The 144,179-nt window shown below is 32.5% G+C and overlaps 3 protein-coding genes and 1 pseudogene across 4 annotated transcripts; 1 reads left to right on the forward strand and 3 right to left on the reverse strand.

Moving 5' to 3' along the window:
• Positions 1–51,862: 51,862 nt before the first annotated feature.
• On the reverse strand, positions 51,863–51,961 carry LOC137918576 (U6 spliceosomal RNA; annotated as a pseudogene).
• A 16,175-nt stretch (positions 51,962–68,136) lies between these two features.
• Positions 68,137–78,219, forward strand: LOC137933704 (serine proteinase stubble-like). The gene is made up of 6 exons (XM_068777728.1): positions 68,137–68,482; positions 69,175–69,435; positions 71,213–71,405; positions 74,390–74,687; positions 75,942–76,091; positions 77,339–78,219. The coding sequence occupies exons 1-6, from the start codon at positions 68,206–68,208 to the stop codon at positions 77,474–77,476; spliced, it is 1,317 nt and encodes a 438-aa protein (XP_068633829.1). The 5' UTR covers positions 68,137–68,205; the 3' UTR covers positions 77,477–78,219.
• A 4,231-nt stretch (positions 78,220–82,450) lies between these two features.
• On the reverse strand, positions 82,451–83,968 carry LOC137918403 (uncharacterized). The gene is made up of 2 exons (XM_068761204.1): positions 83,789–83,968; positions 82,451–83,719 (listed from the first exon to the last, which is right to left on the reverse strand). The coding sequence occupies exon 2, from the start codon at positions 83,605–83,607 to the stop codon at positions 82,531–82,533; it is 1,077 nt and encodes a 358-aa protein (XP_068617305.1). The 5' UTR covers positions 83,608–83,719; positions 83,789–83,968; the 3' UTR covers positions 82,451–82,530.
• Positions 83,969–111,381: 27,413 nt separating this feature from the next.
• LOC137918367 (uncharacterized) lies at positions 111,382–123,320 on the reverse strand. 2 transcript variants are annotated; one of them, XM_068761145.1, is made up of 2 exons: positions 123,214–123,320; positions 111,382–112,321 (listed from the first exon to the last, which is right to left on the reverse strand). In XM_068761145.1, exon 2 carries the CDS (start codon positions 112,304–112,306, stop codon positions 111,419–111,421), a length of 888 nt encoding a protein of 295 aa, XP_068617246.1. In that variant the 5' UTR covers positions 112,307–112,321; positions 123,214–123,320; the 3' UTR covers positions 111,382–111,418. The 2 variants fall into 2 exon arrangements, with proteins under 2 accessions (XP_068617246.1, XP_068617248.1); XM_068761147.1 differs by lacking the exon at positions 123,214–123,320 and adding an exon at positions 117,920–118,008.
• Between the last annotated feature and the right edge of the window lie 20,859 nt (positions 123,321–144,179).

Genomic DNA, 144,179 nt, shown 5'->3' on the forward strand with positions numbered 1-144,179 from the left:
TGTATTTATGTATAAAGGTAGGTACCTAAATAAAGTGTCTGGTGGCATAATAAAAAAAAATTATAATTTTGACTAAAAAATTTTCTACATTAAAATACTTATTTTGTTATAAATTCAAAAAAAGAGTAGTGCGTTTTTTTTTCTTATAAAATATTGTTGTCTAAATACTGACCATCTGATCAAAGGATGTTTATAAATTTGAATTTGGAATAAGAAATTTGCCATCGAACACCCTTTTTAATGTATGATATACAAACTTTTTTGTTAGCAAAAGATCAAACAATTTTTCTTCTTTGTTTCATTATATTCCTTAATATCGTAGTTAACCACCAAGTGTTTTTATTACGTGTTCTATTTGAAATCTAAGAAGGAGGCAGTAGGATTCCAGCTGTGGGCATATATCTAAAATGATGATAATGATTATAACTTAAAAAACCTTTACAATAAATATTACTTTTTAAATTATTAAAGTTGTTTGTAGATGTAATATTCTTTAATAATGTTGTGAATATATACAAAGTTAAATATAGATCTATGTAAGACAAAATCTAATTATACAATAGTTACTGTTCAACGAATGTTTAAAATACTTTAAAGTAGAACAGTAATTCAATTTGATTTCTTAAAACGTTTTATTCTAAATTAAATGGGTCTAGACGTTTGAACTAATTTAAAACATTCTATAAATCAAATTGAACGTTAACTCGAGAATGACCTCATAGTTGTAGCTGGAAGAATTTGTGCTGATAATAGAGTCCAGATCGGAATCTACGATGGCGTTCAGTGCTCTGATCCTGTACCTAAGCCATTATTAATAGCTTATTGTTTAAATGTTGAGTGATTTAGGTCTAGTATTTGGAACGTCTAAAATAATACCTAATAAGTTTTTCGCTTTTCATTCAAACGGTAATAAGAATTAGTAAAGGAATTTTTATCATTATCATCAACATCAGAGATTTCCAAAACGACCGAAGTACTTACAGTATGTTCGTCATATATTGTCTATTTTTCTCTTATCTCTTCAAATAGTTCTTTTAAAATTTCTCAAGCGAATTAAATCTATTCAAAATCTGTTAATATTTTTAAGTATTTAATTATTTTTTAATTCATAATTATAATCTCTTTGGAAGACTCCTTTTATTGATAAAACTAAACCAATAAAAGACATCTGTGTCCATTTATAATTTCGAGTTCCCGAAATTACTTTCTGAAATTTCTCTTCGAAATTCTGGAGCACTTATCGTTTGACGTTGTTTTACATACCTCACTTTTTATGGTTATCATTTCAGTAGTAAGAAGTCCACGGCTGGACATAGACCTCGTAAAGATATTTCCATTAGGACGAGTAGGAAGCGGTCTTCATCTAGCGTCTTTGGAGGACATAAACAATGTCCCATTTTTATTACACTAAATTTTTTTTTCTAATTGTTCAACTGTGATGATATAAGATTTAAGAAAAAAAACAGAAATCAAATTCAAAATTTAAAAATTCAAACACCTATTTACTTTCTATTGTTGTCACTTTCGTTATAACTGTACTTTCTTTCACTTACTAAATGCGTGAACATTTTGAGGTTAGAATGCCTTGGGTGAAATAAATTTGGTTAAAATCTGTTCCTACTGCTTTAATTGGCTATTCTATTATCGTTTATTTGGTTATCATGAATAATACAATGTAATTATAGACTATTCGAACAATTTAATGGAATTCCGATAATTTTGCAGACCATTTTCCTTCTCTCCATAGCAGTAACAACTTTAATGGGCTGCTTGAATGTTATAAATATAATTTGCTTTTTAAAACTAGGATACATTTCACAATTGAAAATTGGTAATATAAATTGGCCGATGACGAGTAATATAATTTTTGTAATTATTTCACATTTCTAATGCAACGCATAAAAAGCATTCCAGGTAAAAATGATGACGAAAAAGTATTAATTATGTATGAATGGTAATAGAATGAAAAGGAATGAAAGATAATGTTGTGCGAAAAAAGAGAAACGAATGAGAGAATTTGAGAATGACGAAAGAAGAGTCAGGAAATAAAATTACAAAGTAAATAAATTATTAAAAAATCGTATCTGCGTACCCAAGAGAAGGCTAGAACTATAAAATAAAACAGAAGCTGGACAGTCATCGCACAACTGGAATGCGTCCAGTTGTGCGATGACGTTCCCATGTAGTATACCGCTCTACCAGAGTAGCGATATGTAGTGTTGATGTTGTGTATACGACTTGGGACGGCAGACTGGACCATAGGCGAGCCAAGGATGAATTCGGATCCAACCTCGCTTTGCCCATGCTATTTGCGGTTAGGGAGCGAACAGCCGCCCCCTAAGACCGGGTGTAGTGGTGTGGCGAGTAGCCCTCAACTGACCAACCCACTGAATTTACTCACTCTGATTTGGTCTCAATAAGAAATCCTGAGCATAGTTCTCTCCGTGGCTTGTTAAGCATTTTGAGGTTGCCAATGATGCCTTAAATGTGAGACTACGTTCCAGAGCCGTAATTTATTACTAGTAACACATTAGTATCTTAATATTTCTAAGTTTGAACAAATTTTTTTTCTCTTATTTATTTTTATGCGGCTCAGGACAAAAGTTGGACATCCCTGTCTACTATAAACGATGCTGGGTGTATGCTAATTTTGTGACCCGTTCTAAAGACTTAAACACAACAAATTCTCTTGATAATTGTTTCATATAATTTTAACTTTCTTTAGAAAGTGATTACATAAAAATTTGCATTTATGCTCATGAAGTGTTCACGATTAATTATTATTGAAGAGAGAGAGAGAGAGAGTCACTTTGTATTTCGGTAATTAAAATGTACTGTTTTTCACCCGTATAATTCAATTTGATATGCACACATCAAACTAATTTAAACATATATATTTATGTAGATATCTATGCTATAAACGTATAAACTTGTTTATGGTATCCGGTATTAGATTTGGTTCGGTATAACTTTATAAATATAATAGCAGTAGTATACATATGTAAACTGTTGAAAATATTCGATGTGCCAAATCAAATGCTGTGTAATAATGTATTTAATTTTTTCTTCAAATACTTGTAATTGTTAGTACACAAAAATATAAATTAATTTTTAAGTTTCTTCAGAGAAAATTGCTTGATTCGTTATATTTTCTCTTTAATCGTTTGGTAAATTGGTTACATTCAGTAAATATTTACTAATTATGTAAAGCTTACTTATATCGCAAGTCTCAGTCTTTTACCGCTAGGCTACTAGCGCTCAAGTAGTAAAAATAAATAAATAAAATTAAAAACGCAGTTCTGTATCACATAAATTATAATAATTACAGTAAAGTTAATGTTAAAACTTACGCAGAGGCTAATTCATGTCACTTAACTGTTACGGTACTGGGAATAATTATAATCACTTCTATTCATCCGGACATCAATCCGCCGAGCAGTAATTTCATTCCACAAAGCGGCAATAAAAGAGCTTTGCGTCTATATAAGGTAGAAGCTCGATAAGTGCCGACTCGACAACCTCTACAAGGTTTTATTAGTTCCTAAGTTATCGAGTGCCACTGTGGACAATATATACTATGGAATACGTAAAAAGTATATTTATTTGATTCGTATTATAATTTATGATTTCAATAATTTAATTATCTTTGTACAATAATTTAATTATCAAATAAATGCACTGTGATATATTATTAAACCAGTTACTTTATTTTCATTTTTTTGTCGTCAACAGAAAAATAATCTAATAGAATCAGGCGTTACCTTGCGGAAGTTCATCCTAAGTAAGAAAAGGACCAATATTTAGCCCCTTCCGCACATGCAGTGGTAGTCGTGCAACAAAGTGCACCGCCCGCCAGCCCGCTGATAAATGCGTATGCGGCAAACAATGCGAATTACACAACTGCCACCGTTAAATCACTCAATACGTGTTTTACCCCTCCAAATAATGTGACATGACCTTATTTTTACAAATGGCAGGAAATGTCACTAGTGTTTAAAAAAATAATCGTTCACGTCGCAGTCTTTCGGATTCTATAATAGTTTAGTTTAAGTTTATGCACGCGTTTGATCATCAACTAGCCTAATGGCAAGCCACCATATGGTCAAAAATATAATACGCAGACTCAATATGTAGGAGTACATATTCACTTTAACCCTGAAGAAACCTGATTCTTGCAAAACTAGGAAGATTTTTATTTCATTAGATAGAGTATTCTTATCGGTAGCCTACTTAGGTCAGCTTGACTGGATTGAATAACTCAGAGAGGACCAAATAAAAATGTCATGAATTGCTCACTTGATGTGGTAGTGGGCATAGAACGTCGCTTGTGTACCCGATGGTCGTTGGGGCCGATAGGTTCTCGAATAGCGATCACGAGCTGGTAGACTCAGCGTGGGCAAACTCCCACTGGGTGGACCGACGACATAGTTGTGGGAAGTCGATGGATGCGGGCAGCGCAGGACCGGTCATCGTGGCGATCTTTTTGGTAACCCTACACCTTGCAGTGGGCGTCTATCGGCTGAAAAGAAGTAGAAGAAAAATTACACATGATCAAATTTGACAGGAATTACAATTAAATTCAAGTTCATCTCTTTTATAACGACATCTTAATCTTAAGTTAACGCTTTAAGGTTTCCGATATTGAAAAGGTCACGACAAAAGTAGCATTTTGTATTCACAATTATTATTAATACAAAAGTAAGAATATTTACAAGCTTTCGTTGTCATTTTAGCCCATAGAAGCTCACTGCAAGGCATTGGTCTTCCCCAAAGATATCTATGGGGGATATACTATAATCACCACGCCTGGTAGGCGAGTTGGTAATCGAAGTGTGGTATTATGGTACGCGGAAGATGCTGCAGCTCATTCTTTGGAAACTTGTTTTCGAGCAGTGTCAATCCTATATAATACCATTGCTCGGTTCATAAGCTTTACACTGAAGATGCGCAGTTTTGACAATTGGTTTGATTTCTACAATACAACCTTAACTAAAAAAAGATTTTTTTTATATGTAAACGCATCCTTATTAAGTTACTACTAACCTATGAGATATTTTGTTATTTTTCAAGTATTAAATATATTCGTGAAATAACATATGAATCATTTGTTCTAAGATATAGTGGTGAATCTATAGAAAAAACCCTCTGTAGAGAAAGCTAACATGAAACGGTTTAGTTTGAGATTTTTTGAAATGCGTGTAATATTTTTTAGAATCAATTCAACGATATCATAAATATTGTCGATAAATATCGATTACTGTACCATATGTATGTCTCTACGGTCCGCACTAGATGTATTTGTACTTAAACGGTGTGTTTGTATTTCAATTGGAAATGCATCACGTCGCATATGGGACTATTGACCTATTTTTTATCGAACTTCTTTTTCTAATTATTTATCCTCGGAATCTACGTAATTAGAACTTTGTTTTGCGAATACACGTGTAATATTATTAGAGGTGAACGCCTAAATGAATAACAAAAAACAATATGTCCATTTTTAATATAAATTCTTTTTTAATAATAATAATAAATTTGTTTATTTTTTAAAGATTTTTGTTTATTTACTAGTTTCAGTAGAGACCTTTTAAGCATAGTGCCTGTGTAAACTAGCTCTCCTAAAATGAATACATTTTTTTATATTCTATATACAAATAAATATACGTATAAAGACATTATTACTTAATACTAGTTGACGCTTACGTCTAAATATGTTTTCTGCGGTGGAAAGCATCGCATAAAACAAAACATTAAAAAACGGCAAAAAAACTTAACGAATAGCCAGAAACATATATGCATATATATATTTAAACAGAGGCAACTGTTACCAAATAAAAAAACACATAGTCTTACATATAAATTAACTCAAAACCGTATGAAACAGGAATTGTAAAAACGTACAAACATTTTCTTTCGTTGTCTGACAATACCCGAACTTGCTTATGATAAACTGGTTTAATATATTTTTTGTAACATGAAGCAGTATCTTCATACCACCTCGCACTCGTTTAGAGTCGGTGTTAAGTTTTGCGACGACTATTGTTTTATTAGACGCTTGTATATCTCTGTAGCCAGATATAACAGGTGGTGCAAACGAAATATCATAATTTCAACCGTCAGTCATTATGTTACAAACTGAAAATAGAGCTTTGTTGTTGAAAAAATTTATTTGAAAGTATAAAATTATCGACATTAATTAAAATAATTAATCTTGCTAAAGAATAGCGTCCGCTTTGAGGCATGATGTTGCACCCAAAACCTCTGGCTCCAACTTGGCGATATCTTAATGTTAGCTTTCAAGTCTTATAAGGTGCACGGTTGTCACGTTAAACGCGATTTAAAAAGCACTAAAGGAAGAGGTCTGGCGCAGAGAGATCTGGCGATCCGAAAGCACGACGACAAAATCCACATCGTGTTACAACAGAGTGAATACTTGTCAAATTAGCTGTAACAATAATTCCACGTTTTTGTATTGCTTCAGCGCTCATTGACATATAATTATCAATATATTTGTATCATAAATGTCAAAACACAGTGACATTTAGTGCCATTTGTAAAAATAAGATCATGTCGCATTATGACATTACTTTTGTGCTACCTGTTTCAAGATCCAACTTAATTTTATTGATAATTCGTCAATTATTTTCAATTTGATTGATATTTCATAAACCGCATAGAGCATCACACAACTACAAAACAAAAATAATAAAAACACTAAATATTACACCGTATTAATATTATTTTTGTTTTAATTATAATCCGTGTGCCATATATGTAACCATTCACATAAGTATGTCACAAATTTCCATTCAACAAATTAATAACATTGTATATTATTCAAGAGATATATTTCAAACAACATTCGTTAACAAAGTGATGGTAATACACGTGTAATATTTTGATCGCATATCATAATATACTACGACTGTATCATCGTGCATTGTGAGACAATACGTTAAATAGAAGTTTGTCAACAAGGGAAAGTAAACTACATTGAGAAGACGCTGTCAATCATCCGAGACGAGAAAGCGGAGGCGGCTTCCATGTGCTTGTCAAAATATTATGACGAATTTGAAGAAAGTTGAATGGTACAATGCTGCGCTGACAGCAGTATTAGATCTTTGAAAGACGTGTGGATTCTACTTTAGAATGTATCTTGTAATGGTTTCTATTCTCGTTACCGGAGATGATATTTATAGCTTTATTTACGTATTCTACTAGCTGACCTGGCGAATTTCTTTTCACCTCACAGTCAATGATTAAGCAGATTTCTTATTTTCAAATTTAAACAATATTATTATTTTTTAAAAATTAATCAATATAATATTAAAGGGCATTCAGTACGCCCGCTGCTGTGCATGGACCATCCTCATAGATATTCAATATTACTCGTTGAATCCGACAAGGACAGCGAACAAAGTCGTCTGTCCACTTTGTGGGTTAACATCCTGAGCTTCGCTTGTTTGTTCGTAGTCTCTAAAACCTTAAAACCCCTGCTGACCACTATGTAGCGTACCCACCGCCACTTCAATTAGTCCATGTGCCTATTTCGACTATTTTTATTGGTAGGATCTTCCCACGCTTGGTACATCCTCACCAAAACCTTTACGTACATATATAATCTCCGAGAGATAAACAAAATACATAGTTGTTTTCCTTACTTGTATCGTATGTATATAACTTTAACCGTGTTCCAGTTTACCAGTTTCTAGTCGAGAATACATTGCAAATATTGTTTACATTAGACTGCGTCAATAACAATATCTAATACATTTGTCCTCTAGCCTAACGCAGATAATTCAGTTGTACATTGCACAATCTGTCCCATGCGATTTACATGTGACCTATATTAATGCAACGCGGTGCATGTTTTATGCAAATGTTGCACAAAATAAATGAGGTTGATGTACCAACAGATAAAAAAATTCTAAACATATAGGTAGTAGAAAAAAAACTAATGGTAAACCCTTCTTGTTGCTTGTAATAACAACTGTAATTAGTTTCATATTTAAATGATTCATTACAATAATATTAATAATAAATTGGAACTCTGCGAATTATAAAGTTACAGTGGCAGAGGCAGGGTAGATAGCGTGCAGAACAGACCATGGACTGGCACCAAAAGGTCAACTTACCTTGTTAAGGTCGTTGGATAACGTCCGATGCCAGAAAGCGGCATCGGACGTTATCCAACGACCAACATATACATATAATAAAACAACATATACATATAAGATAAACAGTTGTAGCCCAGCGGTAGAGGACACAGACTGGCGATTGCCGCAATCTTATATAATTCACTCCTCAATTAGTACAATCCTCTGCGTAGCATAACACCACACTGTGATCATCAACCCGCCTACCAAGCGTGGTGATTATGGTACATCCCCCTATAGATATCTTTTAGGGAAACCTATGCCTTGCAGAGGGCGTCTATGGGCTAAGCAACTACCTGGTTAGTTTTAGAAACATGCTATATTTAAATATAGTAAATTAAATAACAATTTTGTTACTTATGTCTATGCATTTTGGTGGACGTCTATCGGCCAAAAAGAGGGAGACAGAGAGGCAGCTTTCAGCCGGCAAATATTATAATGTTCACGACAAGTTAGGGCGTGTATTCCTTGAATTATGAGATCTATACGTTGTCTCGATATTGTTACATGAAATTTTATTTTTACCGAATAAATTATCGGCGTAAAAAATCTATAGTATCTTTTAAGCTACTCTCAATTATCCAATTTGTAACTGAAATAATTAACTAAATTAGATTTAAGCTTGTTATTATTACATCTCATTGTATATATAAATGTTTATACTTGTATATTTATACTTCTTTTATGTAACACCTGAGTCAGTAATGTCAATCATTTCATGTCAATCAAAACCAAAGCCAAGTCGTGTTATATAGAAATTTAATTTAAAATGTTGTGTACCATAAAGCTTATTTATGCAAGCTTATCTTATTAAAACATTAAACAATAAGTATTAAAATAGCATTAACGTTATCATCATATTAATAATCGTAAAAAATTAGCAGTAATTGAATAAACAAAAAGATTGGACCAATTAAAAAAAAAATGTACATCCGATATGAAGCCTCTTTCGTATTAAAAAGCTTTCGCTAAACTGGTCCAAAGGCGGTCCGCTCAAGCGATACAAGATCGAAAGTAAAACTTAACCAGTGTTAATTCACTCGTAAAAACTGCTATTACAGTTTCGAAAGTTAATTATGGTAAGCAGTTGAGCAGTCTATCTTTATAAGGGCCGATAGGTGTACTTAATTCAATAAGGCGAGGTATCTGTGCAATGTTGTACTGGACGTCAACGTAAAGTTTTTACGTGCGATTCTCTTGAGAATATTTATTGAATTGATGAAATTTAAATAAGGAATAATTAATGTTTTATTACTTCTCACCTTGGACACTCGATGTACGTATAAAAACTTGCCATAAAGATAAGTTGCCAGTATTTCTTTTTAGATTACGTTTACAGTATTTTATAACAGTACATAATAATAACTTGAATAAAAAAATCGAACAGTTTATTGTGAACTATTTTAGATGAAGGTCCGTTTGGAACACTCTTAGTCATAAGTTCAAGAATACTATTATACGAAAGTTCAACATGATTCTAATTTCTGTAAAACTGGATTCTTCTAGTATTCTTTTTATGGTGAACAAGTGATCATTAAAAATGAAGCTATGTGGATAATAATGCCAATAAATAAATGAATAATATTTTTATTTTTCGTTATCTCTTTTGGAAGAAAATTATATCATAAATTCTACCACTACATCATTTTACAGCCAAAATGTAGTGATCGGGAATCATTGCGTTGAAAATTAAAATACGTCATATTCGAAATTATTTTATTATGCTGAAAAAGATATCAACAAAAAAATAAAGAGGCAACTAAAAACATGATCTTACACACATTTTCTTTTAAATTCGGAACTATTCTTATGTCCAGGTGTACCACCTTCAGTAATGTGAACATTTTTCTCTCATTGATTGATTAAAAAGAGTCGCCTCATTGTTTGCTACTGCAATATAAAATTCGAACTTAGAAAAGAAATGTAGGATACATATTAAACACAATAAATAATTCATTATTATCACCATGTCGGAAAACGAAGATCTTTGATCATTTTGTTGCCGGCGATGACTTACGGATGTGAGAAGCCGTCGTTTACGATGGACCTTGGAAAGCTTTTCAAGTGGCCACTACGAACCAGTAGACGCGACTCTCCACTTGGTGGACCAAAGATGTAGTCAAAGTTGCGAGAAGTCGCTGGCAATGCAATTTACTGGGGAGGCCTATGCCTTGCAGTGAAGGTTATTCGGCTGATATGATGATAGTAATGATCATCGCAGATATCTACGTATCATCTCATTCCTAGAAATGAATTAATAAAAGAATATCCCACACTTTTGTATTTAATATTGAAATTTCAATATAAACTCTAATAACAGCATCTAATAGCGCGGTAACATAATCCAGTCGTAACATCAGATGATTTCCAGTCATACGATTCTTAGAGCTTCCTGTATTATGTTTTCCAATAAACGAAAGTGCCTTTTCAATTTATGCTTTTCATTTTATTGTTGAATTTTATTGAGGTTTTATCCTTTCATTTATGTTATACGGGCCGCTGTATTACTGCATTTGTGCTTAATAGGAAATGTTTAACTCTTTATTGTGCTTATTTTCTACATAACTTATGATAAGATAGTTTTAAAAAATTGTATTTGAGTAAGGGTAGTGCGGTAAAGACAGAGACTTTCGATAGTAGGTCGCAAATTCGATTTCCGGGATACAATGTTATGATTCACACTTTGTGCAACAATTATATAGGATTTCCACTGCTCACAAAACAAGTTTTTCGATTGACATAACGTAACAAGACTATGACAAGAGTATTTCACTGAGAAGAAGATATTAAATAAATAACTAGTCATTCTTATAAATAAATTTAAGAATTTCTTTATAACAGTTTATATATATTTTCCTCATCAGGTAAGTACCTATTTCTAAGAAAATGGTTAAAAATTATTTACTAGATCTATGATTATTTATACCTTCATTCATCACTTTTTCTTCCTCTGTTTCTTTTTTTTATCCGAGGCAAGTGCGATCCAAATCAGTTGATGTTTTTATTTATTATTGTATTATATTTATAATATGTATTAAACCTTTTTTATTATAAGTATATATGTTATATACGTATGTATGTATGTTTAAGTATGTATGTCTATGTATGTTTATGTATATTTATGTTCATTTGTTTTTGAATATGTATTTTTCGTTTTCACGTGAACTACCCTTTATAAGTACTATTATCTTTTCCTTACTATGGTTGTCTGTAAGAGATTGCCTTGAGTGATAAGACCGCCCATTGTACTTTTCTGTATATTATTGTATCTTTATATTATGTATCTTATCGTGTACAATAAAGAATATTAAATAAATAAATAAATAAGTAACCAATATGAAGTATGTATAGGTTTTGTATAACCTTTATTGTCTACATACAAAAATGATGTCAAGCCTATTCTTTTTCTATTGATGTTTTTATAATAAATTTGTATTTAACTAAAATCCGTCAGTTAAACATTCATTTACAGGTAAACGTTAGAATATATTTTACAGGTGCCTCTTTCTCTCAACAAACACACTATTAAAGCTATTTCCTTTGCATTGTTTACCTTAAAAGTGCAACTCAGCAATAATACTAAGAGTTTTGTATCTTTCTATGCCTTTTCAACGTTTTCTTTAGAAATAAGTGAAACAAAGTATCTCAAGAATATTAATGGAAAATTTAACATCTGACATTACTTAAGGACTTATATTAACTAAGATTTATTTATACTTATTATACAGGATGATGAGTTTTAGCTATAAAAGGTTTAAAAGAGGTGAAAGAATTATTCAAAAATAATGATTAATATAGTATGAAAAAGCGTTTACAAAATTCGAATTACTATATATTTAAAATTTATTGTTATTTTCATTATAAAAAGAACTAATATGAAGCCTCCCAGCTAATAGTCGAATAATCTACTGATTCCATCAAAGCATATCTTTTAAATTAACTCTGTAAGATGAATGACTAGAACTGGTTTTATTCATAGCAGCGTTGCTAATCTATTGTGAACGTCTTGGATATTACGAGCACAGATAGGATCTAAATATGCAGAAGTAAATTTAACAAAATGTTTTTAATTTTTTCCAATACAGTTTTTTCTTGACTATTTTTAAAGTCGTCTTAAACTAATCCTGATCACATTCCCTAGATATTTTTGGGTTGAGGGAAAAAAGATGCTTAAAAACTTTAATAAAGCTTTAGAGAGGTGAATGTTTAGGTCTTCTCTATTTCTATTGAAATACGACCGGATAGAAACATATGACAGTACAAAGTCTGCAGCGAATTTATAAACGCTTTTTCTTTCTACATTATTATTACGTTTTTTAATATTTATAAAACCTATATTTTGAATATGGTATAATGTTTATTGCTTAATAGCAAATAAACGATATTTATCTTTTTAAAGATTTTACACCTGTAACCACAATTAATTACTCTATATAAAATGGTATACATTTTATTAAACATGTTAAAGAGGTAAAATAAGTGACAAATCGTTAAAAGTAACAATTCTTGAAAGTGTAATAAATCTTTGAAATTTTACGTTTATAACAGAAAACATTGAAGTCTTTTGAAATACGGGATCAAATTTGAAGAGTAAAGTTTAAAACTCCTCCGTTTTCCCACCGACGAAGCTATCCTAGAGACTCGAGGTAAGCTAGAGCTCTCCGGATTGACCCGGAAAACAATTTTCTGAGGCAATCTACCAGAAATGTCGTTTGTATTATGATAATAAGAAAACTGTTGCGGGAGATTGAAAACGTCCACATTTCTTTAGAGGCAAATGTTGAAATAATCTTTGCGGTCTATTGCTGACTGACAAGCGCTTACAGATGAAATATTGAAGAATAATACGACTTTAGATTTTATATAAAAATCGCTTGAATTTTAAAAGCCTTAATTAATTTTTTTCCTTGATTTACTTTGAGATGTTTGCGGTATTATTTAATAGTTTCATAACCACATTTTTATACAGAGTAAGCATTTTAAATTTACATAGTATTAAACTTTATTATTCTTATGCTAAATAATTTCAAGTTCGTAAAATGTAAAAATTTTTAATAACCGTGGCGTGTATGCTCTTAAAGGGTACAAAATATTACGTTTCGAAGCTTTTATTTTTTAAAATTACTTTTCCCTTAATTTTTTAATTTTCGATCGATAGACGCCTACTGCAAGGCCTCCCTAAAGATCGCGATGATGATGTCTTGAACTGCCTGCACCCAGTGAATTCCCACGATTCTATGCCTAAGATTCCCCCACTAGTGGGGGCCTACAGATATCACAGGTTCATAATGTCTAAATTCCTTACATGACGAAGGTTTATAATGTTTCAGAATAAACAGTATTAGTCTTCATACATTTTATCTTTTTAAATAAAATATTAAAGGTGTTTTTACTTTCGTTTGCTTCTATAGCGTAAACAATATTGATTTTCATAGCTTTCATTGACTTATGTTTAGAAAATATTAGTTTTTATCTTTGTTTGCATTTCAAGAGATACAAATGTATATTCATCGACCAGTTTGTAAATGTGTTATTTGTGTGGTAACAATATTAACAGATTCAACAACTAACTGTTAGGTGTTTATCACCATAACCGTGTCGTAAATATGAAGGTACAATACAGGTTGTTCCGGCGTTATCGCTTGCTATAACATTGGGTACACAATCTGATTGGAAAAATGGGTCAGAAAATGTTTTAGATTTCTACTGGAACAAAGCATGAATATACATTGTTTTGTTTAGATAAGACTTGTTATTTGACTTTCCCATTCATGTAACATTGATATTATAAATTATGCAAACTTCAAATTTTGAGAAGTTATTTTAGTTAATTCAAAAGCATGTGAAGCTAATAATACTCCGCTTTTTATGTTTTGTTTGACGACAAATTGACTAGTACCAATTATTTTTATTTTCTCTGGGGTTTGCATGGGAGAATAATTTTTTATTATTTATTTATATTACTATAAAAACCTTTTTCGAAACTATTGAAAATAATTCCCGTACTGGTCGAGTTTGTCTCGATTTTTCGTTTTTATTGATACAGGTTGATTGTTTACAGGTGTTAAAGCTTTAAGAGATAAATATATAGATCATTCGTCATCAGAAAGATTTAAAGCTTCACATGCCACACCTATTTCTAATCACCATGTATGAAGTCATCATTCTGAAACTTAATTGTAATACGACCAATAACTTCCTTAATGTTTAAGCGTGGATACTCGTCATTTCACTTCATAGACCTCCACTGCAAGGTATTGGACTCCCCCAAAAATATTTGTGGGGAGATAAACCATAACTTCCATGCTTGGCCGACTAGTTGATGATCGCAGGGTGGTATTAAGTACATATAAAACACTGCTGCCCATCCTTCGGAAACTTATGTATGAGTAGTGATATAATTAATGCACAAAACGTGAATAGTATAAGGAAATCAAACACGCGACCTTCGATCGATCTTCTATAGTTGGTCTCAGACCGAAGACTACAGTCTGGCAAGCGCAGCATAATATGTTATTACAATCACACAAAACGCAACTCCAAATTTGTGTTATTGGAAGTCTATAGGAGAGGCCAGTAATTAGATAATGATGATTTTCTAAGAAATATATGTATGAAATCAATTTAAGTTAGATTTAAGTCGAGAAAATCGGTTCGTGTTGTATTGTTAAGTTACAACTTATTTCTATCACAAAATGACCGAGTCATTTCTCGGATTGGAAAATATATCCATCGCCTATTTAAACCTCTAATGCACTTTGATCTACATTGATTGTATCAAGTGTACATTCGCCGCGGTGTCATGAATCATCCATAATAAGCGTTTAATGGACAGCTAAGTGATAAGGTGTAAATGCTCAAGCTATTTACGATTGCAGTCATCAACATAAACCTTAATAACTGGTTAGAACTAAACCATGCCAATACGATAAAGTCGACGCGCTAGCTCTTTGAGCGTTTTATTATTTGTGTTATAACTATGCGCCCGATATACGTAGTTTGATGGATTTTGCCCTTTCATTTATTCCACTTAATCTTTAATCACCATGTTACCAGACAATCTATCATAATTGATGGGATTAATTATTTTTTGGCCTTATTTTGCAAAACCGCGTTTGATTTATATAACTCTTTCGTATAGCGTTATTGTGTTATTTAATTTTATTGTTTATTTTTGAACAGATCTCATAAATGATAAAAATAAAAAATATGAAGTACCTAAAGATTTTTTTTTACACGTAAACTTACAATAATTTGTAAACCTAATGGTCTTGGGGAGAGAGAATGCTTCCTCAGCTACTGCAGGAAGGTGGTAATAAATGCAATAGGTAAAAATAAAACGAACACTAAAATATAGAAATAAAAGGAATATAGTAGTAGCAAAAATAGTGTAATAAATAGTATAATATAAGATGATAATTACAAAGAAAATACGTGTTAAATATTTGAACAATAAATAATGTTGCAAAATAAAATAGTAAGGAAACTTAGAATGTAGTGGTTGAGGATGGATGTATGGCTAATGGAATGAAAGAGAAAGACTGGGAAAATTGTAGAATGAAAGAAACAGTACGACAGATAAAATGATATATGAAAGAGAAAAATGATAATAATAAAAAATATGAATAAATTACTAGAATTAAAAAGTCCCTGTCCCACACGAGATAGAGGAACGAGAGGTCCCCAACAGCGGGGACCATTAAAAAAAAAGGCCCAGCAGTTTCGATTTTCAGGATACAGTCATATTTGTTATTTACACTGTTCCCAACCAAGTTTGAAAGGATAAGCAGAAGCGTTTTTAGTATACCATATTACAACAATACGATCGCCAACCCGCCTGCCAAGTGTGATGATTATGGTATATCCCCCATAGATATCTTTTGGGGAGGCCTATGCAAAGGTGTCTATAGACTGAAACGACCTTTAGGTCGAAAGTTATATAATTTATATATTAGAAAGCAGTTTTAAAAAAACAAATTTTATTTTAAACACAGAAAATAAATAGTGAAATCAATTCGTGTTCATTACATGATCCAGCTTGCTCAATGAAGTGTTTTTTATATTTTATTTTATTTTCTTACACTTATAAAGGTATACATAAGAGAATTATTACTCATACAGTAACTTATATGTATTGCTGGTTTGTAATGCGAATAAAGATTTTGTTATATATAAGTGTTGGATATAGTAAAATAACTTTTATAACGACATCTTTTATTAAAGAATTCTAACAAAAGCATGAAGCCTTGTGCATTTGTTTTAATTTTGTACATTTTGTTTTTCGAATAATTGTTCACCGCTGACGTAAATAAAAGAAGATTGAATCGGTAAATGAATAAACACCAACATCAAGGTTCGTTGCTTCCGAAAAGTAATTAAGATTCCCAGCAAATCACGGATGGATGTGGAAGGTAGCGAATTTCATTTCGGAAGGTAATTTGCCGAATAACAACGTTTTATGTATATTCGTTTTTTTTGCCTCCCCCGAGATACATTTCCTTTTGATTGTAATACAACTTGATTGAATTGGATTAATCTTTGTTATTGTGGCGAAATATTAAATGTTTTTGTAGCCTTGTGTAGTAGTAGTATGTGTTTATAGCCTTAACTTTTTATTTATAAAGCCGAAAAAGTATTCGAATATGATACGAAAAATATATTAATATAACTTATTTGATAAAGGTGATATATTTTTGGTATCAGTAACAATATACAGGATGATTGTTTATTAATTTCATACATAAGAGCTTTAGAGCGATAAATATATGGGTTATTTGTCAGCAAGAAGCTTTTACAATAATCGCTCTGAAATATACTAACATTATTTTTTTATAAATGCGAAACATCTTCAACTTCTGGCTACAGAATATCTGCAGAGACAGATTGTAAACAAAATTAATTAATCAATTTTAATATGTTTTATCATTACATTAATTATTATTACCGAATTCCTTAATTTTTGGATAGAGTGAACCATACACTAATTAACAACAAAAGAGTGTGTTGTGTGTGAATGATATATATATATATATATATATATATATCTTTGGAGAAGGCCCATGCCGTGCAGAGATGTCTATAGGTTGATATGAATTAATGAACGATATATATGTATATATTTTGGATGGCTAGAAATATTTTAAGAAACCATAATTGTTTTTGTTCTCAGGTGTGGTTGTGATGACATGGTGGTGGACGGTGGCGCTGCTAGCGCTGGCGGCGCCTGTTCGCCCCGCGCCCAGGGCGGGCATCGGTGAGCAATTTTACAGTAAGCATTCTTTTGCACTTTGTTTTCCAACTCGTGACGAGGTATCAAATCGCAGCCAAGTGTCGTCTTATCGTCTTAAAAATACACGTTATTTCGAACTACATTTTTGCTTTCTCTGATCTTATTTATATTTAGTAATCATACTAATATTATCTTGTGATTTTGCCTACTAATTTTATAAATAAAATATGTAAACTTTGAAATTCATCAAAATTTTTTATAATTTTAATTATTTCATTCCTCACAAAAACTTACTCTTTTATATACATAAATCAAGTACTTTTTAGTAACCTAAGTACTATTTTCTTGCCATTTTTTTATTTTATATTCGTTTTGCATCTTTGCTGATAGTATTAATTGAAATAGCTCTAGTGCCCATGATCATCATTTTGGCCCATAGACGCCCATTACAATGCAGCGCAGTCCGAATCTGCTGCCTATAATAAAAGTTAATTCTTATCACGGTTATATCAATACGATCAGCAATTTTATTTTATTTTTGGGAAATAATAAAAAAAAATTAAACAGTGAACAATTTATTACTTTCTGTATAGTAAAATCTACGTTAAATTTATGCTTGTAATGAACACGTATTGATAATTAAATTCATACGAATGTGTAATTGATTTGGGCTATTCGCTTACACTGTTTGAGCCGTATGTATATCAGGCGAAAGTAATAAAGGATAATTCGTAGGGAAGATTTGTCGCGTTGTTGTACGTGACGCGACGACGTAATGTCTTTATAAATAATTATATAATAAAAGTGTAGAACTGTCTTTTGATAATTTATTATTTTTATTAATATTTACTGATTAATATAATAAATTTCACATTTCTTGAAACTTTCTTTGTCTTACACTTCTCTCTTACGCTCTTGTCAGGGTGATCGTGAACTTACCCCGGTTGGTTCTGGTGCCCCTTCTGCTCTCGGTCTGCGTCGCCATGTAGCTCGGTGTTTGGCGGAATAGGAGTATTCATTTATTTAGCTTTTAATTGATTCAGTCCATCTTGTTAGAGACTGCCCGTAAGATGGCTTGCCTTCCACTTTGGCCCTCATTACGGGTGACGTGTCCAATGAACTTGCGGATCCTTATTTACATAGATGATGATCAACCCTCTTTTATGTTGAGTTCTTTGAGGAAAGAAACATTGGTTCGATGCACCGTACCATTTTTTGAATATATATGTTAATTTTAAATAATCTCCGCATTTCTGTAAAAATATTAATATATACTCATCACCATAATTTTAGCCTTATCCGTCCACTGTTGGACATATACATCCCCCATAGATTTCAAGTAAGACCGGTTAGAAGCTTCCTGCATCCAGTATTCTCCAAAGACCTCAAGAAGGTCTTCTGTTCACCATGAAGGTGGACGTGTTACTCGGCTTTTACCAGACCAATGGTCCCAGAATCCCATTCTCCAAAACTTTAAGGCCTCAGCGCACATCTGTTCTGTTCGCTGTCAACTTGTCAATTCGCTAGATTAAAAAGACAAGACTATGGTGTTTATTAATGATTAATATTAAATGCACGAGGCAAAGTCACATGTAAAAGCTAGTTGATATATATGTTAATCGATTTGGAATGGCAAATTTGTTACCCGGGCATTGGCTGCGAATTGTTTTCTTCCTACTTCGAGTCACTAATCACGTACTTTAACTTGACTTTGGTTTTGCATAAGCAGTTTTTTCTTATGCGCACTCAACCTTTTCTTATATTTTCTCACGTTCCTATTTAACACTTGTACAAGATTTCACTCGTGTCAAGTTAGGTTACTGATTTAGAATTTGCTATATTAGAATATGTTTTGATTTATACAGAATTAAAACTGTCATATTAAAAATAGATTAACCCGAAAAATATTTCATACTAAACGTTTTTATTTAAGACTACGTGTTATATCTATGAATCAAAAATATCTTTAAATGTGTAGCTTCTTACTTGATTATTGAAGCAGATGTTGTGATATGCTTAAGTAAAATAAAAACTGCCACTTAAAAAACCAATAACGGGAATTATTACTCAGCTATGTACTGCGGTATAGCCTTTTTTATCTCGTGGGGAAATCCGACGTGGGATACCTTTCTGTTGCGAAGATTACTGAGGGATTATGCCAGGGTCTTAAACTTAAACTTTTATAATAATATGCGAGCCATGGTTTATTTTCCTGTGCCTTCCAAGCGTTTTAAAAGTTGTACTTCACACGCAAGCAATACGTTTTTATCTAAAGTACTTATATTATTGTATTGTAACGTTTAATTTTGTTTAATGTATAGTTTATACTATCGTTTAGTATTGTAGAATCACTTCAGTATGCACTAGATGTTCGGCAAGATGTTTACAAAAAAGTAGGCACCCAAAAAACACATTTTATTCAAGATATATCTTTATTTAGTATTCCTAAACACATCTGTGTACCTGAGTCGTATATTTTTCATATAAAATGTGATCTTGATTAAAGGCAACGCGGGGTTTCCCCATTCGCAACAAAGATAGAGTTTTACAGTTCAATCTTTCACTCCGTCTTATCGCTCCGCATCATAAAAGCTGAATTAAGTTTAACACTGTTTACTGCTCGAAGCGCGGAGGATATTTCAAACAATTTAATGGTCTTTTAACACTTGCAACAATGGCATATCTGGATCAACATGAAAAGATTGTTACGTGAAGTTTATTATTGTAATTATTATCTACTAACTGATGTGAGAGACATAATATTGTCAAGAGTTATTGTCCAAAAATCAAATAAATAAAACGTACACTTGCATACTTATGATTTTATTTGCTACCTTAATATTTAATAATGATTACTTATAAAAGTTTAAATAGCAGTAGGCAGACTATATAATGCGAAGAATAGATGACCGCTGGAGCCTTATAGTTCTGGAGTGGAGACCACGAACCGGTAAGCGCAACAGGACGTACACACAAGCTTAACTAAAGTAAAATTAATTTATTTCTACATTGTACCAAATGGTACCTGTCAAAAGTTTAGACAGTGACTTAGCATGTTTTACATTCAGCGGTACGCATTCAAAAATCGAACGTTCTGTGTAGTAAAAGATTTGAACATGACGAAAAAAAAAATGATTTAACATTTTTAATTTTAGATCCTATGTTATAATTTCTAAAAAAACTAACGCTATTTCTCTGACATGGATATATATGCTATATCCAACGTGAACCAAGGCCTATAAAAACTAACACATTTTTGTTGAAATTAAAATATTTTTACAATATATCCAATCCATAGCTTGCATGTGTTATTTCACAGTAAGAATTTTATATATTCTTTTACCTAAAGCATTCAATTACGCAATAAAAATTCCAAGAAGCCTCATATGCTGTGTAACATTTCCATTGACTTCGGATAAATAACGTTAATGTGAAAAAAAGATAAATCGTTTTATCCCAAACAGCATATTTTTTATTCCTTGTGAGCGATGTGTATTTATTAATCAAATAAAATATATTATGTAGCAAGAAAAATTTATTATTCCCTTCAATGATCGTATGTATAAATAAAAGATCACTTTGAAATACTTATTATTAAATAAAAATATTGATATTATCTTGATTGCTAAAACGATTTTTTGCTAACATCTTTTAAATACGTTAAAGGTATGCAAAAATGTATTAATTTTTTTCTAATTACATATTTATTGAAAGTTTATAAATATAAGTGTTAAATATGTATGTTAGTTACAAAACATAGTCTTTCACATTTGATACTTATTAAAAAAAAAACATTTTGGAACATACGTAACGATAACCATTATCAAAATTAACAATCATCGTTATCAACATGTCAGCCGATAGATGATCGCAGTAAGGCATAGGCTTTTCCCATTACGCTGCCTGCGTCTAGTGACTTCCTGCAAACTTGACTGTGCCGGTGGTCGACTTAGTTTAACAATGACAATTACATAAAATATTTTTAACATTAAAAGAAAAAGGGGACTCGGTTACATCTATCGATAGCCACAAAGCCGCAAATAATACATCAAAGAGTCCCATGCGAGCCGCAGTTTGACCCTTTCTGTTTTATAATTTGTTGACACCCTTTCGTTACATTGTTTGAAACGTATTAAAATATTTATAAATCTTCTAACATAAAAATCTCTTCTATTAATATCATCGGATAGTCATAACAATAGATACGAAAACGAATTGCAATGACCGCTTGTTTCACCATTCAATTAAAATAGTCGATGTTATTAATGCTAGTGATAAAACGAATGGCGGTGAAAAGTGAAAAGATTTCACTTTCTTGCTTCTCTTTACGCTTTTATATGATTCGTAAATAGCCCTTTGACAGGTAGGGTGACCATGTTTTTCGTGTTATAAATAAAGACATCTTTTTAATATTTAATTCAGTTGTTTTAATGATATTATATTTGTTATATCATGGAGGCTTAATCACAATACTATCATACTAACATGGTAACATTATAACACATTTAAATATTTATTCGAAAATTCTTTGTTCCTTCTGATATGCTACATTAAATTTGTAATATATGTCAATACATTTATTATCAATAAAAATTAGAGTAATAAGAATCTTTCACTATTTTTTTTAAATGAACTTAACATTTAATACATCATTATTCAAAAATATTATATGGAAAAGTGGAAAGTATTTACATATGTATTCGAATACAGTATTCTAGATACTATTATGTACGGTTATAGAATACAATCCAAAATCACAATTTAAATCGCAGGACGTGGATATGTAATAATTTAAGAAGTGTGAAGGATTTTAATGATAATTAAGCTTAAGAATGAATTGCTCTACTGGTATGATATTGAGAAATTGATAATAAAATCCGTCTTAGTTTGGAGTCGGCTTATCGCAGATCATCGCGTGTTAATCGGATGTAAGATGCTCTTATAGGGGAGCTCAATCTGATTCTAGATACAATCAAATTGACCACTGAGGGCATCTTTCTTATGATAATAAGTAATAAATATAAATGATCCAAAAATGTATAGCCCATTTGCTAGCAAAGAGCTTTAAGTTTTTAGACTTATTCCAAATCATCCTGTATGAAATTGTCACTCTGAAGTAAGTTATATTAATTTATTTATTCTATTGAAATGCGACAAGCCGATACGTTCTGATAGTGCAAAGAATGAGACATAGTTAGCTATGATTTTAAAAGATCATTAGAATTTTGTAACATTATTTTGTACGCTATTTATTAATTCTAAAATAATAGATTTTTGAATGTGTATGATACATTATTTGACAGTAAATGATCTATACATTCACCTCTTTAAAGCATTTACATCAATAATACAATTACCACATATCTGCATCGTGGCCACTGAAATGATGCTCAAACTTTCATCTTGAAACACGTGCTTAATTTTAACGGTTTACGAAGCAATATTTTTTGCATTTAAAGTTTTTACTACAGTAAACCTTTAAATGATTGTTCGAATATCACAGCTCTCACTGTTCGTATAACGGCGTTGTTTACGTTTGTATAACTTTAAATTTTTACGAGGCGCTTCGCTGTAAACGATTCTTTTACTGTGCACTTTATATCTGGTCAGCGTATTAAGTTTTATCGTTCCCGGCTGCGGTGATTTACGCAATGATTGTTTTTTATTTGAATAATACATGTACATCGATTTGTTCGGATCTGATTAAAGTAATTGCATATGTTACTTTTCTTAATAGTTACTTAAATAAATTTTATACTTTTTAATATTTTTGCAACGACATGTTTAAGTTCAGGTGAACTCGCTGGATGATGCCAGTGCTAGACTGGTTACCGTCATGATCTCTGGAAGGGGCCTATGATTTGCAATGGGCATTTATCAGCTTACATGGTGATGATTTTATTTTTTATTAAAATACAGGCACTTATAAGGACTAACGACTAATTTGTAGACAAAAAATATAATAAATATAAACACTCGAAATAAAGATCGGATTATATTGGAAAATTTATTAGTAAGCTTCCAACTTTCATCATTTAACTCAAATATATTATTTAAGTATAGTATATGAAAAGATTTAACAGAGAGTCAGTCAATTAGTCAAGGTTGCGGTATGTCGCTGGATACGACCTTAAGTTCATTATGGCGATCTCTGGAGGAGGTCTAAGTCTTGAAGTGGGCGTCTATCAGCTGAGATGATGACGATGGTGATAGTATATCATAAATCTTTAGGAAATGATCCGAAAATGAACTTTGATCCTTTCCGAAGTCGACTGATTATTTTCAGCCAGATCTTAATTATAAATAGTAATAATGCGAAAATCATAAGTTTTAAGTAAAAATAAATATGTCAAACAAAACTTGATTTATTTTATGGTCGAGCTGTCATTGATTTTTAAATGTGACTAATATAGCTAACATTTCAAAAATCTCTTTACATTATATATGTAATTATTTGTTTGGAAAATTGTATATGTTTTTGTTTATCTACATTTTTAATATTAATTTTATATGTATGTATATAAACAATTTTTTTTCTTTGACCAATTCCCATTAACTAAGATTGCGTGCAGTAAACACAGGATGTTCACAAACAACTGGATACCTTTCTGAAAATCACCTCTCCTGTACGTGTTAACCTATACTGCAGTAAGAGCTGAATAAGGGTTCCCATTGTTGGTACTGTTGTTTTTTAATTTTATGCAAAAATAACCTGTAATAATTGTAAGCCGAAAATCAACCTTACTTTATTTATTTTTAATTTTTACTCGGCAACAAATTTATGTATTCACATTTGTGTTTAAAAAAAATTATTTATGACTTGCCAAATCAAATATTAGGTGTTTGTATAAGTTTCCTCTAAAAGGGTATTGTAAAGTATAACATTCAAATGTAGGTTATATTTTAGATATAATTTTCTGTTTTCCTTTTTCACGAAACCTTGTCGCCCTAGTAGTCAGCTCGTCACTTTCGTTTGACCTCCCATCTTTTAGTCATTACACAGGCTGGTAATCCGTACAATTAAGTAATTAAAATCTAATAATCGCACGGCACTCGTCGATTTATTCGGGTCATGTCCGGGAAAGCTGGGTTCAGTGTTGAAAATCGAACCGTGAGACACGTGCTAAGTGGACAGGTGTAAATTAAGTTAACAATTAAGCACGTCATACGCGTTAGAGTGCGGTAGAAAATATGATTTCATTGATCAAATTCAAAAATGTCTTTGAAACTCTATTAAACTAAGCACAACGTCTAAAAGTGTTATAGTTTATTATTATTTCAGCCGAATCTCCTCCACTGCTGAACAAAAGCCTCCTCCATACATTTCTAAAAAAGCCAGTTAAAATATATAATAAAGAATAATTAGTTTTAATTACTGAATATTTTTTGGTCACCATATAAACTATATGAGTAAACATATGTCATTGTCGTGATTTCAAGCCACCTACTGCAAGGCATAAGCCTTTACAAAAGATATCTATGGGATATATACTATGGCCGGCGGTGCACTTCATTACACGACTACTGCTATATAGCGGAAGTAGTCCGCAAAGTAACGCCTGAATTTATTAGATACACACACACACACACACACACACATGTATATATATATATACATACATATATATATATATATATATATATAAAAATATAAATATATATATATATATATATATATATATATATATATATATATATATATACACGTGGTAAATTTAATGTGTAGTTAAGAGGACGATAATAACTAATTTTATTATTTTAATGACTTAAATGAATGTTGAATATTTCAAATATAAGTGTATAGGTATATTTTGATATGCCCTTTGAATAAATAATAATAGAAAGGAGTCTTTATGTCATCAAAATGACTTCCGCCAATGCTAACTTATTATTGTCATGTTTATTTTGTAATAATATAATAAATGAATCACGTGAGTGTACTTGGCGCTTTATGCGTTACCCAATAGGCTGCTACAAAGAATGTATCTGGGTCAGGTCTATCGCGGTGCACAGGCGGAGTCGTTTATGATATCGTTTTGACATGCACATCGCGTCTCCACTCAGTAATATGATTCAATATTATATCTTTAGTTATAGCACGTCCGTGTTTATGTTGTAACTAAAATACAGTGTCATAGAAATTACTTTAGGATATTATGTAATAATTTCAAATTCTTTCTTTTAATTCAGCCTGTTTCTTCTCTTTTCAAAGTATATTACTAAATAAAACTTAAAAGTCAAGAGAATTTTGGTTGCTCGAAATGTATGTAATAATATTAGGTTTGCTAACACATTTCGTTTTTTTATTTGACCTCTGTTTTGGGGAGCATCTCGTTCTCTCTGCCTTATGTGGGGCAGAGACGTTACAAATTCGGGTAGAATCAGCTTTTATACAATTTTTATCACATGATCTGTCATACTTCTCTTGCAGATCTTCTTGCACCTCTTACCTTCCAGCATCTACAATTCCAGATTACTGTTTCTAATTATCACAGACTCTTTATACTTATTTTAGTTATTTAGATTGCTTCTGTTATTTTACCATTTTCTACTATGTTGCTATTATTGTTGGCGATTGCAGTGTGGTATTATGGCACACAGAAGACACTGCTGCCCATCCTTGGTAAACTTGTTAGTGAGCTGTGGTAAAGTTATATAAATAATGTACAAAGTGTAAATTATATAGGATTATATTCCGAGGATTGAACACGCGACTTACGATCGCAATTCTCTTTTACCACTAGGATACCAATTTTTTTAAGTAACTAAAACTAAATATCCATAAATAGCTACATAATTGTATAGTGTCAAAATTATTTTAATGTCAAATCAAAGAGAATAATTTCATAAAAATATGTTTATGAAAAGCAGAAATGTTTTGCAAAAAAAAAAGGAGAACTTTCGAATTTCACTTTCGATGTATTACAAGACATTACCTTTGTTGCAACAGGCGATGATTATGCGAATAACGTTTACGGTACTTTTTTCCTTATAAATACAGTATTTGGTAAGACAAAAGCGTACCAAACCAGTCACTGGGATTTCCATAATTCGTAGTTATGAAACCAATATTCAAACATGTTTTCCAAACAAGTGCTTGATTTAATCACTGTATTATTTAATTTATTTATCATACACATTTTTCGCAAACGTATTACATATGTAATAATAAAACTTTTGGATTGTTACAAATAATAAAAAAGATGGACATACGGTTCCTTTCAAATTTCAATTTTAATTTAATACGATAGATATAAACTCACGGTATTTTTGGGTACGGTGTAACATATATTAATAGACACCAAATAAGTTACACTGGAGAGATTTAAAACCAATATTAAAAAATATAGTATTTAAAAAGTACGTAATACCATCCAAGAATATTATACTAATGTTAAAACGTGAAATTAAATGTTGTTGATGCTCACTCAGGAAGCTAATTATTATCAGGCACTCTTTATATAACTATTTTTTTATAGAGCAACTGTTGATTTCCGGCTCTTCTCAGCAGAACTGCCTTACGAGCCAGTGGTAGTTTTCTTGTAAAGTGCTTGTAATAGCCTATTCTTCGTTTTAAGCTTTACACCTATAATTAATAACCCTGTCTATACTCGCAGGCATTCATATGTTTCTTCTTTAAGACATCGGATTTAGTCTTAACTCGTTTTGCTTTTTGTTTATTTCTCAAGATCGCAGTAAATGATTTAAATATAATATAATGATTATTATACGTGATATAGTAACACGGTTAATGTTAAATCCGATTTCTGTTTATTGATGCAGCGTGATATCAGAGTTTGAGAGCTCAACGTCGACTTGACTTCATTGCTTCGTCACGAATCGCTATCAATCGCACAGACGACGTGAAGTGTCACCGATCACTGCACCGCTTATATTCCACCGCTCACTAACTTTCCACGCATGCTGGTGAAACGGTTTGCACATAGCGGAAATCCTACAATTACGCCCTACAGCCGTGAACATTTGCTATGTTCATGATCTATCAACTTCTAGATGTGACATTGTTCATATTTCTATTTAAAAAAGTTACAATCATTACATTAAAAATAAAAATTACATGTATTTAATATTCGATATATTTTTTTATTGAGACCTCTTCCCGAAGGCTCTTGTAGCAATCTCAGTTCAGGCAGACGTCCCCATTACTTGATAGCAGAGCGCTAAAGGCTCGGCGAAAGTCAGTAACTAAATTTATGTGCCTCCACGCTAATTTCGCCTCGGGCAATAAAGTATTTATTTCAACGGAGATGACCATGTTCTGAAACTACATAGATTAACTCGTACTATAGGGACCCTTAGGGAGAATTTCAGCATAAGTCGTCACTTGAAATGCGATCAGTACAACGGAGTTAGCGTAAGCTCTATCGATGTGTATACCTGGTTATAGAGTTATTAGCTATTTTATATTTCACCATCAAAGTGAAATTTTAAGGTTGTATATATCTACTCCGTTTTTTGTGCTCGTCCGTTTATAAAATAGTGCCTGACAGCTTCCACACTTTATACCCCCGCTATTACCCGACGTCACACAGCCAGAATTTTCTGCAATGATCTTATACTTCTTTTTTTTCAGCTGATGGTCACCCATTGCACGGCATAGGCCTTGCCCAAAGATTTCCACGATAACTGGTCTTGCTGGTCTAATCTTTTTAATTGTTCCATCATAAGTAAAATATGAATATAAAATTCGTTAATTCAAAATTGCAACTTTTAACAAGATTCTTAATGGTAGGTAACTTTTTAAAATCAATCTTATTTTTGAATAAACTCTGCTTCCCAAGTTATAAATATGAAAATGAAGCAGGAAGAAACTTCACAACAAGACTTCTTTTAAAAACGTATAACAAAACTGATTCAAGCTCATACACTTCCTGTCAGATATAGCCTTATTGAAAACTAAATAATAAACCGTCATCACTGCCACGGATTCTTGTCATGTTCTTTCATTGAATAATATAGCTTTTTGTTGATTTACTTTTAATATGCGTTTTAGTTATTAAATGGTACTCCAATGAATACAAATGAATTAGAAACTTTAAGCTGTTGAAATTTTGATATAGCGAGATTTCCAATAAATATACACACGAACGCTTTTCACCTGCCATTTAACTCGAACATTTAAGATTATTTACATTAAATATAAAGGTATGTAGCTATGATATTAATTTAACGAAATATTTTTAGGTAATCTTGCTCGAATACTGTAAATTAAAAATTCTTTTAGGTTTCAACAAAAAAGGTTAGGTCCATTTAGCTTTAAAGTATAAGTACGTTATGTAGTCATATGATCGGGGCCTAGACACTTCCATTATCTTTATGGCCCTTTGCACTCAGGAGACGAACTGTCTAGCGATCAAGGTTTCACCCGCAATCCAGTGCGAGGCTTTTCAAAGCAAACAGCGCATCACACCTCTTGTTATAAAATTTCAAAAGATTTTTACGTAAATAAATACCCGTATATACGTTTTTTTAGGTTCACTAGTTATTCATAGATGTAAAAAAAATAATGAGAGGTATACATAATTTTAGTTTTTTATAAACTGGGTAGTTATTTAAAAATATCTTAATATATAAAAGAGAATTTTAAGAAGTTTCACAATAAAAATGTATTAATATAATAACGACAAAATGTAGTAAGTTTTTTTGATTAAAGAATACACAGAGAAAAATATTGTCTAGTTTAAAATCACCAGTATATTATATCAGCAATATAAATACATATTAAATAACAAGAAGTTCTTAAATGTTATTAAATGATTTATTTTTGCCGAAAATGTCTTATACACAATACTCTTAATTATATATTATATATATGTGCTATTTGCAAAGTAATTATTATTGTAAACATTTGAATTAATTGTTGATACAATCAAATTGTTGTGCTGTCAAAGTCAATGTCAAGAGTGGCTTGTTAGTCACTAACAAAGTGTCGTGTCTATGGTAGCAAGGCGGCCATCTTTGATTGAGACAGTTTTTGAACGAAGAGTCGCCAGCGCACCGCGTCAGCGACTAATCGCTGAATATCATATCAATCATTTAGATTTTCCACTTTATTATTATCTGATTAAATAAAGAAAGTGCTTATAAAGAAAATACAGCAATAATTTTGAATCATATGCAAGTATAGTTTAATTTTCAAATTTTAATAACTACCCACGACCACGTCCATATAACATGGATTGTGATGAAAGCCCTTCTGCGCTTTCAAATTCACTATCCAATCATTGTTGTCTTAACGCCAAAAAAATCGTGTCAAAAGTCACTTTCGTCATTCGTTTGCGAAGGGCGTCCGATTTCGTTTCCATCTATCGAGATGTTATCTTGTACTTTCACTGTTTGACCACATTTTATCATTGCAAAGTTATTAAAACAACACGTGCTTAATGTACCGCTCGTGTATTTTTAATAGAAACTTTTTTACTTTTTAAGTTACGAGGTATATAGGTTATTCGCTTCGTCATGAGCGACACACGGTGTATAACAATGCCAAGTTCAGAATTTTTAATTGTTGAGATGTAAGAATCCTATTTAATAAAATATCTGTGGATGTGACGGCGACTTCTTCTACATAAGACTTACTACTGTTTTTGAAAAATATTAATGCGTGGCATTTTTAGACCTTACTGTTTAGTAAGAAATAAATGTATTTGAAGACCACACAACTAAGTTGAATAAGCGTTAAGACATAGTCAACGAAATGACTAGGAATATAATAATGTATACAAGTATACAACTAAAGTACAAGAGGCATAACAGCGAAATTTCCCTGTAACCTGCTGTAGAATTTAGGTCTTTATTTAATAGAATCAGGCGTTACCTTTCGGAAGTCCATCCTAAGTAAGAAAAGGACCAATATTTAGCCACTTCCGCACATGCAGTGGTAGTCGTGCAACAAAGTGCACCGCCCGCTAGCCCGCTGACATATATATATGCGTATGCGGCAAACAATGCGAATCACACAACCGCCACCGCCAAATTACTCAACACTTGTTTACCCCTCCACGGGCATCTTCAGGAGTTTAGTTTACCGATTAGTGCCACACACAGAGTCCTATGAACTTCTCTTGAGAATTTAGGTCTATCATGAGCAAATATCAGCTCATTTCTGGAACGGGCTTGGAAAGGGGCATTAGCTTAGCTATCGTGAGGAGTCTTGTAAATGAAGCTGGACGCAAGGAGGCATTGCAAGTAGGTCTCCTTAAATTCTATGTTGTTCGTCAGTGGAGCACTGCATTCGACACCTCTCCCAAGGCATCCAAGTCTCTGTGTCTCAATATTTAAGTAAATACTAGAATTATATTATTCCATTGGACACGTGTATACAAGGAAAATGTACAGACCGTTTTCCTCGATAGTTTTTTTTCTTTATTCGTGTTTTATAAGTGTGATCCGTCTATTGAATTTCGTATTTTTTTTCCCGTTTTAATTCAACACCGGGCTTGAACAAATTTTCCTTACGGCTTTTTCGTAAGTGTTCTTGACCTTTCAAACGCAAGCACTTTAAATAAATTGATTGTCAAGTATCAAATAGATTGAAGAGATTAGACAAAGTTTTTGTCATTATTAAGATTTTTTTTAAATTGATGTTTTATACAAGATTAATTTATAATTATTCCAGAAGCCATTAAGGAATATTCTGTTGAAATATAATGAATATTAAAAAGCTAAATATATTTATCAAAAGTTTAATTTGTATTTTACACCAATATCTGATAGGTAATGAGCTGCAGCATCTGGCGCAGTGTATTCCCACCTTTTTATTGCCTTGGCCCAGCTTAGTCTTTCGAAAAATTATTACTCCCCTCCCCGCCCTATGTAACATATTTAATTTCTATATTGAAGCGACAGGGTTAAACTCGTGTAGAGTCTACTTTTGAATTGCCCCCTTAGCAATGAAACTATCCCCTGTGGGACGTGGGCCCTATATTGGGAAACACTGATACAGCGTCTTCTATATATTACTAGGGTCGTCTATCTGGACTATCGTAGATATCCTATGCTGCGCATGTCGATCCGTGGCTGCATGGAAGACCAGATAATTTTTTGTCATACACGTGCCGGTACATATCCTTGATAACGGCCGCATCTGGCAAGTCTTATTAGAAAACTATCAGTAGTCTTATTTCGAATGTCTGACGGGTGAAACAATGATAATGATAATACAGATTTTCGTCAAATACCAAGCGGATAGAGATTTGAAATTTGAATTTAGCTCAATAAGAATAACAGCAATTCTGTTCTCTTTATAACTCGATTCTTTTTAAATATCACAAAAATTATTAACATGATTGGTGCAACAATTAAAAAGCCACAATGAACATTAATAAAAGAGTGAAAAAGTCCAAATTGAAATCTAGCGTTATCTTTTTAGTTTCAATTGTAACAGTATTTACACCCTAGGTGTATATGACTATGTAAAGACAACATTTTTTCTTACGAAACTTTTCTCTTAGAGAATCTTTAGCAGTCATTAGATAAATATTTATATACTAAAAACTCCTTCATAGTCTAAGGCTTTGACTTAGATAAACATAAGTTTTTATATTGAGAATCATTATAGTAAGTATTGACATGTTGCGGTTTGAAAAGTAAATTACTTTGCTATTAAGATGACATCATGTCTTAAGGCGGCAAGCGTGTAGAATGGGGTTAGGTAACTTTTTCTTAGATAATATATATATATATATATATATATATATAAATGATCAAACGGATTCTAGTTATATTTAAAAAAATAATTAAAAAAACAACACCTGTTTCCATCTGACAGCTTGACTCAGTGTTGCAATGTTAGCAAATACAAACTACTTCCTTACCTAACTAATGTTTCAAAAATACAAAAATAAATGTTTCAAGCAATTTTTTGAAAATAATAATATAGGTATTCGTCCAGATATATTATATTAAATGCTAATAATTAATAAATAAAATATTGGATACAAAAACTTACTTAAAAAGTAGAATCTCAAAAATATTAAATAGATGTCTTTCCCATTTATATTACAAAATTTATTTTGTGCTTTGTAATATGTTGTAGTATATGTAATAAAGAACTTTTCTTTTAAATTAACTTCTCGTAATAAATTACGCCGTGTTATTAAAAGCAAAAATAAAAAATCAACGAAGTCACTAAGCACATATTAAAAATATTAATTTTATTTTCGACGTTACCAATTTTTGGAAAATTATAATGTAAAAATTTTTCCTTTAACAACGATACAGAAATAACTTTTCTTAACTTAATTTCCAAAAGTTTTTATATCGAAGTAAATTTTTCTTGACTAAGATCGTTAATAAAGTTAACGTGGAGTTCTCACAAAACTTTTGAAGCGGAAATAAAAAGTTCGAAGGAAATTTATAACTTCGTTTATTCAACAAATTATTTATATTAAATTTTATTTTGTATTGTCTTACACATATACTTATTTTATGTCCCCACTGCATCCTTAGAGATTCCCGGTGAGACTGCGTCTTCCAACGACCTTAACTAGATCATCTACCCACCTAGAGGGTGGACATCCTATGCTGTGCTTGCCTGACCCTGGTCTCCACCCAGAGCCTTAAGGGACCAGCTGACATTTTTTCTGCTCGCCGCGTGAATATGTCTGTTATTTTCGACCGTCTACCGATTCCATATTCAAAATCGTAAAGAAAATTTATAATTTATATTGTTATCTTTAATTTGTTACCTGCATAAACGACAATATTTATTTCATACAGTGAATTATTAAACGCACGAAAATTCAATAGTTTTTATATATGCCCAATTTTTTTTAAAGTATAAAGAAATTAAAAAAATATGAATAAAAAGCATAATGTCGTCCTTATTTATGTATGTATATACACTCAATTTCTATAGTTATCGGTCAAATTAAAACGATAATATCATCCTGTAACATCTAGACCGTCCACAATTTCTTAGTCTCTCCGCAGAAACGTACCAGAACCAAATGATTCTATTAAAGGAAAAGCTTCCGTAGGTCCCCGTAATGGCTTTCCGATAACGTGAAAAGGCTTTGTGTAATATATCAAATGTTTCCACGAAATTGAAACGGGATTATAGGTACATAATGGGGATTAATTTCATAATTGAATTTATGAGCTAATTCCCGCCCAGGGCTTTTAACTAATGTAAACATAGCCTTTTAATTGGATAATGTTTGAAACCACTTGATAATATTGCGTGCTTATAAATTTAAATTTATATTAAAGTTCATAGTAATTCAATATTTAGCAAGTTTATAGTCTTTCAATGGGCCGAGGAGAGGGTTATGCTTGTGATTTCTCTTGAAAATCGAATTACAAATAAGGAGATCCGTAAATGAACAATTACGTACATAGCTCATTGGATTAGCAAGTTGAAATGGCATTGGGCAAGCCCCATAGTGCGCGGCAGAGAGATCGCAGTGACTTTAATGTTTTAAAGTTCAGAAAATCATGTATGTGGGCTACATCAGTCACTTGAAAACCTTTAAGTGAGACCAATATCTAGATACTGGTCTCACTTAAATTGAATGGATTACCTGTCCTAGGTTTAAATAATGATGCATTATATAACTAACTGTACTCTGTGGGATTCGAAAAAAAACACTTCGCAACCGCAGTGTCTTCGACTGTACTTTATGATCAAGCAGTGTTAAACTTTCCCTATAATAATTTAAAATTTTTATGAGAACTTTATTTAACCCAATTTCATTTCCATAAAATACTGCAAATGCATGCCATAAATTATATAAATGGAACGAGAAAGTTTACTAAAGCACACCATAAAAAAAGGTTATTATTCCAGTTTCATCTCTCTGTTCTATATTTGTGTTTCGTTTTTGTTTGAAATAACTTTTGATTAATTTCTACACATTTTTTATTTGGAATGTTTCATTTAATTTAATGTTCAAATAAAATTACGGAAATTTTATATTTACGTAGATTTTAATTTTTGAACTTGAGTCAACTTGTTCTGGAGGCTGTTTTAGAACTTTTCTTCTTCTAAACCTTTCTCTTTATAACTTTAGTCGTCTTCTTTGCTGAGTCGATGATGAACTTTTTCCTTGTTTTCATTTTATCTGTCTTGTAGTATTAGAAATCCGTTATATACTTAACCTGATCCAACCAACGGGTGGGTGATCATCCGGATGGGTTTTAACCATCTACTTCCTCTACAACTAGTTTGTTGAAGTTTCATCGTTATCTGCAATCATCATCACCACCACCTTGTCTGTAAGATATCTACGGCTAGCCTTACACCTCCCACAAGATGTTCAATAGAACCAGTTAGAAGTGACTTACATCTTCTAATGACTTTGGTAAGTCTACCCACCTTGTGGATGGACGCCCAGCGATGCGCTTGTCAGTTCGTGGTCTTCCCTCTACGACCTTTTTGTGGTCTGCCTACTGCACCCTACCGTGCCAATTTTATAAGTGGGTAACGTACGTCAACGAATCTCCTTTTTCTCGAATCTCCTGATTTATTCTCTTAGAGAAATCTCGAGCATAGCCTCTCTTTATAACTGATTGAGTGTCAGCGGGTTTCCGAGAGAGATATTAAGTATAAATAAATTAATTAAAATTAAATAATTTGCTATATTCGGTATTTGGTCTCTGTCCGTATTTATTTACGCGCCGATGATGCGTCAAAAAACGATTCAGTGTTCAAACGAAATTTAAATTTAGTCATTGTTAAATACATGCATGAAGTCATACGGTTCCAATTAACAGCTGCAAAAATGTTGCTGCTCGATATGCAAATAACATTTCATGAATATTGTATGAGAGACAAATTTTACAGTCGCTCGGGGGTAAAATGTTTTTATTGTTTAAATAGAAAATATTAATTTATAATTGTCTATGTTTCATACCCCTGTAGAATACGTTGCATCTAAAGATACTTGCCTGTGGCAGTCGTATTAAAAAAGTAAATCATGTTTTAAAATGTCTTTTTATGACTTTATTGAATGTCTTAATAATAGGCAACGGTGAAAAAATAAGTTTACCTTTTCAAACACTGAAATGTTGGTGATAATGTTTCATTCTCAATGTACGCGATATTTTTTGTTAGATTACACTTTACCTCGCATTTTTTAATTTTGATTAACGTTAATGTTTTGATTGCAAGAGGCTAAAACAACACAGGGGAAAATCAAGTTTCTAATCGATAATTTTCGTTGCAATATTTATTTAACTTTGTAGGGATTATTGGTGCCTTGTGGCAACATATATGTATATATAATTTAAAATAATATAAAGACTATACATATATAAAGTCTTGTATTTTATTTTTCACAACATAGGACAGTTATATTACAGTCTTCTTCCAAAGGCGTCTGTCTCTCTGACAGTTAAAACGTCTATATATATATATATATATATATATATAGACGATATATATATATATATATAAACACATAATATTAACGTCGATTTTTACAAAGAATAATAAACTAAAACTAATACTAAGCTTCGTGATACATATACACATATCTGTTCATGTTTTACGTATATACGTATGTATATTTTTTTCATCGACGCCTGTCCACTTTGTGATTAAGTGCTGTGAGTATACGGCGATGGTTCAGATAATCAAAATAGCTGTAACGAATTTGCGAACTCAACCTTATAACATAAAGATACACCCGCACACCTAATTAACCAATAGAAATAATTTTACTCATAAATACATCAGCACTAATTACCGAGTTGACATCTTGTAAGGACTTTCCATTATATTGCGCCTGTAAACATTAATTCATTCAAAATTAAATAGCTTTCTCTCGCACAAATAATGGAGAATAATTGAAAAGGAATTATCATGAAAGCGGCAACGGATATGTTGATTTATAGCCAAGATATTTAGTTCGCTTAGTCTTTGAGAACATTATATTGATATACCTTTTCTAGTTTAGATATGGAGTTGTCAGTTTTAAGAACGATATTAAAAGAGTAATCCCTTACGATATTGACAAATATATGTTATCCATTCTTGTTTGTTTAATACATATACCTTATATATGTGTATACATGTATACATTAAAGATTACTAAACTAAATTCGCCATATTTTGTGATCACAATATTATATCGAAATACTACCTAGTCTATCTAAAATTAATATACTTAAAAGTTTATACATTCATAAAGTTCTATCTGCAATGGATTATTATTACTATAAAAAATAAGTCCACATAAATAAAATTAATTTCTTTATTAAATGAATTTAATAGTAACAAATTGAAATTAATCGTAGTTTAATTTTTATTTCCTTTTTTACATAATCCTCTGAAATCTCTTATCAGGGATTATTCACACGTACAGATTTAGGCTCAAATTTGGATTATGTTCCCTAAATCAGCTTTACTCTCCCCCCTTTCCCTCTAGCCGCGCTTTCCTAAGACGCGGTATTGCAGTTTCGGTAGCACTGTAATACATCGATTGTTTCAAAGTAATACAAAAGTCAGTGCTCTCGAAAGTAATATAATATTAGTACATGTATTTGAAGGTAATATGGAAAAGTAAGTGGTCTGTAATCATAAAAGAAAACAGGTTTAGAAAGGTTAGCATTTGATGATAAACGTTTGCACATCGAAATGAGATAACTTATTCAAATTTCCCTTCATACTTTACCCATTATGTAATATATTAAGCCGATTTTACACTAAACGTGGTAATAAATAAAGGTACCGTAACATAGATAAGCTTTTCTTAATATTAAAACGTTATAATTTTGTCTTTCGGTTGCTAATAACAATATTTCACTCATAATAAATTTTATCTCTTTTGAGATGCACGAAAATTAATGTATCTTTAAGATATTCGTAACGGATATTAGCGGAATATGTAGATATTATATTGTTAACACATTTCTCATATGTTCATCGGTTCATGTTCATAAGTTTTGGTGGGAATATTTACTACAGATATTTAGATAATGAATTTAAATAATATAGGTGGAATATATAAGTCATATGGAAGGAAGGTGGAATAAGCGGTCATAATACATAATTAATGTTATTTAATTTTTTATTTATTACAAGTTTATGATTACATATAAGATCTTATGGATCTTTTTTAGCTTTTTGGCATAAGAGACTGGGAAATTATTAAAAAAATATGAACATATCAACTATAAAACACATATCAAATATAAAACTTTTGATATGCACACACTCACAGGTATATCGTGTGTGTGTGTACGCGATGTCATCTTCGCTTAGAGATTTGATATTCGGTTCAAGTATTTTTATTTACAAGTTACAACCTATTTAGAATTGAATTAATGAAATTTCATTTCAATCACCAGAAGGGTAAAGGTCATTTTTAAAAGCGTTTTCATTAAAAAGTATGTATTTTCAAATTATTGCTCTTATATGTGTAATACTTGACCGAAATACTTATTTTCGTCGGTAAGCTTCCTAAAGTAGGTAAACTTCCTAGGTAGTAGTCATGTATGTATGTACACTTTAAATTTCCCTCTCCTTCCTGTTGTCTGGTAGAGATCGTCTCGAGCGATAAGACCGCCTCTTGAACCTTCATATGAATTGTTTCTTATTTTTTAGTTATTTACTATGGTGGACAAATAATGTAAATAGTGCAATCAGATGGTCGGACAAATTCTGCTCGACATTTTACACCAAAGATAGGAACAGGTCGCGCAGCATAATGGGAACTAAGATATATCCGTTACCATGGGATCGCAACTCTCAGCAATGTAGATGACAATCCTCGTAAAGGAGGGAGGGAGAGAATGTAAATTTGTCAATAATTTAATGTCTTCAAGAAAAAATGTTAACAACATTAGAAGACCAAGTAAGAATCACTTTCCACTCGTAATAATTGACTCGAAAAACATTTGCAATGTAATTATATACTTCGCGCAATACACTACCATACATCAAATGCGAGAGGAATGAAAGAGCGACATGAGACCGCTTGCGTAGTGGATAGTAGCGTGTCGATTTATGTGGCATTCTTGTGAAATTATATTTTACAATAGAACGAATGTCACAATCCTTTAAATTGTAGATTTTACAATTATTTCTGCACATATCAACGCTTTTTTATTAATATCCGCCATACACCTTTCTCTACCTTTTCAAGGTAGAGATCTTATAAAACCTTATTCAAAGTTTCTATCTTAAATTCCTACTTACTGTACTAAATTGCTTAACTCTTGCTCTTATTGTTTTATGTGAATCATAATTTTAATCTCAATAATTACGCATATCATCTATTAGTCTATTAGATGGCATTTAGCATGATGGTATAGCTTGTTTGGTTTTTTTATTTCACTAATTGATTTAAGCCCTCTTTTATATATAATTAATATAAGCTTTATATCTTATCTACTGATTTCTTTTCTGTTTATATTGTACTATTTCTAACATAAAGTGATGATGCAGCAGCGGCGGGTGCCGTAGTTCCTCATGGGCAATATCCTCATTCTTCATTGCCTTTATGAAGGCAAGAGGGGACGATGTGAGCTTTCATCGGAGATCTCTTATCACTTATGTTATGTTGTTTGCTTATTTAGTATTTACATATTTATAGTAATTTGTTATTATTTAGCTCTATCGTATTCCATTATATCAATGGTCCGAGTTAAAGCTCCTGTTTTTGTCCGAGACTTCCACTACGGTTGTTTTATTATTTCACCGGATAAAATAAGCTCTTAGGTAAATTAAAGACAGTTAAAGTAGCGGGGAGTCGCTGGATAAAGTCAGTAACAAGATCGGTCGTCGTAGCAGTCTTTTGGGGAGGCCTGTGCCTGTGCATCGAGCTGCTATCAGTTGACATGATGATGGAGTTCTTAGGTCACTTAAATGCTCTGTGAAATGACTGGGCGCAAAGTTCGACGTGAAAGGTCTTGCACCACTATTATGTTTTATTATAAATGGTAATGTGTTATCACTACTGTATTTTGTCCTAACAGAACCTATTGAAATTACTGGTTAATAAAACGTATTATATAATATTTCGATTCAAGCGAAGAGTTACTCTGATCTTATAAAATTACATAAAGTTATAAATTCCAAAATTATACGTAATGTCATATGGATGAACCGTATGAGTTATGTGTCAGATATATAGTTTTATCACAATTTGTTCATTCCTTCCATGGCAATATAGGAACGGGCAAAAAGACGAACAAAAGAATAAAACAACATAGTTTCATTCTTTTGTTATAGCCCGTTCCGAAACGCTGTATCGCGTATTAAAATATTGCGCATACCTGTCTTTAATATCACTTTACAAAATGATTTGAGTTTATAAAATTTTTCTAAATGCCAATCAATTCAAAATAGTGATCTCTATATAACGTAAGGGTTTCATGTTCAAATACTACAAAAAGTTATCTATTTTTATTACTTATTGTAGTACATGTTTTGTATAAGAGTTTTCGTGTTCATTTGCTTCCTCAAGCGAGAAAAATACAACGGACGCTCTCCTCCACGCAGTGCGGATATCATTGGTTTTGAACAATACTCTAACACGCGATGCATGTGTACAAACTATCTATTTAACTTTTTATTTTGTATCTTGATCTCGCCGATGTTCGTATATTGTTTATTATCAAATATACATTAATTTTTGTCCGTATCACTGGATACATTAAAATTGCCAGTTTCTCTGTTTTATAGTTTATTCGGTACTCCATAAATTGGACTGGATTAGTTAAGCTTGTGGGAATTCGCTGCCATCGTGACGATCTTTGGCTAAAGTTTAAGTTTTGCAGTAGGCATGTATCGACTGATATGATCATATTTATGCTTGGGTTTTTTTTTAATTTTTAATTTCTTGAATTAAACGTGATATTTTTAATCTCTACATTATATAGATATTTTAGATTTGATATCTCGTATTTTGCCATTTTAACATTTAGTTAATATATGAAAATTTAATTTTAACCTTGCTTCTTAATTAGTGCTCTGTTATTCTGTGCGTGTTCTGGCTAATTTGAATTACTCATATTGTTATTCTAAAACTCCAAGCAACCTCTCACACGAAATTCATCTAACAATGTCTTGTTTAAAAAGATATTTCGAAATTATTAACATAACGTTATATAATTTTAGCTGGTATATGTTTTAATTACCTTTCATGTATGTTCATGTTTGGATATGGAATTATACATACTCGCAATATATTGCACATACATTTCGTATGTCGTAATATTCCTCGAGCTATGGCATGTGTTTTTTTATTTTTGATACATTTGCTTGATTTTTTTTGCTTTCGAGGACTGTTTGTTAAAATTAATGATTAATGTACTACAGACAATTCAATATGACACAATAAATAAATTTTAACTTTAAAATGAACGTCCTTGTGATTAAAAAAGCTTTTGACGACATTAATAAGAAAACATTTTATGATAAAAAACTTCAAATATATATAAAAAAAATCAATATTTTATTGCCTTGAAAGCTCTAAAATGATAGTACTTTTATCATTTTAGAGCGTTCAATTTAAAGTCAAAATGTAAGCATTGTGTGCTCATATGTCAGCAAAAAGATTTAAAGTTTTTACATTTATTTCCAGTCATTGTGTATACAGTGATCACTCTAAAAGCCCATCGAAATGCGATGGACCAATAATTTCTCGTGGTCCATAGTCTAAAAGGCAGATATAAGACAGATATATAGGTAATTAATTTGAATATATAGTAGTCTGAATATAAAAAACTCTTTTACTTACCATATTATTATTTTTGTTAATATTGACAAAAATACCAAAAAGGTCGGCAAGCGTGTGAATTGCATAAAGGGATTAAATAAAAAAAACTGATGGTGGTAATTTAATTATAATTATACAAAACTAGGTAACAGTAAACTAATACGTAACAATGGACCTCTAATACATTCAGGCGTTACTTTGCGGAAGTCCATCCTAAGTAAGAAAGGGACTAATATATAGCTACTTCCGCTATGCAGCAGTAGTCGTGTAATGAAGTGCACCGCCCGCCAGCCCGCTGATAAATGTGCATGCGGCAAACAATGCGAATTACACAACTACCACCGTTAATTCACTCTATACGTGTTTCACCCCTCCACGGGGCATCCTCAGGAGTTATGTTACACCGACCAGTGCCAAACACCGAGTGAGTTTGACTCACTTGCGGATGTAGCTATATATTAGTCCCTTTCTTAATAACAATCGATCAAGCAAAAATGCATCTTGACACAAATATCAATATAAAAAGTATAAAAAAACAAATAAAAATCTAAAGAGGTTTTAAATGAGCCAAACAGTCGCCAACATTCCGAGCTCCTAGTGGAACACTAAGCCCTAGTAACACCTAGCTGGGGTTCGGCTACTAGCGGTAAGAGCTTGGTCGACACAAGGTGCCTACTTTAGTAGTCACGTTTCTTATTATTTCTGAAACTAATGAATTTTGATAAGTGTTTGTAATGTACTGTGCATTAATTGTTAGCAAATGAGTTCTACATTGATTCTATTAAAGCTTTTGAACCTATAACAAATCATATAAACGTTATACAGGATAACAAAAAGAGTATAATTACACGTACGTATCCTCTGATAAATAAAAACAATTGTAGTCGAAATTTAATTAAAATTTTCCCTGCGGTTGCTGTATTTGGACGAGATCGTAGTCCTGCATTAGCTGCAAACAGTATCTCACATAAAATACGCTGCCAATTTCTACTCCGTTCGTGAGACCGCGGCATGCAGTCGTGTCGAAATATCCACTGATAAGATATTTTACTCACAATAAGATCCCCTTATCACGAAAGGTTACAAAGAAACCGTAAGCTCGGAATAACAATATAAATCAGTCTGTATGTCACAGTGTAGCAAGAAAAGGGACATGAAAAACTCTTTTTGCTTGCAATTTTCATATATAACGTTTTATTAAAAATAAACAGGTATTTATAACCCAAATATTAGGGGGAACCGGAAAGTAATGTTGTTTCTGTCGATACATTTTACCGAAGAATCGATTGATTTGTTATTGCTACGACATTGAAAATTTGTATACTAGATAGCAAAAGGTTGTTGATGACGAAGGTGAATATATTGTTGATTAGAAAAAAAACTTGTTAAAAATGTCGTCGTGTGAATTTAACTTAAGAAAGCGACATTAATATCCGGACCCTCTAATATATAAATGGGGTGTTTTTATACGCGATAAAAGTTTTCAAGAGTAGAGTTACCAATTTCCAATCCACCTATATAAAGTAATATCATTTATTACTAAGAAGTACGTTGCAATAGTTTATTTTTTCTATAGTAATGCGAGAAGCCGATAACTTCTGGCAATCCAAAGTTTACTGTGGCAAATAATAAACAATAATTAATTTTAATAATTAGTAAAACGAGTTCTGAAAACGCTTTTCGTTGCCATATTATCATTATGTTATTTATTATTACTGAAATCATTAAACATGAGCTATATATTCAATACTAAAGGTTTTACACCTATATCTAATGAACGTGTATGTAGATAATTCATACTTTTTAATTTTTATTAATATAAATAAAAATAATCAGATTATTAATTAAATTTAACTTTTATAAATTTAATAACCATTTATATTGTAATTACATTAATAAATGCGTAAATAATTGTATTAAGAAATGTTTGTCTATTTAAGATAATCTTAATAAGAGATATATTATGTACTTTGTTTATAAATGAGAGAAATTTGTATCCACTGAACATTGATTTACCAGGTCTTTGTGTACGGAACTCAAAACGGCTTTTGGTACGCAATACCATTTTAATCAGTGAATGAAATCAATCCGGGATACCACACAAGAGTAATTACTATGTCATTGTCACAGATACGTTACATTTACTACTAAAACGTTCGAGAACTATTTGAAAATCTTCACTAAATATCTTAAGTTTTGCTAAGCCAATATACATCTTATCAGGTTACAGTAAAGACTTAAGTATGTTTTAAAGAAATTAAGATGTAATTTGATATGACGAGATGATTAATAAAACGTTTTCAATATACACCATTTATTATATGCGAAGTATTCAATTAATTTTATACGTCTGAATAATAAATTTTTCGAAATGTATATAGATAAAAGAGATATGCCAGTTTTAAATATAGATAAAAAGATATGATTACTACATTAAACTTATTTTTATAGTATTTTATTTTTGCCGTTTTTTCAATCGAACTGTCACTGCTGCCCAAGTGGCATTTGCAGATTCCGTGGGTTTAAGTTGGCAGGACGCAGAAGTAGTCCCGGGCGAGCTTCGGCACGGGCCACTATATACTACTATTTTATTGGATTGAGAGGCCACCGAGCTCTTACCTTGCTTCGTTGAACACTCCATGGAGTAACTAGACCCCAGGTTTAAAGGCCCCCACCAGGGAACCTCGGCTTGGACTGTCACTCGTTGAATTTTAGACTCTATTCTACTTCGCAAGGTGTTATAATTGTGGAGAAGAAGCAGAAATAAACTCCACATCATTACATCTCCTAATAAAGTTTAACAATACAGATTTATGTATATACGATTTTAATTAGACACTGCCTAAATGAAGACAAAATTATCAAGCGGATTATAACCAAGGATACGTGTCATTTAAATATTCGTTCATTAAATAATATGTCTTTTTTGTCAACTTATTTTTAGTATATGTTTTGGAATTTAATAAACGGTAGTTTAATAATGTTTTCCGGAATTTTATTAAAAGAATCTGATTCCGTTTATTAAAAATGGTAAAGAAATAGATTCTAAATATTAAACGTTATGAAATATTTGATGTATATATCAAAAGAGATAATTAATAACGAGTGTTACTAGTAATAATATTAAGGAATTGGAAATAAAAGATGAAAAAATCATTCTGCTTTGTAGATATTCATTTTGGCGAATTGTATACTACAAAGCCGTCTATTCCAGTTGATGCAGCTATGCTTTACTAGCCGTGAAATTAACTGTTTCAATCGACGTAAATCCTCTTCTAGATTCAAATCAAACTGAACTTAATTTAGATGCGGCTTTTGAAATGGACGACTTAATGAATTGCATGATGGATGCGAGCTCTAACGAACCTAACAACCTATCTGTTATTGGTATAGAAACGAATTTATTTACTCTATTAATTCAACCATTTATTAGAACTTTAAATGACATAGATTATTATTGTATAATATTACCTTAACATTTGGGACACTACGAGATGTTTTCTTGTTCAATATCGAAGTGCCTTAAGCCGGATGTCAACTACCAATAATGTTTTACGGCACAAAAACGTAGTTTCTCCCTCTGCACCTTATCTTATTTCATAGTCGCTTAATATACCCAAAAGAGGGCTGTGCTATGGATTTATATGAAAAATTGAACCAGATATGACGAGATACTAAGCGAACGAAAGTACCGGATATATCCTAGCGGATTGGCCTGTTGCCTGTCAGTGGGCAGGTCACATAGTTCGCGGAACAGGGCCTTAAAGTTCTGGACTGGAGACAGGTCAGCACAGCGCAGAAAGTCCGCCACAATATAAACATACGACCTTTGTTAAGGTAGCTGAATGCAGGCCGCTTCCATCTGGTCTTATTAGAAATCTATCAGAGAGGCCCATGTCCAACAGTGAACCTCCTATGAAAGGTTGAAATGATTATGATGATGGCACAGATTATGATATATTGAATTTTATTTTAAATCAAATGCATCAAATCATCTCTAATTCGAAATAAAAAAAGGAAATTATAATTAGATTACAATGTCAAAATATCAAAATATATCCTTCAAAGTATTGAGATGTTCTTTGTTGAGAAGCGTAATAAAGGAAAGCAAATTGCAAAGGTAATTCCAATAAAGCCCATAAAGTCGTATGGATTGGCTATCCTTTTAATTCTACGAACGAAGGCAATGATTCGGACGCAGTATTGCTTCGGGACCCAATCAAACAGTCCAATTTGGTCGCTACCAATAAAAATCACAGAGTACAATCTGCTACAGATTTGAGAGATTGGATGGAATAAAAAATTTAATACGAATTGTCAAAAAAATACTTTGCTCCGATAATTCGTATTATTTTGCAATACTAGAGTATGTTGTGAGAAAAATTCCAGTCTAATTTTGCATAAACTATAAACAGATTCAGGTCCTATATAATAGCATACTTTGGCTAAAAGCAAAGGTGTCAATTGCACCCTGCATTTCAGGCTATAGATAGACGCCTTCTGCAAGGTATATGCCTCTCCCAAATACACTATATATATATACACACACACACACACACACACACATATATATATATATATATATATATATATATATATATATATATATATATATATATATATATATATATATATATATATGAGTGTATGAGTATAGACGACAATCGCTACGCTTAACAAGCGAGTTAATAATCGCATTGTAGTATTATGGTAGGCGGGGAACGCTGCTGCACATCGTTTGGAAGCTTTTTTGGTAAGCTGTGGTAAACCTATATATTTAACGCACAATGTATCAATTAGATAAGACAGTATATCCGAAGATGAACCCGCGACCCACAATCGCAATTCTCAGTCCTCTACCGCTAAGCTTTCACTGCCATTCTGCTAACTTAGTCAAGTGAAACTCGTAACTATTCACTTAAAAATTTTAAAGATAATTTCGTTTCACCGGTATTACCCGGCTTAAAGTTATTAAAAAGAAGACTTATGTTAGCTGTATTATAATCTAAGTAAAATGTTTTGCTACGAGATTAAACCTGGCCTGCTCTAAGCAAATTGTTATTAAAGATATCCATAGAAATATGGGAAAGTGTTAAAGATTTTCTAACTTTTATTACTTTTATTACTAAATGTTTTTATTGATAAAATCCGAACAGACATATTAGACCACGTAAAGAATAAAATGTAATATGAAATGAAATTACTGAAATAGAAATTAACCAACAGATTAATCATTATTATAAGATTATTCTTTTGGATATTTGTAGTGGGTAAAGATTTATTATAAATTTAAGCAAATTATTAATTAATGTTATAAGGCATTTTATATAAACATAAATAAATAACAATGAATGTTCGGGTGTTTTACGAAGAAGAATAAACAGAACCGTGAATGGCTTGCTTTAGAGCCATGAAATGGATAATAAAATTTTATTTCATTGACATTGCTCATATTGCTTCCTGTTTATTACGGCTAGATTAACTTGGAACGGTTCCCGGAACCAAATGCGAAACGCACTTTGATTCTACTAAATATTACCCAATGTTCATGATAAGGAAGAAATTTAAATAGAAATCACGAAGGCTTTAGTAGCAAAGTGATTTTTTTATTTCATATTACCGATAGCCGAGAAAGTTATTCCCCGTTTTTTATTTATAAAATAGGAAATAGCTTTTTTCATTACAACTTAAGTAACGTACGTAACAGTCTAAAATTTGCATCTTTAATGTGTATTACTTTTAAAAAATAGCAAATTGCATTAATCCAAAATTTTAATTTAGAAAATAGAATATTTTTTTATAAATAATACAACAGAAAAATTTATTTGCGTCTTTAGCAGTAGGTATTTAAAAAGAAAAAACAAAAGAGAAGTAAGAAGATTTTTATTGATGGCTTAATTTAAAGTTATTCATCGTCATCTCCATTTCATCTTTAGAACACCCACTGTTGGAAATAGGTCCCTTCCATAGGCTTTCAAAAGGACCAGATTTTTTTAATGGCCTTGTCTTCGAGGGCCTCTCGCTTTTCTAGCTTTAAGTGGGATAAGAGCGTTACAAGTTCGGCTAATAATTCTTTCCTGGAATATTTTAATTTTTATTTACATCTGTCTTCTTTCTTTGCCCACGTTATCTTTCATGCTTTTTCCTTATCTTATTATTTATCCTTCTACTACATTCCTAAAGTACCACATATTACTTATCACAAAGTTGTGTTCTTGTTTTATGTTTTGAGTTTTGTATTTTAATTTTTTTTTATTCTTTGACTAAATTATTGTTCTTATGGATGAGTTTTTTTATTTATTTTTACAAGCAGGACCGGTTGGAAGTGACCAACATCCGGCGTCTTCCGAAGAACTTAACAGGTCTATCTTGTGGAAGTACCTCCTACGCTACGCCTATCGATCTGTGGTTTCCTCTATACACCCAAGTAAAGTCTATAGTGTAGTAGCAGACAATATATATCACTGGGAGTAAGAAGTTAGACCTTGGGTGCAATGAACTTTTAACTTGCATCAAAATCTTTATTTAACTTTTGTATTGTAATACATAATTCTCACGCATTATACGAAATTGTAATTATTCGTTTATAATCTTTGTTTTACATTACGCATTTCATTGAAACTTCCAGTGTTGTTGACCTACGATCCTCGCAAAAAACCATACGGAAGCCGCTACCGCTTTAGAAGTTAAGATCGTTAGTCTAACGGTCCGATAATCGCTAGCGTCTATTAACTCCCCAAAAAAAATAACCCAACAAAACTTAACGTCACACACAATGACGCAATTCGTATTGTAGTATTGTGGTATTCAATTTTGTAGAGTTACACTCATTTTCTGTTTTTCCGCGTCGACGTTCGCAAGTCATCATAACTAATTTAAATGGTTGACAAACATTATTTTGCTGTATATAAAATTTATTAATACTCTATGTCCTTAGAAATAGGGTTTAATTTCGTGTATTACGTTACTAGGTGATGATATGCAGAGCGATAGAAGTTAGCAAAAAATACATTGCAAAAAATGATCAATTGACGCTTAATCAATCGCCGGATCCTGAATGCCGATAATCCCGCGCAGCGAATTTAATTGATGGTGTGCTAGTACGTGCAGAATTTATTGATATTGGATTTATTTTCTCTGTAACAAATACTTCACAATCACGATGATATATTATGTACTGTTATTCGAAGTGATTTAATATTTTACATCTATAATTAAGTACAGTTGTTAACTGTTTCGTAAACGTACCTGACGATCTAAATTCTGGAGCAAGCGGACATTAAAAACATATATCTTTTTAAAGCACATTACGTTTTTTGTCATCGTTCACAAACATATAAACATCTATGTGATAACATAAGTAAAAGAACTGAGATTGACTGAACAGACTTCTCTGCGTTTAGGACACATTTGGTATCTTTGCAATCATATATTTTATTTAAAGGATGGCATTCTAAGGCATCTTAATTTTATTCTGTCATATTGGACTATTCTAATATTATCATGAAGTATGCAAGTGATTACTTAAAAGGGATCATATTCGATACTAATATTAATAAATGTAATAGAAACTGCGTGACAATTAATTTACTTCATCGCCTCCTTTACAACCTGTATTTTTTTTACTTTTTTGTCATGTGAAAATTTTTACAAAATGTAATGGTCATTACATTTTGTAAAAATTTTCAACTTTCTGCGCAATTTTTTTTCATTAGAACCTTCTGCAAAGTATTCTTCTTCCAGTCTTAGACCCTTGGACTAGCGAGAGCGTTCATAACTAAGTATTAATAAACTTGTTAAAAAAAGAGATAAAAAAAAAACCAGTCAAGTCTTTTTCAAGTTACGGTAACCAAAGGAATTGGGGATTCGTATTTATGTATATAAATTTATTTCTCAACTTTTCGTTTGTTATTTAAACTCTTACAAAAACTTAAAACGAAAATATTAGTATAAAATGTATTGGCTGCAAAAGTTTTCTAACACGAAAAGGTAAAAGCTTTCAAAGTTTACAATAAGTCGCTTTTACGTAGTTAAATAAATAGCTACCAATATCTATTTAAACATTTTAGATAGTGAAATTTTAGAGAAAGTGATAATATTTATTGTATACGTTTTTAGTGTACTTAATGGAAAATTTAAACGCTTGAAAGCTTTAAAGGTGATAAGATGTTTATTCTAATGGAAAAAAAGTATAACAACTTACACAAAATACTTGACGTAAAATGAACCAATAGATTTCTCTTAAGACTTTCTTCGAAATATCATTATGAGCTATTTTACTGTTACAACAACTGTATATTACTGTATATATATATTCGTTAACCAAATTAATTGTATTATAATTATTTTTAAATATGTTTTTATTAATAAAGTATCCTTTGGGTCCGAAAGGTTCTTAAGTGACGACCACAAGCCAGAGTGGTAGCCTACCCACGTCGCGTCTACCGGCCCAAGAATCCCAAGAATACCAGAGAAGCCTATAATTGATAGTAACTAGAATCAAATTGAGCTTAGTTGCTTCTCTAGATAGATGTTTTACTAATCAGTTAAATTGACCAATTTCTTCAGTAGACCCTACTTTAATATCGAAAATCCAAACATTACTTTATTACAATGAGTAATTAAGCAAGCATGGTGACATGGTCTCATACAATTTGTACTTTGTGCATTAATTATATAGGAGTGCCACTGCTCGTAAATAATTTTCCAGAGGATGGGCAGCATCGTTCTGTGCGTACCATAATATCACATTGCAATCGGCATCCCGTTTACCAAGCGTGGTGATTTTGGTAGATATCTTTGGGGGAAAGCCTATGCCTTACAATGGGCGTCACAGGGATGAAACGGCGACGATAGCATATTATATATTCTTTTAAAATAACCGTACATATGATTATTTCTTGAAGATATTTAAAAAAACAATCGTGTTACGAGTTTGTGAATATTAAAATATGTATCTATTTTATTGAGAGGTGTATCTCAACATACACAGAAAAATAAAGTTTGAATTGTAAAGAATGTATGAAAGTAAACGTTCTTCGAATGTTTTTTTTTAATTAAAATTAGTTAATACTGTTATAAAATATGTTAATGAAAAATTAATTTAACACGATTACTTAATAAATTTTTAATTCAGCAATAATTTGAAAAATCTGGATAACTTTAAATAACGTAATTTATTAAGGTGCATGTAGATCTAATATAGTAATCTTAAATGTAAACGATCTTTTAAATTTATGATATTTTTCAGGGTTTGTCTCAATTTGCAATATGTAACGGGACAATATTCGCTCAATCATTTAATTTTACATATGATCTTTATAAAAAAATAACAAGTTTTTTCGCCGCTACATGATGGTGTAACTTAAGACATAAAGCAAAGGTTAAAATGATGGAACATTACTCAAACGTGTTTTTTGTTCATAGCTTGACAGACTGTTAATTTTAAGCTAGTGATGTAAATTGAGCGGAGGCTGTAAGGTCGTCTACCGCGGTGATATAGCGGCATCGGCCGCACTCATTACTTACTGTCTGCAAGATAACTTAGTATGGAGAAAGCTTCTTCGATAATAAATTATTTAATTTATGCTATTCATAACGAATGTTATTTTATTCAAAGAAAAGGTCACTAAATGCTAAAATATTTCACAGGCGAATAGACAATATTTTAAATTTTACCTAACTAAAATTTTGCGACTGAAAGACGTTTAATTCATACACACACACGAACGCAATATACATAGTATAACAGCTGACCAGACTCGCTCAAAGAATAATATAAACCAATAATAATAATATATCTATATATATATATATATATATATATGTGTGTTAGTGTGTGTGTGTGTGTGTGTGTGTGTGTGTGTGTGTGTGTGTGTATATTTGTATATAAATACATAATAATACAACAGAAAACAGAAGAAACATTCATGTTGATAATGACGCGGATTTAGGAAGACCAGCGCATATCAGGTTTTCGTGCTAAAACCTTATAATATGAAAGTAAATTAAAATTTATTCAGTAGTTTATTTTTTAATAAATGCACAATATTTATGAATAATTAAAAAAAAGCGGTGTGTTCATCGTTTAAGAAATGCTAAAAGTGTCGAATCCGAGTTAACGTGTGATTTATTATAATCTTAGTTTTGGGAAGGTGTTAGAAATAATAACAATATTTTTTAATGTAAATAATATTCAAAGTCCGTCTCCATAAAGGCACATCCATTATCACTAAGGCACCTAAGCACTTCATAGATCTCCGCCGACATCGTTACACGCCGCCGGCTTTGGCTAACATAGTAACGACGTTATATCTGCACAGACCCTGTGATGCCTTTTGATTTATAGTCTCTGGGATAATCCCGCCAAAACTACGACGTCACGCTTCGGCAAAAACTACGTATTTTCTTCTATGTAATCCCACAGTTGGAATACATTCTATCAGAGCAATTTTAAATCAATATGCCAAAACATGTTGAGTGACATTCCAATCTTTTTTTTTTGGCTTCGGAGGTGGAAGGTTCTTCTTGATGGACACAAGCTTCCCTTTGGGGTAAGAATAAGGTTATGTGGGATTTCTACCCACTAAAATCACCTCGATGATCATCTTCGGTACCTTTTGAGGGGCCGCCGGATTTTTTACGGAACTCACAGCTGCCTTTTAGTACTTTACCAAGACTTATCCCGGGAGGAAGTTGTGCTTACTCACCTTCAACGTCCTCGAATCCGATGCCCTTTTATTCAACGCTTTCGACAGGCAGAGGATACCATAGCCCTACTAAGGGGTTGTGAAGAAGTGAAACGCATCACAATTTTGCGTGTCACCCTTACTATACTAATCTTCTCTGAATCGTTTCAAATCTAATAAAGATACTGCCGAAGCCAGTACTACAGCCCAACCCTTACTGATATATATAACATATAAAAAATTACATGTACTGTATATTTAGTGTATTTATTTTTAAAGATCGCTCGATTTTCAAATGAATCCAAAAAATACTTTCTGAAGTTGTTATTAAAATGTGATAATATTTTACAAAATGATATTGGACTCTTAATATAACCAGTCGTTCTTCTTATCATTTTAACCGAAAAACTTCCACGGTTTGACTAAATCATCCATAGATTATCAATAGACCGCTTGTGGCGACGACTTCTATCTAACTTCTACCAGTCTGGTCAGTCTTTGCGATTCAACGCCCCATCGGCTATCTGTAGTCGTTAAATATATTTTTGAATTAAACTAAGCAATTGTTTTCTGTTTTTTATTATGTTATCAGCAGTACTCTTTGTTCTTTGTATAAAACAGGTTCTATATTATCTTGTCTTCTTTCTATAGACGACATTACATGCTGTTAAAGAACTTTTTGATATAATTTTAGTCAATGACACTTTGATTCGATGCCATAATCTCTCGAGCGCCCTCCTCACATGTCGGAACATGTATAATATATTCTCAACAGACATTTCGTGTCTGCAATAGAATAAACAATTGTCGAACAAAAAACCGATCTCGCCGCTACTTAACCGTATTACATTTTGATGCACGGACTTCGTCATTAATTTAAATGTATTACTAATACATTTTTCGCCATCTTTGTTTTGTTTTTATGCTCCGCTATTGTTCGTGTATTGAAAATCACCGCTTCCTCTTTTCATCGGACTGTCGCAATTTTTTTGAGTGCTCTTACAGACAAAGCTCTTGCTGTTTCATTCTAATTATATAATAATAATCTATTGAATAAGAATTTCGTTTGCAAAAAAGGCGATTTTAATATTATATGAATGAAATTTCTTAACATATATACAACAGATGTTTTAATTATGAGGATGTCTGGTTGAAACATGTCTGTAATTATTTTTTTTAAAGTAGATTCATGCAATTGAATATTCATTATGGTCAAAACTTTTTCTCATTTTATTCTAGTGATTTAAAGAGCAATCTTAGCTATGAAGGTCGTTTCACTTTTTGGTCGTTTCTTTCACAGAGCTTTTTTGCACAGCTTTGCTGATTCTATGACAAATTTTACTTTATCTGTTTCCAATGAGGCTCTCTAGATTTTTAGCTACTCATTCAACAATAAATGCCAGTCCACGGCGAGATTTCCTATCATATTTTACAGTTTGCACAGAATGTTTGAGACACGTGTTGAGTGATTTAACGTTGGCAGTTGTGTAATTCGCATCGTTTGCCGCATGCGCATTTATCAGCGGACTGAAGGGCGGTGCACTATGTTGCACGACTACCACTGCACGTGCGGAAGTGGTTAAATATGGTTCCTTTTCTTACTTAGGATGGACTTCCGCAAAATAACGCCTGATTCCATTAAACAGACTGTTTGACCGCGCCGCGTGGATCTCTGGAGAAAGGTGTTCCCCAACGGGAAACGCAGCCTTCAGACTAGTGGGTCCTTAGGGTTGGTGGACCTAAATTCCTACTGGCCTCGGTGACTCAGAGGTGGACGATGGATTGACTTGGTTTTAAACCAACGTGATAGCACCACATGGGTTTTGGGGATAGCGTAAACAACGCGTACCCTTGTACTGGCTATATATAAAGGATACCGCGGTTCCTCACAAAGTGCAAAGGGTGATCACCGTGGGAGTTTTATTGGGTAGGAATCCCACATAATCCTTTCCTCCAGAGGCTTTTATCTTGAATATCCGGAAGATTTTCTTCCTGAAATCGAATCAAAAAGACTTTTTGACCTGGACATTATTGATGACTGGACCACAATGTTCTGAAATAAAACTTCTGGCTCTTATGTACTTTCCACTATTTATTTACTGTATTTAATCACATTATTGTCCCTATATTTTATGTTTTGTTTTACTTATAGGTTCGATTACAATAAGTTTTATTGTATTTAATTTTATTTTATTTACAACATTTTTTTGTACTTAATTTATCTTTATCTACGGCTGAAATATCGATGAATTTATGACAATTTTAGTTGACACAAATTTTATGCATCAGATTTTAAGGAAATTATGTGCAATAAAATTATGTCTATGCTGAATAATATTTGCCGCAGCTATATACTATATAGATATATTCGAACACACTTAAGATTATAGGCAAAAACGGTGCTGCTCCCAAAGGTATTGAAGATTACACCAAAAGGCAATTTAAAGGGTCCAGCACTCGCCGAATATGGGAGTCGAGCTTAAGTTTATGGTCAAAATGAACCTTTTCGTAATCAACGATGTACCCAATAAAGTAATTTACTCGGCTGTCGCCACCTTGCTGGGAAACCTATAATTATTGCGCGCGCCACCTCTTTCGACGCCGTGTGAAGTTATATCGATAACAGTCATCTATACACTCAACCGATGCGGTTTTTTTGTGCATTTTTTGTGCGGTACATTAATTTCTATTTTATATTTTCAATTAAATCAAATTGCAACATGAAGTTATGAAAAAAGTGTTACATAAAAACACATATTTGTATATCTCGCTATGAGACATAAAAGCGTCTAGTCAAAAAATCAGACGTCGCAAAAATTGATAACTAACTATACATATCAATTCTGAACGACTGCGAAATAGTGTGTTCAAATCACAAAAATGTTTTCGAACCAGTTTATCATACTACGAATTAGCAATTTCTAGGTTTTGAGCAATTTTCTACATGTGATTTTTAATGTCCTTATCCGCTGCATAAAAAATACTTTTTAATTGCGTAGCAAAATTTTAATTTTTTATATCTAGTCGTGAATCTTTTTGCGTGTTTTTTTTTTGTTTACTTTTATGCGCTCCGTGTCTACTGCAAAAAACAGATTTATATGTACTACTCTGACTATACTATTTTTATATGACTCATATCATTTACCACTTTGGATCATTTGCAATAATCATATGATTATCTAAAGAAATATTTGATTGATTATCTATCTATAATTATTTATAGATATTATTACTATTAATCTAATATTTAAATATTAGATTAATAATAATAATATATTATATTATTATATATAATATTAGATTAATATCCAAAGAAATTTGATAATAATTAAGAATATTTAGAATAAGACAATATACTTTCGAGAATGTCTAAAAAATCTACCGAACTATGTAGTTGTTGAATTTTCTAACTTTTACAAAAGGTATCTTAAAATTTCATTGTGAAATAAGTATTTTATATTCCATTTATTTTTCCGCTGTTTTATTACAAATCCAATGTAATAGATGTAATAGATGTAGTAGAATGTAATAGATTTAATTGCAATTTTACAAAGCGGACGATAAGAAAATTTTTGCCACAATACAACCAACATTTACTTTACAAATTACGCCTCGAAAGAGAATAATCATGAGGAAAATCTACTGTTACGTAAGAGACTCCCGCTCGAAACATCTATTGTGCGGACAAAAGAATTGTGGAGCGTCTTGCTGTTTACCTCCCACGACAATGGAGGGAAGTTTTCAAATTCACTTACCTCACTGTTCCGGCGACTATCATTTTAATGTAACATTCGTAACTGTTCGCAAACATTACCAACTTACAGCGGAACCAATTTAATATTTATACTTTCTCTCTTAATCTAGTAATAAATCTGCGCAACGGTTCGGTCCTGGAAAATTAACTGTCTAGCGTTTATTTTTCTTTCACTTGAAAGCCTTGGCATGGGCTACCGCATAGTTCTATGCAACCGAATTGAGAAACTACCGATCTCTTATGTTGCATTAGTAAATAATTTTCAACATTATATAAACGTCAATGTAGTCAGTTAGTAAGCTATCACCGACTCAGAATGCTTATCTTTTGAGTCTCTAACAAATTCAACAAATGCTCTTTTTAAATGAAATTTTGTTGTTTGATGTTTACACTATAATATCAACCCTGCAAATGAGTCAACTAACAGAGTTCCACACATTTCGACCTGGTGCAAAGCCCCACGAGAGGAAACCCCAGTCAGGGCTGTCACTCGAAACTAGTTTAGTATTCCGACTCAAAAACGACTGAAAACATACGACTTGGCCGGTTACTATTAACACAAGCAATAGTGTTACTACCGCATATATTAAGCGTAATTCTGAAGTAAATAAACTCGGTGAAACTCTCGACTTTAAATACTAAAAACATGTTTCAAGCTTGACGCCTTCAGTACTTTGTCACCTTCGATCCACGGAATTTGGAGATAACTGGTCTTTGATTTGCCACGACCGAAATATCTTTTCTTGGAAATATTTATCTATTTCTAAACACAATCAGTTTAACTACTCTGTAGGTTATACCTATTGGCAAGTGCGTATTATTCAATTATCATATAATTTAAAATTTTACTAAACAAAAACTCGTATAAAGAAACTGTTGCCCTATACACTGGATTAAAAATATGTTGTAAAATTCATCACAAAAAAAACCCAATTGTGTTTGTTGTGATCTCTTTACAGAGCGTGTTTGAAAACATCGTACTCACGTATAACGTTAACTATGTTTAAATAGTTAGTTTAAAATATCTTACCAAAATAATTACTGCTTCAATTATTATAGTTACGTACTTAAAGGTTCGCTGAGTACTCGAGATGACTTAATTGAACTTGAGTTCCTAGATGCTGTCTTCGAATAGTTTTATCTATAATTGAATTGAAAAAGAAAACAAAAAATTCTTTCTAAAAATATTGAACTGAGAAATCGACGTAAATAATAAGTTGTTTTCAGTCATGTGAAACGTTGCTAGTAAATGTGTGTATAACTAGTCTATCGATAATAAACTTTGAAGCTTTTACACCAATTTCCAATAAACCTGAATAAAGTGATCACTCTGGCGTTAAACTCCTCAGGGACAGACGGAAAAGAATAATAAATTTTAATCTTTAGTAATCCGAATTTTTAAAACACTATTTATTATATGACGTAATGCTAATTACCTTATTTATTATTTCTTAAATTGATTTCGTTAATTTTAATAAGGTGTACCATACAAATATAGACAGCAAATGAGTAATAGCTTTACAAGGTGTGAAAGCATAGCTTTTGCACCTATAACTTACTTTGGATTATGTCTCTCATCTCCATTCAAAGGTTGTATGATGCTATCGCTTCGTGCGATAAGACCGCGTGTTATACTAACTCTACTTAATTTCATTTTCATTTTTATCAACATTTCGTGTGTTAAATATTTTTAAAATGTATTTGTTGTTTTGGTTAAGTAAACAAAGTTATAAATCTGTACGAAAGAATAAGCAAAATAAATAAAACATTTTGAAAACCCTATTCCTTGTTCACAAACAACTTCTAACTGAGTTGAAAACAACGGGCGAACCCGCAAAACAGAGATAATTATTTCAAGTCGTAATCTTGGAAAAGTGTCCGAGTCTTAACGAATAGATGCGGTTGAAGTTTCACGTTAACAAAATTTACGGCCGTTTTCACTAATGAAATTAACAGAAAACGCTCAAGGCTTGTTGTATTTCTCGTAACTGTGGATTAGGTCGATGAAACTTTTATTGCACACCATAATCTAAAACATAATTAATTTAGCTTCTAATTATCACCTTACAGCGACAGTAAGTTATTAATTAAGAGCTAGGAGAACCTGTGTAGTAAGACTATAGTATATGTGCCGTAAACATGTATATAAGGACTGTTTTATGAGATAAATAAAAGTTTTTCTCCAAATCTAGTGAATTCGGAGGTTGCGGAATGATATGAGACGAGTGTAAAGCTTTTTAAAAAAAAAATCGATTTTGGAACCATTCAGAACTTGACGCGCTTAAAACACAAAATATCTGAGCCAAATATTCCATCTTTTGACAAACAGACGCTTGGCAAATATTATATACAGTTCTACCAACCTAGAAAAAAAAGTACCTGCGTTCCTGTTCCGGAGCTTTAAATGACAATTTTGTCTTACTTTTCGTTCAATTGTGTGTCTGTTCTATTAATTTCAATTAAAGAATTGAAATAGTTACCATTGTTTTTTTCATGAAAAATCATATTTATTATAGTATTATTACGCAACTATTGTCTTCGTGACATTAGAGTAACATTACAAACGACATTGTCTACGATCAAAAAATTATAAGATTTTTTAGGGCATGAAGCATTTCGCTTTGACCTTAATAAGTTGCGTTATTATCTTTGCGTATCTTCGGGTTTCGTTTTCATTGTTACAAAATGAGAGTTGTCATCATTTTGTAACCCTGTTTTATTGTTTGTTACGTCGTCGTGTCTGCAATATTGTATAATATATAAAATAAGTTGTTACGTACTAAATTTTTCTAAAAATTATAAACTTAAATGCTTCTCAGTTACCATAACCTAAATATAATTTAATTACAATACATTTTTATATGGATACAGATTGTTTTCTACTGTATTATCAATGATAACTTGTAACAATTTTTTCTAAGTAGTGTGACATCCGAAGTGATTTAAGTCCTAATCCGGCGAAACTGTAGTATGTAACGGCCTGAGCGATGCTTCTCTGGGAGTCCTCCTTAAAAGTGGTGTTAAGCTAGGCCCTTCCTCGCCCTTCCACCTCGAGCCCGAGGAATCTGAAAATACCATTAGACTAGCAATGAAAGGCCAGTAAAAAATTACAATTATAACTGATTTTGATGATGTTATATAATAAAACTTTTTTAACTTCGACTTTAGACCTTGTATAATCTTTTTTAGAGAACTTAAAGTAAAATAAACAAGTTGGTTACAGTATTTTTAACTAGACAATTTTTGTTAAATAATTTTCGACATGTAAAAATAATTTTAAGTTTCGCTTTTAAATATACGATTTAAAAGCGAAACTTAAAATTATTTTTTTATCGTTAGCTTTATAAAAGCTTATGTAAAAATGTACTTACTAGAAAGGTAATTTTTTATTCTCAGAGTTGATTTTTTACTTTTATTATGTAGAAAAAGAATCATACTTTATACTTTAGTATATAGACAAAAAAGTTTACTTCTAAATAATATAATCATTGTGGTTATTTTTAATTTTTCTGCTCATTTGTGACAAATAAAATCTGTCTAATAATCGGTATTCTACTTAAAAGACCATTTCGTACAAATCAATCGACAATAATAAATCTTTAACGTTCTAGTTACAAATCCATTACGCGTTTAACTTTGAGTTATATTTAACAGTTTATATCAAGAGACAATATATAGTGTGTGAAGAAGTTCATCGGTATTCATATGTCGTTGCATAGTAAATGACTGATCTGAAAGCGAATCTGATATGGAGATTGGCTATTACCCTCTCCGGGGCTTTTCATTCATAAATCAGGACCGTATATAACAAGGAACGATTTGAATAGATAATACTAATGCCTTATATTTGAATAGAATGTTTGGGGTGACGTATTTGAATATGTTATTTTATGACTTAAATATTTGCGTACATGTATATGAGAGATAATATATAGGCTATGTGTCATAACTCGCGTTCAAGCGAATGCGGTTTGAAGAGGCCCGTGTCATTTCCGAGCGCTGAGTAGACTTCGCTTTGCACAACTTACACTACACCTCATTCACTACACTATACACTTACACATGTATAGTCCCTCTACGTCTGCGTCTTCTTTGTAACTGGAGTACTATCACCCAGAGTAAATTTTTAATCCTCCTGTTTACGCAGACTCAATTTCGATGATACTGCACAAAGCCTAAATCGGCTAGCAGTAAAACTTAAAACACATCAACACAAACCATAGGCAATGTTTTTTTCAAAAACGTGATGTCAAGTCTGTCATCGCTAACATTAATTTGTGAACATAAACTTCCAAGACAATAGTTTAGGAGAATCTTTTTGAATTCGAATAACAGCGTAAAATCAACAACACTTTTTATGTCAGCGCGTTGTTATCTATGCCCACCATAATGATTTTTTTTAATAATCAAATAAAATAAAGTAAATACGGTCATATTTGATGTCATGGAATGCTGGGTGTTTACCAAACAACACTTATCACAAATACATGAACTACTAGATAAAGTCCAAAATATTGACAGTCAAGATATACATAAGGTAACCCCGAGTGCGGATCAAGTTAAAGAAGTATAACTTTCCTTCAACCAGACCGTTCAACCATGCGTCAAGATATTTAAAATGAATGCTCAACGCCATGGAAAACCTTCTTCAACCAAATTAACGACGGTCTGTAAGGATCTAAAAAGGAGTACCTTAGATGCTGTAAAGTATCATTTTTAAAGAAAGAGATCGTAAAAAAAGTCGAATTAAAAAAGGAAGATTTTAAATCGAACTCACTTAACTGAGAGAATCCAACTACTGGGCCACAAGTGCATTTACAATTAAAGCAAAGAAATAAAGATGGCGACAACCCGGCACAGCTAAAGGGCAATGGATAAAATCGCATTTTCAATTGAATGAACAACTCCGCTTTCGCTTTTAGCGCCCTACATTCTCTTAATTACGGCGCCACATTCAAATGCGGGTGGGCAGTGCGACCCAATAATTCATTAAATCGGTACTTCGAAACGGAGCGACGAGTTGAATTTATTTTTAATTAAATCGATTCTGCAATTTGTCTTAAGGAATTTTTATAATGAATATTCACGTCATTTTTGGTACATCTCGTATAAGATGTATGTGGAAAATTTGTATTGATATTTTATTGCATTTTAGATATATTTAATTGGTGAATAGAGGCCGCTTTTTACAGATCCTATTAGAAATCTTAAGAGTTCTTTTTCCTGCAGTTTCTGTCTTACACCTGAAGTGATACTAAGGTATCCTTTCAAATACACAAAGGCTTATCCACTACTGATGGTAGTATACAGTAGTAGTGTAGCAAGGAAGAAGAAACAGTAATCATAAATAAGATTTTGCAATATAAAATCATTAATTATAAATTGTTACAGCTTATTTACGTTAGCTTGCTTGTTCCTGGTTTTACTTTTCCGTTCCTTTCTTTTTATATCTCTAGTAGAAAATAAAAATTATTTTATCGATATCCGAATGTCTTTATATAAACCAATCCAATGACGCTGACCTATGTTGACAGCAAATAACAAAAATAAAAGAATCTAATTATAAATTATATTTTTATCAGTTAAAGCAACCCTAGATGAAGCATCATTATCATTTAACTTGAAGTTAAATAAGCACATGCTTTAACCACAATCAATACCGGAACCGGAAAACTACGACACATCTGCTAGTATCAATTATATAAAAAAAATTGTCTTAAAGCAGTTCATAATGAAGTTTTTATTGATATGAATATTTATTTTTCGGCTACAAAGCTAAGAAAACCGGTGAATAGTTGCAAGAACTTTTAATAGCGAGATGATTGATGATTGATTGGTGGCCTCAAGGCTGCAGCCCTGTGAAAGCCCGATCAGATTTGAATAATGGTCAGTATCTCAGTAGCCGAAACCATACATACCGCCTAAGACTGACAAAGATGACCTATAAGTAGAACGCTACAAACTTTCAAAAAAGGAACACAATCCTCAGTAGAGAGGGACACGACGCAATAAGGAGTGCATAAAATATTGCAAATGTATTTTTATTTATTTCCTGAACCCTTTTCTTTTCTTAAGAAATATACCTGACAAAATAACTCGACGAATTTCCTCTTCTATCGCCTTCACAACAATAGCGCCTGTTCGAAATTTTCTATTTCCCATTTGAAGCGAGGCGCGGGTTCTTGGAAAACGTCGTCCGCCGGATGGGAATTTAATTATTCAGGAGATTGTAGTCCCTCGTGTCTTTGCCTTGTCGTTGAATGTAGTATGATCCTCAAATATACATAGAAGTCGATTGTTTGACTTCATCAGAAAAGAGCCGGTCGGATAAGTGATTGGGTGGTAGTGTCAGCTTCATGTATATCTATAGCTACTATTGAACGTAATCCCGGTCACTTATGCTTTAAGAATTAAAATTACTATACTCATATATAATCTAGAGTTATTAAATTAATAATTAAAGTATGATTTTTAATCTAATTTTCGTAATCATTAATTCAGCCATTAGACGTTCATTTCTGGACTACCTCTTCCATGTTCTTATCCTTTAAATAAGAGTGTTTGGAAGCGACCTGGACCTAACGTCATCTTACTACCTTAACAAAATCTTCTCTCCATCTCGTGGGACTCCTAAAGGCCTCGCAGCCATTTGTTCTGCACACTGTGTGGCCCTCTCACTGGCGCCTCAACTTGCCAAATTCACTGGTCTATCTCGGTTTCTTTGCTTAATCTATAAATCTCTAATGTATTTAACAATTTATGAAATAAAATTAAATTTTAACTTTGGAGTATTCAAGAGAGAATAGTTTTCTTCTAAGCTAGTACGTACCATCGTAGACCTCGTCATCGCTTAAGATCATGTGAAACAGAGGTCAGATACTTTATCTATAACCAAAATACTACGAAATAATTATCACATCCAATATCAGTCTTATGGCAGCGATAAAAAATAATCGAGTTCGCAAACACTAATAAAAAAATTCATATAATTCGTGAAAAATTATGTTATATGAATAACAATACGACGAAGCCGAAATTAGTCGATAGTTTTTTTTCTAAAGGTCGATGTGCAATATCTATCGCCGGGTACTGTACCACACTGCGATCGCCAACCCGCCTGCCAAGCGTAGCGATTATATATATCCCCCATAGATATCCTTGGGGGAGTTACCTTATAGTGTGCATCTATGGCCTCAAATGACTACGTCGAATAAATTTTAATATGTAGTAATTCGAATTTTGAAAGCGCTTTTTGGTTTTACATTATCATTACGTTGTTCATTATTTTTTTCTGAAATCATTGATTAAAGGCAGGGTGCACCATATATTAATTGACAGTAATACATTCATCTTTTAAAAGCTTTTATACCTCCAAATCAATCAAACCGTATAGATTAAATAAATTCTTTCGAGTTTAATCCAGGCGAATCTTAAAGTCCTTTTACATGAGCGTAAGAACTTTAATTGGTGCAAAGTTCTCTCATTAGTACTTAAATCTAAGTCCGACAGCGAATTCCTTGGCCAAAAGTAGGTTAAGCCATTTTTAATGAGATCGTAAAATCCGGTGGCTTGAATGAAATAAGTTTTTGTTCTCCGGTTTGGTTTCGTGAACGGCTTTTGTTAATTAAAATTTAAGGTTCGTTCAACGAAAACATTTTCTTAAAATCTTGATTTAAAATTAGAACTAGAAGCTAGTAAATATACAACCGTTATCAAAATTCGAAACGCATAATAAAAATAAATTGACGTCTTTCTAGCTTATTATAATTATGAATATTTAAATGACAAGAATCCTTGTGATGTCCTAGTGATGTCGCCTGATCGTTTTAATCTCATTTAGGCTATATCCGATAGTATGTATAAACCTGTGTTAAACTTTGTGTTGTGAACTTTCTTCCTGCCTGTTCTCCACAACTATAACACCTAGCAAAGCAGAGTAAAGTCAAAAAAAACGATTAAAAAAATTAATAGATACTAAGATGACGATCAATAACAGTTCTGTTAAAAGTACCAATGATGAATATACGTATTTTATCTTTACCTTTCTTATTTTATTTTTGCCGAAAATGACATGATTCCTATTTAATTGAGGAAAATCCCTTGTTTTAAGAAATATATATATTTAAAAATAAACCCCGTCATGTCTTCATACTTAATATAGATAATAATAAAAATATACAAAACAAAATAATGTATTGCCTTATATATTGCAAAGATTTCTAGGATACATGTCTCTCAACGAAGAGTAGTTGGTAATAAACCAAGCGAATTCCCACAGATTATAGAGTATTCGCGTGAAGAAAAATCCTCGTCACTCAGCCACGCTCTCTTGTCTATAGATGACATATTAGTTCAGTTTTAAAATTAAGGAGATTCCAACTGGTCAATATGGACACGGCTTTATAAATTACTACTATTCATTTAGTCAAGGGGCTTGATGAAGCATGACAATAATGAGCCGCTATTTTATTAAGGCGAATCGTTCATAGTGATTAATATGGCTTCCCTTGTGATGTATTCCATATAGTTTATGTGTTATTTACTCCCTGTGGCTATACCACTCTTTGCGAGTCTCGGCTTTCTCGAGTGTGTTGGGTCTTGTAATGTATTACTTACTTACTTATAATGTTGTTGAGTAAATTATGTTGACTTATTAAACATGGAGCATTGACCAACAATCACAAATCAAAAAACGAGGCGAAGGAAGTGAGACGACGAATGAACTGAAATTAGTATGGAAAAGTATGAAAAAATATTCTAGAATGAAAGAGGCAAGATAGATCTTAAGAGGAATGAGCGTAAAAATAAAAAAGGATGTGAAAAAAATAAAAAAGAGGAATAAAATTCCTCTGCCAAAACGAGATAGGTGTACAAGAGGTTTCCAATAGCGTGGGCCGTTATAGAAAAAATTACAATCACAAATCGGAGTTTAATCACAGATGTTAAAATATAATGAAAAAATTAAATGACTTACATTTATACTTAAAAGAGATGAAACCACTGACTATGCAAATGAAAATGCTTATTCTAATTTTTTTTTCTTCGAGATAAGTGTACAGCGGTGCATTGTTCTCTTAGAAGAAATGCCTCAAGCTCTTAAACCTTGCGTTATAAATTAAAACGAAATTCCTGAAACGTTTTCCCGCTATTTCGTCTAATTCAGTTCATTTAAGAATCTTAATTAAAAAGTTTTATTCGGACTACACAATGTCCTTCACACTCTTACATACATTTAAAGAACAGAAAAATAATAAATCACAATATAGAAAAACAAATACAAAATCAAAATTGACTTATTATGCAGCAACATCATAATTATATATAATCGTAAGCATAAAATTAAATTTAAATTAGTTCTTAAAGCGCCACATACGGAGAACTAAAAACTCAGTAGGATGAAAGAGATTAGTTATAAGTGTGAAAACTTTAAAAATTTTACATTTATTTCCGATCATCCTTTATAAATTGATTACTATAATATAGGTGTTTTTACATGTACAAGACAGGCTAATGTCTCTGACAGTACAAAAGCAGCAGGGGAGAGATAATAAATAATAATTAATTATAATATATAGTAATTTGAATCTTGACAACGCTTTTTCTTTATATATGTTATAATCACTTTAATTATTATTTCTGAAATCTTTGATTATTGAACAGAAACATTCATAACCAATCATCCTGTATAGAACGTTACAAACAATAAATCCTTACATATTTCTTTGATATAAGCAAGTTTAACCTTATTAGTGTACATTTTAAATTATGTTATCACCATAAATAATCTAGTTTTTGTTAGCCACAAACACAGAAGCTGTTATTGAAGCATTAACGAGATATAAAAAAAATTAGAGCGAATGTTGCGTGCCATTTTTGGACGTTGAAGACCGTTTTTCATCCATATAATAGCTTTCTTAGTTTTATCTGAAAACGTCGTAAGTGAATATCACTGTCGATCCAATTTAACACTAAATAGTCGTGGTTTTAGTCTATTTTAGATTGATAGATAGTAACATATTTCGTTTTAGTTGTACACTACATTAGCAGTCCGCAAGGAATTTGGCAATAGATTGGGATTTATTGGGGGATTCCCTGACCTAAGTTAGATATTAGGTGGAAAGGCAATAAACATTACTTAACACGCACTCGATGCCACCGCCTTCTGCATTTTATATACTATAAGACGTTAATAATTCATTTATCTAACAATTATTTAGGATTCCTTAATTATATAACTTATATTTACTTATAACTTCAATTCCAAACGGTCCTGGTGAAATCCTGATGATGATAATGAACTTGAACATTTTGATATTTAAGACGAGTTATTAAAAACAACATATCTCCGCCCATATTCCTCAAAATTCATTTTTGGTAATTTTCAACGTGCCAAAAAAATGTGACTACGTTTTTTTATCTACAAGATCTGTAGTTAAAATATGCATTTTTTTCAATAAAACATCAGTGAACCCACTCCCTCTCATCCCCCTTAAATGCTGTTATGTAATCCATTACTTCTAAAATTTCTGGAATGTAAATTTGTTACATCATTAATCAATCAAACTGTATGTAAGGGCATAACATTGACAACTTTTAATTCTGTAATACTGTTAACTGTAGTTTAGAAGCCAGACCCTCTTAACACGTTGACTGCCAACTGTGAGATAACTTGTATTTTGCGTTGTTTTTTCAAGATGCCAACTACGAGTTATCTCGTCTTGTGCTATTTTTGTGGAGATTACACTTGAAATATATCAGTGCTAATATTGATAGACGGCTTCTGAGAAAAGGACAAAAAATCAATACTAGCTTGCGAACAGAAAATTTATTAAAAACCGATCCAAAAATATCATTATAAAAATTAGTTTAAAATCGGAAAAAAAAATTAAATTCTATTGTTTGCGGAATTATTGGCTTTTAGGCTTTTTGATGATAAGTATACAATAAAATTAAAGTTTTTAATAACATAATATTATAAAATCAAATTGTCATTATAGACCAGATTATTGAAAATTACTGTGGCAATCAAAAAATAAATATAAATAATAAAATTGTACTCCAAATATACTTAGCATTAAAAACAAATGGTTATGTTTGTAAATTATTTGCAATGCCTAATTCTGAATACGAAGACCTAAATAAATAAAAGTCTATTGATACAGATGTGACCATTTATGAAAGCGGGCTTTTCTATGAACAGTTATTTTAGCTTTAAGAGCTCCATCTAGCTCGGATTGAACGCATCTAGCGTCAGCTATGGATGACCACATAAAAAAATTAATGCTATTGGGAGTCTAAAACTTATTTAAAATAAAGAAAAAAATGTCAAACTTTAGTCGACCTGATAGATTTCGAAATATAGTCCAGAGAGAGCTTCACTCTATCTCCTCCCTCGTTCTCCTGTATCGAGAACTATGTAACCAACTCAGAGAAGAAGAGTTAATTCTTCAACTTTGTTAAAAAAGAGAACAAAGCGGATGGGTTTTGAAATGACACCGTAATAATTATATAAACAAAGCAATTATTACATCGATTAATATTATTTCCGATTTTTATTTTATTATGAGTTTATTGTAGCTTACGTTTTTTCCTACGTTAAAATTCAACTTAACAATAATATCGCAAAAGTATTTCATTTTAATTTTTCATAAGAAAAGAAAATGTACACGAAAATGGCCTTAAAATCTATTTTACGAATTTAACTGGTAGATGGCGTTATCTTTCAATTTTACTCGTCACTGATAATTTTCGAAATTTATTCTGTGTAACATAGATGGTGCTGTAATAAATTAATATTTATGAATTCATATAATAAATTCCAATAATGTAACGTAAAAGTAATATTGAATTATTGTTTTTTTCAGGTTATCAGATGTCCCGCAAATCGTGTTCAGTGGGCGGTGCTCGGGGGGCATGCATGTGGGTGCAAGAGTGCAACCGCGTGGGTGGAACCCATGCGGGGGTATGTGTCGACGGTTTCATGTTCGGCTCATGCTGTCGACTACCGGACAAGCCTATTATTATCGAAGGTACATTGAAATATTCAAAAGGTTTTACTTTTTCAAATACATTTTAACGCCCTCTCTTTATCATAAACGGAACTAGAAAGAGAGTCATAACTCAAGTATTAGAGTAAATCTACATTGCTAATGCATTTTATTAGGAATTATGAATGTTATGTGACTCAGACGGTGTCATGTACGTTTAACTTATATAGTATTAAAACAACAGAAAATTTATTTATGTTATCGTTGTCATCATAGCTACAGCCATAAGACGAGAACTGTTTGTTAATGACCTCCTCCACAGATTTTCATAAGAACGTGTTGAAAACAGTTTCAATTTTAACAAGTTTTTCTGTATATTTTGTAGGAGGACAACCAACGCTGCTTAACGTGATTCATAAATCAAATATTTAGATTAAGCGGTAATTGCTAATGCGTTTTACCAAGAAATATGAGCGTTATGTGACTCGAACATTTTCACGAAAGTAGGATACAAATAACTCACTAAGTAAATATCAATTTTTTTTTTAATATTATGTTTATCATTTACAGAAGCACAAAGCCCAGTCACAGTCACCGATCGACCGTATCCAGCGTCTTCGACTATTACTTACAGTACAGCACCATCTATCGAAACTACACAAGCAACAACGCGACCAACTTCGCAGACGCAGCGGCCGTCGTTCATGACAAAGCCAATAGATGGCGCGCCCACATCGTACAATTATCGGCCGCCTGAAATCAATTTACCCTCATTAATAATAGAATCGAGTAGCGAGCAAAATAGTGATATAGTTAATAAAATACCTTATAACAGTGTAGATAAGTACCAAAATGTAAATAGGCCGAGCTTCGAAATGGAAACTAGTCCCCACAACAAAATTTCGTCTAGTCTTAGCATAATGCCCGGCGCGCGGCCGATGGCTGTCTCAGAGCAGCATGCGGAGAACAGCATTAATGCGGGTAAGAATGCTATAATCATAACTAAATAACTTTTTAAGACAATCCCGTAACTATTATAAAGTAAAAAGAGACTTTACATATGTATTTCAATTATTTTAGTTTATTTTAAATCTCACAGCTATCAATAGGAAGCAAATATATACGACAAAATGATAACGCTAGTTAAACCAATTATGAACGTCCATACATGATTCATAAAATTACTTAATCTCTTTATAAATTAAAAACAAAAGTTTTCTAGAACCGATTAAGTTATTACAAAATAAGGTTAATAAAAATTAATAATAGTTTTTAATAATTTGATAATTACACTAAGTTAATTACAAAAAGAAAATTTTATACTAAATAGTTGATTCGCATGAATGTCAATAATATTCTTAGTTAAAGCGTATCTAACAAATGCTACCTTACATTGAATTTAACAAAATGTAAGAAGAACTAACTATTTGCATCTGTAGACTTTGTACTGTCAAAAGTTATTGGTGTGTCTAACACCAATACAAAAAATAAATTATTGTATTATACTATAGAGTGGTCACTTTATACAGTATGGTTTGTTTTATACGTATAGACTTTAAAACATTTATTGAAAAATAAGCTATACACCCATCTCTTTAAAGCTTTTACACGTATAACTAATCATCCTGTATATAATTCATATATGATCTAAAGTGGAAATTCCTATTTTTCAGCACACCTCATGTCGAGGCCGAGCAACTTGAACACACTCCACTGGCAGGCGACAACGGAGCCATCATTCATCACGAAGACGAGACCTTCGAGCTGGGAAAAGCCTGCGGGCAAGCCTAAACCGACCAAGAAGTTCACAACCACTACCAGCAAGCCACACAAGAACTACGTAAAACCGAAAGACCCGTCACTGAACGTGATCAACAAGACTGAGGATCCCACACCGTTGCCAATGCAGACCACAGCCGCCACTAATAGCGTCGGTCAGTGTCAGCTTAAAGCATTTCACATTGAACTTATTTAACTCGTGATACTGAAGTCAGAACGACTTATTTGTCTACAATTGTTCTATAGTTTCCTTATTACTGAAGGAGACCTATTTTTTTCCAGGTTTTTTCTGTATTTGCAAACTATTATTGTAACTAGATAAGGAAATAGTTTCTGTGTGATCAATAACATCTTAAAGGCAAGAGCAGCTATTCGATCTAGTGATGGTCAGTGTGACAGTCTTTTTTGCTGAGCAAATTATAAATTTGGAATATAAAACCACGCAATTCCTAATTTTGAAGTTAAACGGCTTATCTCGTCAATATTAGGCAAGAGGACAGTAGTATCAATACACTGTGATGATTTATGTTTTCCAAATATCACTTGTACGAGCTCTGAGTCCGATGAAGTTGTAAAAGACAGTATCAAATTATGTACATAATACATAACATAGATTTGGTAAATATCCTTATGTTATTTTATTATAAAGAGCACTTGTAAATAACTAATAATTCTACCCCAAATCATTTTTCGTTACATTCTCTCAGGTCGTGAAATTGACAGTTTATCAAATCCGTTTTGATTCATCCCATTTCTCCGGCAAAATCTTAGCTCCGGGAAAAAAAGGCGATGACCTTTTCGCTAAAAATACTTTGACTTATTTATACGGGTTGACTTGTCAGAATATTGAATTTATTTCGGAGATGGTTACTGAAATATAGGTGTAATATTGTACTGTTGAACGTACTCTTTTACAATCAACTCTCATGTCATCATCATTAACATCATCACTTTAATCGTGAATATAGACTACTGTCTAACCTGAGATTTCAAAAAGGACCGGTTGGAAGTGGCTTGCATCCAGTGTCCTCCGATGATCTACAGACCATCGTCTACGTCTTCACATTTAATGCTTCATTATAAAGCTATAAATTTATATAGTGTGGTATAAAAGATTTTGTAGTCATGGTGAAGCTCTAAAATATATTGCTCTAACGACTGAATTAAGAAAGCATATTTGTAATAACGAAAAAAAAATAGTCGACTATATATGTTGTGATATTTTTTAAAATGAAGGCGGACTTGAAACTCTCTAGTGACATATTATTCTTCCGTGCACAAGGGGTCACTATACGTAAATGATTCAGAAATGTGATAATAGTGAATAAATTAATCATGACTCCAGTATAGGCCGACTATTCAGTCTAGTCATTCGACTCGTATAAATGTAAAAATAATCAAGGAATCTATTGAGCCGGTAGTTATATTATGTTTCTTTTTCGTAATCGTTATTATTTTAGCTATAGGACGTCCACAGTTGAATTGACGCATCGCCCATGGATTTGCAATAGCACGCAGAACATTCGGCCACTGAGGCCATAAAGTTCTGGAGTTGAGATCTCAGACCGGTAGGCGCAGCTTAAGGTATATACCCTCAGGTGGATAGATGAGTATCTGAACATTATCGGAAAACGTTGGATGCAGGCTGCTTCCAATTAGACATATTTTTTCTTACTTCTTTAAATTTTGAATTTTTTTTTTTGGATTAAAAAATACAGAGCTCAACTTGACAGAAACAATTTTTTTTTATATCTTCTGTATTAACATCTTTCAACTTAGGTTAAGAGTCAGGGTTCCAAACTAGCTTTTATCTGCAAATACATTCTGATCCAAAGACTATAGGTCGTATTAGTTCCATAGTGTTAAACACCTTAGAGATCTTTGAGTATTTACAATAGGTCTTTATTAATATATTTGATATGTACATTTCAGATTGTGGAGTCACAGCGATGTGGCCCAGACCGGAGACTCGTATTATGGGCGGCAAAGATTCCAGCTTCGGACGTTGGCCGTGGCAGGTGTCGGTGCGAAGGAACTCCTTCTTCGGCTTTTCGTCTACTCATCGCTGCGGTGGAGCCATCATTAACGAGGGTTGGATCGCAACAGCTGGCCACTGTGTAGATGAGTGAGTTATTGTATTTTACAAAATTACCATTCCGTACGCCCATCTTTTGAGTTGCTAGCAGACATGCCATTTGCTTATTGACATGTTTAAACGTAAATAGACCATTATACTCTTAGCGAGTGAAACACTAGGACATATAAAAACTTGGTCACAGATAGTGAAGGATGAGATATTTCCTGCCGAGACGCGCCTCAAAGGAGATAATGGAAAAGGAACAAATCTTCAAATGCTCTGAGACTGATTGCAGAAAAACATAAAAAAATATACCATTTTAACAAAAACGCTTATATAGTCGTGGGCGCGTTCGTTGTTTAATTTTTAATGTTATGGACAAATATTGTGTGCTTGTTTGCATTTTTAAACGTAAATAGTTTACATTTATTACAACGCTTCTATTTATGCGTACAACTTAGCGTTCGGTTTAGACTTCTGTGTTGTTCGAGTGTTTGTCGCTTGATTTCTATTTCATACATAGATGTATTTCGTAAGCTGTGGGGATGTATACGGGGTGATTGTAAATAGTGAAAGCTGTTAAGGGGTGAATGTATAGCTCATTTACTGTAATTCATATATTTACACTTTTTATAAAAATCAATAGTTTCAGAGATATCAAATATTTAGTTGTAATGAAAAATTCCGTTAATAAAGAAAAAACAGCCTGTCTGGTGGCAAATTTGTTTTCAAACTTAAACAAAAAATTTTATATCTAACATAATGTTTTAATAAAATCATTTATCGGTAGAATAAAAATTCTGATTTTATTTTTTTGTGAAAAACAGGGCCATGTGCTTTGCGCCACCCGCTGCAGTAATCTTTGTTCAATTCAGCTGATTTCTCGACACGATTGTTTTCTTTTAAATTCACAAGAGTTTGTGGATTATTATTGTAAACTCTCTCTTAGAGGTAGTCCTGTAGATAAAATACATTGGAGTTAAGTCAGCCTTGACCTGGTAGTCACGAGGTTATCGCCAAAGCAACGGATCAGTTTCTGGGAGAAAGCTTCCAGAAGCAAATTCAATGATGCTCTGGCCGTGTGTGCAGTCGCATTCTTCTGTGGGAACCACGTGTGATGAGCGTTAAATTTACCCTTTCTAACAATTTAAATAATTACGAAAGTGAATGTGTATGAAATTGAAACTACGAATTAACGTCTAAATATCTTGATGCTTTATAGTGAACATTCTTTCAAATTGAATTTTTTATTGACATTTTCGTTTAAATTATATTTAGATCTTACCCACACCGGAAAGGCTTTGACTTTTATGCTAGCTTATAAAAGACATTGTATTACTCTATAGTTATTTACTGTGTAACAAAAGCCTGTATCTTTTCCAATAATAATTCAAATTTAGGTTTAAAGCATAAGTAATTAAACTTTGTATTATTCATAGATTATAATTAGAACAGAGATGTTAAATATAATACTTGCAATAAACACATAACAAAATATTAAATACAATCATTTGGTATAATGCAAACTGGCATTTGTTCTCAGAACAGCAATAACGTAATACGCAAAATATGATACGTCAAAGTTAATAATGTACTGGATGCCTCTAAATGTATACAATATACACGAAATCTACAAACAAATGTAGAACAACAATTTACTACAGATTCGTGATATTTCTGTGATGTTTTCGGCACACCCGGGCCGAGATGGGCGTTTTTCATATTTTTAATTTATATAATGCATCTACGGGTTCCACTTTTTAGGGTGTACGATCACTAAACATGGGATAAACTTTTTGGAAGCTATTCACAGATAAATTTTGCAGTTTGTTATTGTTTCTTTCGATGTATTTATTGTACTAAATATAACGTTCCATATTCAAATAATTATTATGATAACTAGAGTGGGGAAGGTGTGCATAGATCCCGGTGTTTTTCTTTGATCATCAAGATATCTACATAGATTTGTAGTTTACCAGGGTGATAATAGAGGGAATAAACTCTGTTCTCTATCAGCAACAGAGTATTAATATTTTATATGGAGGCCCTCTGCCTAAATTTCTAATAAGAACAGTAGGAAGCGGACTATTTCTAGTATTTTCCGAGGACATTAATAAGGTCATCTGGTCTCATAGGTCCTTGTGGACGGAAAACTTGGGCAGTGCTTGTCTATAACATCCATTCAACCAACCTTTAGGTCCAAGCGGTTATGTGAATATAAATATTAACTTAAAAAAGCCTCGTAAATATTCTAAACATAGTAAATATTCTAAACTTTAACTTGGTTTACTAGAACATTTATAAATAGTAACCCAACGATAGAGACTCACACTTGTCATCGTAGGTCGCTGGTTAGATTCCCGGCATACGATCTTACACAATTAACATGTTGTAAATTAATTATAAAGGATTGTTACTACATACAAACAAGTTCCCAGCGACCGTCAACCTGCTTCTATGGGCTGAAACGTCGACATCTATGGCGTCTAAAACATGTTATGTATTGTAATTTATTTAAGGACCTAATTGTTTTCATATAAATGTAATAAAGCAGAGTTTTAGTGTCTACGGGCATACTCTGACAGATTGTGATGAAAAATTCTCGGGTGGGTGGTGATCATTTTTTTTAATATTAAAAAATCTGTCAATTGACACATATCAACACAGCATAGCCTATTTTAGTTATGCACAGCGAGCGTGTTAGTTCCATACAATGTTTGTACTACAAAAGAGAGTTGTTCGTGAATTCTATAGTACGAGAGAAGTAAAGAGCTCTTTTAGAGAAACTGCGCATGGTGCTAAAATATATACACGTATAACGTCAATGTTTTTTTTTCTAAAATTTTATCTATTTAAAATGGTTTTTACACAAAAATTCGTACGAAAATACTATGACGGCGTACTGGATTATACTGGATACAAGCGTTTAAGCAAATAAGTCAAATTGATATCATCTGTATGCGGTATATATATATATATATATATAAATATCTTTAGAATATGTTTTAAAAGGGTTAACGTTTCTTTTTCAGTCTTCTAACATCTCAGATAAGAATACGCGTTGGTGAATACGACTTCTCGTCAGTTTCCGAGCAATATCCGTTTGTGGAACGAGGCGTGGCGAGGAAGGCAGTTCACCCCAAGTACAATTTCTTCACGTACGAATACGACCTGGCGCTGGTGAAACTGGACACTCCGGTTCAATTTGCGCCGCATATATCGCCTATTTGCTTACCGGCGTCTGACGATCTGCTGGTGGGAGAAAATGCCACCGTCACCGGTTGGGGCAGACTTTCTGAAGGTGGTGTGTTACCTTCGGTTTTGCAAGAGGTATGTACAAGAACGTTATTTAATTAAGGTTTAACCCGTTCTGACAGACATGGCATGAGTAGGCCCCCTATTAGGAGGTCAACCACATAGTTAAGGTCGCGGGAAGTTGCTGCAGGTAGCGCAAGACCGGTCAAGATCTTTAGGGGAGGCCAATACCTTATAATAGGCGTCTGTCGGCTGATAATCCAACTATAAAGTCATACTATCACAAAGAGAATATGAGTCGTTATACACCACTAGGAGTCGAGATGGGTTAATATCACATATCATTCGTATTTACAATCCTAAGATAAACTTTCAATCGTGTATAAGTAAAGGCGATCAAACCTTTGACATTTAACTATAATTACTTTCATTAAGTGCTTGGATTATTGGGAGTAAATTTCAATGTAGTAAATTAATAGCTGGTCAGGAAAGAGGATATCCGCAGTAGACAAATCACATAACACTCAAAACATATGGCCGTTTGGGCTTTAAGGTTCTAGACTGGAGATTTAGGCCTGGCATTCGCAGTATAGGACGACCACAAGGTGAATGAACCTTGTTAAGGTTATTGAAAGACGAATGCTAACCGCTTGACACTTGTCCTATTGGAATTCGGTGCGGGTAATCTATATCAAGCAGCATACTACGGTTGAAATGATGATAATGATGTACGTGAAAAAAATGTCCATATTTCAATTTGCAGACATCGTGTTGCTTATTTATCGTTACCGATAGTTGGATGCAATTTGTCTTAAAGAGTCATTGATAGTTTATCTGTAATAGTAGTAGCCGTACGTTGAAAACGTAACGTCTGATAAACTATTGGATTGAGAAAATGAGTATTTTGAATTATCTTACCTGAGATTGGAACGAGGAGATCCGTAGCCGTGCGAAAGTGGCATGGAAATTGGCATGTGGAAATAGCTGTGGGCGGGCCCCGTAGCAAGGCTTTAAGGTTCTGGAGAGGCGTACGAAGGGGGAAGGTTGTGTACAGCTTTGACCTTCTAAGGCTAAAATGATGATAATATATATACAAAAGATGTCTAAACTTAAATCTGCACAATCGCGTGCTTATAAGCTTATAATATTCATTGATAGTTTATCTGAACTTTTGTCGCGGTCAAGCTTTGATAACGTTATGCATAAACGTCTGAACTTTTAATTAGATCATGAGGACTTTATTTATAAAATTAAAGAAGATGTTATCTTTCTCGTTAATAAAAGATTTAATAATTTTTATTATCTAAGAATAATGTTTATTTGACGCAGGTACAAGTTCCGATAGTGTCGAACGAGCGGTGCAAGTCAATGTTCCTGAGGGCGGGTCGCCACGAATTTATCCCGGACATATTCCTCTGCGCCGGACATGAGAGGGGAGGACACGACTCCTGTCAGGGTGACTCAGGGGGTCCACTCCAAGTGCGTTTCTTATCTATTTAATATCTTCTATATTTGTATAATTTAATCATAGACGACGAAACATTTTTATGTTTGATAAGTTTTTTTTTATTTATACTAATATGACTATAGATAAATCTTTAATATGTACTGGGTGAATGTATAGCTATTTCCAATCATACTGTATAAAGTAATTACTCCTAAATATGAAGTATTTCAATTGAAATACGACAAGCCAATAATTTCTGCCAGTTCAAGATCTTCAGGAACAAATAGTAAAAATTAATTAATTTGAATACGCAGTAATCCTAATTTTGCAAACTTCTTTTCTGACTATATTATAGATACGTTATTTATTATTTCTGAAATAATTCATTTTTGTATGGGGTGTGCCTTATATTAATTGACAGTAAATAGGCTATATATAAACCCCTTTAAAGTTTTTAGATTTATAACCAATCACCCTGTATATTCATTCAAATATCGTTCGCTGTGAATGGTGGTAATTTCCGCGTTAAAAATTAGATATAGAGAACTCAACTTTATTTGAATCTTCTTTAGATCATTTATGACAATATATATATGACAAGAGACATGTAATCAGAAAGAGAGCCTTTATAAAGGCACATTTCAATTTAAAACAAAGCAAAGAGTTACGAAAAATATAAAGAAGAGAAAAGCGTACAACAAACTCAATCGAGTTTTTTTTGTATTTTTTTAGATGGTTTTAAATACTGTAGTGAGAGAAATTCCCAAATTTTATTATGTTTTACACTGTTGTACGACCAAATGTCACAAATTTTTACTAGTTTTTGTTTCATGAAATTTATAATACTTGTATGTGACGAACTGTAAAAGAAATCTTTTCTGTTGGTCATACATGGCCACAACCATACTATGTGAATGTGATGTCCATAGAAAATTATTTTATGAATAATTAAATGTGGTAATAGCAACTATTTATTAAAATGACTAGTAATATACGTAAGATGAAATTTTCTTATTGAACGTAACCAGATTTTCAAGTCAGTTAAAAGGTCCGATCTTATGATTTCGATTTTGAATTTGGCTTGAAGCCACAATCATTAGAAAGTGCGCTACTAACACTACCTATTATACCCAGAGAGTGCTGGGATTCCTTGCCAAATGATGTCGTTCATACATGAACCGGAGCATATGTGACATGTAATTTTATTCACCCATTTCACTTTAGTATTAGATGAAGAAATTTATAACTTAATTCCGGAACAATTTAATCTGCTTTACAGGTCAAAGGTAAAGACCAGAGGTACTTCTTAGCTGGTATCATCAGTTGGGGTATTGGATGCGGCGAAGCTAATCTTCCAGGCGTTTGTACAAGAATATCAAAATTCGTTCCATGGATTCTACAGACAGTGAACTCTTGAGTTATAAGAATGTGATCAAACAAGTGACTTTCGATCGAAAAATTAACCAATGTAGTTCAAGTTACCTTCAAAAACGTTGATGATAGTTCAACGTTTTCTGAGGCGTTTTATTAATGGTAGCCGTGAAGCTGGGCTTGGCTCGTAATAGCGAGCGGAGGCATCAAAATACACGAAAAGCAACGCGGCGTTGTAGCACGGCTTGTACCCAAAATAAACGCCTTTTCAATCCCAGCTTATTACACGCTAAATAGCAATTTTATTGTTACATTTATACAAATATCTCTTTGTAAATATTTATAATATAAGCCTTTATTTAGAAAATGTTTACATATACAATTTTACAATATTAAATTTACTATAAATAAATACATCGTCAACCTTCGTCTGTTTGTCTGTTGTTGGCAGAAGCCTCCTCCATCCCCTTCCATTCCGTTCTGTTTTGTGTCAGTCTTGACCATAAACTTCCTGCCGTCATTTTTATTTCATCCTTCCATCGTCTAAATTGGCCTCTGTTTCTCTTTCAATTCCTGGAGTACACATGATTCTTCTACTCTATTTTTCTATACCTCTGAAGATATGCCCAGACGTTTTTCCGAGACCTTTATGTTTCTGATTGTCGTGTGTCAGATTTTTTGGAGTTTTCTTATACAGATCATGCTCCTCTCCATGGCATGTTGTAAATACTTAACTTACAATAAAGGTTACCCTTTTTGTAATGACTTTGATATTACGAGTTTGATATACAAAACTGGAAACTATATTTAGTTTTTAATAGTTATAATTTAATTAAACGCGTTTGAATTGTAAATATGTTCGCAACACTTCTTGCCGTTTCGTTGTAAGATTTTGTATTCTATTACAGTATTATTTATTAGTTCTTAATGAACTTCGAGAGAGCTTTGTAAATAGATGTTCATTTGTAAAACTTAAAACATTAATTATTTTCATTCTGACATTTTATTTCTTTTGTATCCGTTCTCATTTCTAAGACCTTTTATCGTGTATATTTCTAGAACATTCTGTTTAACAGTGTCGATTATTGAAAACAAGCTTTTCGCATTAGGTATTAATGGTACTTTGTATACTCATTGCTTGTATTTTTTAAGGTAATTAGAAAGAGTTATAATGTTGACAATAATGTGAAATATTTTACCAAATCACGTTGTTGAGACATAAAGAGCGTTTAGTTCATAAGTATAATTTTAAAATAGTGATGTTTATATCTATGTATTCTATTATAATTTTGTTTGATTGAATAGTTTATTATAACGTTGATTATATTATTGTTCGTTTGCACATAACTGTATTGTTAAATGATTAAACAACGAAACGTGTTACTGTTAATTTTTATTTTTGCCTATACGTTATTTCATTTCAAAATCGATAATTCAAAAAATGTGTGTAATACCACATATGCTGATAAGTAACAAATCTTAAATTGACGGTGTTCCTTTAGATGATGTTCCGAACGATTTTCTTTTAATTATATACAGTGCAATAGGTTATAGGTGAAAAAGCTTAAATGATAATGTATGGATCGTTTGGGGTCAATTAATGTACAGTACCCGGCGATAAATATAGCACATACTTAAAAACTTTTGCTGACAAATGAGATATAGATTTACCTTTTTAAAGATTATATCTATCATCCAGTACATATATAAGAGACATCATGGTATATCTAAAAGAGTAAGGTTTAGAGACTTGAAATATGGTACAAATATTTCTATGGTCAGATTTTACGAAATTCGATCCTCTGGGAAGTTGAGGCCACTGCAATTAGGTTCGCGCAGTGGGCTTGGGACAGCTAGTATAAAAACATTAAAATTAAATAAAAAGCAACGTTTATTAAAATTATCTAATGATACTTGATCAATATAAAGATAAAACTAGGTTATGTAACATAAGAACATAACCGAAATTTTATAAATATCAACTGTTACCTATTAATTATTTAATCTATTTTATTTTAGACTTTACTCTACTTTGCATTGTTATAGTTGTGGAGAAGAAGGAACGAAAGAAATTCAATAATAACTGTTTTAACAAAGCTTAACTATACAGATTTATATTATTATTTATTATTTATCGGAAATAGCCTAATGAGGCGACATCACTGTCAAGAATTCTTATCATTTAAAAATACGTTTATTGAATAATAAGCTTTTTCCATCAATTTGTTTTTAAAATCCGTTTTGAATTTTGTTAATGGTAGTCTGAGTGTCTTAGAGAAATCTGATTTGATCCGTTTATTACAAATGGATTAGAAACTTTTTGCAGTCGAAATTTTGGTAGTTTTGTCACGGACTACTACAGTTTTGTGACAGAAAATTTGTCGGATACTTGTTTACCCGAAAAACGTTCTTGCACGAATAATCAAAATATAACCTTAATGTCCATTAATACTTAAAATAAATATTTTCGAAAAAGTGCTTTTTGACACAACCTCATCAGGTTGGTTGTTTTTTTTTTCTGATTCGTAAACAAATAATGAAGCAGTCATAGTCCAGGTGTAGAGGACTGAGACTTGCAGTTGTGGGACGTGGGTTCGATTTCCAGGATACAATCGTACAAAATTCATGTTTCCTGGGGATGGGCAGTATTGTCTTCTGCGTACCCTATTACTAAATTGGGAGCAAATCCAAACGTGGCGAATACGGTAAATCCTCTCATAGATATCTTTGGGGGAAGCCTATGTCTTGCAGTCGGCATCTATTCGCTGAAACGACGTAATAAACAAAGTTGATGGTTTTGAACACGACAATTTTATCATCATCATTTCAAATGTAAATTTAGTCAACAATTCATTATTATAAGACGAAATCATCTTACACATCTCATCATCGTCATAATTTCAATCGCAGGGCATTCACTGCTGGACATATCTTTAATACATTTCCTGTAGATTTGTGTCTTTGTTAGATGAGGCATATATTCAATGCAATATAGCTGATATTCAAGTGTGATCCCACAAACACTCAATCACTGCCTATGTGATTTATTTATTATTATTTATTAGTGTTGTAAACGAAGTTCGCAATAGACTTAAAGTATAGGAAAAATAACGAAATCGTTAAAGTTATTCTCGAAATAAGATTTTAACATTTACAGCGATCGCTTTTATAGAGACCTCTTTCATAGAAATTGAATTCATATTAAGGTCAAAGACGTTCTCTGAACTACTTTATGTTGTGTATTATTACAAAAATAACGTAATTAACGTGTAGGTCAGCCTTCGGTTTCGTTCTATATTCTGGATGCAGCTATATTGATTTGATTATAATAACAAATCAATGTTAATTAGCTCTTGTTGAAATTTCAGGTCCACGAATTCTGATTAATACATTGCGTACGAGCGTGCTTATAATTAGCGAGTCAAATTAATCATTAAGCGCATAACTGCGGTCGGAGATTTCGATTCGAATGTACGACCAGAATTCCCTGTTACAGGAATTCCGAATAAGCTGTTAGAAGCTTACTGGTAGGCCTTTGACGATAACATTCAAAAACTAGAAATTTACGTTTTGTTACTGTAAACTGCTACAATTATTAACTATTAAACTTGATTAGGAATAATTTGTATTTTAAAAACTAAACCTTAAACATTTTTTTATGAAAATATACAACTGTAAACTTTTTTTATTAGAAACTGTCTGTGTCTTCGTGGAATTTAGCAAAAAAAAAATGTTGAGTGTAATTTTTTTTGTTTAAAAATTTTAATAAAAAAGAAGCCTAAGTTACCCCTTATTACATCAGCCGTTTCAGAGATAAGTCTGAGCATTGTAAAAAAAATAATTTGGTATATATACCGTATATATATTCGTATGTTTGTAGATGAAAGCGGTTATTTTAATATTAAAAATAGATACTGCTATTTTGTTTATTCGTATAATATTTATATGTTTTATTATTCGTTTTAATTCTCCATAATGTTTGCAATGCATTTTTTTTAAATACTATCATTTTGAATAAGGACTCGTTTGCTATTTCAATTTTCATACGCATAAAATATTTATATAATTGTAAGCTGTCATCGCTAGAAATAATATGTTATATGGATTAATAGAATGTTTATTAATTAATTATTGTCCACTTACAAGGTGAACAGAATACCTCAACAGTTAGACAAAAGGCGTCGCATACTGCTTCCGACTGGGCCTATGGGAAATTTCTGACGGAGGCCTATGTCCAATTGTGGATATCCTGCAGCTCAAATATTTATGACTATGATTATATTTATGGAGATTTCGTCATTGTTAATGACGACGGGTTTGTTGCATAAATTTTCGTATTAATCTTTTATATTACTCTAATAAATTGAAACTGGTCGCTAATAATGTTATGTGAAAAAAAAATTAAAACATTTTGAATCATAATGTACATAGAATACATGAAAAAAAGTTTTTTTTAGTAATTGTTATTTTCGATATTTCTACCGACCGCTGTTAACCGTATAACGTTTAAAATCATTTAGAAGAGTTTTTACTTATTTATTTAAGTTTTTATGTTTTGTATTTAATTAGTAAATTTCTAATAATTCAGAAAATATCACGATACCTATAAAGTGCAGAAATTAAAAATTTCAGTTTTCAAACGGATGAGATTCTTAGTTCGTAATATATCCATATTGAAACCTGATCATCTGAAAAACGCTATAGATCTTTTATCATAATGGATCAATACGGATTGCTTATGTCTTGCAGTGGAAATGTACGCCCACTGCAAGGCATATGCATTTGCCTTTTTGCATATTTTTTGTGTAAAATAAGAAAATGTTGAAATTAAATATTAGTATTTAAAAATTCGGCATTTAAAATGTGTACTGAAAGACACTAAATTTTTAGTCTTATTGTGATAAGAAGTTATATTTAAAATAATGTAACTTTGATGCCATCTTCAGTGTAACTAATTTAAAATGAGGTAAATATTTTAAATAATAAAATCATAAAAATGCATTCAAATTTTATCAAAATTATAAGCAAACATTAGAACTTAACTAAATAATTACATTATCATTATTATTCTATATTTACAAGGGAAGCTCAACATGTGAGCTATGGCCAACACATTCCAAAAGTCTGCATGGGCAACTGCAACCAACTCTGGAAATTATCCACTGATATATCATTATTCATTATGACGTAACTTCTGTACCAAGCCGAAATAATACAGTCGTAGTAGAATAACAAAGCTTGTTTGAAGCCGTCGTCGCAACTCTCAAAACCTGGGTGTATTGCGATAGGTGTGTTCTTGCAATGAATACTGTTGTATTTCACATTATATATAGCGATTATTCTGGTAGTAGCTTCTCTAGGTATTCCGAATTCCAAATCTAATATCCAAGCTGCGTGGTCTTCGATATCTGCCAGCTTACAAAATTCATCTATTAACACATTTGGATCGATTGGAAACATTCGCGCAGATGGAAATAGTTCCCGTGGCAAATTGAAATATAAATTCAGATTATTTCCCGCGTAGACTGTTGTCTCTCCTTCCGATGTAGACGACGTGTTATTTGGGTCTGTGTTATCCTCGCAAGACGTTTTAAAACTAACATCATTAATTACATTATCTACAGACACATTTGTGTTACTGAATGGTGTGGTATAATCAAATCTTGTACATTTTGCTGGCGCGCATGTTACGTTTTCTGGTACACAACTGATTTCATGACCTGTGCTATTATTTATACAATGCACAAACGGACATGTACACATATTTTGAGACATCAAAGGTATGTTGAAATTAATGACGTTATTTATATGATTTACAGGCGCCAATGTCGGATTTTGTACTAAAGGTATTCCATAATTAATGATATTGTTTATATGTTTTACGGGCGTGCATGTTACAGATAAAAATGGTGTTTCATAAGTAATGTCATTATTTACATCGTTTACAGGCGCGCTTGTTAAATTTTTTGGTATAATAGGTGCGAACGCATTGCCATATTTTTGGAACGGTTGAGAGAATAAATTTGGAGGTACCGTGTGCGGTATCATAAGTTTAGTATTAACACGAGTGCATAATTGTGTTTGTATGGCAGATGGATTGATTACAGCCAAAGGCATTCTTATAGGTGGCGGATAGAAAGGCATTGGTGCTATGTGGACTTTTGGATTCCAGTTCATAGTAATTGTATTTGGTGCGCAAAATGTTGCAATCCTGGTAAATATTTTAACTGTTGGGTCTAGTCATGCGTTGTTTGGATTTTTCTAACATTGCTCTCGTATACCTTAAAATCTGTTTAAAATGATTTTAAATTATCCCATATTACATAATAGCTTGCATAATAGCGAAATTTTTCGTTACCTCTTAGTTTCCTTTGATTATTTTCATGTTTTGCCGAAAATAACTTTACTGCTGGCTTTAAAGGTTTATACAAACATCAACTCTGTAAATTTTAAAAATGTAGGTACACATCATGATTATCTCACTTTTGGTAACTATATAAAAATATGTACAACAATCTCCCTACGTATTTAAATTACATTGAACACCACTTTGATAAAGTAAAATTACTCTCGTCAACACAATGATAAAATAATAACATAACGTCAATAATTTTTGTTTAGGTAAATTTAAAAATAATAAATAGTGGGTAGTTAAACATAATGTCCGTAATAAATAAGATAACAATTAACCTATGTTTTATTTAAAATTTAAATAATTTTTACTTTCGATTTTAACATCGTGAATATTAATAATTTTTTATCTGTTAAAACATATTTACTTATATCGTCAGTTAGTTTATAAGCTTATTTTGTATGAAGACGGCCATGGATTTTATTCTCATATGAAATTACTTAAAGTGTAATAATCTGTCTCCAGTCTGAATTCTCCATTATTCACATTTTTTGAAAGACCGGTTCGCTGCAAATTGCTTCCTTTACTCACATCGCTTCTAACGACATCTATTGTGCCGGAACTGTTCATTTCCGTCTTTTAAAGCTTTTATTTAATTTGAAGTGTTCTTTTTAAAATTAAATGGAAATTGACGGAAAAACTATTACGAAAATTATAAACGTATTAACAGACTTAAATTCGTTATTCTCTTAGGCGTCCTACTTATATAAAAATGAATCCTTGTTTTCATTGAACATGTCATCAAATGATAACGTCTTTACCTATTTCAATCACCTTTTGAATAAATTTCTTAAATATAGAGGGTTCTTTAAAAAAAAAAGTAGAATATTGAGCGAAATGTAATCATTTCGCAACTAGCTTAGAACTTCGCGTGTTTGACACACTACAAATTTGCATTGTTATTTAACAGTAGTAGTAAGTTAGTGTTCGATCACAAAATATTTATACAAAATTTAATTAATTAATAAATGTAACTTTAAACACGATACTTTGATTATTTTAACTATGAAATGATAACATTCAAATTAAAATATATATATTTTGAATCTAATTTTCTTTTTTGGACATGTCAACCCCATTTTAAACAAATAAACATGCTTAATATTTTGAACGGTACAAACATTTATTTCACTTGTGTTTAAATTTACCTGGTGAACATTCTTTTATAGACAAGGAAGTTATTTGTAAAAGCATATATATATATATATATACTAGCTGTTCCCGCAAACGTTGTTTTGCAAAAAAAATAGGGTTTTAATTAACAAAAAAAAATAAGGGTTGATCGTAGAGGGGTGAAAATTTAAGGTTGTATGTATTTTTGTATGCTGTATCAAAATAAAATAAAAACCAAAAAAATTGTCTAAAAAATAAAAAAAATAATTTAGGGGTGGGCCACCCTTATCACTTAAGGGTATGAAAAATAGATAGTAGCCGATTCTCAGATCTACTGAATACGCATATAAAATTTGGTAAAAGTCGGTCAAGCCGTTTAGGAGGAGTTCAAGTTCGAACACCGTGATACGAGAATTTTATATATTAGATATATATATTTATCACTGCTATATACATATAACGTTTATTTCACTTGTGTTGTACATATATAAGATTTAAAATGCTCTGTATTCAAAATTTATGCTTCACGTCTAAAGTACCTTGAATTTTATTGTATACGCTCCGCTAGTAAGAGTTTTATTTTGCATATCATAACAATGTCCTTAGGTTGAAGCTCGGTCGAGCGTCCTACGGTTATTTGTAAAGAGCGAAAAAGAGTGCCGCCACATTGATAGCGACATGCTAATTCTCTTTAAATTTATTGATATTAATATTTTTTGAAAATGTTGGTGCTGTTTTAAAAATGATGAAGATATTTGTATTGCTATCATTTATAGTAATGAATATTGCGTTATGTGCAATTGCTAATATATATTGCTAAACGAACATTAAGCAAATCATCTACATTTATTTCTTTTGAATATAATAAATTTTCAGCAAATACTACGGGACAAATACGGAATTTATATGAAAATACTTTTCCGTATAAATTCCGTGACAAACACGATACAAGACATAATTATTTTAAATAATTTTTATTTGACAGGTGGCAAAAGTAATGTCAAAATGTGAAGTGCCTTGATTTTTACAAATGGCGCCAAATGTCACCGTTCTACCTATAGCAGCATCACACTTAAATATGTAAAATTAACTGGTGCGCAATAAAAAATTATTTAATGGAATCAGGCGTTACCTCGCGGAAGTCCATCCTAAGTAAGAAAAGGACCAATATTTAGCCAACTCCGAACAAGCAGTGGTAGTCGTGCAAATAAATGCTCCAAACACAGATAATATAAAAATAGGTAAACGCAGCGACGGACGTTTATTCATATGTCGAACTGACGACTGACTCTGTGTTTGACTAATCGGTGTAACATAACTCTTGAAGATGCCCCGTGGAGGGGTGAAACACGTATTGAGTAATTTGGTGGTGGCGATTGTGTGATTCGCATTGTTTGCCGTATACGCATTTATCAGCGGGCTGGCGGGCGGTGCATTTCATTGCACGACTACCACTGCATGTGCGGAGGTGGCTAAATATTGGTCCTTTCTTACAATAAAGAATTTAATTTCTGTTTTGTTCTATTTTATACATATTCTGCTTCGTTTAACTTTTTTTGCTGTTCTCTTCTGTCTTATTACATTATTTTTACTTAATTTTACTCCGTTCAGTTTAATACAGTTTTTTTCTATTTCCTGGAATCCAATAAAAATTTTGAACTTACTACTGATATTTTAAGATATACTCGTATCTTTTTTGTTAAGCTATGTAAATGTGTTTACAATTGTAGCATAATTATTTCACTTAAATATATGCGTACTTAATATATTAACAATAAATACATGAGATAAAGTAACGCTTACACACGCAACCCGATCTTTTGTTTATACGCCGTATTCGCATTACTTCAAGCTCACGTGCTCTTAACGTCTGTTCGTTGGGAACTTGAGAAAATTGAAGTAATTTCAAGTATTGTGCTCAGGTTGGGTAACTTGAGCACTTACATATCTGAGGAAATTCAAGTCTTGACTGTCTTCGTAGACGGTATCAGGCTTACAGATATAATTACGATGCATGAATGTTCATACTGTGATAGGATTCACAGAATGAAATATCAGAAATATAAACATTTCAAAATGAAACTTACTGGATACTATGGACTCACTTAATCATCATCATAATAATTTTAGCCGTAAGACTTTTAACTGCTTGACATTGGCCGTCCTAGAGATTTGGATCCCATTGGAAACGGCTTGCATCCAGCGGCTTCCAACGGCGTCAACTAGGTCGTCTATCTTGTGAATTAATGACCCACGCTGCGCTTGCCAGTCCGTGGTCTTCACTTCACAACGAGGCCCTGCAGCCTCCTATTTGCGGGCTATGTGTTCACTGCCACTTCACTGGGCTATGTTGTATGTTGGTTACTAAATTCGTCTACGAATCTCTGCAATCCTGGTATTATTTGAAATGGAAATTCCGAGCATAGCCTTCATAATGGCTCGTTGAACGACTGAGCGTACATGGTCTCACTTAAACTAACATATTTGATATCAACTTAACTTCATGATCCTCTAACTCAGAGGTTTCCAGACTTTTATCTCCTGGATTACTTTCATAATTTATCTGATTCCGGTGAAGCCATATTTATATCATTTTTCCTAAACTCAATAAAGATTTGAAAATTATATCTAATTATGAAAATTTGCGTTATGGGTGAGTTATAACTACGAATTCGTAGTAAATTAACTGCTTAGTTAATTGATTGATTTTACTATGAGTGGATGCCAAAATAATAAAATCACCATCCTCTACTGCACGTCTGAACAAACGTTTCGGACGGCGGCGTCGCTTTGCAAGTGTCGACTCGTACTAAATATGGAATATGAAAGAGTGTAAAACTAACAGTTGCTAAGCTTCTTAAAATATGGCCAACTTAAATCAGCGTGGCTTAACTTACTTACTTCGAAACACTTGGACCCCAGACCCGTACTAAATTTAGGTAGGTTGATATTGTTAGTATTAGTTTTTAACGTAAAAGGTAGTACCTTATGTTGTACAATATTTTAAGCGGCACATATGGAAGTAACGGTTTCTTCAATATTCGTATGGTATCGACAATCCAGCGTTACGTGAACCTCGCTTATTCAAAGAGCTTCTCATCGCATTGTGTCTATAATGATTCTGCAAACTCAATATACACAAACGTGTAAAGGAAACCCTTTACTATGTCTTTTGATTGTTTTATTTATTTAATTGAAATCGTAAAAGAGTTTTTTTCATATCGATCCAATGAAATACAAGTCACAAGCATCGAACAAGTTGTGTCTAGGATGCAATTAAACAAGAAACACATTTTTATAATTTGAAGCATCCGTACGGATTCGTTGATAAAATGCAACAATACTTTATGTAATATAATCCAGTTGATTACGAGTATGCTTATAATGTTTCCTTTCGAACCCGTGGCCTATGTATCGACAAGTCTAGCAGTCAAAATAAAATAATTGTTTACTCATATAAACTTTTTACTAATTACTAAAATTGTAAAATCATATATTTGCACGGGATAAAACCTATAGTGTGATAAATTTCATTTAAACTAACGATTGAAAGTCATAAATCATTCTATTTGTTTAAATGTCAATGTTTTCATTTTTTTCATTTTTCATCTGATGCTTTGATTTTAAGAATTTTGGAACTATTTGCATAAACCGTTTTATGTCTAGTGAACACATCTTTGCAAGTAACTACTATTTCGACTCCTTTCGTATACAGATAAAGGCGTTTGAATTATGTAAACAATATGCTGGAAAGATGTCTGTTTTAAATCCAGCGCCATTTCAAATTGAAAAGAGTTTTCAAAGATTTTTATTCTAAATATACACTGACATACATTATTTATATGACGCTTCACATAAGAGTTGGCATTTCCTTTCGAGAAATCGTTACGAATAAATACGTTTTAAGTGATGGTAACATTAACCATGCAATAGCAAAAGATTAAGTTAAAGTTCTATCTTCGTAGGTACCTTTGAGCGGGAATTCTAAATGTGCATTTACGATCAGTGACAGCTCGAGCCCTGGTATCTTTAGAGCAGAGTTCCCCAAACTTTTTGTGTCCTAGACCTCTTGCCATGTTTTTCCGTGTAGGTAGACCCCCTACTTACCTGATATTGATTTCCTGTAAATTTCTAACTGTAGTGAAGTTTAGTGTTAAAAACTTAAAGTAAAAACACATGTTAATTTATACATTTATTAATTGTATTTAAATTAAAACTACTTAAAATAAAATTATGTATCTGTTACGTAAAATGTACGTAACATTAAATAAACTATAAATAAAATAACATAAGCAATAAGTCAATATTTTTAGTGAGAAGGATATATATATTATAAGATAGTATGTTGTAAGAAAATAGGTACTATCAGTGTATATGTTGAGATCCACTATCGTGGACCCCCAATTTCATTTCGTGGACCCGCCAAATTTTTTTTCGTTGACGTAGACCCCTTTCAGGTTGTCATAGACCCCCAGGGGTCGATATAGACCACTTTGGGAATCACTGCTTTAGAGGGTCCTATAGCCTGGTCACTAAATAGAGCATCTGACAAGCTAAGAAATCGACGCCCTCTCAATCCGGCTTTCCAGGAAGCTCTCTTGCTTTGCTACCATAAAAGAGATCTAAGATCTTACAGCGTGATGTTCAATCGAATCATCGGAATCTGCAATTGCCACTTGGTCAGCAGTTTAAGTAATATAAAAAAAGTGTTTTGCTTGGATTTATTATATTTTTTATAAAAAAGCCCTTTTAGAGGATAAGCAGTAATAAAAGTTAAAATAAACGATATTTATACAGCCCAGTTGACTTCAGAGATCACGTAGCCTCCGTTACCATAATGCGGTGATTTTCGCGAAGTATATAATTCATATAATTATATATATATATAAATTTCATATATAATATTTTAAAAACGATTTTTATCTATAATGTTTCGTGAAAGCATGTATATATTTCTTATCGATATTTTTGTGGTCTGAATTTTAATATATTTCAGCAAACATTTATCAATGCAGCGAGTATAATTTAAAATATATGCAAGTATTATAAATTATTGAAGACAAGAGGCAAAAAATTTTTTTTTAGTACTATGTAAGATTTATCTCGTTCATAGACCAATTTTTTAACTCTAAACCTATATATCTGCTCAAAAACCAACACGTACGTATGAATAATATTATTTAATTAAAGATATAATTTTATGGAAAGCAAGTATCTAAATGAAAGCTCGTTTATATATATATATATATATATATATGTGTGTAGATAGCGCATATTTATAATGTATATGTATGTATATATATTTAGTTTAATATTTATGTAGTTCCATCCATATTTTTTGGTGATGGTAATGCAATGGCTGTAGTGAAATATCGCCATTTCTACTTCTGCTCATTTCCCATATTTTATAATAATTAAATAAATAAATAATCTTTTCTCCTATAAAAACCTTTTACCTTTATCGTTAAAAGAAGTTGATTGATTTTTAAAAATTTATTTAGAAAAGTACACCATGTTCCTTTGTCTTATACAGGCCTTTATTATTTTGAAAAGAAAAGATATCAAACGTATGAAAATTGCAATTCATAACTGTCAGAACACGGGCGTGAGTCCAAAATTTTAATAACTTTGTTCATTCTTTCCAGATAGCGACAGAAAATAAAATTGAAACGAAGGTTTTCTTATATTATTTAATATTATTCCAGTTTTTTATGATCTATGTCATAATAATCACGCGTTAAAGGTTACTAAATTAACTAAATATAGTATTTGAATTTGGAATAACCTCTTTTTTTTCAGATGGCCACAGAGAATGAAATGTCTTCTTTTTTAGGGTATATATAACTCTAGGAATAGAAAAGTTTTCAAACCAAAATTAAACGAAAGGCTGTAGTGTCAATTATACCGCAAGAACAGTACTTAAAATACACACACAAACATGCACCCGCGCGCGCACACAAACAAACTCCCACGCACAAACACACATGCACGCACAGACACATACGAGCGCACGTGACACACTCATTCATTGAAGTGATTTGTAAAAATGAAGATTTTTAATATATTTTATATATAAATAATATAATAAAATATATATAAATTATATAAGAATATACAAATAACAATAAAACGTCATCGGCTAGACCAATGCCATATATATATATATTTATATATATATATATATATATATATATATATATATATATATATATATATATATATATATATATATATATATTTATATATTTATTAAAATGTTCGTTTACACGCAACGGTTGTCGTAAAACTATTAATTAAGTAAGTTAAGGACCAATATTTAGCCACTTCCGCACATGCAGTGGTAGTCGTGCAACAAAGTGCACCGCCCGCCAGCCCGCTGATAAATGCGCCGATTAGTGCCAACAACAGAGTACTAATCGGTGTAATATAACTCTTGAAGATGCCCCGTGGAGGGGTGAAACACGTGTTGAGTGATTTAACGGTCGTAGTTGTGTAATTCGCATTGTACTTCCCATACAAACCAAAGAGTAAATTCGTTCCTTTCTTCCCTGGTACGCGCTCCCTCTTAATTAAAATGAACAGGAATCGTTGCGTAGGCAAAGCGAAGGTTCGAAAGCTGTTGAATGACAAGCTTGTCAGCTGTCAGGCATTCTGACGAATCTCGACAGTTGGATTTTATTATTTATTATATTTATGTTAATAGTACATATAGCCAGCGATATACTTATACGAAGTGTTTTTTTTCAGTGATTATTTTCTGTGTGAATCTTTTATATTATCTTGTTTTATCTACCTTTGTTAATTCAACTGGTAAAGAATGCTTTCGACATTTCGATCGTCATACATAATTTTTTATAGAATATGTTAAATAAATGAGTAAATAAATTAATTTAAAATTCTGTCTCTAGCTGTCAAACATTTGACGTCAAACAAAACCAAAAAGATCTTGTTACATATTTTTATCAATTTAGATCACAAATTTATGTAATCATGATTAATAGTGTATATATATTTCTTAATTAGATTTCATTAGAGTTATAGTACAACTGTGTACCACGGGCGTCTGCTTCTTTGAATAAATTCTGTGATACAATCTCTTTTTCATTTCACTTGTGCGATTGTAACTTGTGTTTCAAATTAAAGATAAGCTTTCTATTTGTATACAGCATTACGCTGATATGAAATGATGAAACTTTGCGAAATAAAAGGAAAATGGTGTCCGTTTATACAATTTCATTTCTTTATTTAAATTATCATTTCGTTTTCAACTTTTAGTTTTATACATTATTTGGACAAACTTGCTTGAAGTAAATACATGTCATTTGTTTTTGGCTTTGAATAGAGTTTGAACGTGTAGCCTATTTCCTCTCAATATATGGTATGCCGCATCCTAAAATCTACGGTTTAAAAAAATAATAATTAATTAATTATTTTTACTATCTGTCCATGTAGACTTTATACTGCCAGAAGTTGTTAGCAAGTCCCATTTAAATAGAAAAAATAAATTGATATAACTTCTTTCAGAGTAATAATTTTATTTAGGATGATTTAATTTTGATTTTATTTCAATAACAGGTGAATGTATAGCTCATTGATAAAACAAATGAAGCTTTTACACCGAATCAATCATCCTATATTTATTTGTAGTAAGTTTGTACAGAGGTCTCCTAGATGGGACTTTCGAATTTATCTCAAATATTTTAGTCAGCTTTATATAGAATTTTTATAAATAGATGTCAAAGCTTCAAAGATTTTTGCTTATAAATGAGATTTACATTCACCTTTTCAGAGGTGTTTCACTTTTACCACCAATGTTGTGAAGGTCCAGGATTAGTTCTTTGATTTCTAATACCGTTTCTCTCTTTTTTACTGTACGTAATCGCAAGTCACTTTGTACTTCTTGAATCTCTAAAGTCGGTAAAAGTTAATAGTGCCGAACAGGAGTCTCGTGTTTTCAGATTATATGTATAGAACTGATAAATACTAACCGTTTGTTTTTTAGAGATAGAGTATTAAAGCAATTTTCATAAAAGAATTGTGAAACTTTTTGTTGTAATTTTTTTTAAATTATTGTTTTTTTTTCTGGCTTACACTGCTGGAGAAGTGTCTTTAGATGATTCCAGGTTCAATGGTCTAGTGCACAGGGAGAGCTGAACTGAAAACCTCTTTTAAGGCTGCGAAGCTTAGTACTCCGTGGTGAGTTTCGGCTTGGGCCGCTACATACTACAGTTTTACTAGACTGGGAGACCGTGGAGCTCTTTTCATTATTGTCTTACAAAAAATCAACTATACAATAATAGGTAATGTATAAATAAATACGTATAACAAAAAGACACACAGATTTTTTTATGCCGTTAAAAGTCTTTCTTCCTTGTGACAACAATCGAATTATGATTAGAAAAATCATTCGAAACATTTTTATCGTGTAATATCAACTTCCAAAATGAAAGAGTACTTAAAAATGTCCCAACAGTGAAACACGATGTGATCAAAGTAATAGTACTATAATTTTAAATACAACACCTACGCGGTCAAGATGAAACTTCAAGTTTGAGGTGAATTTGCTCGCTGAACCAATATTCAGTGTAGTCGTTAGGAACAGCTAAATTGGATTCACTTAATTGGTAAGTCGAAGCTCTTGTAATGGAGGCTTGAAATTAACTCTCATCGTCGCTTTTGAATCGTTTAAATTTACGCTTTGATTATAATTGGGATAATATTCTTTTAAGTGTTATGAATAATTGGTAGCGGTTTGAAAACCTGATATATACACATTTTTTGTAATATATTATATTGATAAACAGTTCTAGAAAACAAATTGAATAAATTAATGTAACCTAAGACATAAAAAACGAAAGCTTAATGAAACTGATTTAGTACAACAGTTTAGTTGTTTAAAGCCGGTACCATCTCTCCGTCAAGGTTATATTGCAAAGTAAGTTAGGTGCGGGGAAGTGAAAATAAATTTTATAAATTAGCAAATAAAAAATGATATTTTGAAATAGCTTAACTTAATTAAGTAAAAGAAAACTATTCAAAACTATTCTTGAATTTAAGCATAAATGACCACCTACATTATGTTTATGGTAACTAAAGTTACTTTACTGAAACTATTTCAATAATGCGAGCAGTGTTAGCGCAGTGGTAAACGACTGAGATCTATGGTCGTAGGTCGCTGGTTAATACAGTATCCAGGTGAGTGATACAGTGATGATACAGTTAAAGGCATACTTTCAAACGTGCCGGTTGAATCCAATATTTTGATTGTTTACAACATTAACCAGACGGTCACCGATGGACGTAACGAACTACAGATAAGTCAATAAGTATAAAACCATGTATTCTACTTTTTTACTTGAATAAACCGTACAGAACACACATAAAAGTGAAAAGTTGTAAGTGTATATATCAAATAAAGAAATAAGCTGTGTTGTTTCTTGCATTTCACGGAACATCGCGTAAAATCATAGATGTATATGTACCGAATAATTATTATTGGATGCGGTAACAATAATATTTTCAATATATCATTAGTTTTCTTTTCATTTGTATAAAATAACTTTATTACTCGTATCACTCATAGCTCATTTATGTTATATTTTATAATTTACAGTTAAAATCTTTCTTCTCCGATACAAAGAAAAGAAACATAAATATCATATCCAGTTGTTAATAAGCTAATTAATAAATCTCTGGTAAAAAAGTGTCACTCACATAGCAAACTTATAATATTACAGTCTATAAAAGTTATTAGATCAATCAGTTCCGTCACTTTCGACAAAATTCGAATTCTTTGAGAAGCAAAAATTTAACTTTATAAACGGTAACGCTACGTAGCATTTTGATTTAATAACATCGTTAAAATTATAAATATATGTACAAATATATTGTATTTATTAAAATACAATAATTTTATTTTACTGTCATTATTATGTTATTAAACAAAATACCACAATGTATTAGCATCGCTTTGTTATGAATAAAGGGACAGATAAAAATTAAGACGTTTAGTCTTGTTTGTTTTTTTATATTAAACTGTCGAACATCAAACTCATTTATGTAAAAACTTTCTCAATAAAGTACCTCTTTAACAATAATATAATCTTCTTCTCAATCGTTACTTCATGTCGCCCTCAAAACACCAGAGAAGTCAGAAAAATTAAAAAAAGGCAGAATCATTGACTTCTTTCCATATTACTCTTTCTCTGCTTTTAAAAATGAAGATTGGAGAATGCAGGTATTGATTCGACTTCGTAAATATTTTAATAGGTATTATTGGTTTTATAACACCACATACCGCATCCAATTATTTCTCTACTCATCCTGGACAAGTCTAACGGCGTACTTTGCATTCAATAGTATTCAAAAGACATTACGAGTACACGGGGGAGGCGTTATGTAAACAAGATGTCGCGGGAAGTAGCAACTCTGAAGTGCACTTCGGAGATAAAAACATCTGGTAACAGATAACTTTGACATCAGATAAAGATGCTTTTCAGCGAATGAAAATCCGTTTGATACAAATAATGGTTGTAATTTTAGCATTGAGTTCTTTTTAAAGTCCGAAGTGGAATAAAAAGAAACCTACTTATCTCCCTCTGTATCTCTTATTTAAATATACAATGATCACAAGCTCCTGATTTAATTAAAACTGATGATAATATGAATACTGGCAGTAGGGGTCAGAAATTCCCTTATGTACCTTAATTCATTTATTTTATTAATTTACTTAATATCGTTATATAAAATTAATGTATTACAAGATATATGTCTATATTAATATAATATAGTTACCCACTTCTAAGCGTTTCTTGAAGCAAATGATTTAGATTTTTAAAAAAAATTTACTTTTATATTATAGATTTTTGGAATAGACTTGCAGGTCAATATCATAGAGATCAGTGTTGTTACAATTACGTTTGTATATATATTTTTATATGTAATATATCTTCTTATTTTCAGGCGATAGATGCCCACTGCAAGGCATAGGTATTGCCTCCATCCAGCTACTTCCTGTGACCCTAACTATGTCGGCAGTAGCTAGAAAATCTTTCAGCCCAACGTCCATCCAGCCCACTGTCATTTCAGACGAGTATTTCTTCGAGCTACGTCGGCTATCTTGGTTCTTCTACGGGTCTCTTCATTTTGACTCGATTTCGCAACGAAACTCTAATCATAGCTCATTGCACTCTGAGTGACCTTGAGCCTTCTCATTACGCCCACTGTAAACGGCCACGTCTCGGATCTGTATGACAATGTTAAACATAATTTGGTCAAAGACCTTCTTTTTCAGATATTGCAGTTTTTTGGTCGAGATGCTTCGGAGGTGAAAGAGTATATCTGTGTAAGAGAGTAAATGTGTGTGCATGTTCAGTTGTGTATGTATGTGTGTACGAAAGAGTGACAGGGAGAATGAGAGACTATTAGTTAAGAGTTAAATTTTCGCATTTTATTTTTAAGATCTCCAAAAAATTTACACATAAAATTATTACAAATTTACATTGACAAAACTTTCAACAGTGTGTATCATAAGGCTAATGGGACATGGTATATTACTTAAAAAATATATACTCACGAATATATTATTCAATATTCTAGAGTAAAATCATGACCAATAAAAATACACAAAAATGTTTGTTTTACTCAATAATAATCACGAAATAAACTTTGCGACCACAACTCTGCTACATTTACAACTTGATACTTTTCGAAATCGGTGAGTATTAAAAATATGATTTTATTATCGTAGTTTGAACACATCTTTATTGCTGGCCAGCTCTAAAAACTTTCAGTGTCAAAAACGGAAATCAAATACGAACAACGGTAAATGTCACAGTTGGATCCATGTTAAAAATCAAAAATATCTGTAAGTTTTACAAATGATAGTCAGCTCGAAATAAATGCCCCGCACTGATGGCTCGTACGGTAAACGGTTACGTGAATTTTTCACAATAATCGAAATCTATTATTCACTGCGGAGTATGTTCGTCACGCACCGGTCCGACGTCATACAAAACGTGAGCATCGAGAATTAAACTGTACTATTGTGATGTTATTCGAAACCGCGTCATTTATAGACTTTCCTTTCTATATGCTTCCTAAAATTACCTATTATTATGTAAGCAATGTCATCATTCTGCGTTTTATATGTTCATCTTTGAATCTCTTCAGTCGTGATTTTGGCCTTGATAAATTCCGACTATATCATAAATAATGCTAGTTTAAAATAACACCAAAATATATTTGTAATTAATTTAGTATTTTTAAAATCTAAATAACTAATAGCACTTTAGTACGACCAATATTTAGCCACGTCTGCACATGCAGCAGCATTCGTGCAGCAGCAGAGTCACAGAGACTCTGTGTTTGGCACTAATCGGTGTAACATAACTCCTGAAGATACTCCGTGGAGGGGTGAAACACGTGTTGAGTGATTTGGCGGTGGCAGTTGTGTGATTCGCATTGTTTGTTGCATACGCATTTATCAGCGGGCTGGCGGGCGGTGCACTTTGTTGCATGACTGCTGCTGCATGTGCAGAAGTGGCTAAATATTGGTCCTTTTCTCACTTAGAATGGACTTCCGCAAGGTAACGCCTGATTCCATTAAATAATAACACTTCATTTTTTTAAGGTGGAAGAAGTCGTTCTCCCTTGAAGAGATTCACCAGCAAGACTGCACTAAATTGCAAAGATGTGTAATCCATGAGTATAAATAACTTTGTGTTTAAATCCACTAAAAACATCCTTTATGAGTTTTGAAAAACCGATTAATGTTCGTGAATGCGTGAGTTATTACGATTTCATTCGAATGCCGTTAAACAAAAAAACTGTTTGCTTTTAAAGTTTCCACCGAACGAATTCGGAACATTTTAAAATTTATCAAATTTAAACATAACAGCGCACTAACTGAATACGGGTAAATGGATCCGAACAATGTTTCGATTTTTATTGTTTTTTTTTTATAAGTTAGATTGCTAATCGATTAAATACACCTTTTTATTAAACGATTTTGCAGGAAAATCCTACATTTTAAAGTTACAATTTTTAAACAGTTAACAGTGTTCAAACAAATGATACTTTACCTGTATAAAATAAACATAAAAAGTACAATTATGTAGTTAAATAGGCTTCTTATTATCATCATTATGTCAGCCGATAAACACCACCTGCCTGTCTATAGACCTTCCCCAAAAATCACATTAATAATCGGTCTTGCTGCCGCTGGCTGCATCCAGTGACTGTCCTCGATCTTGTCCGTTGTCAGTCTACTGGGGGCCTACCCGTGTCTACCTGCTCGTGCTTCTCAAGAACCCTTCGACCCCAATGGTCGTCATATCCACGAGCGATGTGCCTTTGGTTCTTCTACGGGTCTTTTCATTTCTGATTCGATATCAAAGCTCCGAGCATTATAACACTTTTACGAAACACATTGTAGTAGAGATATGTATGGGATTTCCAGAGGGACGTGTAAGGTTTTCTTGTCTGACTATCTAAATAAACAATTACTTGTATAACGATGCACTGGGTCACTATAAATTATATTTCTAGAACAAAATGCAAAATGTATTTAATCTGATAATATTTTTACCAAATTATATCATAGAAAAGGGAGATAGAAGGAATACTTAATACTCTTATGCAAATATTAGTATATTAAACCTTACGCAAAATATTAAAAAAAAACATTGTTAAGATAAGCAACCTCAAGTTGACAGTGAAAATGGAGAATTTTGGAATGACAAAAGGTGTTTTTTTTCCACGCTTCTCAATACAGTAGCTATGTCAATGCATGTTTCATTTGTTACCCACTGCAATCATCTGTCTCTTTCACTTCCATACAAGTTTCAGTTGAAAGAGTGCTATATTAACTGACATATTTAAAATAGCTATGGCGTTTTCCTAATGAAACATAGTAAATCTTTTTCTGTTTTTCAGGTACCTAACGGCAGAAATAGATTTTACTGTATTATTTAGTTGATAAAGAGAAATTGACCTGCACATTTATGATCATCGTTACAGTTATAAGACGACCGTTGCTGCACATTAGTCTCTTACATAAACCTTATTTTATTTTACTTTATTGGAGATAAACGGTAACAAGAGGCAGTAAAAATTACAAACACAAACAAAAGGCAGTAAGAAATTACGCACTTAGAGATACAAAATTAGTTACAATAGTTACCTTAAAACTATCTCACTAGGAACATTTGATGAATCAAAGTAAAACATTAATAAAACAAAACAAAAACATAACTAAACAGGGATCAATAATCCAGCGCATTCTGCAGAGCAGACAACAATAATTACGAGTTACAGCAAGCCGTCGTATTCCAATGAGGTTTAAATTGTATTTTGTATCTCCAATAATTTCAAATTGTCTCTTAAAAGATACAAGAAAGTCCGAGAATATATCAATATCACTAATATATGAATTGTTGAAGTCACACATCCTATATAAGATTGCACGTTTACCGGTATTGGTCTTAGATTTACAATAAGACCGGTTAGAAGCGGCCTGCATCCAACACGTTCCGATGATCTTAACAAGATCTCGTAGGCGGACGTTCTACGGTGTTTTTGCCAGTCTATGGTCTCCAGTTCAAAACCTTAAAGACTATATATAATAGCCTCTATTCTGCGCGCTACATGACTTTCTCATTTCCACTTCGGATCGCCTCATTTATGATCTGATATGACCTTTATATTACATTATTAAAAGTATTAATAGTTTTCTGTTCCTATTCTGTTTGTATGAACCTCTAAGTCTTTTCATAATATAAACTTTATCCAATGAATATTTAATATCACAGTTACCGGGTCTTTTCCATCTTTTCTAATCTTCTGTTTTATCTCTATAAAAGTGTAATGACACATTCATATTCTTTTCGTACTAATGCTTTGCCAAAAGATATATTACTCTATTTCAGAGTGTATTCACGATAAATATGTTAGGAAATGTTTCGTCCCTATTTAAGGAAATAATATTGCTATCATAATCAAATCACATAATTATAAACCCCACTGAATTTTTACGGTAGGTCTTCTCAGAAGATAGTACGTTACGAAGTAACGTAAAGTTAATTTTAAGCTGACGATTATAGATGATTGTAATGATCTCATGTAATAAAGTTATTTTGACTTACTTTAATGCTTTAATTTGGTTGTAACTAAATATGTTTTCGTTATAACATTTCAGCAAAACGATGTTTTCACTGGTCGGTTCTCTCTTTACTTATTGGAATGGACCTGTGGAAGGGAAATGAAATAGTGGAATAAAATGGAGACCTCTTAACATCTGTGGCAAGTTGCCAGCTTAAAATAGTACGTGGACTTGAATATTTTTACACATTTCACTGGCTACGTTAGGACTTGAAATTATCTTCTTAACATTTTACTGCGTGGATAGTTTGAAATATTAGTTTATACGTATGAACGAATAACCAGCCTTTTATTGTTTAAATCAATTCAATTTATATGTTATTTTCATTGAAGATCACAGTTTAGTTTAGCGCTTAGTTCAGATCTTATTTTTAATAACAAACTTTAAGGGGTCTCTTTGATACAGGCCATTACAAAGTCCGTTTCTTACAAAGTTTGGAGGTAGTCTAGCTCTTAAAACACTTGGGTGAATGTTCAGAGGAGTGAGCTGGCGTAAGGACCCCTGAGACCTTGGATTATTCAGTCACTTAAGTCGTGTGAATCATACTTATTCAGGTATATCCAAACACACTGAACCTCTACTTAATATATTGCTTGTTTGATGGTAGAACACAAATAGTACTTAAGAGTATCGAACTGTTTTTAAAGGTTTATTGGCGAATATAATCGATATTCAAGATACTTAGCCATGTGGGAATCTACCAACGAACAAAGGTATGTGGTATTTTTACTCACCAAAACCTCTTCGGTGGTCATTCTCTGTACTAGTAAGGGACATCGGTAACTCTGTTTAGAATTCGCCACAGTTCTTTTAGTAATTTTGGATAGCCCAGTCCAAGGTATGTGTTATTAACGCTACTTCTGAAACCCTCGTTTTGCTATCACAATTGTTTGAGATCTCATCGATCCATCTTTCGCCACAGACACACTGATGCACTTGTATCAGCGTGTCTTTGCACCGTTGCTGAACCTTGAGGAAATAGCCACATTATTTTTCATTCGTCGCCGTCGTTTTAGGCCATAGACGCCGACTGCAAGGCATTGGCCTCCCCGAAAGAAACATATGTAAGGATATACCACAATCACCACGCCTGTCAGGCGGGTATTAGAGGACGTTGCTGCCTGTCCTCTGAAAAGTTTGTGAGTAGTGGCAATCCAATATAATCAATGCACAAAATGTTAATTGTATAAAACTGAATCCCGGGAATCCACGATGACAAATTTTATTCCCCCACCACCGAGCTACCACTGTTTCATTCGGTATTTCATTAATTATTTTTTCAAATACTTATTGTTTACATTAGACTATATTTATCTTTAAGAGTGTGTTAATATTTTATCTGCATACCTCGTCTATTGTTTTTGAAGTAAAATTATTTTTGTTTGAAGACTAGGACTCGTAGAATGACATCATTAAAGATGACGGGCAGCAACTGGATTTTTGGAGAGAAAAGAACGCCGATCGAAGAAAGATAAGAAAGGAAGAAAAAAATTAATATAGTCATTTGGTTTTACTGCACTTTCAATGTATGGTAAGACATAGGCATAATGCAAAATAATAGGCGTTCTTAACAAATTAAAATAAATAACGTAAGCAGTAAACATTTAACTGACCTATTCATAGGGATTTTATTCAAGAATAGCAAATAGCAATCAATTTTTAAAATATCTTAATAGAGCACTTAGTCCACAATCTATCTGATTAAGCATCCGAAGCTTATACAAACAAGAATTAACAACACATTTGTACCAATTAAAATATACCCACAATTTCCATTAAATAATAAAGTAGTTTTAATGGACTCCGATTTGTCGAATCTAATTTTCCGTGACCTTCTCATCGCGTTAACATAGTCAAAGCTTACAACTGTCTAATTAAAATTCAAGTAGCGAACTTCCTTTGTGGACGCCGATTGGTTCAATTCACAATAATTAATCTCAACACGTCTGTTTCAATTCGCGTTACATTCTATCGAATTAAAGTGTATCGGGGAAAGTGTTATACCATTTTTTTATTCTAAGGTACTCACGTTAATTACAACTTTGTATATTTATTGTTCTTATCGTTGTAATTTCTTCTAATCGATTTTAGGATATAAAAACTCTCTTATAGAAATATTAAGTAATGTAAGATTTAACACGGAATCTTTCAATAATCGTCATCGTCACATGTTTATAAAATGTAAATTCTTTATTTATTCTTTCAAATTAATTTTATTTCCTTCAAGGTAATCCCTGTCTAATAAAAAGCACCTATGCCAACGCTTTTTCCAGCTCTCGAAACATTCTGGTGAAGCCTTAAATAGGTTGCACTTTGAAGAGTGCTCGAAGGCTCTTTTCGAACTGATCAATCCATCTTCATCTTCATCTCTATTTTACTGATGACTTGATCTCTGGAGCCTTTAAGAGTAGAGTGAAAAGGTTTCTTTTGAGATGGGCGTGTACCACCTTCATCTTCATATATACTTTCCATCAGGTGAGATGGAAAACAAACGCCTATTCTATTACAACTATATAAAAAAAGCCTTCGAGACCTTTCTTGATTCTGTTTTTATCTCCTTAATCGTGTCAAACCGGCGTCCCAGCATTGGGCGTTGGAGTTTGCTGAATAGCCTGAAGTCTCACGCATAACAGGCAAATACGGTGGTTGCGTAATGCTATGAATCGAGTTTTTGAAACTTTTTTTGAAAAAATTGTCCAGTTTTGGCACTAAACGGGACATGACGCTTTTGAGACACAAAAAAATACTTCAAAATGGTTTGGGTTGTGCCAAGTGATATACCAACTTTCGGCAAACAGTTGTAAAACTATAATCAGATGTGATAAGTGAACATTGGCGTTATCAAATAATCTAGAAGCGAGCGTATTGCAATGTCGTGTGAAGGGTTCCATGTGTTATTTTGCTCAAATACCCATGGATTACATTGTACTTTATAATTGATCGTCTGTAGTTATAAAAATAGATAATGCATAGAAAGGCTCCGCGATATGATCGGTGGAAACTTGTTTTACATACCACTTAATAACATTTATTATATTAATGATTTGGTTTTTTCATTTAAAAAAAAAAGGTTAAAACCATGTAACTTTTGCACAAAATATGAATGATTTATGTGATGATTTTCCAAAGCGCGAAACGCTCTTTGTGTCGGTGCCAAGGGAAGTATGAAAAACTTTTCCCCACAACGAAAATGTTCCACGGGAGTCGAGAGCCGAAATTAGGTGTACTTAGCAAAGTATATTCAGTTCCTTGTTGTTAAAATTTGGGTTTGTTCGTCTATTTCAACGAATACTGCGCTAGACTTTAGGCACATTGTTAGGACTGTTTTAGGATTTACCGTGAGATAACTTTGAAAGGTAAAATAACATTCACTAGGTGGAGATCATATATCATCATCACAGCCGATAGATGGCTACTTCTAAAGATCGTCACTATGACCAGTCTTGCTATATATATATACATATATATAAATACAAATATATATACATATATATATACATATATATATATTACATATATATACATATAAACATAAATATATACATATATATATTTAACCAACAAATATTTGAGTGTTGATTATGTATGTGTCGGCTATCATTTGTATATATAATATATTAATTTCGAATGAATCACTAAAATTTTTACACAAAAACGTATTTTCTGAGGTTAGACAATTACATAATTAATTTGTACAAAGTCGTTAACTCAATGAATGAGCGAACCCGTTTCACTAACAAGCAAAAGGTAAATGTTTGGTCTAATCAGTACCAAAAAGATGTAGCCAACTCGACCAACTACGTGCTGTCAATACGAACTTGATACTTAATTGTAAATTACAATTGAAATAACAGTGACAAACAAAAAACTAATTACAAACTCGCCATTGCTCCGTAACCAGTTACATCTTTTTTAATTAAAAAGTCAAGTTTACAGTGACCAGTTGTATACGTATTTTTGTAGTCCAAGGTTGTTTATTTAACGATTTCATTTCACTTCGTTCTTAACGCGTGTGACTGTTATATATTTACTGTATTTGGTTAAAGGATCACGTTTAAAGTTATCAATATCATCATCTTTTCCGCCAAAAGATGTCCATTGCTATTATTACGCCATCCGCACATTTTCAATAAGACTGTTTGGAAACGGCCTCCAGCTTCTTACGACGACTATATCAATATTGTTTGCCCACTTTATTCATTCAACGCTGCTCTAGCCCGTGCATGGTCAACAGTCCACTACTGTAAGGTCCCAGCGGGTATCTCACGCTGATGAAACCTCCAAGAATTAATCTGCATCGTGCTTTGAAAAATTACTAAATGTATTAAAGCATACAACTGACATTTGACCTCTGAAAATACAATTCATTATATTCACACTCACAAAAATGCTCAATAAGGAAGGGCCAACACAGCCTACCATTTGTCCTACGTGTTTAAACTCCCGTGAGTCATTATTCACGAGAAATAAGCCGGATCGCTTTCAAAAAATACAGACTCCACTTCTCTTACTCGGTTTTTCAAGTCAATCGACACATTTTTAAAAGCATGTTCATTCCCCAGTTCAACACACCCCAACGCATACACTATCTTCTAGATAGCGAAGAAACTAGAAGCCAGGTGCGACAGAGGTGGTGTATATATTTTATATATATTATTTTCATACTTTCTGTTATACTAAAATAATATTTTTTTTAAAAATTACTAAATAATACAATGCTTTACTGCATCGCAAATCACCGTGTCATTACTTTCTGGTTTAAGCGTGACTAATTTAGACACTTGACTCATTACCACTAATCGATTTTACCATCATTAACACGTAATAGAAGTAATTATCTGTTTTAAATAACAGGTAATAATTGTTAAAAGTAGCAGCAATAAAAATAAAAACGTACGTTTCTTTTGTTTATAGCTAATGTAATTATAATGGAATGTATAGCAAATAATTAATAAACCATTATTGCGCCTTACGCGTTCAGTAGTGTTGCAAATAAAAAATGAATTATCGAATTCGGACCAATGTTAAGCATTCGTTCCGTTCCCACGGTCATTAGCGGCGGCGTCGTCGGTAAACGAATTTTCCCACGTTACGGGAATGCCTCGTAATTTCCTACGTTACCTGTTATCAGCCACGTTGCTCCATATTTAACTTCACTAATGCGTAGGCTGTGAATTTAGTGAGGAAATTAAACCTGAATAGCTACATTATTGTACACGCTGAACTGTTTTTCATTGAGGATGACGTACATATAAATTATGAAAGATGAAAGATAAAGCTTGTACAATCTTTAATATGAGGACTAAAGATTCTTTTATCGAAGTGTTTTGTAAAGAAGATATAATACTTGGGCATTTTAATAATAACATAAACAAGGAGTCACTGTAAATGAGGGTATGTGGAGTGACCTTCTGTAAAAAACCTATGCTCAAGTGTGAACTGTATGACCATGTGATAGCTCATAATATTGTGTAATACTTATACCTCATCAAGGCGTCTTCTCTTCTTCTTTTCAGCCAATAGCCCACTGCAAGGCTCGATGACCAATCTTGCACCACCTGCATCCAACGACTTTTGTTCTTTAACCTTACAAGGTTAGGTAGGCCATGAGCCAATGCTCTTGGCTGCCGCTTGAGAACATTATGGACCCAGCAGCCATTGGTTGCACCACCGATGTGCCACGCCCACTGCCATTTAGACGTGCAATTTTTCGAGTTACATCATTGATCTTGGTTCTTTTGCAGATCTCCTCGTCACTGATGATGATGACCCTCTCCAGTATTCTCTGGGTGACCTTGAGCCCTCTTATGTGGCCGTTCGGAAGTGACCACGTCTCAGGGCTTGCCCTTCATATACTAACCTTTTCGAAAGCAAGGATAGGATGATTTCGGGTTTAATAAACCTGCACAGAAAAGCCAGGCCATAGCTACTGAGCCAACTTCTTGCAATAAATATAGTACGAATGGGAAGTTACAAAAAACGATTATATAAAAGAATTAGACCAGTTGAACTTAGTGAATACACTGATTACAATAATATGTACGAGGTGAAGACATACTAGGTATTATAGCTTTAATTCCTGCAGCAAGAACGCGTTTTAGATCTCTCTCTTTTTTATCAACGGCTAGGACATATATCGGTAAACATGCACCCTTATACAGAATGTGTGACCTCCACAATTCATATGTTACTGATATTGATATATTCTGGTGCTCTCTCGTATCTTTTAAAAAACAAGTTCATTTGAAATTATTGAGTACATACAATGCAATTTAAACCATAATATAAATATATAAACCATAGTCTTTGATCCCTATTTAGTAATATTTTTATTTGTTTTTTCATTGTTTGACTATAAATCATTATATGTTCTCAGTGAGATAATTATAAGGTAGCAACTGTAACTAATTTTATATTTCTAAGCTTATAGGTTTGTACTTTCTTACTGCCTTTTGTTACGGTCTATCTCCAATAAAGTAAATAAATAAAAAATTTATGTGTTTCATATTGAACAATACACAGTTAAGACATCTCTAAACAATTAAGCCGACTATAATCCCTTACAAAGATGGTGTACTATTTCATCTTTATTTAATATTAAACGACAAGGACCTAATTAGAAAAAGAGAACAATCAAAACTAAACTTCTTCTATTATCGGAGCCACTTACGACTAATTGTGTCCATTAAGGAACCTGTTAAATTGCTATTCTTGTTTTACAAGTGAATTGTTCAACACAAAGATAAAAATTCCGTTATTTAGGGTCAACGTTTTAGGGATTGTCACGATTTTGGAAAAAGAAAATTAACAAAAAATAGGTTTATATTTATTCTAATCTACGATCTACTTGCATTACGTTTAACAAACTCGAAGACTCCATCGTCTAAATTATAAAATTTCAACGCGCAGGAAAGAGATGAATATATTGCATTTAGTGTTTTCATTGATTAGAGTATTCGGGTTTAATAAAACGTTTAAGAATGGTTAAGGAATAGCTTTAAAATATTTCATAGCGAAGGAATGTAACAAATTAAAATAAGTGCCAATTCGAACTTTTCTTATTTTATTATACTTCCTTATGTACTTTTATGTTATACAAATTTCTCTTTTTCATAGTAAGCTTCTGGAATGGTAGTGGGCAAAGCACATAGCGCGCAGAAGATTAAGTTGAAATTCTGGAGTGAAGATCGTGGACTTCCCGGCGCAGCATACGTTATCTATTCACTGGTTGAATAGATGACCTTGTAATTGAAAACTTATCGACTTTATTTGAAATTATATTGCTCAAGTTTTTTAAAAATTTTAACTAAATTCCAATGAAAACCCTATATTGTATATATAGCATTTTAACTTATGTGATTCTTGTTATATAAGAAATTGTTGTAAACATTTATTCGTTTTACTTAAGGTAACTTGTGAGAGTTTTTTTTAATAACTACTACGCGACAACTAAAATCCAAATAACTTGTTTCGACGAGTGTGTAACTTGTGTAATTACACCGCAATTTGTTTTTACTTTCACTTTAAATGTTAAAATACTTTCGAAAACCTTTAACAATTTTAGGACACTTGATATTAGCGAATCAGTGTTGTAATTTAATTACTTTATACTTTTGAATCTTAAAAGCTTTAATAATAATTGATTTTTTTTTACCTCAAATTGCATTTGCAAATTCCGCTGTTTTTAGGGTCTAGGGCACAAAGGACGCCTAGCCTAAGAGTTCTTTTAAAATAGCGAAGCTCGACTCCATAGGACATCGCCACAGGCCGCTATACTACAATTTCACAGGATGGGAAAGCTGTCAAGATTCTAGATTGCCTTAGATGAACCCTCCATGGAGTGACAAGGCCACAAAAGGATATCAGCTTCAGCTGTAACTTGTCGATAATATCCGCCTAGCATTCCGACACAAAGATGTCCGAGAGAACTGAACCTTGGCTTGGCCGATTGCTATTGCCTGGCTAATATCACTATTGCCACTTCGGAAAACTTTACTGCTCGTAAAAGATATGGAGTTTTTCCTGTAATGCTTGTATCTAGTATGATTGGGGGTTGGCATCCCCTAAGAGATCATGAATTGTACAAAGCAAATATTACGTACACATAGAAAGATTATCAAAAGATTTGATATATGTTAATAAGTTTTTCATAGTCATAGATTTCATAGTCATAGACGAACCATTAGATAGGTCTGCCTGGTCTAGTTTTTTAAAAAAAAGGTATACCAAATAAGGCAAATAATAGGCCAACAATATTACTACTATCCTACTTATATTTCAACTGTCTTTAAACTATTGTACATATTTTGTATAAATTTTATATTGATAAATCCCTTTAGCTAGTAACTTTACAGGTATCATCGTAAAAATGGTAGGTTTTTTATAGGTGTAAAAGCTTTAATGGAATTGATGAAAAGCTCATTTATCAGCAAAAACCTTTAAAACTTTAACACATATTTCCAATCACCCTGTATAATGTGATCACTAAAATAAGTTACATAATTTTTGTTCTATTGAAATGACAGTACAAAGTTTTCAGAGACAGTAAAAATAATTTATCTAAATACATACATTACCTAATTTTTTATAACAACACATATCTAATTTGGATAGCATGTACCATATATTAATTGACAGAAAAATAGCCATATTATATCTATAACAAATCTTTCTTTAGGCAACTAATTAAAAATGCTATGCTTTACACCTGTTTGATTAGTTTTTAGTCCAAAGACTAATTCCTGCAAGTATCATAAAGTTGACCGAGTCTCTACCTAATAGAAATTTGTTTCACCTTCACGAAAGTTTATTTAACACGCTGTTATCTTTATTTTAAATTAAAGAGTAAATTATTGTGCAGTAAATGTAATATTACACTTTAACAATTAAGCAAATTACATTACAACCATTGTTTAAAATATAGGGTATTCTAGAACTTTGTTAATATTCTCAAGATTATCAGGTTGTACTCGCGTAAGGCGTAGTTCTTGTTTGTTTTACGGAAAAGTTGGCAATAAACAGTGCGATTGGAAAGGATATTGCACTAAATTGCACCATTTCCCGGAAAATAAGATTCATTAAGGCACTAATCTTGGCCTCCGCTGACAGGGGCGCCGCCGTAACTTACTAAGACAAATATATTTAGTGTTTACCTTTTAAACATATTTTAAGATGAACAGGGTGATTAGTTATAAGAGTAAAGTTTGAATGTAATGTATAGCTCATTTGACAAATGGTCATTAACCCGTATAAAGTGACCACAATTGCATGATTTCTGTGAAGTTTCATTAATTTATTTTCCAAATTGAAACGCTACAAATGTCATAAATTCTGACAGTACAATGTTTGCAAGGACAGATGATTAATTTAACCCTTAAATGCATATTGTTGTTTTTAAACAACATACTAAAAACCACAGATTAAATTGACCTTCTTTTAATTTTTTGTTAAACTTGACAACTAGTTCTTTTTTCTGCACTAATTTTGTACATTTTTTAATGTTAGCACTATCCAATGTTTATAAGTATTGAAAATAAGTTAATGTCAAATGTCATTTTGAAGAAAACTTTTCTAGTGGCGCGAAACTAAGTTTTGTAGCTGTGTTTGGACTGATAAAATATCATGTAAGTATATAATATATTTTTATTTGCTTGATTATATCTTCAATTACATGTTCACGTTGTAAAACATTGAAAATCACTTGATGCTACAGTCGAATAGGGCGAAATCTGGTATGTTGTAGGAAAACTACAATGCGCATTGCCTGCTAAATAAATGCATGTTCTGTGAAGGATTTTTCTTTTGGGTTTTACCATGCCGCGATTACTAGAAAGCGAAATTACAAAGTATTTAGAAACTCTTGTAGATTCAGAAGATGGCTTAGAAGAGTGAGACTCCGAAGTAGAGGATGAAGGTCAATATTATCAAATCGCTCGAGATGTTCTTCGGAACCTTGAAAATAGTGATGACGGTGAGAATGTCCAGCCTGATGAAGTGGATGCTGATCCTCTTCTCGTAATCGACAACGATGAAAATATGCCAGACCCTCCTATTTTGGAAGCCGAAGAAGCAGCACCTAAGAGTAAATCACAAGGGATTCCTAGACGACCTCTGGTTTCGCGAAAACGAAACATTATTACTGCTGAAGACAGCCTTATTTTTAGGGGAAAAACTCAGATAACAGAAGCGTTGAGGTCTTGTAACACGTCGTATGTTTTTTTTTTTACATTTTATTTTACATCAGATCTAAAAAAGAAAATTGTAGAACAAAGTAACTTATACGCAGCCCAGAAACAAATCTACTACTGCAAATGGCGCTAAACGTGGTCGACCTAGTGGGAGCACTATACAAAGAGAACTTGTAATGAAGAAGTTCCGAGAACCAGCTCAAGCAATTCCTTTGAAAGACGTCAGATTGGATCAGACATGTCATTAGGCAGTTTGACTGGATAAGCAGCAGCAGATGTAAATTCCCAAAATGTTCAGGCTTTACATTCAAAATGTGCCAAAAATGTCGTGTATCTTTATGTGATACGAAAAAAAGCAATTGTTTTTATAAATATCATAATGAAGCATAAATAAATACTTTTCAAAAACAATATCTACTCTTATTTTACCCATACTTGCAAAATCTCAATGAATGCGCAATGTAGTTTATAAACAACATTCACATTATTGCAAAAAAAGTATAATAAATTCATGTCTAGATTTTTTTTATCATTTTTTCTAGGCTGTAATACATGTCTATTAACAAATATATTTTTTTTAAATGTGAAACAAAAATCGTCCATTTAAGGGTTAAATACACGATATGTAGCAATTCATATTATGAAAATTATTTTTCTTACCATATTGTCATAAGGTTATCTATTATTTCTGAAACCTTTGATTTTTGGACAGGTGTACCATCAGTAAATGATAGAAATTAGCAAAACGTTTACCGCTTTTAAATTTTCACATCTATAACCAATCAGCCTGTATAACTCCGAATAATAATTATAATCTATAAATTTTATTTAAAATGAACGAAACTGAGGACTTATATTTGCAAAGTTTAATTAGTTCAGATTGATTAAATTTCACATTCCATTTTGTGTATTCCGCGGATTATTCCTGCATTCGCTTCAATTGATTTATTTTGGTTTAACTACGTTACGAAAAATTTTATAAATAAAAATTAAAATAATGAAAACAAGAAATTAATATCAATTACATACAATTAATTTTTAAATAATTAAAAGAAAGCATTGCACATAAATTAAAAATATACGTGGAACTTAAATAAGTAAGAAATGCATTAAGGATTAATCCACAATGTTCACTTTAACTTGTTCTAGTAGTTTTGATTTTGTCCTATTAATCTTTTTATACTTCGGATTCGCTTTGACAGATCTTCTGATGCTATTTCTAGTCATGACACGATCGAAGATCTCTTCACTAGTATCCTCGCTACCGTCGTCGGAGAAGTGATTATTCATACTGTCGTTCAATTTCTTCGGTTTAATGATGACTGGCTCTATCAAACTATCTGATAGAACGTTATCTTCTGAAACAGTTCTTTCATCGTCGCTTGTTACTTTTTCATTACTGAATTGCGGTACAAGTATTCTGTTTTCTGTGAATTGAGCGTCATGATGCTTCTTTTTCTCTTCTTTCTTTTTATTGACATCTCTATTAGAAGGTTTATATTTCATTGGAGAAAAATCTACTCTACGTAAGAATCCAATAGGATCTGTAAATTTTCGGCTGCATTTCCTAGTTGCTTTGACTTCTGCTTTCGCTTCAGTTTTATTTCTAATACTATCCTCGTGCTCTAACGCTACACCTGAGTCTGAATTAGAATCTGCAATTGTTACATCTGGGTTCGAAAACTTATGAATTAATTTATTGTTAAGATCTTCTATTATTCCAGCTTGTTTGCGAATTATCTCATCTTTTTGCGCCAGTTGTACTGTGACAGTCTCCATTCGAATAGCTAAGTTAATTTCATATTTTTGCAGCTCGCTTGATAAGAATTCAAGCTCTTTCTTTCGGTTCATTTCTAATTTTTTAATGATTTCTGATTGTTTTAAATAAGCCTCTTTCATTTTGACTATCTCTTTTTTGTGCGTTGTTTCCAGAAATTTAATAACATTGTAAGCTTTTTGTAATGTTTTTGGTTGTGTAATATTTTCTTTCTCAATATTAGCCATCTTTGCCAAAAGGATCTGTAACAGAAAGTTTTTTTTTTGATTAAAATTAATAATCAAGTCATTAATATCGGCTTTGTATTACGAACACATCGTAATAGATTTTTTGATTGTTTTAAAAAGGGCCTTACGTTTATAAGCTAAGAGTATCAGAGTATTTACTACCTTGGTGAATAGAATTACGTTAGTCATTTTACATAAAATATTCAAAATTTGAATATTAGCAAATAGTATAATTTCTAGAGTAAAAGACGCTTGCTAAATTAAGTTGACTATAGATCATAAGTCGCAAATAAATGAATTAAATAAGTTTTGATACTTGTGGTTTCTAATACATTGCCTAAACCGGAACTAAATAATCTTTAAACATCTTTCTTAATCGTTATAAAACCATCAAGAAGAGTATTTTATTGTTACTTAAATCATTTTGTAATGAAAAAAGTTGCTTCTGAGTTGTGATGCAATATCACTAAATATATTTCTGAGGTAACTGTACTTGTCATCTTTTATAGCAATCTAGCATTATTGTCATTTGGAGGCGTTGAATGCCAAAATTAAATTTTGTCCCTTATTCCCAGTAAGACACTTCCGAGTGGTTCCTATGTGTGACTACCAGAGTAATATAGTATATTCCTATTTGTTTTTCCATTGTTAGGATCTGTATCCCACAGACATTAGTGTCCGTGCCTTTGTTTTACATTTACGTTTAATATTTTCGAGATTTTATTTGCTCACATATTTGCTTGTCATAGTGTTTACTATGCTAATTAATCCGAGTCTCCTCTTAAACTATTTCTTTACATAAACCTTAAACTATTTCATACTCCGCATTGCCCTGCTCAAGTTGTACGCCAATATCTGTGCGATGGTTACTGTATTCGCTACATCGATGAATCGTCCATTCATTCTCGTCCGTATAATATATGCACGAGTTCGTGTGACGAAATAGTGCTATTCCTCTTTATCATAATTTATTTATTATATTCAGTTGTTTACAGTTTACTAAATTCCATAAGATCAAACGTTTAGAAAGGAATTGATATCGAAGTGTTCTGATTTTATTTTGTATAAGTCGCATTCTTTTAGAACATTTTAATCGGTTCAATTTTTGATAGGTTATGTGCACATATATATTAGAAATTTCCATCTAAGTGCTGACTCATCACGATATCTTTCAAATCATAACACTTAAAGACTTGAAATTTGATACAAATATTTAATTTGCTGTGTAAAATTTAGCTAAGAACGTACTTTGTAAAGTTACGGTAGTGTGTGATATTGTAAAATATTTTTATCACAAATAAATCGATTTTAAACTTTTGTATAAACATTGTTTGTAATACATTTTAAACAATCGATAATTTATCATTCACTTCCTCTAATTGTTTTTGGGAGGCCTGTGTCTTACAGTGGGTGTAAGTCAGCTAATATGATGATGAAGATGATTGTTTAAAGTATGATAGATGTTATTTATAGTTAAGTAGAGAACTGATGCTACTTTAAAACAGGTTGAAGAATGTGTTTAATCATAATAACAAAGGGAGTATTATATAAATACTTTTATTATGCAGAGTTTATGAATAGCTAACGTAGTGCTAGCGAATCGCAAGGCGAACCAATGATTGTGCCTAAACTGGATCGTATTACTTCTAGCGACGAAAAACAATAGTACCAGCGAGATTATCGAATTGGCAACCAGAGGACACAATCAAGAGTGGTAAAGTGTTATAAAAACAGTTGTATCGCACCTAAGGTATACGAGCGTGAAGGAGTATTGGCCGCTCCATTCATTCAGCCCGATACCGATTTCCTTACCAGAGTATACCCTAGTGCGGGATATAGCAGTTTTAGTAGCACTATAGCATATAATGGCATTACACCTTATTTATAATGAATGGTACGTTCTACCACACTTAATGTTATTATTCAATAACAGATTACTGATAAAATGTTTTCTTCTTCACATCATGTACGGGAGGTCAGCTAACACTAATGATAACACCGCTAATCCAGTAAATAATAACTTGTAATATTAATGTAACTCGTAATATTAAGAACTGAGGTGAAGAATGAGAGAAGACGAAAGAAAGGAATGTAAAAAAAGGTAAAGAGTGAAAGATATTGTGTTGTGTGGCAGTAAAGAGAATGAATGATAATGTGACGTATGAAAGAAGAAATCAATTAAGACTGTAAATAACTCATAAGAAAACTAAAAACCTTAACTTTTCACATGTTAGGGGAGCTAGAGAGGCCTCCAATAAAGGGGCCAAAAAATCCAGTAAGTAATGACATGGGAAAAAATAGGTATAAAGTTACCTGTATTGCTCTTTTACTATAACTATCGCAGATTCTTGAAACATGATATTTACGACTAGTTTTTCTTTGGGCTTAAATCTTTCTCTGGATAATAAAGCTGCTGATGTTTTTATATTTCTCATTACATAAAGATTATTTTGCCTACTATTTAGTTATACATGTTGTTATACAAACAGTAATGAAACATACAATAAGAATAATAAAAACAACACATATATACATATATGTGTGTATACTTCTTCTTTTTATTTTTAGTTCGATGGACAGCTACTGCAAGGCCTCCATGATTGTAACGATGACCGGTCCTGCGCTGCCCGCATACAGCGACTCTCCGCGACCGTAACTATGCCCTCGGTCCTCTTTCAGGAGGGAAACTCACTCGAGAACCTGTGTTATATACATGTATATACGAGTATAACTATAGTCTAGTCAACTCTTTGACGTCGTTTGAAGACTGTCTTGATCATGGATGCACAGACCGCGGCCTGCCGGTCGAATACTGGTGGACCGCCGACAGCAAAAATAATACTATCGTACATTCGAAAAATATTGAATTCTATTCCAGAATAAATCCAAAAAAAAAATTAATCACCTATACTTCTGGCGGCCGGCCCGCCATCAGTTCATGATTTGCCCGAGTCCTAGTCTTAATAAGTCTGTGCGTTCGCTTCTGTGCATGCAACGAAGACCTTGGAAGTATCATAGGACCACTATTAAAGAAAATTAATTTTAGTGTCAATAATAATAGATTATGTTTCATTACCTCATAGGATGTAAATGTGTTTTATAAATGTTTGAGTTGATGAGTTTCGATGCGTGTGTTACCTACATTTAACTATTAGTGAAAGGCCGAAGACATAAAATTCGTGAACAAAAATATCATGGAGTTGAATAAAATATATTCTGATATGTTTTAAAAATACTTGAGAACAATGTGGTAAAAACATATGTATTCTAGTTATTTATTTTTACGTTTTTCTCGGTTGATGATAAACTACGTTTTAAAGTTTTTGTTATGAAGTTATCCGATATGACTGTTAAATTGCAGATGATTCTAAAAAAACAGTCCTTTCAAAAACATACCAGAAGACAAAGGATAAGTGTAAATGAGTCAAAAATACATCTTCATAGGGTAAACATTGACAAAGATGAATATATGTTAAACATCCATAGTTGTTTTGTGGCATTAAAGTTGTCCAACTAGATAAAATAATAAACACTATATCTTATTAGTTAATATATTGTTCGAATTTCGTGTAAATATATCGCGAAACACCCGAAACATTCCGAGCGCTATACAAAGATATTAATGATGCTTCTTTCTCTAGTTACGTCTGGTAATGATACTAAGGTATCGAGTGTACGTTTTGCAAATAACATCTGCTTTCCACATTCCGCTGCGCATCCCTTGTCACTTCCCACATGCCGGGTCCCGCTGTTTATACATGTAGTCTTACACCGACCGCCTCTGTATAAAAACAATGTCGCATTGTCTTCCACACAAATGACCTTTTGAACGGTAAACAGGCGGTTCTTTTGTCTCATACATTATTTGTATACGTAATACTTTTAAACGTATTTCATAAGGCACTGTGTTAAAACATCGTTCATTTATTTATTACTAATTTAACAGCGCAGTCTCTTTCACGAGGACTTCTGATGTCATTGGTATTCTTACAGTCGCTTAACACACCCCATCTTAGGGGGCGGCAGTGTACTCCCTAACCGCAAACAGCATAGGCTAATCAAGGTTGGAACCGGATTTCTCCTTGCCTTGCCTGTGGTCCACGCTGTCGCAAGCCGCATATTCATAACATAAACACTACATAGCTCTACTCGGGTAGAGCGGTTTACTACGTGCGAACCTCATTGTACAATTGGAATGCGTCTGTCCAGCTGATGTTTTATTTTTAAGTTCACATACCCTTCCATTCCGATGAAGTTGTAAAAGCCTTCAGGCTGTCAGCGTCAACTTCAATCGAAACCAAGCAAGTCGCTTAACGTCATGGAGAGGTGTGGGGATTTGTAGACGAATGAAAGTAATTAATATAGCGCAAAGGTAAGTTGAAGTAGCAATAGGCAAGCTACGTAGTGTGCAACAGATAGCTTATATTCTGAAGATTCTAGGAAGGAGATCGCGGGTTGGTCTGTGCACTGTAGCGTCGGACATCCCAGAAGAAAAACGACGGATGTAGTGTTATTGTAAATCTACGTGGAGGGCCTATGTCTTGCAGTGGACGTCTAACGACTGTTTTGATGATGTTTTACTTCAAAATCCTTAAGTATTATTAAGAGATTTAGATTAATTTAAACTAAGCGCAAAGGTTTTCAAAGTCGAATACGAACATTTCAAAGAGACCAATACTACGCAGCAAATGAATATTGGTAAAGGGCCATAACACTCAACCATTTGAATACGTCACCTACAGGTCGTCATGTACCCATACTGAGTAGTCTTTTCTGGTCCCAACCAGAAAAGACTACTCAGTAACTAACAGCCCAACAAAAGGAGAGTGTAGAAAATAGAGGCCTACACAATAGTCAAGAGAAGTTGAAGAGAGACTGCGGAACTGTTGTAACATGTATCATGTTTTGACGGGCCCCATTTTTGGGCACTTTACGTTCACCCATACATTCGATTTCGTTTCGGAGGTTTATTTATTTGAATTTTTTACATTTCAATTATAAATCTCCATTCATCCTTCACCATCGTTCGTAAGGTATCGCAGCATTTTATTTTTGAAAATAAATACTTTATATCACAGACCTTTCTTTTACTTATTATTTGTAAGAACCTTCTTTGTTTGTTTATTTTAAATTATTATTTTATTCAATTATATCACATTACATATTGTTCCTTGATTTTGGGGCTATGAAAACCGTTAAAAAATTTAATATTACACATTTATACACATTTTAAACATGACGGTTAAGTTGTTATTTGATTTTTTTATTAATATTGTTTCAGTAATTCAACAACAACTAATAAAAAAATTAAAATGAATGTAAAAAATTATCGCAGTAAGAACAAAAAAATTTCATGTAGAGGTTTGATCTTAATAATACATTTTTAATATATTATACTGTCGTATGTAAGACTGGATAAGGTCCCCAATTTATACCCACATAATATTTTAAATTCCTGATTCTTTTAAAGTAATTATTAAAGGGCGTATATATATATATATGTGTGTAGCCGAGCTGTGATAACCCAGCGATAAGGATTGAGAGCTACGACCGTAGATCATGGGTACGATTCCCGGGATACAATGTTATATAATTCGATACACGAACTCGTACCTGTATGACACAGATGATACTCAAGATGCAATTGCGAAATTCATTGATGTGGCGAATACGTCAACCATCGCAGATACTGGTGCACAGCCTGAGGATACCAATATGGAATAGGAATAAGGAAGTGGTCGCACATACCGTAGTTTTAAAAACTGGACATTGTTAGGGAGTCGTTAAAAACAAACAAGACACCGATGAATTAAAAAAATAATAATAATTAGTTAACTTCAACTAAGTTTTAAATAGTTTGCAATTTAAGTTAATAAATAGATTATGAAACTTAGTAAACACTGTAACATGTAAAAATGTAAGCGAAAAAAAATCGGTAATAAATGTAAATATAAAAACAAAGCCACGAACGCTTATGTCTATGGAACATAGTTCTTCATATATGGTTGCTACTGCTTTCAAATAATTTTTCAGAGGGTGAGCAACAGCGTCTTTTGCATACCATATGTTGCGATTATCCCCCATAGCAGTGGCGTACCTAGGGGGGGGCGGTGGGTGCGGTCCGCACCGGGCGGCACTTACCTTGGGGCGGCATTTTTTATATTTACTTATAGTTGTAAAAAGCAACTTGTTCATTTCATATTTATTTTCTTTCTTGAATAATATATGAAAATTCTGTTCCCAACATTGTAATTTTGTTTAGAATTTTTTTAACAATTTCAATCAGTGTCGCTAGTTGCGAAAGAAGCTTCTCAAAATTGAAGTTGATAAAAAATTATCTTCGTTCTACAATGAGTCAATTAAGACTACAAAATCTTGTCAATAGAACAAGAAATTACAAATAATATAAATTTTGAGCATTATACACGATTTTTCTAGTATGAAAACTAGAAGAGTAGGTATTATATACGAGTGCATACAAATATGTCTAAAAAAATTTACTCTGTGTATTAATTAATATTGATTAAATAACTTAATAATTTATTTATGTGTATTAATTTATAAAAACCACTATTTGATTGACTTATAATAAAAAGGGCGGCAAACTGGAGATCGCCCCGGGCGGCAAAAGTTCTTGGTACGCCACTGCCCCATAGATTTCTTTGGAGGAGGCATATGCCTTGAAGTAGGCGTCTATGGGCTGAAATATCGACGATGACAAAAATTTATATGCTCGTTCAAGGTAAAAAGTATTGTCACTACTTTGTTAGTCGAATGTAAAAAGATGCTTCGAAATTGTCTTGTATTGGAAGTTTATGTAATAGCCGTAATTATGTTAGTGGTGAACAATGCTAAGTTCTACCTCCAGCATTAATATAATAATCTATACAAATAAATAAAATTCGAGTGTCTGTTTGTAATAATAAAATACGTTATTAGCTACATGCACATAAATATATTTACGGCACATATATCAAAATTATTCCTGATCCGAATAAATAGTAAAATTTAGTGATAAACCAGAAGCCTTCGCTACTTTAAAACAGGTCTTAAGTTAAGCGCTCTCTGCGCCATGCCACCTCGTACTCGCGGAATCTGCCAATGCCATTTCAGCAGCAGTCAAAAAAATATTGTCTCTCTTTGTTCCGGCGGTGCAGCCATTTCAGAGATTATCTGAAATGGCTGCACCGATTTCACTACTTTTCTTTTAGAAAAAATCTTAAACGAAAGAAAAAAAATTAAATGAACTAAGCAATTTTTTTGGTTAAATTCAACGCGGACGAAGCCGCGGGCTAAGCTAGTGTATAATAAAATTTATTTCAGCTAATCATTTTAATTATAAGTTTAATATTTTTCTATGATTTGATAGTAGTTTTCATTGTAATAGTTTATGGTACACAATATCTTTGTTTGATTACATACTAACACGGCTTTTTATAATTGATTGACGTCAAATATATTATAGTTAGGCACAGCTGTCGTAATTTACTTCATCGTTTCTATGGGAAAAGAAAGGATTTCGTGCCATAGCGAAAATATAAGAAAAATTAGCAATCGGATTGGTCAAAATGTTTTCGACTTTTGTCGATGTGAAGAAGTTTTATTATGTAATGTTCAAAACGATGTTTTAAATATATTTTTTAATTCATATTGTTTTTGTGTGTGTTGGTGTATTTTATTAAATTTAGTGTTAGTGTGAAGAAGTTAGCAGGAATAAATGTACAAGCTCGCATTTGTCGATCGAACAAAAACAGGAGAAATACGGATAATAGTAAATACGGACATAAATTGTGAAATAAAAGCTAAATGCAGAAATAATTTTACTTATACAAAAGGTGTCTGCTATTTCGTAGAGGATTACAGGAGACTACCTTCCAAAGGCTTTTAATTTCATGTCATCAGCCTGCTATTTAGATGATATTTTGACATTTCTTTGAAACCAGTCAGTCATTCTACAGCGAAAATAAGCAATAAGTGACTTCGAAGTAAAATTCTTAATGCACATTATCACAATCTTAAATTCTCCACCAAATCAACCAGAGGTATGTGGAACCAAATCCATCTTCCACGGTAAGCAGAGCGTACAATATACGAATAGTCAGCCATAAATACTTCCAGAAAGATCTTTCGAAACCTGTTCCGTAAGCAATGGAAGGCTAGCTTTACTAAGATGGTCTATAGTTGTTTTTATTTCAATTCTATTTTAAATAGAATAAGGTACTATTTTCAATGGTTAAACAATTTTTAGTTTAAATTACCACGTTTTCCAGGAATCCATTACGGTGTCACTCTGTCCGCGTATAGCATTGTCAGTGAATTGAAAAAGTGTGATGAATGTTTGGCTCTTTTCAAAGCCATTTGCAATGTGTTGTTTTTTTTGTTTACAGGAAAAAAAATTCTAATGTTCAAAAAACAGGACAGACACACTATAATCTTTTATACAGATTTTTTTTTCGTTTTGTGTATTCTTAATTTGCAGTCCTTACGACTTTTGTCAGACTGTCAATACTGTTGTAAAGATGTATATATATATATATATATATCTTTACAACATACGTTTATATATATATATATACACTACTGCCACCTTTTTCTTCATACTACGATTAAGGCGAAACGCGCCTTGAAACTCGTTTTACATAACTGAGTAAAGACGAACCCCAAAAGAAGCTAGAACCTATGAAAGAATAAAATTTTGTTTATCAGGATTACCAATGCAATGTGTTGTTTTTTTGTTTACAGGAAAAAAAATTGTAATGTTCAAAAAACAGGACGGACACACTATAATCTTTTATACAGATTTTTTTTTCGTTTTGTGTATTCTTAATTTGCAGTCCTTACGACTTTTGTCAGACTGTCAATACTGTTGTAAAGATGTATATATATATATATATATATCTTTACAACATACGTTTATATATATATATATACACTACTGCCACCTTTTTATTCATACTACGATTAAGGCGAAACGCGCCTTGAAACTCGTTTTACATAACTGAGTAAAGACGAACCCCAAAAGAAGCTAGAACCTATGAAAGAATAAAATTTTGTTTATCAGGATTACCCTGTTGCCCAAATGGATTTTGCAGATTCGAATGGGCAGGGCGTTGAGTGCGCTTAGCCTGAAACCACTAAGGATAGCGAAGCTCGAGGGCTCCCTAGAAAGCCTCGGCTCGGTCTGCTACACACTACAATTTCTCCGCATCGAAAGGCTGTCGAGTGCTTAGATCGCTTCATCGAACGCTTCATGAAGTGACAACCCTCAAAGGCTCTCACAAGGGGAACTCTGCTTAAACTGTCATTCGATAATACTCGTGTAATCTCGTTGTACAAGAACAGTTGATTTCAAAGATGTCACATCCATAAACGCTAATCGAAATTGTGTCTAACAATTACAAAGTTTCAATTTAGGCTTCATCGTTTAAAATTATTACATGAAAATACTCCCGAAGAAAGATCTTTTTCTCTTGACGTGCATGATAGTTTCGTAATACCAAAAACAAAGTTAAATTTGGAATTATATTTAAAAAAATAAGGTTTTCATGAAAGAAAACGACTGTATTCAAAAAAAAAATTACTTACAACTTCCTTCGTGGCCTGGCCTGTTAACATAAAATATATGTATATATATATGTGTATATATATATATATATATATAATAGCTAAATTCTGTCTGTAAGTACAAAAATACTAAAAAAATATTTATTCAATAATTATTGAATGTAGTTACATGACTGTAATCTGTATATAATACTTATGAACGACGTAAACATTGCGGTTGGACATAGCAGCATCTAAAATTACAATGGAATCCAAGCCTAGACAATTGTCTACAAAATATGCAATAGTATGAGGGTCGGAAAGAATTACCGATATAATCTTTAATTTTGGATGGTAAAGATGTTTATAAGTTTTATAGTGTTATTTGAAATAAATTTAAATATGAAGGCGGATGCTGAAAACACCGTGGACGGCATTAAACCAACATTGCGATCCTCAAAGACACCATAAAGGTGAGGTTAGGGTCTACCGTGTAAATACAAATCCTCTAGTTCTTCGGACATGTCACCCATGACGAGAATTTAATGGAACGTTTGGAAGTCTAACGATCTTGTGAACGCTCTCAAACAAGGTGGACAAATCCAGAAATTGTCACTGAAAACCCAGAAAATGAATGCTCTCCTTCCGCCACCGAGCTACATAGCGACGCTTAGCATTAGGGGGGCACCAGAACCGACCAGGGCATCGTCAAGGCCACTTAAGAATACATGACTGAGGAGACGAAGAAATATGTGAAACATTATCTAAAGTTACTTGTTTACTAGACACATTGTATATATATAACTAAGTAAATATATAACAAATCTCAATCCATCAATCTATAATATATACGTTTACGAAATTTTTCGTAAAATGTATTTAATCAGTAGTTTAAAATTAACATCATAATAAATCAATTTACGTACCTCGTGTTACATTTTTAAGAGTATATTATTGACTTTTCATATAATAAAAAATATATTTTTTATTGAAAAATTTAAATTGCAAATTTAACACACATTTAACGGTATTTTATTTTAACAGTATTGTCTAAAAACATATAAATTTTAATGTATATGTTAAAAAAATGTGTCGAGTTAATAAAAATAAATCATATTTTAAATGTAATTAATTGTGAATATAATTTTATAAACACATTAGATTTTATTACTTATAATTTAAAGCTAATAACTAAATGCTTAAAATTCTGAAAATAGCTTTGTTATTCGACACTCGTCAGATCATACATTAATTAGTGTATAATACATTTATAACAGCGTATTAGATAGAATTAATTAAATCGTTGATTGATAAACTTAATTAGGAATTATATGTTTTAATTAAATTAGTTATCTTATAATTACCTTTCTAGATTAATCCTTAAGACAAAAGGCACATTCAGTCGTATCACTATCAATACGTCACATTCGCCGGTTTATATTCACATCACAAAACACCTTCTCGCCGAATGTTCGAATACATACTGAAGCCCAAAGTGACAATAATAAATTGACGACTTACAAGACCCATTTATTCTATACCACTTTACAAACAATTTGTCTTTGCGGCTATCGTTGCGCTGTTTAAAGAATTTTGAACTCTATTCGCTTGTGTTAAGAAATATAGGCGGTGATTTAAGATGGGAAGATGAGGTGAATGACTCAGCGCCAAGGGCCAGTTTACCTGAGTTCTTGCAAGAGCAGGTACACCGGTCCGACCGGGTTCCAACGACCATAGTTATTGATAGATCGGATTAATTGCAATGATCGGTTTTGTACGTACATTCCTGGAAGGTTCATTGCTTTTGAGGTACAATTTCATTATAGGTTATTTCCTGGAATATTATACATATGTAATAAGCAAGTAATTAAATAATGAGATTCGTTGAGCTTATTATGCAGTCGTAATACGATTATAATGGAATTGGGAAAGGAGTTAATTAATTATGAATATTGTATGCAATGGCGAGGTATTGTATTTACTTTTGCTAGAAAATTTTAAACTAAAACTAGCTTTTGCTGTAGATAAAAAATGTTTCCAGCTCTAACATTTATAAGTTTTTGCTTGGCGTCACCCAATTTTCAAAGAACAAAAATAAAGAAACAGAAAACTGTAAATTTTTTACTCGATAACAAAAGCGAGTAAAAGCGTTGGTTGCCAAAACTCAACATAAGTAAGATAGGTTAAATGTGTAAAAGTTTTAAAAGGATGTGTAAAAAATCTTCAACACTTTTTTCATCCATTTCCAATTTACCAATTAAAAGTGATCAATCTGAAATATGTAAGGTTAATTTAAAAAAAAAATGTGCGAATACGGTAGGCCAATAATTTCGAGCAGTAATAAACTATGATTAATTTTAATGTTTATTACTTTAACCATGTTAAGAGCAAACACTGTTTTTTCTTAACTTGTATTTTTACAGATATACATATGTAGATATTTTTTGGACCGGGCTATTAGCGTTGCCCAAATGCCATTTGTAGATTCCGCAAGTTTGAAGTGGCAAGGCGCAGAGGGCCTCTAGCCCAACACCTCTTTTAAAGTAGCTAAGCGGCTCCCTGGGAAGCCTCGTCTCGGGATGCTACTATTTTTTCACAGGATTGGAAGGCCGCCCAGATCGCTTCCATGGACTCTCCATGCATTGACTAAACTAAAGGGCCCCCACGTGGGACTTTAGCTTAAGCTGTCACTCGTCAATAATACTCGCTTAGCATTCCGACATGACTACTGCGACTATTTCGGAAAGTGTTGGTGCTGGGAGAAGAAATGGCGGAAGAAACTTCATATGTTCGGGGGTTGGCATCCCTTATGATATACGATACGACTTCGTTTCCTACCAATAAATAGTAATATGAAGGTGTTACTGGTTTGAATGAATATATCCTATATATATATCACGAAATATATATAGCATATATTTTTTATATTTTATATTATATAGATATATATATATATCACGAAAATTCTACTAAATAACACTACTCTCTCGTCACTTTCTTATATTAAAAAACGTAGAATAAAGAGTTTTTTTTTCTGAAGACTCTTTGTATTCGGCAATATTTAAAGACAAGCCCATAAAAAAAAATTGAGATGGATCGCGCTCAAAAGAAAGCGTGGAATAGGAAAAACATGATTTATGTATTCTTGTTGTTTAGATATGCTACGGGTCGAAGAAATACGGATTATATTCTTTTAAAAATCACCCGTAGATATTCTTGTGTTTTCTGTGACAAAAACAATTTTGTTTTGGTATTTTGATGTTGTTTTAAGATAAAGGAAAAGAAATCCTCACATGATTGTCTTAGGAAAATCTATTACTGTTATATGAGAGCAGTAAATTAGATATTATCTTACCAGCAAAATATGACATTTTTTAATTTTTATTGAAAAAATTTAAGACTTTATCTAGCGTAAAATACTTCAGTTTATAAAGAAAATAAATGATTTATAAATTGCCTAAAATATTCTTAAAACTTTAGGTAAGTAACAACTCGTGAATGATTTATAAATTTAAAATAAAGTCACCTTGACGAAAGATGATACTTTAAAACCATTGTGCGAAGCAGTATGCTCGCACTTTTTTGTTGGAAAAGTCCACGGCGTTTCTCTTTGTCGAACGAAGGTACAACAAGAAGGTACCTTTAACAACAACCACCAAAAACTATAATCGAAGTTATGCTTCACATAATAAAGTTTAACATTAGAGTTCCCTGCCAGCATATTTGAAAGGGTGGACATTAAAAAGGAAGATCATAAACCCTGTGGTATTGATTGATACAGAAATTTGACAATGGTATCTCAAAGGTAACAAAAACGGTATACTAGAATATATTGCTGTGATCTGTACATTAAAGTACAATCTTCACAATCCATTTAGAAGTGAAAATTAAGAGATGAAGAAGTTCACAGTAAAAAATGATCACCAAGTTCTTTGGTCAGGCCGCCTATTATGCAAAAAAAAATCTAGAAATTAAGAAGACATTTACCGTAGGTATAGTTACTAACATTGGTCTGCCTGCTGTTTTGGAAATAGTTCGAGAATAACAGCCATGCAGAAGAGTCGTCCATTATGAAGACACTCTATAAACAGACAGTGGAGTGTTGGATCATGGCAAGTGTGAAATTATTGGATTATCTTTTCTTACTGTTATAACTTTGCATTATGCGACTTTCATTTATTTCAAAAACACAAAAGAAAAACTTCGTGGAATACGGTTTCAAGATCGTGAAATGTCGTGGAAGAGAGGCCAACAGAATAATGAGCTTTTTATGATGGTATAAAAATAGCAACGAACAAATTGATACAAAATTTTTTTGTAGTGTTAAAACCTTCATTGTAAGTTTTCGTATTAGGCCTTATATTTTTCGTTTAGTTTTGTTTACTTTTGCATAAAACCTTCGTGGTATTTTACCATTAAAGTCATTACTGAAACTGTGTCGTTTAAAATCTACCTCACGGTCATCGATCCCAACTGGTTCGTACCATTTGCTAGAGTGCACCGCAAGCCACATAATCGCAATTGACTTTTAGATACGAACAAAGTATCTCCCGTTAGCCCATTTATGGCCGAGAATGCAGCACGCCCGGCATATTTCAGTTATTATGGGTCATTAAAATAGTTTATGTGTCTAACTGCACCTCGCATAGTTCTGCTAAATAATGTTTATATCGAAATAAAAATATACCTGTGAAGTATTCAGTACATATTAAATGAAGAAGTGTAAACAGCTAGTATATTTGCTTGTGAATTCCATGTCGATTCTTCTTGGAAGGGTTATACAGGGCTTATGCAATTTCCCGCCAAGCGAGTCAAATGTGGTTTGGTGGTCAGTCATATCACATTTCGGTATCTTCACGACTCTTATTTCATGTTCGTGAGCAGTGACTATGACATAATTCAGACGAGGAATGCGCGCCAGTTATTTGTTTCTGCAACTTATTAATCTTCAAGTTACTTTGCTAACACTGATCGATATTACGTTCTAAGATTACACTAAAAAAATAGCTTTATTTGGAAATCCAGTTGTTGGCGAGCGTGTGGACTAAGAAAATGCGAATGATGATGGTAATTTAATTATAATTTTACAAAACTAGGTAACAGTAAAATAATACGTAGCAATAGACTGCCAGAATAAAGGAACACGCTTAATTACTAAGCGACGGAGACAGTCACTGTAAAAAGCATAAATAAAAACATATAAATATACAATAATGAAAACACCAGTCTTAAAATACAAATATATTATATTTGAACATTTATTTGTGTTATGAATCATGGGATACTAAAAAATTCTAGTGTTTCTTATTTTTTTAATTATGACAATGCTTGTTACAATTTATTCCCGCCAACAATATATTTTATTCAGTGCATAAAAATGTAAAAGCTACAACAATATTTTGAGCGATAAATTGAAAAAAGATATAGTAAATGTTAATATTTTAAATATTGAAATACAAATGTATTTTCAACTGGATATAGGATTAATGTACAGTTAATACATACCCAGTCGACACAATTGCAACGCTAAAACTGAAAGTACGTGAAACGATTATACATATATATTATATAATATAATAATATATTATATATATTATATATATATATATATATATTAAGCATTTTGTTAAAATATAAAAAAATAAATAAAAGAATCAAAGTGTGTACGCGTGCATTTGTATTTTAAAATATTCACATTTAAAAAAAAAATTAAGAAATTTTAATTTTTATATAAATTCGGGACACTGGATTCACGCCGCTTTCCGACAGTCATATAGGAAATTAATGGGGGAGGCCTTTGTCCAACAGTGGACAATTTACAGATGAAGTGATCGTGATGACATAAATTGAGTTTTTTGTTATAAAAATTTTGGTCTTTTTGAAAAACCATTCATAAATTTTTATTCATCATATTTTAATAATGTGTACAATCTATAGTTTTGTTTCGCAATGACATTCACGAGTCAAATAACAATCATTATTTCGACTTATGTCGTTGTCTTCTGTTTTGATCCCTACCTTTTGTTTCTATTATTAGAATAGCAAACTGTTACTGAACGTCATTGAAAGCAAAGGATTTTGACTACGAAACAAATGCATTGCCAACAACAAGCTATAGTTCTTCAAGTTATTCGGTCTCAAATATTTCTAGAAACTTCTGGAATTAAATGGGAATTGTTGAGTAGACGTCGGCGTTCCACAATCGAAACAAGTGCAGTAATTAATGAATTTCTAAATAGAAAATTTTAATTGTCCTCTTTTTGTAAAAAATGGAACAATTTTATTTATAATTAAGTAATATTTTCAGAAGTGTGAAATTACGTGACGTGACTAATTAATATTTAAATTTAACGTTACTTTACACTTCTAAAATTAGCTAGCCAGTCCCCGAGAGCATAGTAAAAAGCAAGAACAAAAGACCCATTAATATTGCGCAATAAGCCACAAAAATAAATTTACAAACCTTATTCTATCTTAAAAACAGCTCCTGTTCAGGTAATTTTGATGGATACGGCGGTATGGACGTCTTTCATAACATTATATAATTTAATTTAATTTCCAAGAACATTGAAAAGTGTAGTATTTATTCATAGAACTTATCGTTCTCTTGGAAACAAATATCCACTAAGACCACACAAATAAGATTAACAAGTATTTATATCTAACAAATGAAATCACTAAGTAAACATTCATAGTGAAAATAAACACGGTGGAGATAGAAGAAAGAGGAGGAAATTCTCTATAACAAGCTGAATAATTTAGCCGTGTTAAGAGCGAACACCGGATCATCTATGGATCGGATTTTTAAAGCAGCGTTCGTAGAATTGTTTAAAATTTAGTTCGTATAAGGCAAAGCATGGCATGAAGGCTTCCATAAACGCGCTACGTGGGTCGTCGTGACCACCGTATCCTTCTCTTCGAGAGCACATATCCCTGCAATAGAGCCAGCGCATGTACGGTTTTTATATTTATATTTTTTGACAATTCAGTCACATTGCCTCCTATAATTTACAGATTCCTCGGGTTTGAGGTTCCAGAATGCAGAGGCCGGCTATTTTAAGACCTATTTTAAGATAGCTAAGCTGGTGGGCTCGTAGAAGGATAGGCAGCAGCGTTCTCTGCCTACCATAGTACTCTCTGCGATCGTCAATCCTGCCAATCGCGGCGATTATGGTATATACCCTCATTAATATCTTTGGGGGAGGTTTATGTCTTGCCATGAATGTTTATGGACTGAAACAACGACATTGTAACGAAAGTGAAACAATGTTGTCTATAATAAATTTATCACACTGTATTATTTAGTTATTGTCGTAATTATGACCAAGGCTTTGTACGCCTTCAACGGTCAAAAATATTTTATTTTGCAATTTGTTCTTTTTCTTCTACTTTTTTTTAGCCTATAAACGCCCACTACAAGGCTTAGGCCTGCGTCTACCGGCTAGTGGTCACCACTCGATAACCCTTCCACTCCAACGGCCAATGCTTGCACTAGTGATATTCCCCGACCCTACCACTACAGACAAGTGAGAGAGCTTTGATTTACGTTGATTCTTATGCGTATTTCCACATTCGATCTCTCAACGAAACTCCGAGCACAGCCTTCTTCATTGCTCTCTGTGTGACACAGCCTTCGTATTAGGCCCATCGTAAGCGACCACGTCTAGGATCCATAGGTCATCATTGGTAACACACATTGGTTAAAAAACTTCGTCTTCAGACATTGCAGTACTATACTATGGTAAATGAAACTATTGTCAAGTTGTTTTGCTTGTATTATATATTATTGTATAGTATGTATTATAAATACAATAAATTTATTTGTATTAGTAGTTTGCCGGGACATACGATATTCTTTAAGTGTACAATTGCTATCAAAGCACTCTAAATAGATCTTTTGTCCAATTAAGTGAACGATTATTAGCTACACAGGCTTGATGTAACAGTAATAACGCAAGGGAAATCATGTTTACAAGATTCTCTATTATCGTTATGAACTCAAGGGAACTATGATAGGATTGACTCTATTTGTGAAGTTGCCTTGTTAAGTGTAATATGTATCAAGATATATACGTTTTTTACCTTATCTACATTCTATGTTTTTACTTATCTATGAGGATATATAATACAAATAAGCTTTCAATCTCGAAGTATTTATTATTATTCAATCAAGACATCGTTTCATAATCGCTATCCAATCGACCACTAATGCCATCTAGTTTACTGGGACATGAACTAAATCTATATAAATAGATCCAGTTAAATAAAATATCGGTATAGTACCCGGCGATAAACATTGCACGTCGACCTTTAGAAAGAGATAATCGGCTAATTTCAGCTTCGTAGAGCGTTATCTCTGTCGCACGAAATACTGACCAAACGTCATTAGAACAAGACAAAATAGAAAATAGTGAGATTATAAATGGGAGAATGTATTAAAGAATGAAATGCACTACAGGAGGTCTATGTTGAACGATTAACTGCTTAACAAACTGTTGGCTGAAGTAATTTATATATGTAGTTTTTAACATAATACTAACTCCTTGGTATTTATTTTATTGACGCATTTGTTTTACATGAAAGATGTGCCTTCGCATACTCACCTTTGTGGCGACTTGTATCACTTACGTTGAAATGCTTTAAAATTAAATTATCATCCCAATAATGTTTTTAATGGTATTATAGTCATTTAAGTCATATTATATAACAATGTCATGACATTTCCATGGAAAAAGCTCTAATAAATATGCAATAAAACTTGTCGAAGCTCAAAATTCATTGAAGCAATAAAATGTATTACGAAATACCCGTTCCAATTTTTATTGCTGTTATTGCGCGGACGTGAAGTTTTAGTGCGGTTTTTGGTACAGGAATTTCCTATTGTCGAGATCAAAACGAAGGCACTCTGTGATTCGGTCCGTGAAATTCACTAAAGAATCTTTTATCGGATTTCTACTAAGTCGAGCGTGGCTAAACATTTGTCCTGCGCTCGTTCTTGCTCGTGCCTGCGAATTAATTTCCAAAAACTATTGCAAGTTACTTCCTTATTGTGGAATCTGCTGGTTTAGTTATCGATATCAGTATTAACGTCCTATTATGATTTGATTACATGAATGTGAAGATTGGTAGACGAACGAAGGTACTCGAAATAGCCCAGTGGGTTGACAAGTTGAAGTATTTGTGGACAGGTCACTTAGCGCGCAGAACAGACGGCTGCTTGGACCTTAAGTTTCTGGAGTCGAGACCACGGAAGCAAAGAAAGGACTTCCACCAACAAAGTGGACAGATAAAACCAACAGCGTCGCCGAAATATGCTGTATGCAAGCCACATCCAGGCAATTCTAATGTCAATCTACGAGGGAGGTATACCTAGCAGTTGACGGCTTAAAAGATGTTGGTCTAGAATAACTGCTTCACCGCGGCTATTTGTATATATATTATGTTACAAAAATATATATCTTGTAAAAATAAAGTATATCTAAAAATATTACTACTACTACAGTGTTATTACTCAATAATTTAACTTTGGATGGACGTTCTACATTCACGGTCACCAAAGAACCTAAAAGCCCCATTAGTTACTTATTCTAAACCCTGCCGATTGCAATTTCAACTTGCCAATCCACTAGGCTATGCCGGATATAGAATAACTTAGCTAGAGGAACTCTCTAAGGAGTTTCCATTCAGGCCCTTACATTTTTAATTGCATCGATTTAGGAGACCTCCTAACTCTTAGGTCACATAGTTGGTTGCACCATGGAGTGACTAGACGCAAGGACCTCGACGCAATTGGTATTATATGATTAGAGAAGATAAGGTTCCGACTCATTACAACCAACTTAATCGATGTAATTAACCCAATTAGACTAAGCATTAGCATAGATAGTTATTATGTTTTTATTCACATAGCGTGCTATAAAGTTAAAAGCAGTAAACTAATATCAACGAAATAGAATGTTACAATTGACAAAGGAAGTATTGGTCGGATATGAAGGAAAAATGATAAGGAAAGATGATATTTCGGAAATCACGAGAATGGACTGAATGAACAAGGCAAAGGAAAGAGATACATGGGGTGCCCAAGACTACGCTCTTTAAGATCACGGACCTTTTCGCTGCGTGAACTCAGATCAGATGAAGCTATAAAAGCCTCCTGGCTAACAGCATCAGTTTCAACCGAAAATAAGTAAGGAGGACGCCTATATCTAATATATAAAATTCTCGTGTCACGGTGTTCGAACTTGAACTCCTCCGAAACGGCTTGACCGATTTTTACCAAATTTTACTTGCGTATTCAGTATATCTGAGAATCGGCTACTATCTATTTTCCATACCCCTAAGTGATAAGGGTGGTCCACCCCTAAATTTTATTTTTAATTTTTTAGACAATTTTTTTGGTTTTTATTTTATTATGATACAACATACAAAAATACATACAAACCTAAATTTTCACTCCTCTACGATCAACCCTTATCTTACAGGTGTTAATTAAAAACTTTAATTTTTTTTGCAAAACAACGTTTGCGGGATCAGCTAGTCTAAATAATATAAAAAAATTACGAACAATACTAACGTTATTTGAAATTTAAATTTTTGACATTGAAAATAAATGAGTTAAAATGTTTTAATTTATTTAACAGTATATAAAGTTCAACATATCTTTGTAAGTATTACTTTGTGTAGCCAGTTCTATTCTCAATATTCTCTAAACATCTAAACAACGCACTCGGAAGCTCCAATTCGTAGAGGAATGCATATTGTACTTTACGTACGAATGTGAAATATAAATAAACAGGCCTTTTATTAAAATAGTTTATGTTGGCAACATTTCGTGACAGCGGACCGGGTCGAATTCCTTCTCCGCATACTTGTTATTTATTACTTAAATGAGGCATTTTAATACGATTGGGGCAGAGATTTTCTTGACATTAAATTAAATTTTAAGGACTTTACATTCTAACCAGTTGGTAAGTTGTAGTGGCAGTAGGAAAGCCAACCAAAGCTAAGAGCAGTTTGCAGGTGGGGTTTTATCGTTCTGGAGTAAAGATCAGGAATGGAAGGTCGTCGGAAAGTGCTGTATGCAGGCCGCATCCTGCTGTTTCTTTTGGAAATCTATAAGGGTAGCCTATGTTCAGCAGTGGACATCCTGCGATCGATACGCTGTGCTAGATTTTTTTCTGTTTTGGCATTCGTCAAATAAACATAACAATTGTTTCAAGCTGTGATATAAAAATGATGAAAGTAAAAATAGGCCCAAGGCAAAGAGGAATAGCAACGTTTATTTAATTTCAAAAGAAACTGAAACAAAGCGTTTGGAACAGGTCCGTTTAGTTCTGCGGCAATAAACCAACCGTTTCGAACAACGCAGCGAAATGACAATCGTGTCGTAATTAAAATCCCTTTGAAGCTTTATCTTTGTTCCGCGGTTTATGTTTGGGAAACATTTTATTAAATTTTTTCACCTAGTAGTAAATCCAAATAGGCTTCCTTTAATATAACACTTACAAAATATACCTGCCACTCTTATTACAAGAAAACTAAAGTTAGCGTACAGTAAAATCTAATCCACAAGTACAAAACATATATAAACAAATTTTTCAACAACTAATGGCTACTTGATAAACGTGCACGTATATTACGCCCCGAAAAGCCTGGGGTTATCGTAATCTCCCGATTGTATTTTGTTGCTGTATAGATAAGTCTTTATTAACACTGTCAAAATTAAAATTACTAAAAATATTCAGAGATTCGTGCTAGAACGAAAAAAATCGTGTAAAAGTATGTATTCATTCTTATCGGTGATTCGCGTTATTTCAAAATCGTGTTAAATAGAGTCAGTATAGTTAATTACCTCTTGTACATAATAACAGAAAAAAAAAAAATATTAAATAGGAAGGATGGACACAAAAATATCAAGTGGCGATGTCTTTCAAACAAATTTATATACCTTTAGCGTCTCTGTCGAGTTTTCTTTTTTGATGTCGATTCTTACTTATTCTCTGTTGATATAGTTTCTGAGATTTGAGTTCACGGAGCGGAAGGGTTCGTGAACTTAAAAACAAAAACGCTTTTAGGACACGTACCAGTTGCGCTCTACCCGTGTGGAACTGCGTATTGTTTGTGTTGTTGTTGTGTATGCTGTTTGGGACGGCAGCGTGGACCACAGGCGAGCTTAGGAGGGATCCGGATCCCACCACGGTTCGCCCACTCTGTTCGCGGTCAAAAAGCGGGTGGCTGCTCTCTAAAAACGGGTATTGTGGTGTGGTGAGTAATGTTTGGTTCTATTTTGTATAACCCAGTGAACTATGTGGATTTTCGCAGGTGCAGGTTGCTGTCGCTGTGAGATAAGCGCTAGCAGTGTTGAGTGGCTGCAGCTGGTGTCGATTCTACCACGCGGTGCCCCTTTTATACCCTTACGAGCAACTAGCGCCACCTGTCGGCGCCGGCCGAAACTATAGAGTTCCAACATACATATACTATAAAGAAAATGACAGGTGGTGCTTTAAGAAGATAGTAAGAGAAGTCTCCAGTCTTTTAGGTCTAAGTGGCCATATGTTTGGAGTGCTATGTGGCTTACCTATTTCACTTTAACTTCCCAATCCGCTGTGCTATACATCACACAGATATAGTATTATATGTCGAATGTGTAAGAAAAATATTATAGATCTTTGTTATTATTACATGTTATTTCAATAGAAGCTCTCAGTGGTTTATTATTATCGTACAAAAGGTTAATTTTCCGGGAGAATTACGTGTCCATTTTAAGTGTTAGTATAAATCTAATTTAGTGCCAAGTATCCAATTTGTACCTGAATTGTGGTTAATACAATAAATTATTGTTCGTTTCAATCAATGAAGATCCCGCGTAATGTCTTTACGTTATTGGCAATTACTGGGTAAAGATTTGGACGGGTTCTTACCTTTTTATACAATAAAATGGGTACTTGTTTTTTTCATTTCATACGTGGTAGTAGCCTGATTTATAAGATGAAGTAGTATTTGGAATCTGATATAGAAACAAAAACTGTGTATACAGCGTGTACAGGATGATATGGTGATGTTAAAGTTTAAATGGTTAATTATAATGGTATAGTTCATTTGTCAGAAAAAAAAACTTAAAAGGTTTTAATGGTGATTATGGTGTAAAAGTGAAATATGTTACATTAATAATTTTTCTTCTGTTATTGCGGCAGCCCAATAACGTCTAGCAACACAAAATATGCACTGAACTATAATTAATTATAATATATATGTATGGGACTGAATTTTGGAAACCCTTTTTCTTTTTTTGGACAGGTTATACCAGTAGCGTAGCTATGGTATTTGGGGCCTGGGGCAGATTGGGGCTTGGTGAAAAGAGTCTAAATTCTTTATTTATATATTTATATAATTTTCGCATTTTGGTACAATTTTTAATTTTTTGCCCATAAAATAGTAAAAATCCGAAGCTCAATTTTGTTTTTTTTTCTTTAAAATATTAAAGAAATCAAAATGATTTTTTTTCTTGAAGGGACATGATCCTCACCCTTTTTGTATAAAACGAATGTGTTTCCAGAATTTTTTGAACCCTTTATGAAACCATCTTTGTGGTTTATACATTAAGGATCATGTCCATAAATGTTGAACACATATATACTCGTATCTTCTTGTGCATTTCATGAACACAGATAGGTGTTTTGTGATTTAGGGCCCCTTTAAAAAACACTTTATGTGTTTTGCGAATAAAAGGCTTAAACACTGTGTATATTATAATTTGTAACCGTTTACTTTTTTTTTAATGTTCATATTATTTAACATCTTTTTAAACACAAGAATAGTAAAATTCTATATTCTTTTTATTCAAAACAAAATTCCAAAAATTTTTTTTTCAATTTTGGTGCCCCCCCTGCTTGTGGTGCCTGGTGCGGCCGCCCCGCTCGCCACCCCCTAGCTACGCCACTGGGTTATACCATGAGTGCTGGATGCCTCCACTCGAGCTGTTACATTGGATTACAAAAACCCAGTTACGTGAAGAATCTAAAAACAATGAATATTTTAAATAATAAGAAATATTTTTTAATATATATATGTATATATATATTAAAAAATATTTCTTATGTGTGATATATGTGTGATAAACCGTTATACACAGGGAGTTTTGAAGAAGCTACAAGTATGGTTTAACTGTCGTTTGTTCTTTTTTATTATAGATGTAAATGTAAATGTAAATATAATAAAAAATTAAAATATTAAACACAATAAATATACCTGACGATTTTATGGTCTTCTTTAGATAAAGAAAACCATAAAATATTCAGGACGATTTGGTTTAGAAGGATTTCTGGCTTCTTAAGTCTCTTTGATGGCTTTCCTCTGTGATGAAGAGAGGTTACAGGATTTTCATCAGCTTTTCTAACTTTTCAAGGTGAGGGATAGTTCACGGCGGTGAATAGAGGTGAGAGAAATAGTACTGACATGAAAGCACAGCACAGGCCCTGTGCGGTATATATGTCATATTAACATACATTCATTCAAAAAATTTGCGAATAGTATACATTACCTATGATTTAAGATATAATATTTTGCTTTTTAAATACCTATTTTAGGGACTAGTAAGGGTAGAGCTATAGTAATTTAAAGCGACTTTAATATGCTTTTTTTGTATAGTATTAATGAAATATCCTACTCTGAAAAAATGTTAACTTCTTCGGTGGAGCGTAAGCTAAATATATTTAAAATGAAAACACAAGTAAAAGATTTTCTATATAGAAAGGTATATACTATAAAACAGCAAGATATTTTCAATATATCTCATTTTTTATTCAATTTAATCTAGTGCAATTTTGTAATTTTTTTAAATTGGTTTTATACCCTTCGTCTTAATTGAAAGCAAAGGTCATTTGAAATTATTAAATGTAAGGGAGATTGTATCAAGACATCCATAATTAGCAGCCTGAAAGAGCGATATATTTTAAACCAGAATAATGATATCGTTCATAACCTTATTGTATTTAGAGTTCCATTTAAATTCAAATTTACTCTTCGATATTACTCGTATAACATTCCGATAGAAGGGCGTCCCAGACGGTCAAACCTCGACTTAGTCGGTTGCTATTCTCTAGATTAGTTCCATATGAAGTAATACAATCAATATTTGTCACCGTTATCGTATTTGACGGTCGGCAAAAAATTGTGCGATGTAAAATATAACCAGCGCCATCTATTATACAATATAGGAACTTCATACATCGTTTTGTACATTCTCGATAACGTTTACAATTAAATACAATCACAATATCTCATTTCATAAGTGAAATGTGTTCTTTTTCATTTCTAGAGAGTATCATGAGTAATTTAAACACAATCGGGTTCTTAAAGACTATCTTGAGACCAAAGATAAGCAGCCATTAGCGCAAATCGGTCGGCGTTTAGAGCAGGGTCGAGTTAATCTATCAGAAACAATACCTCTCCACACTACGCTTGTAGTAAGACACTACATGAATAAAAAATAATTGAATAGTTTTCTTTGATATTTATCTTCTAAGAAATCGTGTGTCGGACATTTTGAATAAGCGTTTTATTTGGTAGTTAAGTATTATAAAATTGTTCGTTACTAAATATATTTATAAATTAAATAAAAAGATTAATTAAGATGATCTAATTTTATTGATTATTGCAAACGGCATTTACAGCATCATAGATTCTAAATTGGCACGGGACTCGGGCTCAATCAATTTCGGCAGAGTTGTTATTCTTGAAATATTTGGCACTTAAATTCTGAAGATCACCGACTGATAAGCAGAATAGGACATCCACCCATTAGATGAACAAAAATTTTTGTTAAGGTCGTCCAAAGACGCTGGATGCAAGCAGCTTCTAACTCGTGTTATTAAAAATTAATAAGAGAGGCTTATAGCTAAGAGCCAACATTGTAGAGTTGAGATGATGATGATGATGTCTGGAGGACTACTCTGAGTAACAACTTTTTTTTCTTTTCAGTCGATGGACGTCCAATATAAGGCATAGGCCTTCTCCAAAGATTGTCTAGATGTCCGGTCCTGCGCAGACGCATCTAGTGACTTCCCGTGACTTTAATTATATCGACGGTCCACTTAGTGGGGAGTCCACTCACAGTTTTTTACTATAGTCCAATCTTATTAAACAACGTGTCTTAGTCACGTAGCTTAACTAACTTACTTGGCCAATTAAATCATAGTGATTATGGAGAGAGATTTGTCGTTTCTAAAGGTCTTTCTTCCACTCGTATGTGAATACAGTTTTCTTATAGTCGATTATTTTGCTTTGGTTATTGTACGAGTAGAAAACTTTTTGTTTACGCTGGTAAATACTGGCAATCCGGTGTATTTACACAACTTAAATTAAAGACACGATTATCACAGTTACCCTGTTCGTTTGATATCGAATTCGCTTTCAACGCTTAACTATAAAATTGTTGCATTTGCCGTTTTAAGTTTGCTGCTAATTATTGTTCGAATCTTTTACTGGTCTTATATATCATCGCCGCCACAGAATGACCATAGCCGTTATCGTATTTATCGAGTTTTTAAATATTTGCAATCTACGATGTCGAATAAACCTTGTGAAATTTATTTATAATTTTCTAGCAAAAAATGGTGAAAATATGCAAATGGTAACTTTGCATATTTTTTTTAAATAAACATGGTATGTTACAAACAAGAATACAATGATTATACACAAAGCTTTCATTCAAATATAAATATTCAAATAATAATTCAAATATTATACAAAAGATTAGAAATTAAAGCGTAAGTATAAAATTCTGAGATATTATCAATATTTACTATTTCGTCTCTCCCAAAAAGTTGCAATTTTAGACTTATCATATAAACATCTTTTAAAAACAAAAGAGACACAGACGACTTATAAATCGAAGTAAGGAATCTGTTATTTTATACTTTCGTATATATTTTAACTTACTCAAAGAAGAAAAATATATGAAAGATACTTTATCACTGTTCCTTGAGTATCGAGATATGCATCCGTTTAACCATCCAAAGGAAGCGTAGGATTCTCCACCTGCATTACCATGAAACCATCCACGTCTATGTATATATTATGCACAGCTTTTTACATGTATGCATATATATCTTTTTGTTAGGATTCTTGCGTTTCCTGTTGACTTATAATGTGCCAAGAAATCTAAGACATAGATAGACATAGATAGACATATAAAGATCTAAGACATAGGCGGGCCTAATTTGGATACACGATAAAATACGATGTAATAATACAAACCATTTGTAACATCTACGGTCATTTTAGGGTCCATGTATCGACTCTATAGAGTGAAACAGAGAAAATCAAAAGAAAACAATCACCGGTAAACTACCTTCTGTTTATAGCAAGCTATCGACGTATCGTTAAATGGTACATAAAATCTGTAATTATACGAACACAGGCTTCCAAAGAGGTTAGCTAGCTTAGGAACTGGCCACGGTCGTTATTGATTGCTCGCTTTGAGATAAGGGTAGTTTGATGTTATGAGCTTTATCGCGGAACATTTTATGATCCTGAAGCAATACAGATAATATTCGATCGTAAGGTCTTGTTGTTTATTTTGATATAAAAGTTAGTTTACTCGCTTCAGTTATACGCTAACTTATACCGGCTGACTCTTTACAAACGTCAAAGCCGTAATTAAAAATTCAATCAGTAGAAGTAAGACTAAATAGAAACAATCGGGCTCAAAGCAGCCAAGTAGGAAAATATATTATTGGATGTATAGATATAAGAGAAATTAAGAATAAGTATAAGTACTAAGTTTTATATTGTATAAGAATAGAGAAAGTACAGCCCATTTGCAGTCAATCTATGTATGTTACGCCATAACGTAATGACAATATATTACTTTGTTTTAAAATTAATTTAATTTTTGCTACCTGTCCCAGCAGACTCTGCTCTTCCTGAAATAAAAAATAAATTTATTTTAAGAATGATTACTTTATAAAGGCACTTGAAATTTTTACTGTCATGTGAGATATAGTTTCACGCATTTTAAGGTAACCACCGAAAATTAATCACCCTGTAGTATATAAGATCTTAGTGTATTACTTATCAGGTGTAGTAACTTTTCTAAATTTTTGTATTTTAAAAAAACTATGCAGTTGAAGTTGAAATTAGTATAGAAATTCAACACCTGTTTACATTAAACATGGAAGCATTAAAAAATTAAAAAATGCTCGCAATGCACCAGCGTTCGCTCTTAAGGCATCAAATACTGACCTCCCACGCCTTTCTTTTGTTTTGCTGCGGTTTATTTCACAATTATACAGTTGCAGTCCGTGGTTTCATTAATGACAAAACACTGGTCTTTTGTTCTTGTTAAGTACAGAGAAGGTTAAACAAAGGATAAGTTTTAACGTTTATTACGAAGTATGACTGATTTAATGCTTGGAAGAAAATTTAATTTTTTCTTTGAAATCTTTCTCTGTTTGTTATAAATGAAAAATAGTGATAACCATGATTCAGTAGACGTAAGTTGGCCCTTTATTTAGCCACTTCCGCACATCCAGTGGTAGTCGTGCAACAAAGTGCATGGCCCGCCAGCTCGCTGATAAATGCGTATGTGGCGAACAATGCGAATCACACAACCGCCACCACCAAATTACTCAACACGTGTTTCACCCCTCCACGGGGCATCTTCAGGAGTTATGTTACACCGATCAGTGCCAAACACAGTGTCTCTGCAACGCCTGATTCTATTAAATATGTAAGTTGGCCCACCTAATAGATGGGACGAAGACATAGTCAAGCTAGCGGTAAGTAGCTGAACACTATCATGTCTTGCAATTGGCCCCTATCGGCTGTGATGAATACAATGATAATGATAAAATTAGAAATTAGAAAATTATACATATTAAATATCTTAGACCAGATTATTAACACGGAAATACTATAGATTTTGACATATGTACAACACGGTTGAAAGACGTTCCGACACTTTTATTGTTATTTGGACACAGTTGTATGAGGCGGCAAACGTAGGAGTGCCACAGATGTTTATACTGCAGAGCTAGAAGCCGGCGAACTCATGACCCAATTCAGAACTCTCATATTACGTGACTCCGTTGCTGGCTGAGGGGCGATTTCGTCGAAACGCCGCTTTGTTGTGATTTTACGAGTGATTTTTCTTAATAATTTCGAGATTGTTTGATCTTTTATTCGAGTAGCGAACAAACAGATTGTTTTTATTCGATTGTATTTAGTTTTATTTTTATTCGCCTGTCGAGTGCAATTTCCAACAACAAATAATTCATTTAAAAAATAATTACGTGATTACCTTCTACTTGTATATTGTATAATATATGTTTACGCGAGTGTTTAATTGATGTATGTATTATATCCTTATATTTACGTACATAGCCCAGTAGATTGAAAACATGAAGCAGCAGTTAGTTCATATTGCATGCCGAACAGACGGCTGGTGTCATAAGGTTTTGGAGTTGAAAACACGGGCCATAAAACGCATTGTAAGACAAACCCATATAGTGGACATATCCTCTCTCATATGTTTCTTATATGTCGAGTATACTGTCCACAAAGTTGTCAACCGTTAGATTATACTAATGGGTACAGTACTCTTTATAGTGAGAGTCCCGTAAGAGAACGAACCCGACCCTACAAGGGAATAATAGAGTTGTAAATCTCTCTCACTTTCCGTATGTTACCAGCACTAGCGATTCAAACGACTCGGAACGACAGGTAAGCGAGCAGTCATATTATCCGAATATGGTACTGGTGCTGTTGACACATACCATTCCGATTCCCATCTCAGGATCTAATCTAAGCAAGTTGCGGTGGGTATTATCTAGCATGTACCTCTTGCTGAACAGGCAAGTACTGCAGTTTTTTTTTAGTTTCGGTGGGGGAAATCTTCCGGTATTCAAGATGCCTTGCCTCTGGGGGAAGGACAGGAGTATGTGGGATTCCTACCCACTAAACCGCCTCCCCCGGTAGTCGCCCTCTGCGCTAAACGGAGGACCGCGGTATCTCCCGGTCAGAGATCGCCACGCGGTCTTCCCTCGCGCCATGCTATTTTTCGATAGCCCGTCCCGGGGTATGCGTGTATACGCTACCCCCGAAACCCTCGTAGCAAGTACTGCAGCTGTGGTAGCTCGTCATAGGCCATCTACCAAGCTACCGCTACCGGTCACTCCTAGCCGCGCGTTCACTCTCCATGCGGCCCGTTCATAAGACCTGAGACGATTACCACTCTCTTCGCTCAGTGCTGAACGCCTGGCCACATACCAAACTAAGAACATGTCCGACATCTAAAGTTAACTACATAGCCAATACGAATCCGACATAAATTACCAATAGGCGTAGTACTCTAGTCCAAACAACCGGACCTGACGTTCCGATTAGGGATCTAACGAAGCCGAGTGTCTCTCCAGCCGGTATCATATGGTTAACATATGGCCTTGTTAAGATTGTCGGGGGACACTAGGTGCTGGCCGCTTCCTACCTGCGCTTTTGGAAACCTATAGCAGAAGCCTATCGCTGAAATTGTGAAGTTGATTGTAATTTATTTGTTATATATTTAAAATTACAGTATGTTTATTTTTAGTAAATCGTAGACAACTGTACTCGTTATAAACGGTGTAACGATCGCAAGCGTTCTTCTTATTAAATAGCGAAAAGTTAAATGATGCATTTAAACGCACTAAATAAACTGATGAAAACAATGATCTGTAATGAACAGAAAACTATAGCCTTAACCCACCCAAAAATATTAAAGACAGTTTATTGGCAAAGAGTACCGAATTTAACCGTACACCTGATGTTTTTGCCAAAAAGGCTAGCAATTGTTTTGAGTTGTCGGATCGGTTTACCATTAAAATTAGGAGAAGAAGTGGAGGAAGAACCTCGACGTTTCTAGCCACAGTTGAAGAAAACCTTCGCTGCACGTGTCGGTCTATTGTGTAAGTTTGTAGACTATACAGAATGATTAGTAAAACGTGTAAAAACTTTAAAGGGATCTAGCTCATTTGTTTGCTAAAAGCTTTAAAGCTTTATACACATATTTACAAACATAAATAATCAAATCCATATCCATATCCAAAATATGTTACATTTTATAGGAATGCGCCCGGCCCATAACTTCTGGCAGTACAGTCTACAAGGACAGATAGTAGACAAATATTAATTTTAATATGCTTGAATCTGAATTTTGAAAACTATGTTATGCTTACACTATTAATTATTTGTGAATCCATTAATTTATGAATACTTTGTACATGCATTAATTGACAGTAAGTGATATGCAATACATTCACACCTTTAAATCTTTTACATCTATAACCTATCATCCTGTATATTCAATAATTATAAATGTACGAACATTTTACTCGCTCAAAACAGCGATTACCGATTTTTTGAATGAAAATAAAATCTTCGAAAAATGTACACATATTTCATGACTGAATTTCAGTCAATCAGTTATTAAAGTTTTATAAAATTTAAAGTGTCTAATTATTTATTAAAAACATTATACTTTTATGTACATATACTGGGTATTAAATTAATTTTTTACCGGATTGAAAAGATTTGTTGCTCTGAAAAGTTTACGTAACAACTCTGGGATTTAGGCAGTGTTGGTGAACTTCTACATGTGTGATTGATAACTCTAAAAGTCTACAACACTTTGATTAATATATTATATTATATAAATTATTTTTATCAACAATATACTATTGGCAATGTTTTTAACAATAGATCATTAACAATGAATTAAGTTTTTATGTACGTTTACCAGTTTTTCACCTGTTTTTCTTACAAAACTTCGTTAAGTAAGAAAAACCAATGACAACGTATGGTTATGGTTTGGTTGTGTGGAAGCATGTTCAATACTACGTCTTTATCTTATACACGATTAGCAGCCGGAGATGAATTAGCACCCGTATGTAATTTGTTTATCAATCAAACGCAATGACAGCGGGCATATCACTGACAACATCCAAATTCAAATTTAAATTCGAATTCGAACGCAAGAGCATAATTTAAAATAAAAAAAAAAATTGTGGTTGTAGGCATAACGCACTAACGCGACCATTATAACTTTAAAAAAAAAATTGTAAATTACCGCTTCCACTGTTTTTTGCCGTAAAGATGAATGTTTTTATAACAGATAAGCTATTATTTCAAAGCTTTCCAAGATAATGACTTTTCGTTTATTACACGCTATATTTTAATTTATATTATGGCAGGGTTCTTCCATTGTAAAACATATAATAAGATTTCATTACAGTAAGTGTAAAATATTGCTTGTAATAATTCGTAATAAAAACGTAGCGTAATAAATATTTGTCAA

This window comes from Battus philenor, unplaced genomic scaffold (assembly GCF_028537555.1).
Source record: "Battus philenor isolate CCGP_79_NKW_IND1 unplaced genomic scaffold, ilBatPhil1.0.hap1 SCAF_14, whole genome shotgun sequence".
NCBI classification, from domain to species: Eukaryota; Metazoa; Arthropoda; class Insecta; order Lepidoptera; family Papilionidae; genus Battus; species Battus philenor.

Bases quoted from the DNA above. Each gene is read 5' to 3' on its own strand.
- LOC137933704 (XM_068777728.1), top strand. From the start codon at position 68,206: ATGACAAAGCCAATAGATGGCGCGCCCACATCGTACAATTATCGGCCG. The intron at 69,436-71,212 runs GTCAGTGTCAGC...TGTACATTTCAG, and splicing joins AGCCGCCACTAATAGCGTCG to ATTGTGGAGTCACAGCGATG. The intron at 74,688-75,941 runs GTATGTACAAGA...TATTTGACGCAG, and splicing joins TACCTTCGGTTTTGCAAGAG to GTACAAGTTCCGATAGTGTC.
- LOC137918403 (XM_068761204.1), bottom strand. From the start codon at position 83,607: ATGAACTGGAATCCAAAAGTCCACATAGCACCAATGCCTTTCTATCCG.
- LOC137918367 (XM_068761145.1), bottom strand. From the start codon at position 112,306: ATGGCTAATATTGAGAAAGAAAATATTACACAACCAAAAACATTACAA.